This window comes from Phaethon aethereus (assembly GCF_964289735.1).
Source record: "Phaethon aethereus genome assembly, chromosome: 3".
Lineage (NCBI taxonomy): Eukaryota > Metazoa > Chordata > Aves > Phaethontiformes > Phaethontidae > Phaethon > Phaethon aethereus.
Window position 1 is genome coordinate 115,397,961 of NC_138576.1, and position 144,179 is coordinate 115,542,139.

The 144,179-nt window shown below is 47.1% G+C and overlaps 1 protein-coding gene across 1 annotated transcript; it reads left to right on the forward strand.

Moving 5' to 3' along the window:
* Positions 1 to 33,788: 33,788 nt before the first annotated feature.
* On the forward strand, positions 33,789 to 110,451 carry SYNDIG1 (synapse differentiation inducing 1; the record flags this gene model as incomplete). Its single annotated transcript, XM_081997150.1, has 3 exons — positions 33,789 to 34,268; positions 53,235 to 53,372; positions 109,542 to 110,451. The coding sequence occupies 3 exons, from the start codon at positions 33,789 to 33,791 to the stop codon at positions 109,698 to 109,700; spliced, it is 777 nt and encodes a 258-aa protein (XP_081853276.1). The 3' UTR covers positions 109,701 to 110,451.
* Positions 110,452 to 144,179: the final 33,728 nt, after the last annotated feature.

A 144,179-nucleotide genomic window follows, 5' to 3' on the forward strand; every position in this document is an offset into this window, starting at 1 on the left:
TAATCTTATGTAACAAGTCCTGAGAGGCGTGTTGCCAAGCAAGCACAGTTTAAAATCAATCAGGCAATAGCATAAAAAATTTAGCACTTGGCTGCATGTTTCCACTTGCCCCTGCTCGGCAGCCATCCTGGGACAGACATGGGACCTGTGGGAAGGGCAAGGAAGAGCAAGCCACTGCTTTGACACAGCCTCCCATCCTCAGCCAGGACTGTCCCAACTCCAGGGACCTACTGAACTTCAGCATTCAGCTTGACTTCATCCAGCAGTGAGGACAAGTCCATACCCACGTTGAACTGCTGTGACTGCAGTTACAATGCTGTAACCACAGCTCCTCTGTGTCCCTGTATGCTTGCTGGTTATGCAGGGTTCCCTGGGAACTACAGTTCTCAGTGTCTCAGTGGAAGCCACCTCAGCCTGCAGCAGACTGGTGCCAGCACACTACAGTCCGCTGAGGGGCCACATGAATTCCTGGAGTAATACCTTCGCTCCTGTTGTCCATTGGCAGGATGCAGCAGCATCTCAGCTGGACTTGGAGCTCCTGCAAAGCCCACCTGCACACATCAGGTCTGTATTAGCACTGAGGTGATTTTTACACTTCCTTCCTGATGAAATATAAAGCTCTGAAGAAATCTCTCCTAAAAGAGAGTAGATTCAGAATAGATCTAAGGAAGAAATTTTTTTGTGATGAGGGTGGTGAAACACCGGCACAGGTTGCCCAGAGAGGTGGTAGATGCCCCATCCCTGGAAGCATTCCAGGTCAGGTTGGACGGGGCTCTGAGCAACCTGCTCTAGTTGAAGATGTCCCTGCTCATTGCAGGGGGGTTGGACTAGATGACCTTTAAAAGTCCCTTCGAACCCAAACTATTCTATGATTTGAAATCCTGACTTCAGCCAAGGGCAGGAAAGATTGAAATATACAGTTGTAAATTATCTTACCTCCCTTGGTGAAGTTTGCATTAACTTCTGCCCTTTAACCAGTATGATTTACATTTACCTCCCACGTAGGGGTCCACATTATTGAAAATTTCAGTAACACCAGTGGCGAGCTGCAGCCTGAAGAGGCAGCTCAGGGCTGCCATTGTTCCTTTAGGCTCCATGACTGAGGTCTAGGGGAATCAGAGGGCTTGTGGAAAACACAAAGTGCCTGGCAAACAGGCAGGCTCAATGGAATCAGATATTGCCTCTTACTTACACACTTATTCACTGTTGCACTCAGTGCCTAATGCACATTTTCCTCATAGAGCTGGTGGAAGCAAGTACAGCTTTTAAAAGTTAACCGAAGCCTTGGCTCATCCTGGACAACCCTGCTCTGAGCTGCTACCCGGGAGGTGGAATTTCTGGTCCATGTTTTCCCTCACTGTACAAAAATTGGGCAACAGCTTGAAGAAAAAATGTCGACTGCACAGAGCATCTGCTCTCCTTCTGCATTTCCCGCACAGGTTTCCTACCACATGTTCCTGGCTCAGAAAGGGAGATTTGCCCTGGCGGAGATAGTTGCTGAATTACAGCCTGATAGAGAAGGATCATGTGGGACAGTGATCACCAGTGGGACATCAACAAAACTTGTATCTTTCATGGTCCTGGCATTTTAAATTAGGCATTTAAATAGATCTTGAAGCAAACATTGATATAAATTCCTGCTCATCTTGGGGGCTCAGAAGACATAAGAGCTATCCCATTCAGGGAGTGTGTACTGGCCCTTGTACTTCATGCTGCAACATTCAAGAACGTAATGCTGTGTCCTAATGTTAACTTCTGCAGATCAACTGGCGAGGCTCCAAAAGCCCATGAAATAGCTATGCTTGACCAATGGATTAGAACAAAAGCCTATAATGACAAAGATAGGGCTGAAATCAAGTTTCCACAAAGGCTATAAAGCAAAAGCTAAGTGAAGCACAGAAGTTTTCTACTTTTGTAGAAAATGCTTGATAGCATTCGTGGAATGTTCATCATGTGCCCTACTCTGATGCCAGTATTGGATGGCAGTAACGAGCACAGCTGTGGGAGTTGTGCCTGGTAGAGGAACTCCTCCGCTTAGTGACAGAGCTCCAGGAGGAGGTGAGTAGGTTGAGGAGTATCAGGGAGTGCAAGAGAGAGACAGACTATGGGAATTGCACCCTACCTTCCCTGAGACAGGCCCAACAGTCAGGCAGAACACAGGATACAGGGGATTCCCTATCCTCTCTCTGCCTGGCTGGACACAGTGACTTAAGGAATAGGGGGCAATGGTGACAAGTTCCTTCCTGACTCACCTTCCGGGTGCCCTTGCATAATAGGTATGAGGCTGTGCAAGTGGAACCAAACAATAAAGAGGACGATGATTCATCTAGCTTGGAGGTGTCACCAAGGTTAAGTCAGCCTACACCCTGTGTCAAAACTGTTTCCATAAAGAAAAATAGATGGGTCATTGTCATAGGAGACTCTCTTCTGAAAGAAACAGAAGGCCCAACATGCAGATCAGACCCGTTTCCTAGGGAAGTCTGTTGCCTCCCTGGGGCCCAGGTTAAAGATGTGAAGAGGAAGCTTCCTACCCTTGTATGGCCCTCAGATTATTATCCATTATTGATTTTTCAGGTAGGCAGCGATGAAGTTGCAACAAGAAGTCCAAAGGCAATCAAGAGAGACTTCAGGGTCTTAGGATGACTGGTTAAGGGATCAGGAGCACAAGTAGTGTTCTCCTCTATCCTTCCAGTTGCAGGGAATGATAAAGGAAGAAACAGGAAGAGCCAGAAGATCAATACCTGGCTCTGAGCCTGGTGTCACCAGCAGCATTTTGGGTTTTTTTTTGATTGTGGGTTGGTTTTCACGACACCAGGCCTGCCGGAAAGAGATGGGGAACACCTGTCTCAAAGGACGAAGAGGATCTTTTGCACAGGAGTTAGCAGGGCTCACGAAAAGAGCTTTAAACTAGATTTGAAGGGGGAAAGGGAGAAAACCAGGCTTGCTAGAGATAAGCCTGGGAACAGCACACCAATGTTTGAGGGATGGTGTGCTAGCAAGGTCCTTCAGTCTGCTGTCTCAGTGGAGGTAGGGGATGGAGATCCATGACACAGCAAAAACGCAAGGGTTATTGATGTGTCAGAAACCACAGAGGCGCCTGAGAATAGTCACGTAGGAATCAGGGCTTCTTCCCCCAAAAAGGTGGCAGGATCAATAACCCAACTGCAGTGCATCTACACCAATGCATGCAGCATGGCAACAAACAGGAGGAGCTGGAAGCCATTGTGCAACAGGAAATCTATGATATAGTTGCCATCAAGGAAACATGGTGGGGTGACTCACACAATTGGAGTGCTGCAATGGATGGCTATAAACTCTTCAGAAGGGATAGGTAAGGAAGGAGAGGCAGTGGGGTAGCCCTGTATGTTAGGGAGTGTTTTGGTTGTCTAGAGCTTAATGATGGTGACAATAGGGTTGAGTGTTTATGGGTAAGAATCAGGGGGAAGGCCAACAAGGCAGATATCACGGTGGGAGTCTGTTACAGACCACCCAACCAGGGTGAAGAGGCACATGAAATATCCTATAAGCAGCTAGAAGAAGCCCCACAATCGTTAGCCCTTGTTCTTGTGGTGGACTTCAACTTACCAGATGTCTACTAGAAATACAACACAGCAGAGAGGAAACAGTCTAGGAGGTTCCTGGAGGGTGTGGAAGATAACTTCCTGACACAGCTGGTGAGTGAGCCAGCTAGGGAAGGTGCCCCGCTGGACCTGTTGTTTGTGAACAGAGAAGGACTTGTCGGTCATGTGACGCTTGGAGGTTGTCTTGAGCATAGTGATCACAAAATGAGAGTTTTCGATTCTTGAAGAAGTAAGGAGGAGGGTCAGAAGAACTGCTACCTTGGACTCCCAGACGGCAGACTTTGGCCTGTTTAGGACCTTGGTTGACAGAGTCCCTTGGGAGGCAGTCCTGAAGGGCAAAGGAGTCCCGGAAGGCTGGACATTCTTCAAGAAGGAAATATTAAAGGTGCAGAAGAAGGCCGACCCCATGTGCCTAAAGACAAGCTGGCAGGGAAGAAGATTGGCCTGGCTGAACAGAGAACTTTGGCTGGAAATCAGGGAAAAAAAAGGAGAGTTTATGATCTGTGGAAGAAGGGGCAGGCAACTCAGGAAGAATGGAACGATATCATGAGGTTATGCAGGGAGAAAATCAGAAGGGCCAAAGCCCAACTAGAAATTAATCTGGCTACGGCCATAAGAGACAATAAAAAATGTTTCTATAAAAACATTAACAACAAAAGGAGGGCTAAGGACAATCTCCATCCTTGATTGGATGCAGGGGGAAAAACAATGACAAAGGGTGAGGAAAAGGCTGAGGTACTTAATGCCTTCTTTGCCTCAGTCTTTAACAGTAAGATGAGTTGTTCTCTGGGTACAGAGCCCTCTGAGATAGAAGACAGGGATGGGGAGCAGAATGAAGCCCCCATAATCCAAGGGGAAATGATTAGTGACCTCCTACACCACTTAGACACACACAAATCTGTGGGGCCATATGGGATACGCCCAAAGGTACTGAGGGAGCTGGTGGAAGTGCTCACCAAGCTACTTTCAATCGTTTATCAGCAGTCCTGGCTAACTAGAGAGGTGCCCGTTGACTGGAAGTTAGATGTGATGCCCATCTACAAGAAGGGCCGGAAGGACAATCTGGGGAATTACAGGCCTGTTAGTCTGACCTTGGTGCCGGGAACAGATCATCTTGAGTGTCATGCAGCCACCTACAGGACAACCATGTGATCAGGCCCAGTCCACATGGGTTTATGAAAGGCAGGTCCTGCTTGACCAACCTGATCTCCTTCTATGACAAGGTGACCCACTTAGTGGATGAGGAAAAGGCTGTGGATGTTGTGTACCTAGACTTCAGTAAAGCCTTTGACACTGTCTCCCATAGCATTCTCCTGGAGAAACTGGTTGCTCATGGCTTGGACGGGTGTACTCTTCGTTGGGTAAAAAACTGTCTGGATAGCAGGGCTCAAAGAATTGTGGTGAATGGAGTTAAATCCAGTTGACAGTCACTCACAAGCTGCATTCGCCAGGGCTCACTTCTGTTTAATATCTTTATCAATGATTTGGACAAGGGGATCAAGTGCTCCCTCAGTAAGTTTGCAGACGACACCAGGTTGGACGGGAGTGTTGATCTGCTCGAGGTTAGGAAGGCTCTCCAGAGGGATCTGGACAGGCTGGGTCGATGGGCCCAGGCCAATTGTATGAGGTTCAACAAGACTAAAAGTGCTCAGTCCTGCACCTGGGTCACAACAACCCCATGCAATGCTACAGGCTTGGGGAAGAGTGGTTGGAGAGCTGCCCAGCAGAAAAGGACCTGGGGGTGCTGGTTGACAGCTGGCTGAACATGGGCCAGTAATGTGCCCAGGTGGCCAAGGCGGCCAACAGCATCCTGGCCTGAATCAGCAATAGTGTGGCCAGCAGGAGTAGGGAAGTGATCGTGCCCTTGTACTCGGCACTGGTGAGGCTGCACCTCAAATACTGTGTTCAGTTTTGGGCCCCTCACTACAAGAAGGACATTGAGGTACTGGAGCATGTCCAAAGAAGGGCAACGAAGCTGGTGAGGGGTCTAGAGCACAAGTCTTATTAGGAGTGGCTGAGGGAACTGGGGTTGTTCAGCCTGGAGAAAAGAGGCTCAGGGCTGGAGCTGAACTTGGCAAAGGATGCAAAAATAATTAGGGCTTCTACAGGTATGTCAGCCAGAAAAAGAAGGTCAGAGAAAGCATACCTCGCTTGATAAGCAAGACTGGCAAACTGGTAACAATGGATGAGGAGAAGGCTGCATCAAAAGAACCATGGCCAGCAGGTCAAGGGAGGTGATTCTGCCCCTCTACTCTGGTGAGACCCCACGTGGAGTCCTGAATCCAGCTCTGGAGCCCTCAGCACAGAAAAGACATGAAGCTGTTGGAGCAGGTCCAGAGGAGAGCCACCAAAATGATGAGAGGAATGGAACACCTCTCCTATGAGAACAGGCTGAGAGAGTTGGGGTTGTTCAGCCTGGAGAAGAGAAGGCTCCAGGGAGACCTTATTGCAGCCTTCCAGTACTTAAAGGGGGCTTATAGGAAAAATGGGGATAGATTTTTTTTAGCAGGGCCTGTTGCAACAGGACAAGGACTAACTGTTTTAAACTAAAGGAGGGAAGGTTTAGACTAAATATAAGGAAGACATTTTTGACAATGAGGGTGGTGAAACATTGGCACAGATTTCCCAGAGAGGTGGTAGATGCCCCAACTTTGGAAACATTCCAGGTCAGGTTGGACGGGGCTCTGAGCAACCTGATCTTGTTGAAAATGTCCCTGCTTATTGCAGAGCGGTTGGACTAGATGACCTTTAAAGGTGTCGTACAACCCAAACTATTCTATGAGTCTATGATCCTATAACAAATCTTCACTCAGAAGTGACTGAGAGGTATCCACTGGTGGGAAAGGTTATCTTACAGAATCTTCAGTTTTGTTGAACAATGGAATTTGACTCTGTTTCAGCAGAGTTACAAGCCTGCCTTGTTGAATCAGCCACAGTCACACTTTGTGAGCTGCTTTGGAGCGGAAAGGGATCTGGCAAGACCCCAGCAGAGTGGAAGTGGGGTGCTATGAGAACATTGCTGAAGGCAAAGGTCTGCTCTCAGACTGCACCAGCTGTCCACAGATCACAGCCGTGTCTGCTCCCAGGAAAGCAATGCCCAGTTTCTCCTGGCCAAAATTCAGCTGCTGCTGACTCGTAAACACTACCCAGAACAATCCAGTTTCACTGTCGGTTGATCAGCCATGGGTGCTATATGTCCTACAGCTGTGGGCAGAGAGACACCAGCGACTCAGCTGCCCTTTGCATGTTGCCTTCACAGATAGGAAACTTGCTTTCGACGCCACAGGCAGACAAGCAGTGCACAAGGCACCAGCAGCTTAGATAACCTGCTGCATGTGATGTATGACCTTCACATGGATTCAACAGCAAGAGAGGAAGAAGATTTCCCTTTGGGTTCATCATCACAAGAAGAATATAGGCAGGGTGCATTCTTGACTTGGGGGTACTCTTTATGGCTGTGGCCTGTGTTTCAGAACAGGTATCAAGAATGGTCAGTGTCAGTATGATCTCATAAAGTATGCAAATTATACAGACTTCTCTGGCAAATTGGCACAGCATCTGGAATCCACACACAAATGCTTTGTGACCACAGCTGTGTCTCATTTGGTCTCTTTCTTGTACTCAGACCAAGGTTCAAAATTTGGTGTACAAGAAAAATTCATGCAGAACTTGCTGAGGTTCCATTTGGGAAAATACTTATATTAGCCTCAAGCAATGTTTCCTGGGCAAATGTCTGCCAGACAGGCTCTGAATGATTGCTATGGCCAGACTCCCACTGAAAGGTATATAGAGCATACATTGCAGCTGGGCGTCACGCATGAAGATCTATCAGATGTTATCCTCCCAGTTATGATTATGTGGATCCAAGACACTAAAATGCCAGAGGTGCAACTGGATTAGGCTGGAGACACACCACAGAAGTTACTAATAGTATTTGCCAGTTATAAAGCAGCACAGCTGTACTTAACCCGGGTTGCAAACCACACAGCAAGACTTGAGGATTTTGAAGTGTTGATCAGAGAGCAGCTCACAGTTCTGGATGATGCACACTTATGTGCATCCAGCCCTGCTTTCAAATCTCTGGAGCTCACCAGCAGCTCAAAGAGATGTTCTAACCAGTGGCAGAGGCCTTGTGGTTACCTCTCTCTATCTTGGTTATATCAAGAAGCCGAGAATTTGTCTCCCCCGATGATTATGTTTGGAACAAAACTATACTCAAGGGTCATGGAGCAAACTGCAGACCCCCAGGTCCAAGGAAGTTAAAGAAATTCATGATCCTGCTCTACCACTGCCCTCAATGGGAGGACTATGTCCTTAACAGCAAGGAGTCCTAGAGAGTGATTTTTGGAGAGTACTCCAGCTGGTAATTGAAACACCTGTAAAAATCTGTGTTTGAAGAAGCCAAGGCGTGACATTCTCTAGCAGCGAAGCAGTAGTTGGAAGAGAAAGGCTCTCTCACACACACCAAAGGCACACGCTCCATCAAAGCGTGAGCGCCTCAGCGTTTTTTAAATTTGCCTTTTCAGTGAACATTTTCCTTGAAGCTTCAGATGTTCACAAGGATGAAAGACAAGGTTGTCCTCGGGACTTTTGCAAGAAATTTGAGCACCTTCTCATCCTACCTTTTTAACTGGGCCTAAGATGAGCCAGTTTGGTTTTCAGTGCATCCCAGAGATTTATCCCACTGAAATTCCTCAGGTGCCTCCAGAAAGACATGAAGCCATGATAATCATGGGAGAGGAGGTGTTCAGACAGAGAAGAAAGATGGGACAAAAGATAGACCCTTACTAAACCACCTGAAATCACAGTCTCTGCAGTCTGCATCCAAGTCTTTTGGCGTATGGAACAATGAGAATATAGTCATACATCTGTTTTCTGTGTAAATGTAAAGCCAATTGTTCTTATGTTTTATGCTTTTCAAAAATTAGTCTTAGGATAGGGTCACGTTCCGTAAGATCCTTAGGGTATTGCATGATGAAAATCAGTCTAATCTCATCAGCCATGCTAATTCACCCCAGCTGAAGCTATTTTACATGCAGTGCAAATGTCTTCCTCCTTGACTTACCTGTAGGTGTGTTGTAGTTGGAAATTACAATAGCTTGAAGTGATAGCACTAGCACACCCCAGGAAGCTTTGACTGACCAGCTCCAACATCAGAGCTGCAGTTCTACATACCAATTTTGATTCAGTAACTCTGCTTTGTCAACTGTCTTGAGCAGACTGTGCTGATTTCTGCATTTTGTATGCTCAGTATAGTCTTCTGTAAGTTTTCCTCTGGCTGATCAGTAGAAAATTTCCTTATGGACCCTGCTCTGCATTTCCCTGGTGTAAAGGAGATTTTTTGACTAAAAATAAAAAGGTCGGTGTTTGTATATTATTATGATTCATTATTTATGAAGCAACGACAGCTATAAATCCCAAAGCCTAAACTCTCTCTGCCTCCCTTCTGCTAAGCGTTACACAGAAAAGTAAGAAAGAGGAGTGGAAGGAGTAAGAAAGTCCCAGTGATTCCAGTGGTTTATAGAACAGGTAGATTACAAAAGAGGAATAAAGCTGGCAGACTAACTGCTTGCAGGCAAGAGGCATTTAATGGACTTATTTTATATGTAAGAATATGCACTAATCAAGCAAAGAAAAATTTACAAGACACCCATAAAAACTGGTATAATATATTGGTATTTTGTCAGTAGAAAAAGAGAGAGACAGAAAAAGATTGTCAGTGATCTAGCACAAAAGAGCCAGATACTTGCAGTTCAAAAGTATTGGGTTATCCATCTAAAGTATCTTTAACTGGTCAACCCCGTGAATGTGGGAAAAAGTTGTTATTTTGAAGCAGATGCATGTAAGGCAAATCCAGGGCAAATTTTTCCTAGTATATTACGGAGCAGTAAGAGCAATTAAGAGACTTCTGTTGTTTTATTCAGGCCAAAATGCCTGGGAATGAATATCAAAGCTGTCTAAGACCTTTGTCTAAGAGAAACAAACAAACATGCAAGGCAGATTCCTTTTTTCTTTAATAAGAAAGAAAACCTACTTGGAATGCATCTTTAAATTGAATGAAGGGTTTTTTTTCTTTTTCCATTTGCATCAGTATCTCATTGTACACAATATTCAGAACAGAAGAGCCCTGAAAGATGGAATGGTTCTTCACCAGAAGTTGTGATATTTCTTCCAAAAATATCCCCCAAACCTTGAACACTGCAGTTTTTCATTAATGAAGATGTGAAAAATTGGAACACATATACATTGTGGAGAGGAGTTCAATTTCCTTTTAAAAGCAAAAGTTCTCAAGGAAAACAAACACCTGCTGAAATGAAAAAAACCCCACAGAAAACCCCAAAACCTCAAACAATTTCTGACGAAAAGCAATTTTAATGGGAAATTTTACCATTTTTAATTAAGGACCATATGGTGCCTATAAAACTCAGCCTTGACTAAAGAAGGGTATATAACCCTCAGAAAATTCTAGCTTAGAAATGCAAAAAAGCCCCAAAAAATCAGCTGGAAGAGATGGCTGTTGAACATGCAAGCATATTTTTTGTGCCCATACAATAAGATGATGCAGGTCTAGTAATTCTGGCAGTTTGAGATGCCACAGAATCTTAAGAACAACGATCCTAGATCGTACCAAAGATCTTTTTCCAACAGTGGATAAAAGCAGGTGCTGAGGGAAAGCTACAAGAACATGGAAAACATGGTGATACTTCTAAATCCTATCCTAGCCCCCAGCACTTTGCAGCTCCAGGCTTTTCCAAACCAGACATAATCTTTATTCAATAACTGTCACTGAACCTCTTACAGAATCATAGAATCATTTACGCTGGAAAAGACCTTTAAGATCATTGAGTTCAACTGTAAACCTAGCACTGCCAAGCCCACCACTAAACCATGTCCCTAAGTGCCACATCTACAAGTCTTTTACATCCCTCCAGAGGTTCTGACTCAACAACTTCCCAGGGCAGCTTTTCCATAAAACTGTCCCATGTCCTCCTGCACCCATGTAGGCTGTCCTTCAGCAAGATGCTCCACAGAACTGCAACCCATTGTAGAGGGAACCCCTTCCTTCTGATCATTTGGAACCTTGGCACTTCTTATCTTCATTTGATATCAGCCATGGTAGTTAGAAATCAGCCTAATTATATGCCAAAACCCACCTTCTCCTGCTCCCCTCTTGCCTGGGGAGCTTAGTCGGTGTACCTACCCTTTTCTTCCATGTGCCCACATATTTTATTCTCTTCATACACAAGAAGGGCAGGCAGAGTCTACATACTATAAATGTGGTCGTTTTCCCAGTAAGCTCCTTCCTTCAGCTTCAATGGGTTTTTCAAACAGGCTTTAAATTGCCCATGTGAGATTCTGGCTTTCCCCAAATCTCTCGTGCTCCACAAGGTGCCACCCACTGAATAATGATGTGTCTGGCATCAGGACACCCGCAATTTGAAAGGGCCGTGCTACCACTGCAGTCATTCAGTTGACCGCTGCTTCTGTCCATGGGCCAGGCCTGCCATTTGATGTCATGATGTGAAAGGTGTGGTGGATGCAGGTGGAGTTGTCCTGCTGTCACGGAGCTATGAGCACGTTAGGAGATAGGGTGAAAGATGGGCAAAAAGCAGCTGTGGCTAGATTGCTTGAAAGGAGAGGACAAGATCATGAACTCTACATCAGCTCTTTTCCTGTACACATAATATAGCATTTCTGTCAAAACAGATCTGTCAATATTTCTGATGAGTTTGGTTATAAAAGGAACAGGATATAGCAGTGACTAAGTGTGCCCATTTAGAAGAAATCACTAGCATGTTACTAAATATTTAACGTTCCAAATTTAATTTGTTAAATCTGCTGGGAGGAGTTTCCAGATTTTTTGCAGTGTGCTTTGGGAGCAGTTCCAGGTCAGCAGGGACTTTAGCCCTGCTCATCCTTACTCTGGAGCAGAAGGAACAATGTACAGTGATGATGGTTTTAACTTAATTTTCAGCTCTCCCTTTTTAGAAACAATGGCTCAGCTCCCCCACCAGTTGTAAATCCAAGTCTCTGCAGTGGAGCTATTTTGATTTACACCAGCTGAAGGCCTGGCCTCTAATCCAGAAGAAATGGGCTGCCAGTTTAATTACTTCATCCCAGGTATGGCATTAATAATATGGGAATGAATTTAATGCTGCTAAGTAACAGCAATACAGAGGATTTTGTCACATGCATGACAATTAATGTGTGGTGCATGGTATTTCTGCTCCTCCTGAGTTCCCTTTTAAATGATGCTCCTTGTGATTTGAATTTCAAAGAGTACTTCTCCTAGTATTCTCATTATTGATGGTGACTGTTCGCAGGAGCAGCTCAGTGCTGCTTTGTTGGCTCATCACTTTTGATTCCATGCCCAGATGCTAAGGACAGAAGCATGCAATTAATTTGGAAGCCCAACCCTTCAGTGATTTCAGTTGGGAGATTTTCCTTAAAGCCCTGATCTGTCCCTGACTACAGTTACATGGAAAACATCTTCCTTTTCCACTATAGATCTCTTTTGTGAGAAGGGATCTCAAAACTGCTTGCCTATAAGAATGTACAAAGAGACCAGCAGGGAACTATAAGCTATAGGTGATCCCCTCACTGTCATGAGGAAAAAAAGATCTGATTTTGGGGACACTGGCAAGCAAGGTGAAAAGGACAAGCAGTTTGGGATCCAGACCTCTTCCCATGTATTTGTTAAGACACTTTCTTTGTGAAAAACCTGTCCTCTCTCTTTAACAGCTACTCCAGGGGAGAAAACCCCCTCATCATACATAAAAGACAGGTAAGCACATGGAAATTAATAAGAAAGATAAATTTATGTTCCCCTCTGCATTTTAAGGACCCATCAGTTAATTCAATGAGCGTTCCTGGCAACTAGGAATTTATCAGCCAGGTGAATTAATTCCTTTAGTGAATCTTGTGAAATGTTTGTGGGACCATTCATTAAGGTGTATTCAAGCCACCTCTCCTCAACTACACTACTTACTAACCATAATGTCCTATCTTTTTGGCCTATCTCCTCAAGTTTGCCCTTCCACAAGTTTTTGTATCAGCGTTGTTCTCCTCTCCACCTGTGAAACCTGATCATTTCTCATGAAGCTTTCTGTAACTTTCATCAGCTTCTCACTCAGTTATTTCTACTGTTCAGTATCTTCCCTTGTCATGTCCAGCAGTTTCCCTTGGTCTGTCCTGGTAGCCAAATTTGAGGCCAGGTCGTGTCATCTGCCTGCATGCCTTAACAGGTCTCATCCTCGTTAAGATCTTGGCAGACATCCTGAGGAGCAGTGGGATTGCATCCTTTCCACGGGGGAGCTGCAGCAGGAGACGAGAGGTGGGAATCTGAACTTCTCTGTGTTTTCACAGCCTGTTAGTGCAGAAAGGAAAAAGTTTTTTCCTTTGTTTCTCACCAACCCCAAAGCACTTTCCTAATCACAGAATCATTAAGGTCAGAAAAGACCTTTAAGATCATCAAGTCCAACCGTTAACCCAACACCACCATGCCCACTAAACCATGTCCCGAAGTGCCACGTCTACAATGTTACAGGACAGGTACTGACTTGTTTAAATCTGCAGGATGATGGAAAATTTGGAAACCATCATGTCCTTCATGCACAACTGCTGATGAGGATACGAAGCTATGAGGTTTGGTCCACACTATGTAGGCTGCAGGCAGCAAGAAAAGGGCCTGGTACTCTCCTTAAGTCACAATTTCCAAGGTGGAAATCAGACCCACAGGGCTCAGTTCAGCTCCCTCATCCTCCTGCCTCCAGCCACTGCTCCAGAGAGGTACAGCTCTCCCAGATGCCCCACGCTGAGTCCATTGACCCTGCCATCACACAGGGCTTCTCCACAGGCCCGGGCATCACTTTTTAAGGGGCGGAAACAACCCAATGTGGCAATCTGCAATTAATTTAATTTAATTTAATGTCTGCCCGGTCATCAACATGCCCATAGAAAATCTACATCCAAGACTTCTGGTGGGTACCCTCAGTTCCTGGCCTTTTTCTTGTTCTGGTTACTTGAAGTACCAGATATTTGGGGAAAGGACTGTTTCTTACCATGTTCATATATGTGTCCTTACATACCAGAGCCTAAGCAATACTGTAAGACAAATAATAGGTCAATTTTCATGGCACTGAGCTCCAAAGAAGTGTCTGACGACTTAAATAAAGCAGTTATGCTGCAGTTTCACAGTGGATGAAAACACATATAATGTGAGATGCTGAACAACTCAGAAGATCCCTAATCATATCCAAGGGGAACCTTTATCGTCTCAGATATCTGTCTAACTCTGTTCAAGGTCTGTAGCACCTAAATATTGTCACCAATGACTGGTTCCTTCCCTTATAAAAAATCAAAAGGTGTCCTTGGCATGTTTCCTGTCTGACAGATGGCCACATCTCAATTAGCACTAACCTATGCCTTTCCTGGCTACTTTGGAAGGCCAGCAATGCAAGAAGGCACAGAAATGGTACAGTCCCCCCTCCCCTGGAGCCATCCGTACTGGTCAAGGAGCTGCCTTATGAATTGGGAAGCATTGGTGCCAGTGCTTGCTGTAAGGCTTCCTGGAAGAATCCCAAAAAGTTCAAACATGAGAACTGCATGCAGTGAGACGAGGCACAGATGGAAAAATAAAAGCAATGCAATTTTCTTCCGAGCTTCTGAGTCTCTCAGCTCCTGGACATATGAGAAACTGGGCCACTTCAGCTGAATTCATGTAACTCATCTGGAGCAAAGGATATACAGACAACCCCTTCCAGAGCCTGGGCTGAGGACTTGTGTATGTAAAAAGATGGTCCTGTCTCACTTTTTCTAAAAGTTCCTTAAAAATTAAGTTAGTACCAGAGGTAAAGTCCTACACCCTGTTTACTTCATCTTCCTAGCAGATGATATCTAGCAGCCACACTTTCTTCATGCAGGTTAGGCAAAGAATGGCAGTGATTGCATTTAGATTCTTCCTCTGTTGCAAGTAAGTGTGCATATCCAGTTTATAAGAGTAAAGGTGAGTTTAAAGCAATGAAACATTTGATTCTGAGCTAAGCTGCATGGTTCACTCAGCCAAAAAATTGTATATTTTACTTTTCCATTTGCCATAAATACAGAATAAGAAAAAAATGATCGGCTTGGGTTAACCCAAGCTTTCATTTTTATTCGGGTTCGAGAACTACCAGGAAACAAATCAACACAGACTTCAGCACCTACACAGCTCAGCCATCTCAGATAACGTTTTTTCTCTCTCAGAAAGTTAAAAGCACTCCTGGCTAAGCCTTTGGGGTCTGATCCAATTAAATGGAAAGATTCTTCTTGCCTTTGGCAGGCAGAGATTACAGATTTTGGGCTACTTCCTGATTGCTCTGTATCATCACTCTGAATTATAATCAAGCAAAATGTGGTTCAGACCACAGCAGTACCTATGGTGCCAGGATTTTTGACAGACAGAACCCTTATGTGCCGACCTGCAAGACAGGAGCCCAGCACACTTTGGAACACAAGGTCCTAGAGCCCAGTTGTGTCCTCTAAACGATGAACAATTCTTGCAGTCTTGTAGATCTGTTTGTTGTTCGGGGTTTTTTTGTTTTCTTTTTTTTTTTCCTGGCTCACAAGCGGTGTTTCCGGTCACAAGTGGTGTTCCCCAGGGCTCGGTTCTGGGGCCGGTCTTGTTCAATATCTTTATTGATGATCTGGATGAGGGAATCGAGTGCTCCCTCAGTAAGTTTGCAGATGACACCAAGTTGGGTGGGAGTGTTGATCTGCTGGAGGGTAGGAGGACTCTGCAGAGGGATCTGGACAGGCTGGATTGATGGGCAGAGGCCAACTGTATGAGGTTTAATAAGGCCAAGTGCAGGGTCCTGCACTTTGGCCACAACAACCCCATGCGATGCTACAGGCTTGGGGAGGAGTGGCTGGAGAGCAGCCCAGCGGAAAGGGACCTGGGGGTGCTGGTTGACAGCCGGCTGAACATGAGCTGGCAGTGTGCCCAGGTGGCCAAGAAGGCCAACAGTGTCCTGGCCTGTATCAGGAATAGTGTGGCCAGCAGGAATAGGGAAGTGATTGTGCCCCTGTACTCGGCACTGGTGAGGCCGCACCTTGAATCCTGTGTTCAGTTTTGGGACCCTCACTACAAGAAGGATGTTGAGGTGCTGGAGCATGTCCAGAGAAGGGCAACGAAGATGGTGAGGAGGCTGGAGCACAAGTCTTATGAGGAGCGGCTGCGGGAACTGGGGTTGTTTAGTCTGGAGAAGAGGAGGCTGAGGGGAGACCTTATTGCTCTCTACAACTACCTGAAAGGGGGTTGTGGCGACGAGGGTGTTGGTCTCTTCTCCCAAGTAACTAGTGATAGGACGAGAGGAAATGGCCTCAAGTTGCGCCAGGGGAGGTTTAGATTGGATATTAGGAAAAATTTCTTCACTGAGAGTGTGGTCAAGCATTGGAACAGGCTGCACAGGGAGGTGGTGGAGTCGCCATCTCTGGAAGCGTTCAAAAAACATGTGGATGTGGCGTTTCAGGACATGGTTTAGGGGACATGGTGGCGCTGGATTAATGGTTGGACTTGATGATCTTGAAGGTCCTTTCCAACCTAGTGATTCTGTGATTCTGTGATTCATTATCACTGTAAATACCAGCTCTCAGCCCTTCTCCCCTGAAACCTTCTCCTTTCCATCCCCTCCATCTCCCTCTGCTAGCTCTGCACCACAGCAAGATCACTGCACAACCACACACCCAAGTCCTTAAGGCTGAGAACATTGACTGGGCTACCTCACTTCAGCCAACAAGCATTGCCACGTTAACTGCGTTAACTGCGTTCTGTTCCTGTTGAGCTTGAGGTGACTTCGGGGGACAGTCTACCACCCAGCTGTTGCTTCTCTAAAGAGGCATTAAGTGGTGTTTTGTTTCCTCTGCAGTGAAGGATGCTAGATCATAGACAAATAAGGAGCCATCCACAGAGCCAGCAGGAGCCTTTAGGAGAAAGTTTGCCAGGAAAAATTTAAGTCAGGTTCTTCTGTTGGAAGAAGGAAATTTCCCTTTCATCGTCTAGAAGGTCCAGGCTCCAATCTTGTGCTGGGAACAGGGAAGGAGCAGCACTTTGTCCTCCCTCCTTCTTTCTCTAGTGATAGGTGGTGCTGCTGCTCTTCCCAGAGCCCAGAGATGCACTTTGTCCTTCCACTTCCCTACTCTGGGTGTCCTGGGCCTGTGAGAGCATACACCGCACCAGAGACCCTCAGACTTTGTTTGGACAGCTGAGGACAACAGCCTAACATTTCTCCCACCAGCTCCCACAAGCATTTTAGCACACCAACAGATGTACAAGCTAACAATGCTCCCCAAATCCTCATGACTACCACAAAACTTGTCCTCACTTCCTGCAGCATTTGGCATGTGGTTTCCAGACAGGGACCTTCTCCTTCTACCACGCTGTGATGCCTCCCAGGTGGTTTTGGCCAGGAGGCTTTCAGAGCAGCTCTGTTTCCAAAGGGCTCTCACAGAGTGCGTGCTAACAGTGGCATGGAGCATCCTGAGGAGCAAAGAGGAGGCAGTCAGTCAGGACTGTGTGACTCTCCAGCCAGGTGCTGTTATCAGAGTGCTTCCACTGAAGTCAGTGGTCAAATGCTTGGGCAGTGTAAGCCCTTGTAACACCCTGATCAGAGCAACAAGCAGTGAAAAGATTTCCCTGGAGCTATAATGACACGTGCCTGTGAAGTTTCACCCCTTCCTTACCTTCTGCAAAACCCTGTGTTGCAGGAAAAGCTGTTTGTACATCTCTGGCAATTTCTGCTTCCAAGTGGCCTTTCCTCTTTACATCCTGCCTTGATGGCTCCCAAATCCCTAGCTCCTCACAGACAGCGGGAGACCTCAAGACCCATGGAGGCTCCCAGGCCAACCTGGGCTGCCCTGCATCACTCCCACCTCTCCCTCTGCTCTAGGTGGCCTTGCCTTCCACTCTTCCTCTTTGCAAGGATTATTCTTGTTCTTACTATTCATCAGGTCTTTGAACAGTGGCTTCTCAGGAGTTCAGGCCACAGCTGAGCCCTGCTCAGAGCCCCTGGGGAGAAATTACTCAGTTCCCTGTTCTCAAAGCAAGTCGGGGTCTCTGGCTGCTATGTATGTATGTTGTCCTAGCAGGTTGGTGGCATAAACTTAGAATAGCAAGCAGCTGCAGTAAGCCTCCAACAGTCACCACACCCAAGGGAGGTCAACTTTCCTTCCTCCCCTGCCTTGCCCCTTTCAAACATCTCTTCATGCTGCTCTCTGTCACCACAGTGCTTTGCACTTCTGTCTACACAGAAGTTTTCCTATTGAGGTGCATCTGCATCAGCCCTGGGGGGATGAAAAGTGCCTTTAGAAACAAAAAGAAAGGATTAGTTACTATTGCTAGACACATAGCACGAATCTTCCCAATTTCTTCCCACCCACAGCTCTTACCGAGAAGCAGTGAAATGTGTTGGCACGTTGCATTAAGGATGCATTGTGCATGTTTACCTCGTGTCTCAGATATGCTGCTGAAGAGAAACCCCCAAATCACAAACTAGTCTGCTGCAATTCACCTCACCAAAACCTTCTGTTGGTCTTTGAAAACCCTTGTCCACAGATGGCAAGGGCAATGCAAGACGCATTGTCAATTTACAGGGTACCTGGTGCACCATGAGAGCTGCAAATATCAAAATCAGATCAAGCATAGTCATGCACTTCCCAGCATAAGGAATAGGCCAATTTATGGCAAGATTAGTGCAAATAGGGAAGTGGCATGATTAATGCTAGTTAGAGCACTGGTAAACTCCTTCTGAGTGTTTTTTGGCAAGAGAAGAAGTTGATGAGACAACAGAGTGTGAGTATGTCCTGGACTGTAGTAACAGTTAAACCACTCTGGTTGTTGGACCATGATTGCTCCACTACTTAGATTTTCTTGGTTCTGCTGCAACACTCAGGTAAACCAAACTGGGCCTGATTTCCTCGTAGAGAAAAGGCCCATGGGCTTCCCAGACTGAATAAAGAATGTGCTTAGTTTGGTGCAGGGAGAATAGGAAAGGTGGAGGAACAGTGTTAGAGAAAATGATTACTTCCCTGACATCACTGAACCTCACCTTGGTAACAGCATGGAAAACACTTCATTTTGGAAGTGTCAGAAGGAAACAAACAGGATCACAGGATGTGGCTGCCTGGAAGCCAGAAGATTTGACTTGATGACCCAGAAATCCTTTCTCTGCTCCATTCTGTATAAATGCCATTTTTTTCTTCAAAAAAAGTTTTAAAAAAATGTAACAAAACCTGTTGGAAATCTCGCCACATTTCCTTCTATTTCAGAAATACCTGTGGTCAATAATAAACTGTATTTTGCCAGGAATTCACCAGTCATCCAAGCCAGGTGATACCTCCAATCAGTAGCAGTAACACCTGACGATAAGACTTTGCACTGTAGCAGCTAGAAGGCATTTGATTGCAAGCCAGCCCCCCTACAGTTTTGTTCCTGTACAAGCAGAACAGAAAGACAGTCTTTTTCCTAAAAGTCTTACTTGGTAAAGCCGTAATGAATGTGGTTTATAGGCTTACATTCCCAAGAAAGGAAAGGTGAAAAGCACTTTGGAGAATCAGGGTGATCATAATTTTTAGCTATTTTTTCTACTGATTACATATTTATTCTCTCCCAGTGCCTATTACATTAAGGAAGAGACTGTTTTCTGTGAGACACAAAACCTCCCTGCAGTCTGGAGCAAGTCAGGAATGAACATGGGACCAGATACTTAGATGGAGAGAAAAGTCTTTTGCAAGTGTTGCCAGGATATACTGAGAACAAAGTTAAAGTTCAGAAGAGAACTAAAATGTTGTGAAAGAGGAGGAAATGGGGCTGGTGGGATTTTCTGCTGAAAATCCCCAAGACAGGCTCAAGTTATTTAATGTGTCATTTAAATCTTGAACATTCTCCTTCAGCAAAGATTTGGCATGGGCTGTTTTGGGAGTATGAATAACAACAAGCAATAAGCAAGCAGGAGAGAAAACAGCCTGAACCCAAGCAGAGAGGTGGAGGCAACAAAGCACTGGGGCTGTAAGGCCTGGTGTCTCCATCCCCGCAGCGGCAAAGGAAAGCAGTGATCTGAACTGGGCATGTGATCTTCCAACTGCACTCTGAGCCATGGATGTTGAAGCATCTAGAAAGAAGTGGTGACGGAGAAGCTTTTAGGCAAATGACTTGGCCAGCAGGCCTGCTGGGGATGGGAAGAGGAATGAATGAACCCTGCTTTACCCGTATTATGTGCAGTTATTAGGACAGCAGGGAACACCCCCTCAACACTGCAGGATGCAGCCCAGCGTGCTCATCACTACACTAAAAAATAAAACACATAAATAAAATAAAGTTCTTCAGCTATGCTGGAGCTTCCCCATCGCCTGGGGGAGATGGCATGTCAAGCTCCGTGCTGGCAGGGAGCTGTGTGGCTGGGGGAGCGGTACCGGCTGCCCCCCGGCAGGGCACTGTATGGGGGGCAGCTCGGCGCCCCCGGAGGAGCCGGTACCCCGGGGAGGGGCGCTGAGCTCCGGTGGGCGGGAAACAGCGGAGACCCCCTGGCTGGGAGGAAGGCTCAGGGAGGAGGAGGAGATGGGGTGGCAGAGAGAGGAGGGTTTTGCCGTGCCCCCCTATCCCCCGGGGAGGGGATACACACTGGGGGATGTCAGGCTGTTTCTGCTGCAGGAGGAAAGTTGGCCGTGCTGCCACGCAGGGCTGGTTCTCCTGCCTCCCTCCGCCTGCCTCCCTCCCTCTCTCCCTCCTCCTCTTCCTCCTCCTCCCCGCGAGTTGAGCCCACAGTGCAGCCAGCCGGTGCAGGCGGCGCAGCCCCGCCGGCCGCTCGCCCTGCCCGCCCCCGGCCCCCGTGCCCCGCCGCCGCCCCCCGGTTCCGGTGCCCCGCCGTCCCCCCCCCGCCGCCGGGATGCTGCCGGGCGCCGCGCCCGGGCGCTGAGCTGCCGCCGGCCCGGGAGCACCGCCGCCCCTCCGGCAGCCCCCGGCGGGAGCATCGCGCTGCGGGTCACCTTGCAGGGAGGTGAGTGACCCCCCCGCCCCGCTTCCCATCCCCTCCGGGGAGCGATGCACCAAATTCCCGCCCATCCGCCGGAGCGGGGCCGCCGGGCACGGAGCGGGGCGGGGGGCACGGCGGCTCCCGCAGCCGCCGCGGCGGAGAGTCCCCGGGGGAAGCCCCGGGGAGCGCAGGGGCTTGGGCCGCCTCCGGGCCGGCGCGGCTGGATCCTGCCCCCGCCGCCGCCGCGGTACTTCCCCGGCGCCCTGCGGAGAGCCGGAACCGGCGTCCCCGGTTTTTCACGGCGCGCAGGGCGGGGGTCAGGGAAGGGGTCTGGCTTTTCCAGTGCCGTGGCAAGGTTTGGGTTGGGAGCACGGGGAGGGAAGCTGTGCCTGGGGTCCTCCTTTTCCTTACCCTTCCCTTGGAGAAATCCCCTCCAGCGCACTGTGGCAGAGCACCTTTCCCTCCCAGCACCCGGCCAGTCCAGGGCAGCGTCTGCCCCGGGAAGGGGGAGAGGGGCTGTGGGGCTCCGAGGCAGGGCAGGCGGCAGGGGGGCTGGGCTGCTTGCAGCCACAGATCTCCCCTCACCGCCCTGCTCAAGAGGCGCCGGATTGAATTTCTTTTCTTTCCCATCCTTTAGTTTGGGGGCAGTGACAGCTAAGTTAGAGAGAGGGGTGGTTAAGGCGAGAAGACAGTGGTGGTCCCTGCTATTCAGTGGCAGAAAGGGGTGACCTTGGGCAAGTCCCCCATGCCTGCCCCTTCCTTCTGGGTAAGGTATCAGTAAAGGATCCCCATCCCGCAAAGGACCAAAGAGAACCCTTCAGTAGGAAGAGGCTGGCGTTGAGACCTTTCTGGAATTGGCACTGCAGGAGTGCAAGCCTTCCTGGAACAGGACTGGTAGCGCTCGCCGGTCCAGAGTGCTCTGCGGGAGGAGAGGCGCAATGGTCTATGCGGGACTGGTGGCCGTGGTGGGTTTTCTCCCCCCATAAGAACATGGAGCTACCTAGTGGCAGGAGTTGCTCTGGAGAGCAATCTGTTGAGCTGTGTCTTCAAAATAACTGGAGGGGAGGCTGCAGCCTCAGCATGTTATGAGAGAGAAAGAAGCCAAAAAAAGATCTTAACTTTCCAGGGAGATTAGATATTCAAATCAAAAATAATTAGACATTAATCCCTCATAAACAGGGCATTAACAACAATTAAAAGATGCTTTGATATTCTTAAACCCAAGAAGATGAGTTAATTGTTACTTTCAGGGGAATTATTGTGTGTTATAAAACGAAGTCAGAGCAGAGAATGCACTTTTCTACATTCATGTATTTAAATGACTTGCTCTTAATTATAGTTAATGAGCTATCATCTTCAAAGTAGCTGCATTTTGATCCTTTCTGTATTAGTTTGAGATTACCTTGCTCCAAAGAATAAGCCACTTCTGATTTTACTGGGCAAGGTGACATTTTATTGGCAGTTTGGTAACTACAGGTCATGCCTGGGTGTATGTAGGATGAATGCATTTGTAGGAATTAAATGAAGTTTCCTTTTATTAATTGGGCAAGCAGACGTCTCACACCACTGGTACCATACGCTCTGGAATAAATCTCACACACACAGAAAGGTTCTTCATTATACAAATGCAGATGTAATGCAGTACTAGTGTATATGGGCACTACCACAACACATTTAACTCGATGAAGGCTGCTTTCTGAATTTAAAATGCTTTCTGTTCTGATGATAGTATTAGAGAAAAGGTGCAACATAGTTGGATAAGGTTTTTTGTCTTTTTCTCTACTATAAATTTGTATCTGCAGACAGGTATAAATACTTCTGCCCAGGAGAGTTTTTAATACTGCCTATGTGGTTAAGATTGCAGATTACATATTGCAACTTCCAAATTTTGTCATCTTCACTTTGAAGGCTCGACTTTTTACAGGTTATTGTTTGTACAGTGCCATTGGGAAAAAATGGAAAAGAATTGCAGAGGTTTAAGCAGGAGGAAAACCAACACTTAGCGTGTTCAGTGATTTTGCTTTGACAAATGTGAATGCATAGTGTCTGTGTGTAAGTGTGTGAGTGTCTATCTGCTCATGTCTGAATACACATCCTGCGGATATCAAATCAAATGTTTCTGAATACTCTTTCTCTAATAAAAGTTGGAAACTGCTTTGAGCAATGAGATCACAGAAAAATGCTCCTCTTCAGATGTCTGTGACTCTGAGGATTGAGGTAGAGCTGGTCCAACCTGTAGCAACTAAGAATAAAAAGATTTTCAGCTTTGATTTTGGTGTCATCATATTGGAAGAGTGATAAACTCTGGTTATTTTCATGGCACCAGCAAAGACTGCATTTTAAAATAGTGGTGCAGTACGTGAGACGTGTGTGTCCATGCATGCCTTTAGCATTCCCAGTTTTATACGTAGCATCCCTGTTGATGTGTATCTGTGTATATATGTCTATATAAAACCTGAATGTGTAAAGTTCCCTCATTAACCATTTTTTCCAAATCCGTGCTGTAAAGTATTTCTGTCCTTAAGCTCTGAAACTTTAGTTCACTGAGGCACGAGAAGAATGAACTGACTGCTCACATCAAGTTGGCATTATTCGAACAGAGGTTTAATGGGATTTATGTGCTTTGATTGAGTCCTCAGACCCCTTAAAAATCCCCAGGAAGAATGAAGAGCTCTGAAATGGTACTTGCAAATGGATAGTTTGCTTGGAAGACAATCATGGCATAATCAAACTGTTCAGCTCCTTGAGGGAGGACCTTGCCTATCCTAGGTCTCACAAGACATCCAGCCTGGTGTCAGGTCCTGCAGGACAGTTGTGCTCAGTGTGCTTGTTCAGGACATCTCCTGCAGCAGCTGCCTGCTATGTGCAATGGCTGATCCAGTCCTCTCCCCGTGCCTGGTGTCCCCATGCCACCCACCCACCTTCCAGCTCCCATTCTTGTGCTCTCTGCAACAAGATGCTCTCCCTTCTCCCCACTGCATGTGGCTTGCAGGATCACAGAGGCAATGTTGAGTTGATATGCTGCAAGCCAAATGCCTATGCCTCCCATGTAGAAGTCTCCTAGGTCCTGTGTCCCTTCTCCTCCCAGAGGGAAGAGGTTACAGGATTTTTCTTCAGGCTTTGGCAATGCCTTGAGTTTAATGGGCCCCATTGTTCATTTCACCTCTGATTTCTGCAGGGAGGGATGAGTATGGCGTTAAGGAAGGTCTGTAAAGGTCAGTCTACACTCACTGATGATATTTTTCAGTGTTTCCCTGCCTACCCTATCTGCCTCTAGCTACCAGTCTTGCTATGTCTAAATCACTTACTCTGTAAAGCTTTTGTCCCACAGCGTATCCCTGGCTCTGCAATTCTTCTAGAGCCTGATGAAGCAAGGCTGATTTTATTGCCCCAACAGTGGCTGCTTAATCTAATCATTCTCACCCTGATGAACCGGCACTAGCAATTTTACAGTATCACAGAAGCGTTTTTCTAGCAAAGCGACTTACAACCCTGGGGTGCTTTGCTCGGGGCAGGAGGTACGGAAACCTTAATTTTGCGCCAAGTCTGCACCACAAGGCTGTCTTCCTGTTCTGTCCTCTCTCTATTTATCATTCCTGCTTCAGGAATATCTCAAATCCCAGCTTAGAGCACAGCGTTGGTGTGCTATGTGCAGAACAAGCATGAGGCAGGTGTATCGTCCTGCTTTGCTTCCTGCATGCAACGTGGAAACGCGAGTCGATCCAGATGAGCAGGGCGTACATGAGAACGGGGCTCCATGGGGTCTTGGCTGCCCATCAGGAAAGAGACTTGAGTGAATTAGTAGGCCCAGTTCTGGAGCCACATCTGGGTGTTTCTGTCTGTGGGCCAGCCTGCTTAGAAACACAGTTAACAAGGGATTTTAGGCCAAAGGAGAGGCACTGGAGTCAGCCTGCAGGCAGACCAAGAGGGCCAGGTGATGCTCTGATGCTGATATTGCTGGTTGAGCCTCTTGGGGCCCATTTAGATTTTGTGTGCGGCAGGGACTTTGCCTTGCTGCAGGTTTCTACAGGGCAGAGCATCAGGTAGCTTCTTCTAAGCTGGAGAATTTGAATTCTTTTGCAACACAAAGCATCACTAAAATTAGGCAGAGGGTTTTGGTGGTAACTTAGACCTTCCCAGACCTTTAAACCTAGATTGACTCTCAGAAACTATCCAGGCTTTGTGGCATAGCGACGAAGACGACTAAGGCATCGCATCTTTTCACCTGAGAATGTGGCTTGTCTATCACATAAACATGCAGCGAAACAAGCAGTTCAATTGTGTGTAAGGTTTCACTCTGCAAAACATGGGTCATGGTTAAATCCACAAAAGCAATAGTTCTGGCCCCAAACTTGGTTTGGTGGGTCTGAGTCAAGCTTTGCCTAGAAGCTGGAGCAGCTCTTGGGCAGAGATTAGGAGTGCTCTCCACTCCATGCAGGAGAGTCATGGGACTCACTTTGGAAGAAGTTTTTCTCAGTGAGGGCACTGTGAACAATTAAGGATGCAATTATACACCCCAGAGAACAGCTGTGTTCATTTGCTTCAAAAGTGAAAGGCAGCACAATTTTCTGCTCTTTGAGTTGGCAAACAGATCCTTCAGCCTGACCACATTGCTGAAGGTAGTGACCTGAGGTATTTCATTATGTGTCTCTCTATTTATTATCTCATGAAGGTTAGTTTTATTAAACTGGACATAATCAGAGAGTTTTACAGAACAGCTTTTTGGGATGGATGGAGGGAGAAGAAATGTCAGCTTGGTCTTCTGTTGGGAGCGATACATCTTTTAAAAGCAAAACTCTCTCCTCATGACTCAGTCTCTGCAGTTTGAAATGGAGGCTGGGGGCTCAGAGGGGTATGATGAGACTGGATACATTTGGGGTTGTCAAATGGGCCTTTTCTGCGATATTGGGGACCTTCTGAACAGCAATGCTGCAAAGGACCTGGTGATACAAGCTGGTGCGAAGGCATCCTTTGATGTGTGTGCTACTGGATAGCCAGGCTTGGAGTGGAAGGTACATGTTTCCAGCCAGGAGAGAAGGAGAAGGCATGAGGGAGGCGTGTGTGGGGCATGTGCAGAAAAGGCTTTGGTCATGTTGGAGATGCAGAGTTAGGACAGGATCCAAATTTTTATAGGTTCTCACTGAGCTCACCAGCCACTTGGTCAAGGCTCATTCATAACATTCACGTGTCCAGGTGCAGTTAGGTCGCAGATAATAGCTTTCCAACACTGAGCTTTCCCCAGCTGCATTGGTGAAATGAATTTCTTGCTTACAAAGGCACAGAGCCTGATTTTTTGACTGCTTTCAGTTTGCAAAGTAATTGCTGTAAGTTGTGCAGATGGCAAGGTGTTTTTATACTGGTGCCTTCCACAACAGGCAGGGTTATTCACATTACCTCCAGGTGCTCTTATTCAGGTCAGTTATTTATTAGCTGGAAAGTGCAGTTTTGTCATCAAATGAAAAAAGCTGTGAATTTGGACTGAACTCAACAAAGAGTGGAAGCTGTCAAAATTAGTCGGGAAGGAGGATTGCTAGAAAAGCCTGTATGTGTCATTTCTTTATTGGAGGCAACTTGGGGCAAATTGAACTAAAAGCCAGTTTGTTCATTTAAAAATAAATAAATTAAACATTACATTTCATTTTGGCTCAGGCAAGATGCTTCCATCTGCTCAGAAGGAAATCTTTTGTTGCAGGGGTAACATTTTATGTTTTAGGTCAGCACAAGGTAATTCTTCCTTTCTCCCCCCTGTTCTTTGGTTCAGCTACTGAATCAAGTAATCAGTTATTCAGACAGATCTAATATGCATATGGTAATTGTTTCCACATTTAAATATACCTCTGGACAGGCAATCAAGAGACCTGGGTTTTATTTCCAGCTCTGCTACTGTGTCTGATGTGACCTTGGGCATTTCACTGTACTCTGAGTCCCTCCTTTTCAGGGCAGGACAGGCTCATGTCTCATAGTGGGTTTGCTGCATATTGGTAATACTAAAATAGCATGGAGGTCTTTTTACTTCCACCGTTAGCAATTAAACATTTAGCTATCACTAATGCATGCATTCCTAATTCTCCCAGTGTGGGTTAGTTGCATTGCCTTATGAAACTCCCTGTAGTTTACTTAATAGGTCAAAAGGAATTCTAGCTGCTGAAATAGCAGCGCTCCCTTAAAACAAAACCTATTTTAATGAGCCCAGCTAAATCAAAGAAGAAAAAGACAAGTGGGAAAGTTTTTTTCCTTCCTTTTCTTAAGTATTTCACTTTGTAATTATCTCTCCAGTTCATACATTGCCCGTGATTTCTCTCAAGCAAAAGGGCCATGTGTGTTCTTGCAATTTCTAGATCTTTCAAATACGTTAAACCATGTTGAAGCCTATTGTATTATGCCTTAAAAACTCCCTCATACCTGAAAGCTTGCACCAGGAAACCTGCAGCCTCCAAACATCTCACAGTGTGTTTTTTGTCAGGCTGTAGCTCTCACCATTTGACTTACCTGGTCTTCAAGAAAGCTTTCTCCTCTCTGCTTTCTCTGTGCTGGCAGTGGGGGAACCAGCACCAAACCCAGCAGCGCTTTGTTGAATCTGGTAGTTGTGAAGCTACATCAGTTTCTGTTGGTGGCACAGTCCTGCAAGGGGTGGTTATTGCCCCTCCTTGCCATGCTGGCATTAGGTTTGGAGTCACTGAGGGTTTGGCAGGAGGGAGCAGTGAATGTCTTGTTGGGAGTGTGGGAGACAGCTGGGAATCTGATAGAAGCAGAGAGTTTTGGGTCATAGGGTAACTCAGGTTGAAGGTACCTCAGGAGGTCTCTAGTCCAATGTCATGCTCAAAGCAGGGTCAACTATGAGGTCATACCAGGTTGCTCAGAGCTGTTGGGTCTTAAAATCCTTCAAGGATAGAGACTGCACAATCTCCTGGGGCAACCTTTTCCAATGCTTGACTGTCTTCATGAGGAAAAGGTTTCCCTTTATATCCAGGAACCCCATGCAGATGCTTTGCAAGAGCTGCAGGGAATGGCAGGGGCTACAGCCATAAGCTTTTGTAGTGGATGGGGACTCAGCCTTCAGCCTCACCATGGCTTGCCTTTGTCTCCAAGCTTTCCTGCCAATAAACTAGGCCTTTAGACTGGTGATGTCTGGCCTGGCCAGGTGAGACCCTGCGGTTGTGGTTCTGTCTGGATGAATGTTTTTCTGATCTGTTGTCAGGAAAGGCATGGGGCTTTTCAGCTGTAGTCTGCTGTTTCAGAGGTAACCGAATTGCTTGTTCACATAGGGCTTTTGGTACCTGGCAGGGGTCTCCTTGAAGGCTGAAACACCCTGAGGCTGTGCTAGAGCCATGCAAAGGGTAGAAGCCCCTGGAGGCAGGAGGACAACAGTGTCCCACCAGGTTGCAGAAGGGCAAAGGAGTTTTGGAATGGTGGGCAGTAGCAGAGCTGGCTTCTGCTACTTGTCTTCCAGAGTCTGGGGCACAGCATTTAGCTGTTTTCACCTTGCCCTCTCCACAGCTTGCATTTCTCTGTCTCACACCCTTTGCTTAATTAGTTTGTCAGCCACTGTCATCATAGCAGGAGTCTGCAGACCCAGCAGAGCTTAGCTCTCATTGCAGCTACCGTAGCTGGGCTCTGCTGTAACACAAGTGATAGCTTAATAAACCACAGCACTGCAGACTAAATATCTTGGCACTGGTTGCAGTTTCTTATTAAAATAAGAGAGAGAGAAAAAAAAAGATGCAAGAAATTGGAAAGAATGAAGATTATAATAATTAATGGCTCCACTTTTAATACCAGAGACCTGGGTAAAAACATCTAATCCCCAAGCTAAAAAATAGATCAAAGTTTGATCTACTATTTGTCAATAGCTTGATCTTGGTTTTCTGTTCTGGTTCCAGCTTTAAGTCTGAAAGTGCAGAATTATTTCTGGGTATCCTGAGTGATTTGTGGGGAGAAATTCAAACTGTGGGAAGACAAATGAAACCTGAATCAAACCAGTTAAATTAACTCTGCATTTTGGAGCAGACTGAACAGCTCTCTAATTTAAAGAGCTCTGATGAGTTTCATTTTCCTGTCAGCATCATTTTGAAAACTCACTGCAGTCCTAAGTAATGAGAGAGGCTTTTTTTTCACTTTGAGTGTTGGCTCCCTGCAGAGGAGGTATCCTTTGGTTGCTTCAGGTGGTCTATCAGAGGTTATGTGCTCAGTCGTGCTGCCATCTGGGATCCTCCGGGCTGCAGTTTGACCTGGAAACTGGGGCAATATTAATTTTGAGACCTGCCTGTGAGTTGCAGACATGTGAGCCTGGCCTGGGTCAGGGCAGTGAAAGCCCTTAATGAAAGGATGGGTGACTCCAAGAAGTCCCTGCAGGAAGGATACAGGCTGTGAACCACTGCATAAGCACTTGCTGCCTTTTGCCCCTAAACATCACTCACAGCCACACCCCCCTGTTCATTGCCCTTCCAGCTGAACCTGAGGTATTAATTTCACCTGCATCACTCATCTAAAGGCTAATATTAAGCTGAGAGGGTCTCCCCTGGATTTTACAGGGGTATTGTTACTCTGAAGGGAGATTGAGCCCACCAGTCCTGTGCACCTTGCATAACTGCAATTAATTTCTCCCAAGAAACATCCTCAGATGTCTGCAGTAGGTGAAATGAAGTCCAGCCTTTGAGTCTAATTCTCCCACCAACGCTGAGGTAGCAGCAGGTTTACAAAGGCCTTGGAAATCTGATTTAACTCCCTTCAGCTGGTGGTTGGGAAGAGAAAAGCCCAGGGGAGGTTCTCTTTTATCCATGAGGATATGACATTTCATTTGTAGCTGACAACACTCTTAATCCTGCTTTTTTATTGATGAAGAATCTCTGGGTACCTCAACTGTTTCTCAGTTTCCCTAGACAGCAATTGACCTTGTTTCAGCTATGCATCAAAATGCACTGGCCATCAAGGTGCTATTGATTTAAACCTAATGGCCAGCCACTTAGGAATTTCACCTGGAAAAGAAAAATCAATGCCATCTTATTATTATTATTATTATTTTTTTCCCCTGTTAAGATATTATAATGAAAAGGCATAAGACTCTCGCCAGCTCCTTACCATTAAACAATACACTTGCAGGGCTGAGAACATTGGGTCAGGCTCTGGTAAGGTATCCAGCCAGCCACAGATTGAAATGACTCTAGGGTTAAACAATTTTCCTTGATTGCATGCTGCCATCCGCGTCTTTCTTTGCTGACCTTCCCTGAGGCATGCAAGCTGCACTGCTATGTGGGACTCCAGAGAGGATGTCTTGAGCAATGCATTAGCTCCTATTACTGGAGGAGCTCTGTGTGGGAAGGATGCTCCCTGTCTTGTCCTTGCCTCATTTTGGATGTTTTCTTCCCCCCTTCCCCCATCCCAAGGGGAAAGTGTCACTCAAAATCTGCAAGATTGGTTTTACAAGACTGGTTTAAATGCACAGCAGGTAGACACTGGCCAGATAAATGCTTAGGTCTATGGTGGGGCTGAGCAACAACATAGACTCCCTGCTGTCTAGTAAATGAGGCATACCAGGATCCATCCCATCGCCCATAGGCTGAATGGTCCAACATCAAGTGTGTCCATGCCACTAAACTCTCTTACCTGCCAAAATGAGGTGGATTTCCCCTTTGGGCTTCTCAGGAGCATACATGGCCCTTATTTATATCAGTCTGGGAGAGGCCACAGGCTGAAGCCAGGCAATGGGATGTGCTAACACTTTGCTGGTGTGGGTGATTAAGGAGGATGCTTGAGCCTGTAACATAGTTCTTAGTTCCTTGGGGTGGTAGAGATATCAGCCATACCAAACCAAAGCTGTCATGAGCATTCCTGGTTTAGGTCTTTTGCAGAACCTTATCTGTCAGCGCTACAGAGACTTTGGAGCCAGATCACTTTTTCAAATCTCGTTGAGTCTCAAACTTCCTTTTAATCAGCCTTTTGCAAAGGGGCCTTGGCTCCTGCATCACGTAGGCTGATGAGCATTTAGGAGCAAGGGATGGTATGGGACAGTCCTGACTCCTGACAACACCAACATCCCAGTGACATTCTGAAGTGCTCCTGGGTCTCAGGTCACTTAGGCATACTAAAGCATTTTCCCCTGTGGCTTCTGCTTACTTTTCTTCTCTTGTTTCTGAGGAATGTGAGAAGAACTGAAGGATGGTTTTCAATTTCCCATGATTTTGGAGAGTCCCCATGCAAATCAGCTTTAAAGAGATGGGAGTGACCCTTCCTCATAGAATCTTAAAATTCATAATCCATCCCTTTCAGGATGACCACCTAAAACTGCATGAGGAACATGTACCAGTCTGCATACCAGCTACCTCTGGTGTCACTATGCCTGTAGAGCCTCATTTGCACCCACTGAAAGCGAGCATTGTCCATGAAGACAGTACAGCTGTCAGAGGAATGCCTGGGGTGAGACCTGTGTTTCCAGAGCCAAGTATCATCTGGATGACAGGCGAGTGTAGAGACAATGTCAAGGGAATTGGACAGTGCAGCTCGAAGGCATGAGATAAAGTTGCCTTAAAATTGCATTTTCCTGAGTGCTGCTCAAGCCAGACAATACCCGTTTGTTGGAATGAAGTGACTCCATGGAGGTGTGAGGCCTGACTCAAGCTTTGCTGCAGCCATTGATGCAGTGACCAACTACTGATCTCTTCGTTCATTTTCTGGGAGGTGATCTGTTTGATTCGCACATCTTCTTCCCATTTTGACTGTGCTATATTTCTGCTGACCACCTCAGTTTGCTTGGACAAATGGCAGTGCTAAGAATGCTTCTGAGACAGTTTACAGTTTTGGGTGAAGTCTCTCAGACTTCAGTGAGGTTGATGGTTGATGTCACGTGTCAGGGAGCCTTGCACTTTTTTCAAGCCTCTTTAATTGCTGAGTTTTTCTCAACTTCTGCCTGTGGTGATGTACTTTCATTTTGTTTCTTTGGGAGGGGTGGGAGGAAGAAGGGGAAGGTTTGTGGGCAAGCTTGTTGGAGCCACAGCAGAATGATATCCTAAGAGAGTCGCCCCACGCAATATGGGTAAAGTATTGGGTGTTCCCCAACTGAGGTTGTGTCTGAGTGCCACCCAGCCTCTGAAGCCTCCTAAACAGCAAAATTGGGACAGCTTAGCAGCCTGCAGGAGGTCTTGCAGGTTGCCATTGCTCAGTGGGGAGCAGCAGAAGACTGTCAAGCTGCAAGCACCAGTCCTAGGGCAAATGTGGGACATGTTGGCCTCCCCACCCACTCTCACCTGCTGAACTTGCTTGCTTCCTCCAAAAGCATCTCCCTCTCACACCAGTATGTCTGTGCTGACACAGGCTGATGTTACCCTGCCAGGAGCGGGAAGAGGGCATGGTCCTCTGTTAATTTAGCACAGGCATAGCTGCATATGGAAATTAATTTTCCTTGGAAAGGCAGGGCACCTGCTCTCAGTCTTATCTGCTGCAAATGATTTGAGGGCTTTGGGACTAATCCTTTGGTGAAACTGAGTCCAAGCTTCCAACCTAATCTGCCAGTTGGTTTAATTTTGCCAGCAGATTCCCCAGGTTTGGGGCTGAGAGCTGTGTCATGTAAATTCCACGGGATCCCACTGTGGTGTATTTTCACTTGTGTAGCCTTCCTGCCAGTTCACTTAGGACAAGCACTGAACTATTTGATAACACAATAAAATGGGTTTTCTACGTGTTAAACCAAGTGCTCTGAATGCAACCATTGCAGCATACTTAGTCAAGCTTTCTTGTATGTTAAATGAGTTTCTTCCTTCATTTGTAGTGTAAGAACAGAAGACCAGCTCCTAGCAATGGTTTGACTATCTCTTGCAAGCCAAGAGGGAGACTGTAGATGTTTAAAGTCTGGAGTTCTTTAGAGGAAATAAAATTAGGCTTTTGCTAACCATTGCTCTGTTAGAAGATCTCTGATATAAAAGGGAAATAGAGGGAAAACATCAAGTAAAAAAATAAGTATGTATGTATGTTTGTATGTGTAATTTTTGTTTTTATCCAGGCATCAGAGTGGGGACATGTAATCCTACCTTAAGAATTTGGCCCTATAGGATCTAATACGAAACTCTTTAAGCCAGGAACACTTCTGTGATTTCTGTGGTCAGGCCCAGAAACAAAACCCTGAGCTCATTGTTGCTGTGGCAGATACATCTATAATTCAAAAAGCATTTTCCTTTGGCTGTACCTGAGCAGAACTGGTTTCCTGGTGAGAAAGTGTTTAGGCTGGAAAAAGGTACTTTCGGCCTTCTAAACTGTCCCTTTGATTTCTCATGCCTTAGTGCAACCCACACGAAACAAAACCAGGCTGGTGGTCTGGTGAGACAGAGGACTGCTGTGTTACTGTGCAAAAGGAGACAACCAGCTCCTGGGGCTCAAGCGACTGTGCCTCCATCTCTTACAGGTGAATCTGGATGGGCAGGGTCATGCTGACAAGCCCCATCACAGTCCTTTAAACTGTCACCCTGGGGCAGCCTCAGAGGCATCATAAGAAGTAGGACATCCAGAGCAACGCAGGGGATTTGAGACCCTGTCCAGAGGAGTTTTAATTCCTCTGGGTCAGATCCGATCTCACCTTCAGGTAGTGATTTTTCAGTTGATTTGGAGAGCGCTGCCTGCTGCTTTTTCCTTCATCTGGGTTTTCAAAGGGTGGTAAAGCACTTGCCAAGGGTGAAGGGTGCTGCAGAGACTGACAGCTGAACACACCAGCTGCCTGCCCTTCGTAATTGCAGATTTCTGAGAACTGAAAATGGTTCTTTTATCTTTGTCCCCCCCCCAACCTCTCTTATTGGAGCCTTTAGAGGAAAGGGACATTGTACCCAGAATGACAGTGGCTTACCTGTGGGAGAATGGAGGGGGCATCATAGCCCACAATTACTAAGACATCTCAGGAAGTCCTCTGTCACCACACATTGTCATCTGCTCCTGTTCACCCCATGGATTTGGGGTGGGTTTTTTTGCCTTTCTTAGTGGGGCTATATTTGGAGAGCTAGGACAGGGTGTGCACATATGTGGGGCTGTATTTCCTCATCAGGTGATACCAAAGAAAAATTAATTTGGGTGCCTTGATATGTTATTCATTGCCTGTGTTCTCATCTTGGTATTTATTTCCTTTCTTCAACAGGAAAATGGGAGCCACTGCCCCAGTGTGACCTGTCTGTAAGGTACAACAAAATAAAGGCCACCCGTCCCCCTCCCTCAGACACCTCCCAGGATGGATGGCTTGGTTGAGCAGAACAGTGTGCTAATGCACAATAAGATCGTCGAAGCTGGGAAAAGGAATGGTTTGATTAATACAAGGAACTTAGTGGCAGAGAGCCGAGATGGTCTGGTCTCTGTGTACCCGACCCCCCAATACCAGAGCCACCGAGCGGCGAGCCTTTCCTCTCAGAGCTGCCTGGAGAAGGGCAAGAATGACCCCGTGCAGCAGCTCCTGGACCCCAACATGCTGCAGCAGACGGTGGAGTCTCACTACCGGCCCAACATCATCCTCTACTCTGAGAACGTGCTGCGCTCGTGGGGTGAGAGCATCGGCTCAGAGTGCTGTGAAACCACCTTCATTGAGGACCGCTCCCCCACCAAGGACAGCCTGGAGTACCCAGACAGCAAGTTCATTGATCTCTCAGCAGATGACATCAAGATTCACACCCTGTCCTATGACGTGGAGGAAGAGGAGGATTTCCAGGAGCTAGAGGTCAGACGTCATGTGGGATATGTGGGGGAGGCTAGTGGGAGGACATATTTCGGCAGCTTTCCTGCCAGTTCAGGAAAGTGAACAGCCTCCAAGACCTGGTGCATGGGATTGGCTGTATCGCTCTCTCCTCTGGCCAGAACAGTGAGTGATCGCTCATCTTTATTCGCTGGGTAAAGTCCTAACCCTGTGGTTACTAATGGCAAAATTCCCACTGTCCCTAACAGGGATCAGTATTTCCATCCTGCCTCTGAATGGGCTGCTCAGAAACTGAGACAACCCATGTTCTTAAAAGCTGTGTAAGGTCAGGGCCAGGAGCTCTGTCCACATACATGGAGCTCGTCTTACTCAGCAGGCCAACATCATCTGTTACATTCTCCTGATTTGAGCAGGTCATAAAACAGATTGGTTTGCATACTGGCTCAGACATGAAACATTTCTGTCTCTGAATGAACACAAACTCAAGTCTTTCAGTTTCAAGTCACAATGAATCCCATGTCTCTGAAATAAAATATTTTTTTTTCTGATGGAGTGAAATACTTCATTAGATCCCAAATGCAATGTTTTCTGTTAGGGTCCTGTTCTTGACTGATTGCTCACAGTAAAGTAAGATACAATTTGTTCTTCAAATGGGGCGGACTATGAAGAAAGACTTCATTCTTTCTTAAGTGATGCATTTTTTACTTTAAAAAATCTTTTTGTCTTTGGTTGAAACCAGCTGCCCAAATGCAGCACAGATTTGTGTTTGCCAGCGTATGTGGGAATAAAGTGGGTGCATAATGCTGCTGAGCCCAAAGCTTTCACCAGCTTTGGACACAGACTCCTAACCTAGCAAAGACTGTTTGGCTGTCTGGAGCAGAGGCATAGCTTCAACTTGGATGTCCAAGATGAGGTCAAGAGACTATTCTCTTGCGTTTCTCTGTTGCAGGAAATTCTCAATCAAGACCTAACGAGTCATAAGACTTCTATTTTCACCTCCTATAATACCAGTGTCTCACCCTGTGATCAGCACGGGGACAACCCAACAAGAGCCCAACTTCTGTTTTATTCTGTTTTCTCTCTGTATTGCTAAGGTAGGGAGAGAGGTGTATTTCCCAGTGTGTGCCAGTAATGCTGTATTCAGTGCCTCTGCAGGGAGAAAAAAAGTTTCTCTCTGAGGCATGTGAGAGTGTTAGCTCTAGAGCATTTCAGAATTGGCTGTGGGAAGTCTTGTTTTCTTAAAACAAAATCCCTAGCTGCTGCCTTTTTGCCCTAGTTTCTTTCATGCAGTAGTGATGCAAGTGACTGTAACAGGCATGTAATTGCCTAATGGTGTTACTGACACATCTGCCCTAACTTTCAGGCAGCAAAAAGAAATGTCTTCCTCTTGTCAATCCAAATCCAGCAAGATCTTCTTTAGCCAACTGTTGGAGAATAAGCTAAAAAAGGCCAGGAAAATATGCAGGACAAGGAAAGTACTTTTTATATGAAAAACATTTTGCCTTGGTGGGATTTTTAAGGTGCCTTTGCAATGTTGGGCCCTTGATCAGGGTGTCTCTTCAAAGTGGTACTGCAGGAGCTTGGACAGCTTTTCATAGAGCACATGTGTTTCTAGAAAACCACCTGTAAAAATGAAGGTCTGGGGAAAGTGACTTCATCCTTCCCCTCCCCAGATCTCAAGGGGAGAAAAGAGAGTCTTTGCAAATTTTGGTACCATGCTGTGACAGTGTGATCATAATTTTCCCTGGCTCCTTCTTTCTGTCCTGTTCCTCTGGACTGTAGCCTTCTGAGATCATACGCATCCCTTCTTAAATGAGTGTACTGCATCTGGCAGCATGGATTCCCAGCCTCACTTAAACCTGCTGGGTGCTACTGTGCTAATAAACAAAGAGGTGTATGGACAGCCATCGTGACCTACACATACAAAGTTCTCAGAGGAGGACAGCACTTAACAAAGTACACACCTATGCGCCTTCCTCTGTTCTGTATTGGTGTTTCTTGTTCACCAAGAGAATGGAGAAAGGGAGGAGTGAATGAGGCACAGTCTGGGGAAGGACGTGCCTGACTGGAAACACATGCATTGCTAGAATTGCTAGAAGCCTCTGCTTCTAGCCCAGTATCTGTCTCCATTGTTGTGCACTTGGCCAACTCTTTTCAGTGCTGTGATTTTTCACACTCCTCCATGAACCAGACACAATGACCAATCTATTGAGCAGCTGCACTTAGTACAAGGGGTCTCAGCATGGGGAGTAACTGGCAGCATCCCAGAAGGTCCAGATTCTGTGGATGCATCCAGTAGTGCAGAAAGATGGGGAGGAGAAGAGAGGTGCATTTGACAGCACAAGACTAGCAAAAAGGGTGATTGCTCTGCTTGTGCTGTGCTCTTCTGGTTCCCATCTGGACAGATGCTGTATCTGTGTGGCCAGACGCATGAGGGCCTCCTGTGTTTGGCTAGTACAGAGGTTCACGAGAGACATAGCTTCACATCTTGATAGCTCCTCAGTAAGTTTGCAGATGACACCAAGCTGAATGGTGTGGTTGACATGCCTGAGGGACAGGATGCCATCAAGAGGGACCTGAACAAGCTCGAAGAATGGGCCCATGTGAACCTCATGAGGTGCAACAATGCCAAGTGCAAGGTCCTGCACCTGGGTCGGGGCAACACCCGGTATCAGTACAGGCTGGGGGATGAAGTGATTGAGAGCGGCCCTGCCGAGATGGACTTGGGGGTACTGGTGGATGAAAAGCTGGACATGAGCTGGCAATGCGCTCGTAGCCCAGAAGGCCAACCGTATCCTGGGCTGCATAAAAGAAAAGAAAATAGAAGAAGCATGGCCAGCAGGTTGAGGGAGGTGGTTCTGGTCCTCTACTTTGCTCTGGTGAGACCCCCCCTGGAGTCCTGTGTCCAGCTCTGGAGCCCTCAGCACAGGAAAGACATGGACCTGTTGGAGCAGGTCCGGAGGAGGGCCACAGAAATGCTCAGAGGGATGGAACACCTCTCCTATGAGGACAAGCTGAGAGAGTTGAGGTTGTTCAGCCTGGAGAAGAGAAGGCTCCAGGGAGACCTTATTGCAGCCTTCTAGTACCTAAAGGGGGCTTATAAGAAAGATGGGGACAAACGTTTTAGCAGAGCCTGTTGCGATAGGAAAGTGGTAATGGTTTAAAAATAAAAGAGGACAGATTTAGACTAGATCTAAGGAAGAAATTTTTGGCAATGACGGTGGTGAAACACTGGCACAGGTTGCCCAGAGAGGTGGTAGAAGCCCCATCCCTGGAAACATTCCAGGTCAGGTTGGATGGGGCTCTGAGCAACCTGATCTTGTTGAAGATGTCCCTGCTTATTGCAGGGGCATTGGGACTAGATGGCCTTTAAAGGTCCCTTCCAATCCAAACTATTCGATGATTCTATGTGTTGAGATTCCAGGAATGGAAGAAAAGTATTTGAGGACAGCAGTCACGGAGTAGGGCAACGAACCATGCCAGATTGTTGACTACACAATAATTTGTCTATCTGTCCAAATGAGAAAAACAGCACCTGAATCACACCGCAAGAGTCTAGCCAATTAGAAATTTTTTTTTTCCACCAGTTACTGACAAGAAGCAAATGCTTTTTTAAATTACTAATAGACCCAAAGTGGGTTGGAAAGGGGGCAGAAGTTAAAAGGAGAACAGTGAGAGAGGATGATACAGCGGAAGTGCAAGGTTTTTCTGTGAGAGCCTTGAAGGATTTGATTCTGCCATCAAGGATGCTCAGCACGTTGCTGAGTGTGTTGCCACATTGATTGTCATACCACAGCTCATTGAGGGATGGGAGCTGCATAAGTGTAAGAGCAGATCAGGGCTTGGTTCTTGTAAGGGTTTTTTGTCATAACATATCTGCTTTGGCACTTCTTTCTGGGAGAAAACTCTAAAAATAGCCCCTTTTTGCAAACATTAGTAAAGAGGGGACCTTTGTGCAGGAGAGCTGTTATCTCTCGGAAACTGAGGGCTGCTGCTTGTTCTCCATGTGTCAGGGCAAGGCAAGTGGATTCCCAACTGGGGCATCTCAGTATAATGACTTCTGGGAGACAGAACAACCCTGGCGTTGTGAGTTGTTGCCTTTCTGGCCTCTCCCACGTCTCCCTGGCACTGCTTGTGTTATTGCAAAGTGCCTGCCTAGGGTTTTTTCAGGACTGGGTATTTAGTTTATTAGAAATGCAGAAAAATACAACTCACCCCATTGTAGTGATTCTCTCCATGCAATACTTGCAGGAGTCCATGGACACATGCAGGGAACAGCTTTTATGGATCCTGCTTCTCAGTGTGTTTCTGCCAGAGTTTCGTTTTTCAAGAGAGCTGGGCTCTTGATAACCAGAAAGATTGCTGTTTTCCTGCAGAAAACTTTGCTGCAGAGAAAGTTTCTGGAAGACACCAGGTATTTTGACTGACAGCTATTTGGTTTTGGTTTGAAGAGTTGACCCAGCCAGGCTTCAGGGGTTGCTGCTCTGTTACCAGTCATCCCCTTCAGAATGGGTCTATCCAGCTCACCAATGTCTCTGACAAGGTGCGTGGAAGGAGGCACCTTCTTCCCTTCCCAGGCTTGGGGACTCTGAAGAACCTGGGAGATCTAGCAGAGAAGCAGGAGACATCCTAAGCAGGGGTCCTGCACATTGCTGCAACAATGTGGCTGAGTTTAACTTTTTTTTTTTTTTACTAGCAGTGTTTCTCAGGTCCTGATGTAATGTTATTCAGACTGTGAAAATCATAATTGTCTGGAGGGAAAAACATTTATGAAACAGCTCTCATTAACATATGCAGCCCCACTTTGCTCCAGCAATTACCAGGCATGAAAGCAGAAGGCTGCACATTCTGTCAAAGCTTTAAACTTCTCTTTTCGGTGCCCATCACTGAAACCAAATGATTCCCTATTTAGGTATCTCTGGAACGCTTATAAATATCTTATGAGTTCTTTACGCCACAACTAATGGACAGACAACTTGTCAAATGTGGCGGCAGTGAAATATTACATGAGTTGCTAGCTGAAACACCCTCCTGTAAGAGTTCATGTGTAAATGCAGTGCCATCTTTTATCCAGAAACATAATTTGTCATATTACACTGCTGCTAGTTTTCTTCCTAACCCCTAGATGGATGACTTATTTAGAAAAACCCAAGTTATTGATGGCAGCAAATTGAATTATTCATATGTGTCGCATAAAAGGATACATCTGAGCTCTCTCTTAAAGCCCTTTTTCTTTTTCCCAGCAATGTCTGAAACAGTCTCTGAAAATGAAATAAATAGAATGTTCTGGGGAGTGAAAGAAGAAAGTGTAGTGCTTTCAAGCTAAACCTTCTTTTTTTTCCCCTACAAAGTGCTGGATGCTACTGTGAAATATCCCTTTGACACGAGCATGAAAGTGTAGAGACAGAAGGTGGATCCTGAGCACTGTCCTGTTCCATCTAACCCCTCTTCTCAACATTCACAACCACCTCCTGGCCGTGTCTCTTCTGCAATGTGAAGAGAAGGCCCTGGAGGGGATTTATGCACGTCGAGCCCCATGACATGCATGCTTTCTCTCAATGTGGACAACTTGCACAGGCTTGGATGGTCCTGCATTTTGCTGAGAAGAGCTGAACTGCTGTGTCCTGAGCCTCCCCTGGGAGTAGGTATGCAGACATCCCATGGGGAGCTGAGCATGGTGGGGTTCCCCTTCCAAAGATCTGTGCAGCATGGACGAAGAGGCAGTCTGGTGCAGACATGGGAGGCTGTAGCGTGGATGACATCCAAGGCAGGTCTTGGATGCTTTAGGTACTTGCTTTTATGGTTGTTTTCCTTCAGGGTCTTGCATCTTGTTTTCACTAATGAATTCAATGGTCATCACAGCCCTCTTGTGAGGGGGGAAAACAGTATTTTCTCCATTCTGCACCTGAGGAACTGAAGAAAACGGTGCAATAAGTGTCTTGCTCAAGCTCACCTAAGGATGCGTTGCAGATCTGGGAATGTCATTTTGGTTTCTTTTGTCCTGTGGCCCATGCTCAGAAGAACACAGGGACATGGGATAAGTTCACAGGGAAAGATGGAGGCATTTGGGCTCTTGTTTCTGGAAACACTTAGACCCATCCAAGTTTGTGGATTGTGTTAATTTCTTTTGGGTACTCAGGTGGCAGGCCAGTGGAGAAGAACTCTGGAAGGACTGCACAAAACTGGCTTGCAGGATGGTGGCAGACGTGTTTCAATGTAAATAAATGGAAACTAGTATATTGATGGAAAAATAATCTAATCCATGTGAACTCAATGAGCTTGTAACTGTGAGCGACAACTCAGGAAAGAGACCGTTGAGGAATCATTGTCTGTGCTGTGAAGCCCCACAGAACAGTGTGTAAGGCAACCCAATAAGTCAAGAAAATGTTGGATATCTTGAACGGTTTTGGGAACAAGATGGAGCACTGGCAGCATTTTGCTGCTGTATTGAAGCTTGGTGCAACCCACTTTCTGAAATGGGGTGGGCGATTGTGCTCCCCACTTCTTAAGGACATAGTGGGGATAGAAAAGGGCAAAGAAAATGATCAAGAGAAAGTAGCAGCCTCCTTACAAAGAGTGGTGAAAAAGATTGGGACTTCCCATTTTGTAGAGAAGGCGGCTGAGGGGTAGTGTCTCAGCCAGTTGCAGAAGATCATGAAGGTAATGGACAAGGGGAATGCAGACCCACTGTTTGCCAGACCTGCAATATTAGAAACAGGGGACACTTGAGGGAGCTAGTAAGAGGTTGGATTAACACAGGTAGCAGAAAATTGTTCTTCACACACGGAGTAGTGAACACTTGGTGACTTGCTGCCACAAGAGGTTATGGCAGATCAGCAAGTTCAAAAGGGATTAGACAGATTCATGGATAAAGAATCCAGAAACATATATTAAAAGGAATTGGCAAAGTTTTTCTTTCTATTATCTCTTACTCAACAGTTGTGTGTACTGGGGAACACAAAGGATGGACTGCAAAGTGTCCAGGTTTATGTCATGCCCTGCTGCTGCTATTAAAGGCAGAGCATGGGGCTCAGTGGGACCACTGGTCTGACCCCATAGGACATGCTTTATGTCCCTGGATTCCTTCACAGGCATATTATTAACAGGTTACAAGAGTGATTACACTTCATTTGCATTTGATTTATTTTTCTCCCTTAAAGGAGAAGCCACTGGAATCTGGAGATACTGAGCCCTGCCGAGGGATATTAACCTTTATTAGCTAGCCCTAGGTGAAGGGACGTGGCTGGGAAGTCACCTTCAGCAGTCTCCAAGTGACTTTCTATGAATCTTGTTAATAGCAGCCAGGGCCCAAAGTGATTCCATTTCTCATCATCACTTCCCTGAGTTGTCATACTGACACTACACAGTGAGGTCCCTGTGCTCCAGCCTGTATGTGGCATGAGCTCTGCATCACCTGTCATTTGCAGAAGGTGGGGATGGGGCACAGTTCTTTGAGGACTGGACCACAGAGGAAGCTGTGTCAGCTCTGAAGGTGGGGGCAATCATGAAGGGTCACCCCTGTAGCCTGAGCTGTGTACTGCTACTCTTCCTGCTGAATTGACTCAGTGAAGAGGGGTATGTTCCTCATCTTCCTCAATGGGCAGTGTTGAGACCATGTGCTCAGCAGGGACCACCTGCTCTTCTCTTCCTGGCAGGAATGTCTGTGTATGCAGAATGTGGAGGTCTTCCTCTCCCTGAGTGATGCCCCGTGCCACAAAGAATAACATTGATGAAGTGCATTGCATTCACTGCAATTTCACCCTTCTCAACAGCTGACAGCGTAAGCTACTGAGAGCCACTGCTCTGCAGTGGTTGCCAGCCCACCTGCAAAGGCATGAGCATGCCACGATACATGTGTGCCTTCCCCATGAATTCAAAGGGTTGTTGGGAGCCCCTGTCACTCACACAGAGATTAGGGATATTTACTTTATGGCTGTGATTACTGCTCTCCCAGAGAAGGAGTGTGATTTAGGAGACTGTGGCAGCTGGCCTGTTTTAGTATGGATCTGTTTATTGCTGTCTGCAGTAATCCCCTTCCAGTGGCAATGTGTTGAATGCAAGTTACTGATGATCTATAGGCAGACTGGCTGTGGGTGTCTAGAAAACATCACAAACTAGTTGATCAAAATCCAGGGAGACAGGACGAAGAATGGGCTTGGACAGCTGCATCCAGGTTTTTTTTTGCCCCTGGTATGTTTTGGTTTTGCAGGTTTATACATGAAAAGCTTTCCAAGCAAACAGAGACCTCTGTGAGCCCATTCTACAAGGCTGTCTGATCGACTGACAAGGCAATTTAGACTGGGAGTTGGGGAAACAAGAAGAGCTTGAACCAGATCAGGATTAGTGGACTATGGATTTACAAACCTTTAAAATTGAATGTGAGCAATTGCAAAACCCAAAATGGTAAAAAGAAATAAATACACAAACAAATAAATAAATAATATATCACCAGGACAAAGAGTCCATGACGGCAACAGGTTTTAGAAACATCACCTCTCAAATAAGCATCAGCCAGATGCTGCTCCGTGACGAGTGTGTTGAGGCAGAGCAATGATAAACTACAGCCCTTGGTGGGAGAGCTACTATCCAGCATGCTGCCTTTGCCATCTGCTGCATTTAGGTAAACTCAGACTGCTTGCAGAAGAGCAAAGGGATGCAGATTGCTGGTCAGAATAGGGCATCATGTTTAACTGCATTACTGAAACAGGCATTGTGCAGAGGGAAACAGAGCACATATTATCTTATAGTTGCATCATGTGTTGGTCTTTGTCAAAAACAGACCACTGGACCATCTGGATTTGAAGCACATCCCACAGGGCCATACCAGAAGTTAGTTTTGTATGCAGTGTGTTCTGTCGCTGAATTGGTTGCTTTGCAGGAAAAAAAGAGTAATACCAGAAGGGCTGTTTCCTGAATATCCATCAAAGGTTGCTGGCAGCTGTGGTTCACAGCACACATTGTTGTTTGACTTCTCCAGTGTGCCTAACGTTTTAATACTGGAAGGGACTATGTGACCATAAAGTCCAGCCTCCAGTATGTCACAGGCAGCCCACAGCAGGCTGTCTGCAGAGCTTCTGTTCACACATAATGTCTTGGTTGCGCTAAAGCACATAGCTTTTAGGGATAGCTAGCCTCAATTTAAAAAAGGGGTTTGTGTAATAGAAAATCCATTACAACTGCAGAAAAGTGTTCATCACCATCTCCCTTAAAAAATCCACACCTTGTGTCTGCTCTTCATCTGTTCTGCTTTCAGTTGCTGGGGTTTCTTCTGCTTTTCTGCAGAATGAAAGAGCAAATGAAGGAGCTGTCTCTGATCAGAAATTATCTACTCATGCAGGCACTTACAGACTGATGAAATAGCATCTTAAATTATCTTACAAGTGAAGTTGGCTTCTCTAGTTGCTTCCTGTGTGGATGATTTTCTGTGGCATGATGCATGTACCTGCCTTCTGATTCCTGATTTTTCCAACATACTTGGGAAATGGTGATACCAGAGCCAGACCCAGTATGTACATGTCTGTAGTACTGTACCTTTTCTTCCCTCTCTGAGGATTATGTTCATTCCTTCTGTGGTGCATCACAGAGGTTTGTTTTCAGCTTGCTCTTGACCAAACACTCTGGTCTAATGGTTTTCTCAGTGTTGCTGCCTTGTGAAACATAGTCCAAAGAGTCCCCACATTCAGCTCTGTGTACAGACAGCTTGGCTCTGTGCCGTGTGAGTCCTGCTGATAAGCCATGATCCTTTCAGGAATGAGTTGTCTATGTGATTCAGTATCCCTTCTTAAACATCCTTGTCTCTCTCCCCTCCTTTCTGCACTCATTTTCTGAGGAAGCATTACTATCAACTGAAGCAGCTAGCTGAATTTCATGGACTAAAACTCATTGATGTTTCAGCTTCACCCTCCAGGTGGTGTGCTGGTTTTGGCTGGGATAGAGTTAATTTTCTTCATAGAAGCTAGCATGAGGCTATGTTTTGGATTTGTGCTGAAAACAGTGTGGATAATACAGGGATGTTTTCGTTATTGCTGAGCAATGCTTACACAGAGTCAAGGCCTTTTCTGCTCCTCACACTGTCCCACCAGCAAGTGGGCTGGGGGTGCACAAAAAGGGAGGAGACACAGCTGGGACAGCTGACCCCAACTGACCAAAGGGATATTCCATACCATACAACGTCATGTTCAGCATATAAAGTTGGGGGAAGAAGAAGAAAGTGGGCGACATTTGGAGTTACGGCATTTGTCTTCCCAAGTAACCATGACGTGTGATGGAGCCCTGCTTTCCTGGATATGGCTGAACACCTGCCTGCCCATGGGAAGTGGTGAATGAATTCCTTGTTTTGCTTTGCTTTAGCTATTAAGCTGTCTTTATCTCAACCCATGAATTTTCTCACTTTTACCCTTCTGATTCTCTCCCCATACTGCCATGGGGAGTGCCTAGTGCATTTTAGGGCTGCAGAGATGTGCACTGCATAAGCAAGACAGAGTCAAAGAGCTTGTGTGGGGGCATGCCAGGTGGTTCACCCAGTGAAAGTCTTCGCTCTGATGGTGTCACCCAGTCCTCTGGGGAAACAGGCCATTGTCTTCAGGTCCTTTTCCCATATTACCAGGGGAAAGTAGAAGGGGAAAGGGAAGGGGAAGGGGAAAGTGAAGGGGAAGGGGAAAGGGAAGGGAAAGGGGAAGGGAAAGGAGAAGGGGAAGGGAAGGGCTGCTTGCTTTCTTTGTCTTTCACTGTAATGAACATTCATCTGGGCAGGGCACTGCTTTCTGCAGGAATTCATGCTCTGGGGAGATGTCTTTTGGGGCCTGATCTCCTGGTAACTCCGGTCTTGCCCGCACTCCTGCAGTGACCTCTTCATCGTAACAGCCACAAAAAGGCTGTGGATACACTGGGACAGAGATTGCTTTATCCTGTGCTGTCTTCTCAGCTGAACTCCAAGTGTGCTGGCGAGAGGCAAACAGCAGTAGTCAGTGAAGTTGAGGAGGGTTGTTGTCATTGTAATATTGCAACAAAGTATCCATTGGAAGCAGGAAATCCCCACTGTGTGCTCAGCTTCAGACATGTGTCACTTCTGCTACAGGGCCCTTTGCACAGGTATCTGTTCTCACAGCAGCACCTTGCATGGGCTGCGGAGAGCGCAGCTCACTCGGCAAGGGGAAGGACTGTGGTGAGATTACACGGTGAGATTAATCTCACCAAGGTGGTGAGATTACATCTTTCACGTTAAAGCACAAAGATGTGTCTCCAAGACAGAGCCTGCCTTGCAGTGGAAAGGTGCTGCCTTCTGCAAATGTTCTCTGTGCGTTGTGGTTAGAAGTGGTTGTGCAATTGCAGTGGAAACCGCTGGAACCAGATGTCATGTCTGAAAAGGAGTGAATCCCTCAACGTCCTGAAGAGACTGTCAGCTGCTGCTGTTCCCTGGTGCCCCACGATCCTCCTTTCTCTTGTCACTTCGGTGGTTGCAGCTGCATCAGGATGTATCTTGCCTTGTTTCATCCTAAGATTTTTCTAGCATCATGAACACAGCGATGTCGTGTGACTGACAGAAGAGCTCTTTTCGAAGAGGATAACTCAATTGTGTCTTTACCACCTCAGCAAAAAGCCTAGAGTAACTGGGAGTTGTTAGGAGAGTAATGATCAGGCGTCTTTGCTCTGCTGATGAACAGAATATCACAACCATGAAAGGGATGCTCTTTGCCAGGTATTTTTTTTACTGGTTGCACAAGTTCTCTTTTGATTGCTTATTATTTGGTTGGAGGATGCACTGGTGGTACACCTGTAGAAAGAAAAACCTGGTAGTTTGATATTTCAAATTGCTTGAACTCATCTAGCTTAACATTAAATAAAGAAAAGTTTGTTTGTGCAGTCTTGGTTAGCATCCAAACCATGAAAATTAATTAGTCATGCTATTCCCTAATTTCTGCAAGAGTTAAAAGCTTTCAGTCAGATTAGTGAAATTATGATGTAATTGTGAAATGTTCCATGTAAATTTATAAAGAGACTGTTATACATGAAAGGAGCAGTGCTGTGGACAAGAATATTAGTGATTATGCAGGATTAATCTGCTAACCCAAAGTGGCTGTAATTGGTGAAAGTAGTTCTGACTTTTCAGCACCCCTAACATCCAGCTCCTACAGGGTGTCAGGGTGCAGCTTTTGCAGAACCAGGAACAAGTGAAGACAGCCAGCTAGATTGCCAAATTGTCAAAAACTTCCCAATGTCAGATAGGTTTCTGGATAGGAAAGATCTCTCAGTAGCTCAAGATTGTGTATCGTGTTGTAAGAGAAAATGTTAGGGAGGAAAGTTTGCTTGCAGGAACGAGTGTTTAGCTGGATAGGATAAGAGGTACCTTTTGCTGTTGGATTTCTTTCTGTGGTTTATGACTTTTTTTTCTTTTTTCTCGCTTCTGGTTCATAGCTGGACTACATGGTCAGGGCTTTCTGATCAGAATTATACTGTCATTCTAGGTGATTGACAGTCACGTCATCTGATCCAGTGTGTACTATGGGGACTTCGCCCATGACAATGGCATTCACAGTGTAACTACTATTTAATTAGTATGAGCCTTTAGTGACTTAATCCTCCCCAGCAAGGATTTTTATGTTAGCATAACTAAGAAAACTTCCGCAATTATCCTCTTGCAATCTAACAGCCACCTCTCCAGTCAGCATGGAAGCTCTCTGAGGTGTCGTGACGCCACCACCCTGAGAATGGTTAGTCCCTTTGGCAAGCAGCATAACTGATAATTCTCTGGTTCAGCACTTGACTGAAGCTATCTAAAGAATCTTTGCCCCATTTAATCTTCGTATGCAAGAAAAGGCAATTTGAAATATCAGACAGGTAGTTTCCACAGATACAATGCCAGCACGCTACTCAGCCAAGAACTGGGAAATCAAAAGCATTTCTGTTTTTGTATCTGACCTGTCATGAAGTTCAGGGAAGGGCACTGTTTCACCGTTTCGAGAGACCGTTTCAGCAACGTTGTGGATTTCCTCCCTCCACTTCTCTTACTCTTAAAAAGAAAGATGATTGGTATTAAGAATTACTTACATGGCCTGTTCTGAAAATTAAAGCAGAAAGGGAAGTCACCAAGCTCCAACATTGTACACCAGCATCAGCAGGTGTCCCTTCAGAACTGGGATTTTATTGAGTTTGTGCTGAATGGAGCTTTGTCACTTCTGCTGAGGCATCAAGACTTCTGACACAGGCTAGGGTGCTCTATGTGCTGGTGTTCACGTGCACCACACAATCTCAGTGCATGGGACCTGTCTGGTCCCCCCACCTGTCCATCACGAGCCCCTCTGGTCTATGTCAGGTGCTTGGCAGCAACATCTGTCAAAGAAGACTCTCCATGTTAGCAAGCAATGGGTCATGTCACCTGATGGGTTCCTTAAATGGGTCAGCTTAGGAGGCAATCCCTTTGCCCAGTGCCAAGTCTTTCAAATACCATGAGGCTGCCAGCATTTCCCAGGTTCTTCTCAGTTATGGCTCACTAGTGGCATGTTTAGAGGATATCATGCAGGACAGTGTCAAATGCTTTGCACGTTTGTCACCTTGTCCCCGATGGGTAACGTCTGGCTGACATTCTCTGGCTACCTAAACAGTGACCTTCCAGAAGACTGGCATTTGGGCTGGGAGATGCCGAGCAGGCAATGCTTACAGCTCCTTCCGCATTAGCTATCACAGAATCACAGAATCATTAAGGCAGGAAAAGACCTTTAAGATCATCAGGTCCAACCGTCAACCCAACACCACCACGCCCACTAAACCATGTCCCAAAGTGCAACATTTATACGTGTTTTGAACACTTCCAGTAATGGTGACTCCACCACTTCCCTGGGCAGCCTTTTCCAATATTTGACCACTCTCTCAGTAAAGACATTTTTCCTAATATCCAGTCTAAACCTCCCCTGGTGCAACTTGAAGCCATTTCCTCTCCTTCTATCACTACTTACTTGGGAGAAGAGACCAATACCCACCTCACCAAAACCCCCTTTCAGGTAATTGTAGAGAGCGATAAGGTCTCCCCTCAGCCTCTTCTTCTCCAGACTAAACAACCCCAGTTCCCTCAGCCACTCCTAATAAGATTTGTGCCCTAGACCCCTCACCAGCTTTGTTGCCTTTCTTTGGACACGCTCCAGCAACTCAATGTCCTTGTTGTAGTGAGGGGCCCGAAACTGAACACAGGATTCGAGGTGCGGCCTCACCAGTGCCGAGTACAGGGGCACGATCACTTCCCTATTCCTGCTGGCCACACTATTGCTGATACAGGCCAGGACGCTGTTGGCCTTCTTGGCCACCTGGGTACGCTGCTGGCCCATGTTCAGCTGGCTGTTGACCAACACCCCCACGTCCTTTTCCACCAGGCAGCTTTCCAGCCACTCTTCCCCAAGCCTGTAGCATTGCATGGGGTTGTTGTGGCCAAAGTGCAGGACGCGGCATTTGGCCTTGATGACTCTCATACAATTGACCTTGACCCATCAATCCAGCCTGTCCAGATCCCTCTGCAGAGCCTTCCTAACCTCGAGCAGATCAACACTCCCACCCAACTTGGTGTCGTCTGCAAACTTACTGAGGGAGCACTTGATCCCCTCATCCAGATCATCGATAAAGATATTAAAGAAGACCGGCCCCAAAAGTGAGCCTTGGGGAACACCACTTGTGACTGGCTCCCAACTGGATTTAACTCCGTTCACCACAACTCTCTGGGCTTGGCCTTTCAGCCAGTTTTTCACCCAGCGAAGAGTACACCTGCCTAAGCCATGAGCCGCCAGTTTCTCCAGGAGAATGCTGTGGGAGATGGTGTCAAAGGCTTTACTAAAGTCTAGGTAGACAACATCCACAGCCTTTCCCTCATCCACTAGGCAGGTCACCTGGTCATAGAAGGAGATCCTGTTGGTCAAGCAGGATCTGCCTTTCAGGAACCTGTGCTGGCTGTGCCTGATCCATGGTTGTCCTGCACATGCCCTGTGAGTGCCCTCAAGATGAGCTGCTCCATAATCTTACCCAGTACCGAGGTCAGGCTGACAGGCCTGTAGTTGCTGGGATCCTCCTTCCAGCCCTTCTTGTAGATGGGCATCACATTGGCAAGCCTCCAGTCACCTGGGACCTCCCCTGTTAACCAGGACTGCTGATAAATGATGGAGAGAGTCTTGGCAAGCTCCTCCGCCAGCTCCCTCAGTACTCTTGAGTGGATCCCATCTGACCCCATAGACTTGTGATTGTCCCGGTGGCATAGCAAGTCATTAACTGCTTCCTCCTGCATTATGGGGGGTTTTTCTTCTCTCCGTCCCTGTCTTCCAGCTCAGGGGGCTGAATACCCTGAGGATAACTGCTCTGGCTCTTAAAGACTGAGGCAAAGAAGGCATTAAGTACCTCAGCCTTTTCCTCCTCTTTGGTGACAATGTTCCCCCCCACATCCAATAAGGAAAGGAGATTCTCCTTGCCTCTCTTTTTGTTGTTAATATATTTGTGAAAACATTTCTTGTTTTCCCTTATGATTGCGGCCAGATTGAGTTCTAGCTGGGATTTTGCCTTTCTAATTTTCTCTCTGCATGACCCAACGAGATCCTTGTACTCTTCTTGAGTAGCCTGCCCCTTCTTCCACAGGTGGTAAACTCTCCTTTTTTTCGTGAGTCTCAGCAAAAGCTCCCCGTTCAGCCAGGCCGGTCGTCTTCCCCGCCAGCTCATCTTATTGCACATAGGGACTGCCTGCTCTTCCGCCTTTAAGGCTTCCTTCTTGAAGGAAGAAGCCTTCCTGGACCCCTTTGCCCTTCAGGACTGTCTCCCAAGGGACTCTCTCAACCAGTGTCCTGAACAGGCCGAAGTCTGCCCTCCAGAAGTCCGTGGTAGTGGTTCTGCTTACTTCACCAAGAATAGAGAACTCTATCATTCCATGGTTGATAAGTCCAAGACGGCCTCCGACCACCACATCTCCCACCGGTCCTTCTCTGTTCATAAACAGCAGGTTAAGTGGGGCACTTCCCCTGGTGGGCTCACTCACCAACTGTGTCAGGAAGTTATCTTCCACACAGTCCAGGAACCTCCTAGACTGTTTCCTCCCTGCTGTGTTGTATTTCCAGCAGACATCTGGTAAGATGATGCCCACAAGAACAAAGGCTAGAGATTGTGAGACTTCTGCCAGATGCTTGTAGAATGCTTTGTCTGCCTCTTCATCCTGGTTGGGTGGTCTATAACAGACTGCCTTGTTGGCCTTCCCCCTCATCCTTACCCATAAGCACTCAACCTTCTCATCACAATTGTTGAGCTCTATACAGTCAAAACACTCCCTAACATACAGAGTGAACCCACCACCTCTCCTTCCTTTCCTATATCTTCTGAAGAGCTTATAGCCATCCATTGCAGCACTCCAGTCATGGGAGCCATCCCATCATGTTTCTGTGATGGCGACTAAGTCATAGTTGTCCCGCTGCACAATGGCTTCCAGCTCCGTTTACTGCCCATGCTGTGTGCATTGGTGTAGATGCACTTGAGCTGGGCTATCGATTTCGCCCCCAACACTGGCATGCCGCCCCATGGCTCATCTCTAGTGAGCCTGGTTTTATCCCCTTCCCGTTTCAAGCCTAGTTTAAAGCCCTCTCGATGAGCCCTGCCAACTCAGAAGCGAAAATCCTTTTTCCCCAGTGAGACAGCTGAACTCTGTCTGCTGCCAGAAGTGCTGGTGCCCTGTAAACCTCTCCATGGTCAAAAACCCCAAAATTCCACCGATGGCACCAGCCTTTGAGCCACGTGTTAACCAGGTGTGTTTTCTTGTTCCTTTCAGCGTTCCTCCCTGCCACTGAAGGGATTGAGGAAAACATTACCTGTGCTCCTAATTCTTCAACCAGTTGCCCCAGCACTCTGAAGTTTCTTTTAATCACTTTTAGACTTTGTGCAACCTCGTTGCTACCAACCTGCATAACCAACAGTGGGTAGTAATCAGTGGGCCAAACCAGACCAGGGTGTTTCCTGGTGACATCTCTCACCTGGGCCCCAGGGAGGCAGGAGACTTCCCCGTGGGTTGGGTCTGGGTGGCATATTGGGCCCTCTGTTCCACTCAGAAGGGAGTTGCCTACGACAATTACCCTCCTCTTTTTCTTAAGGGAGACAGTCGTAATGTGTGGGGCTGGCTGACTCACCCTGGGCAACGCCCTGGATGGACTTTCATCTATATCCTCTTGTTCCTGGCCCTCAAGTCCCAGAACCCCATATCTGTTGTGTAAGGGCAGCCGGGACGGTGAGGGCGGCCGGGACAGTGAGGGCTCCCCCCCGGAGCAGGGACCTGTTTCCATTCCCCCTCGTCTCTTAGGCCCCCTCCTCCTGCCCAACAGCAAGAGGACAGGGGATCCCCCGCTGCTCGTGGAGCCTCCACCGGCTGCCCCTGCCCCAGGGACGGCCGGGTGCGGCTCCACTGATCCATCTCCCTCTCGCACTCCCTGATGCTCCTCAGCCCCTCCACGGCCTCTCTCAAGTCTGCCCCAGGCTGAGCAGTCGCTCCTCCGGCCGCACCGCACGCAGGTGGTGTCTCCGCTGCCCTCCCGCACGCGTGACGGCCTCAGGCCCTCCCTGCAGCCGGACACCTGGACAGCCACGTGCCTGAGTGGCAGCTCCGTCTGGGTCGCCACATTCCTTATGGCAATGGCTTTCGGCCGAGTGGAGACCATGGCTGGGGCCTCTTCTAGGAGGGCGATGACCACTCGTTGAGAGAGCCTCTAGTCCCTCTTAGTGTGCCCTGCCCGCACACCTTCCTTCACCAACCGCCGCACCACGCCCTGTTTGCCCGCCCTGGTCGCCGCGCTCCGGGCCGCTCGCGCTCGTGGGGGCTGCTCTGGTACATGAGGGGCTTTGGCCACGCCGCTCTTGTCCCCACCCGTGCTGAGCCAGAGCGGCCGCTCGCCAGGAGCTCACTCTGCCGGCCTGGGGGGCTGGGGCACCCTCTCTCCCTGAGCTTTCGCCTTCGCGGTTTTGCTGTGGTTTTACCACTTTAGGAAGGGTGCCCCAGCGTGATCCTCCGCCCTGGAGCCCTTTGCCTCAGTGGCTTTGCCGAAATGCCGGGCACACTGGGTTTTAAACTCAGATATGTGACATTATGTTTCAGAAGTGCCAGCCCACCCAGGCTCACCCTGGTTCGTCCGACTAGACAGTCACTTTCATTCGTTCATGAAGGATGAACGCGTAAACTGGGCCCTTTTCAGCTCCCTGCCATGATTTCCAAAGTCTCTTGTCGTTTCTCATTTCTTGCTTTCAAGTTCATGCGGTAGTGATGGAGGCTGTGACATACAGCTGGTGAACGGAGATGCCCCTGCTGTTCGCAAGGAGGACACCTGCCAGCCAGTGCTGGGCATGCAGCGGGAGAGGAAAAGAGTGCTGACTTGGTGATGCTGGCTGGGGTGGCTTCCCCAAGCGTTGATGGTGACACGTTGATGCTGACAGGGCATCTGCAATCCCAGCCTGCAGCTTGCAGAGATAACCTGGCCTCTGAACTGTGCTCCCACTCCTCTCCTGTTTGATTTTGGTGCAGACATAAGGGTTTGGGTCTCTAAGCCTCCCCTTGGGCTGGTGCTAAAGCAGGGGGTTACTGAGCCTTTCAGCAGGCCAGGGATGGAGATGTCCCACGGCCACGGTCCCAATCCTGCAGTCCTTCTGAAGGATGTCACCAGCTGGTGTGGACACTGCAGGAAGGCAGGCTAATTCCTGTGGTCCTGTTGCTGTGGGGCCACAGCAGAGCAGAACACGTGCAACAGGCCCTGATGAATAGGGTACAAGTGCCCCCAGGGCTGGCCCTGTCTAGAGACCCCTGCATAGTAGAGAACTTCAGTCACCAGAAGCCTTCTCCCATGAGTGCTGGAGGCCTGTCTTGATGTTGAGGAATTGCCCTGGTGTGACTGGAGAGAGTTTTGTGGGTGGATGATCACAGCCTTAGCCCATGGCAGAGGAGAAATAATGATATCATTAACCAGCACCTCTACATTTCTCTCTCCCTTGCTATTCCAGAGTGATTACTCAAGTGACACTGAAAGTGAAGACAATTTCCTGATGATGCCACCAAGAGATCATCTCGGCCTCACTGTGTTCTCCATGCTCTGCTGCTTCTGGCCATTGGGAATTGCTGCCTTTTACCTGTCTCATGAGGTATGTTAAAACGTCTCCTGGTAATTCAGAGTTTTGCATCCACGGAGTAGCCATCACCTCACACCAGCAAGGAAAGTTCACCAAAATCCAAATGTGGGCAAGACATTCTCCAAGGTAGTGGGAGGTGGTTAAAACGGTAGTGTGCTCCCCACCTTGATATGTCTCTGTAATAGTGGTGGTTGTCTGGTGAGATACTTTGCTGAGGAATGAGTCTACAAAATACTTTAGGTTTTAGTTGATAATGATCGGGTTCCATGTCAGGTTATACAATGTCCAGCTAGGGATTTTCTGTGGATGTTACTTTTGAGTGGAAAACACCCTTGCTATCTCAAACACAGATTTCCAATTGGGAAAACTGACCTATTGTTTCCCAAGCTGATCATCTGGAAAAGCAAACCAGGTAATATACTTTCAGGAGCAGAAAAATTATTTCTATTCTGCAGAAGCAAATTTGCTTTCCAGGAACCATTTCCTTTCCCCCTGAAAAATTGCTCTTGTCCAATTTTAATATTGAAATTTTTTTTACCAGAGAAGTGACAGTGTTTTGGTTTGCTTCCTTCATGAGTCGGACTTGCTGGTTTGCAGCCTGTGCCTAACAATCACCTCATGCCCCATCATTTGTTTTGACAAGTATATCTTCACCAAGTGCCTGCAGAGTAATTATTGAGTTTCCCAGCGTGGCAGATAATGTAATGTGACAGCAAAGGAGTCACACTGGAAGTCTCATCAGTGACTGCAATATTTCTATCTACTGGTGGTAGCAATGCCTATTGCAAACTACAGTCTGTAATCCACAGCACCAAAATCATTCACCCTCTCGCCTGTCTTTCTAATCTGCCTGCTCTAAACATCTACCAGCACTCAGTATGTGTCAAGACAGAGCAAGTACTTCAGATCTGAAGAATCCTATTCTTCAATATCAAAGAAAGAGATACAGCACTACTATTTTTTGCTTTAAATAAAGTGTCTGTCATTGAACTTGGAAGCTTCTGGGTCAATTAAAATTTGTCCAGTGGAAAATGCCAAGTTTCCTTCTTTGAGTGCTATTGATTTCTCAAGTTTGGGTCAAAGGATTTGCCTGATGACGATGACAGCAAAAAGTAAAGTATTGGGTGGGATCTGCATGTGCTTTATTATCCTGCTGTTTGGTCCTTCAGGCAGAGCTATTCGACAGCAATTTCAATGGCCACATCTCTTCACACACACAGACTAGGCAATGCTGCAGCCAAGGAAGGGTTGAGAGTTTGTCACCATTAGCAGTGTGTTTGCTCTGTGCTGGGGAAAATAGTGCGTTCATTAATTTCCTGCGGTAGCATTCCTTCAGGAGGCCTGGGGATTGCTAGCTAGTTTTATCTAAGCAATGAAAGCACAGCACAGTCCAATAAATGCAAAATAAACAGCATAATTAAGTACTAAAAAGCAGTAAGTCTGAGAAGCTAAATGTGCTGGGAGACAGTGTATGAAGGACAGGGCATCCACATAGCTGTGAACTGATTCCAGGGGCCAGCATGAATTTATAAGACCCTGCTACCTCGATATGAGTATAAAGGAAGGCAGCAAAAGTTGATCATATTGTGCTGAAGGATTTAGGCCCTGGAAAATGGAAACTTGGGTGTTGGTTTAGATTAGCATAATGGTGGGGAACTGCTGAATGTGACTGCCTAAAACTAGGAGGTGTCCACAAGAAAGATCAGGCAGGTGCCTTGCTTCTATTAGGTTGAGAGGCAGTAAGTTATTCTTTGTTAACTGACCCCTTGAATTCACCAAGACAAGTTGTGGCTAAATCTAGCCAGGAGGAAGGAGTGTGTTTCTGAGGACATTTGACTTCTGCTTTTTGCTTTTGCATCTGAGGTAGAAATTTTTTTCTTCTCTCCCCACTAAAAAATGGTAATAACGCCACCCCTGCATGCTCCTTTCCTCCCATCTTTCCTTTTCACTCTCTCCAACAGCTAAATCAGCTGAGAAATCCTTTCCGAAATGTCTCGCAGAAAGATGGTCAAGTCCCTGCTTGTCCCAGTCCAGCACAGTCACGTCAGTCTGTCTGCTCCCCAAGTTCCCAGGCAGGTACTTTCACTGCCTGCCTTCCCCTCCAGCACGTCCATCATGGCCCTGGGAAACCACCAGCCTTCACTGAAACTGACACTTCTGCAAAACCCCACATCCAACAAATTGGCATTTTCCAGTGGAAAAATTAAGCTCAAATTAAGGCCAAAACCTCCTATGGCTGAGAACTGGCTAAAATAGCTGTTATAAACCACTGAAATCCTGCACCTAGCTAAGCTAATAGTGACAGTGGTGTCGACTCATGCTTTGGAGCGTAAACCATTCAGAATGATTTTTTATATGTGAGGTAGTAAAACATTACGTCCTATTAGCTTGTGATTTCTATTTCTATAGGTCTTTTAACATGAACTCTTGAATAACGTTTGAGATCTCTTGTTAATAGAAAAGGGTAGTCTAACATTCCCCATCCTTTATCAGAAGTCTGAACTATAACTAAAGATCATAACTTGGCACTTGCATTCAAACCTTTTTTTGAAGTTGCTTGAGCTCTTGAAAATTTCATGCTTTCAAAAGTCTCCTGGATAGTTCTACTTAAAAAGGCCCAGTCTGGGAAAAAATTGTAACATGTTGGAACTTCAAAGGTGGTGGATGGATTCTTTGTATCACAATTTAGCACTTTTGATGAGCTGCTTTAAAAACCTGGTCTCCTCTGGGTGTGCAATGCATTTACAGATGAAGGCCTGATTTGCAGAAGATATATTTGCAGTGCAGCTCAGTCCAAAGGGACAGGTGCTTTCAGTTTAATCCTGCAGTATCTGGCAGTACATTTACACTGCATATGTCTATGTCATGGTGCAAATGAATTATACAAGGATGGATGTTGTAAGGTTTCAGAGGTGCTCGTTGCATATAGAAAGATTAATTTTCCCTGTGCTCCATAAAAGCAGTGTGCTTCCTGCAGGGGCTATTTCTGCTCTGTGTGGGACTTGATGTTTCCACCAAGGCTCTTGCGAATGTGCTGCTGACTTAGGGCTTCTTGGAGGCCGTCTGTATCGAACTATGCAACTGTACAGGGTGTACCTGCTTGGTGGAAATGAAGATGTGCATCAGGTTTAGCTGAGCCAGCAGGGAGGAGCAGTGGATTCAGAAGTGTACTCTGTGAAAGCAAAAGCAGTTCCTTTTCTTTGGCATATCCAGTTTTCACAAGTAGGGCATCACCTGGTGATCTTCCTATCCCAAGCGAAGCTGAGTCTCGCTGCTTTTCATCTTCCCTCAGTAAAACAGAAAGCCTGAGGCCATCACTGTGTTGTATACTTGCTTGTTTACTTGCTTCTGTTTTGATCTGTGTTTTCCTTCCCTCAAACGACTCACTTACACCCACTGCTTGTGGCTGCTCAGTCCTGCTCGCTCTGTCAGCTACCAGAAAAGCAATGTGAGGACTGTGCCATTTTCTTCCCCCATCTATCCAATCTTCTATGGTGCTTGCTTCTTTGGACCATGAGATCAAGACATGACTCCCATTGCCTCACAGGCACAATGTGTCCTCCTCGTTATGCTGGCGTCACGCTAAAAGTGGTGTCCAGATCCCCGTCTCGCCTGAGCTGTCACAGCTAAAATACAGGGGCTTTGCACACATGAGCCATTCAGGTGACCTGCCCAGAGGCCACTGCTCTAGGGTAACCTCTCAGGAGGTATAATGTCTCTGAGTACTCTGATTTTTAATAGCAGACAATGTTTATTGGTTAGTTTTCCACTTCTCTACAAACGGGCCATGTGAGTTTTTATGCTTGCAATTTTTGGATTAGCTGCTTTCCTAACAGCTTATAGGGCTAAAGGGCCCAGCCAGAGGGGTTTTTTTGTGCTTTTGCAGAGGAAAATGTAAATGTTGTATGCCTTTCACCGTAAAACTCTTCTCCACAAGCAGTGTTTGATCAAAAAAACCTCATTATGTTTATTTTTTCGTAAATCTCTACCCTCTGGAGTCATGCAGGTACCTCGGTTTTCATTTTTTACAGGAGTTTTTAGCTTTGTAGACTGTAAACAAGCCTGAAGCTTCATAAGTCAGAGAAAGAAGTTAAAAAAAAAATCTTTTTGTCTTGCAAGTTTACCATTAAACTTACCAGACAAGTTATCAGGGCCTGTCAGAATTTCTGCTTGGTGGGGGTTGATAATCGTGCAAGGTCTTTTTAGTCTGAATCCTCTTTTTCTCCCTGCTTTTATTTTTAGGAAAGATAGCAATACCTTGGCACACATTTTTTCCCCTCCTGTAAAAAGAAACTCATTATCAGAGACCTAAGTCTGTGCTGGTATGAATGAGCTTCACTTTGTACCTGCTTTCTTGTGGGATGTGGTGGTTATGTGGAGCCTTTCACTCCCAGTAAGTCCCCACCAAGCATCCGAGAGATGCCAGCCAGGCCAGAGGAGAAACAAGAGTATGTACAACACTTCTATCCATCTTCCACGTAACCTCGATGGAGCTGTGTCAGGCTGGCATAGACATACACCTGAAAAATCCCACTGGACACGTCTCGGCACACTTAGGTGCTCAAATATCCTCCAAACCCACTTTCCTCCCTGGCAGCGCATGAGAGCTGCCAGGCAGCAGACTGTAACCCAAGCGCACGAAAGCAATCGCTTCCTGTCTGCTGCACTTACTCCTGCCGTAATTACCTCCCTCACACAGTGATCGAGGGATGCATGGCTCTGTAATTTTTCCCCCAGCCCATGGATTGCTTGTGTGGGCACAGCTCCAAATTGCATCACTCGGATTGTCTTTAAAGAAAAGTAGGGACTGCGCACTGGGTAAAAGGATTTTCTCCACTTTTCATACAGACGTGAGGCATACATGATCAGGCAAATGAGTAGCTTGTCTTTCTTCACCGCAACTTCTGAACCATTTTGTTACTTTCTATCCAGTTTTCAGAGGTAGAGGTTTTGAAAAAAATGTATTTTGACATGTTTCAGTGGTCACCAGGGAGAAGAGAGAGATAATGTTCATGTCATCCCACTGGGAGGGAGAAGACAGTATGAACTTAATCTTTATCAGACACCAGAGATTAGGTGCTTGGCACACATGAATATTTCAGTTTCTTTGCTTTTCTCCATCAGATTTTGACATCTAGCCACTGCTGAAAAGGACAGGGAAATAACAGTCAGGTGTTATCTGTTGTTTATTCATTAGAAATGTGGCTCATAGTCCCCATCTCAACTGGGAAAACCATGAGATGGGACAGCAGTGTGATGTGCCACACTCCACCAAACTGGCTGGTGATGCTGGTAAAACCTTTCCATGCTCTACCATCCCACCCTGTTTTTCCCTCTCTGCCCCACTTTTCTCCATCAGAAAACAGAATATAATAGACTATAAATAAGTTGACATCCACAGCCATGAGCATATATGTTTGTACTGGTGATGCTGCATTGCCTTGTAGCCAAGATGAAAAGACACAGGCAAAACCTAAAACTTGGAGTGTTTTTCTTTTCTTGTTATATGTGCAGTAACAGGCCAAGCTGTATACTCCCAGGATGTGCTGGTCAGCATTGCTAAAGCAATGCTAGCAGAGGAGACAGCAGGCTTTTGCATTTTCAAGAGAGCTTTTTGATTTTTCAGCACTGCATTGTTTCTTGGACGAAGTAGTGCTCGTACAAAAGACCTGACTGTTAAAAGAAGATGAACTTTAACCTCCTTAAATATAGTAAGAAAAAGTCCCTTTTTTGGTGTCTTGGACCAGGATACCAAATCACACAATTGCTGAGTTGAAGTTGAGCTGTTGCATTGGGTCACACAGCTTGGATGTAGGGTATTGGGTGTGTTCTGCGGCTACTCATCCATGTCTCTGCTGTCAGTCATGCAAAGATTTGAGCTGTCAGTGCTGATCACTCAAAAAGCAGATCTGTGTGTTATTCATCTGGCTGTATATGCATGCAAGTGCAGGTGCATGCAGGCACCCTTCTGATGAAGTTTTGTAGTCTTTGGGCTGTAAAAGGTTATGAATAAAACCTTTGGACAACTAAACTCTCTTGTGTCAGGAATGAGTCCAGATTAGTTCCTCCTCACATGGAGCTGCTAAGGACTTTTGGGTCAGAAATCTTCCCAGCAGAGCTCTGTGCCAGTGTCTTGCTGAGGTGGCCAAAGGCCAACAGTACGGCTGTTGTCCTTATGTGAGAGCCCTGGCCCTGAGAGGTCCACTGCTCACTGGGCTGTGTCCCATTTGCAAGGTAGATGGCAGATACCATGACTTATGGATTCCTCCAAGCCTGTTTCAGTCTTAATAGCTGACGAATATAGATTCTGTTTAGTTAATATTTACTATTTCTTGACATGCCAGCTCTTCAGCTGGTGGAAATCACCCCCTTCACTTCTGTGTGGAAGATCTGGTTTGCCTACTCTGGCAAGGGACTAGCAAGCCAGGGACTCACAGAGGTGCAGGTCTCTCAACTGATGCTGGGGCAGTCTGTGCTTACATGACTTCACCCCTAGGTGCCTATGGCTCTCAGACCCTTGTGTCACAGGGCTTAGCTTCCTGCTGGGACAAGCTGTATGCTCTGGGGCTTTTCCTCAGTGATCAGCCTAAGAAAGAGCTGAGTTCTTCCAGCCACATTCATAACACAGAAATAGCTGTGGAGGACTGGCGTGTTAGATTTCTGAAGTTTGACAGAGTTTGAAACAATCGAAAATGAGGTTTTATATGAGGAAATGTGAGGTCAGCAATTGCTTGCAAACTGCTCATATATCTCTGCTTGCAAACTGTCTCTTAGTATGAGTACATATGCATGCACTCCTGTTAAAACACAGCACTTGCAAGGATAAGCACTTCAAGATCATTAAATGACACCATAATTTTACCTACCATAAGACAGCTGTCTTGTAATTGCATATGGTTCTTCAGACATGCATAGCTTGTGCTTTGACTTGCATCTCTGCTCAAGCCTAGGTCTGAGGAGCATCGCCTATGCTGATCACTTTTAGCTGATGGCTTTCACCCTTCGTCTACCTTGTCTACTCAGGGGTTTGGGGCAGGGTCTGCCTGTGTGTGACCCAGGCACCCTGCCCTTGTCAGGTCTGTAGACAGAACCGATACTAACTTGGAGGTGGGTCTGCCCCTGAGGGAGGGAGCAGTGCTGTGCACGCTGGTGTCCCTGGTTGGGCAGCAGGAGTTGGTCTGTGATCAGCAGACACAAGCCCAGTAAACTGCTGACCATGCATGTTCATAAGACACAGAGGTAGAGTCTGTGAAAGGAAAATATGTCATGCCAGATACAACATCCCAAGAGGGGTGAAGCTGTTGCCACCCATCCCCAAAGGTCCAGCCAGCAGCAAGGTTGAAGATGCATTCCCAGCAGGCACACACACAGAGCACACATATACGTACACCATGTATTTACATATATACACGGCTGGCCACACAGATCACAGACACTCAGAGCACTCAACAAATGCAGACAGCACCATCAGCCTCATCCTGCTCCTCTCCCTGTGCAGGATGGAGGTCCACTAGTGAGAATATACATATATACATATATACACACACACACATCTGTGCAATGTGGATCCATCCAGTTCCTGGGCTCAGGCGCTGAATCTGCCCAGTGGTGGAGAGTGAGGAGCCTCAGCCTTTCTGAGGAGGAATAAAGGGCATCAAGGAGAGGGAAATACGCTGTGTTGGATGGGGAAACTGAGAGTGGGAGAGAGGCTATGATGAGCAGAGTTAATTTAGGAGCATGGCATGGGATGTGATAGCTTAGGTAAGGCCAGATTACTCCTCCAGATAGGTCGTGCTTGAAGAAAGGCAGAGATTTCTCCTCTTAAGAAGGATTAAATATAAGATTATATGAATACTGCAACGGGTGTTCTCTGTCACTGTGGCTCACTCGTGGGCATATTCATGAGGCAAGTGGTTGCAGCACTAAATAGGTTGGTATGATAATCTCTGTCCTAACTAGGACAGGTTTGTGTGGGGCTGGAGCCCTCCCTTGACACCGAGTGTCTCTGTGCAGGCTCAGCGTGAAAGGCAAATGCTCAGAGGATAATGCCCCAGGCCGGCAGTCCATTGGGGCATGCAGAGCATGTGCATGGCCAGGGCATGGACAAGGCTGTATTCATAAGGGCTGGTCTGCAGAAGGTTGCTGCTGGCTGCCTGTCCACACTCCTCCCCTTGCTCCCATCAGGCAGGTGGTAGATTTGCCAGGCAGAGGATGGCAATGAATACTGAACAGCACAGCCTGTGCCAGCATAAAATAACATGGCTGCTGTTGGCAAGCGTGATACAGAGAGAAACTACCTGCTGAGATAGCCAGGAACATATGTCGCTGTGTGAGAGTGCTGGGTCTATTGTTCTTGGAAGAGCAGCTCTGAAATGGATGTCCCTGGCCCCCGATTAGAGACATTTGGGTGACATGCCCTGGCCTTGCAAAAAGCTCGTCACATGGTTCAGTACGTTCAAGGTTTGCAACTTCTGCTCCCTTCAGAGGAGTGGGAGTCTATGGGGCCTGATGGGATCCACCCGAGCGTACTGAGAGCTGGCGGAGGAGCTTGCCAAGCCACTCTCCATCATTTATCAGCAGTCCTGGTTAACAGGGGAGGTCCCAGAAGACTGGAGGCTTGCCAATGTGACGCCCATCTACAAGAAAGGCCGGAAGGAGGATCCTGGGAACTACAGGCCTGTCAGCCTGACCTCTGTACCGGGGAAGATTATGGAACGGTTTGTCTTGAGAGTGCTCACAGGGCACCTGCAGGACAACCAAGGGATCAGGCCCAGCCAGCATGGGTTCATGAAAGGCAGGTCCTGCTTGACCAACCTGATCTCCTTCTATGACCAGGTGACCCGCCTAGTGGATGAGGGAAAGACTGTGGACGTTGTCTACCTGGACTTTAGTAAAGCCTTTGACACCATCTCCCACAGCATTCTCCTGGAGAAACTGGCGGCTCGTGGCTTAGACAGGTTTACTCTTCGCTGGGTGAGGAACTGGCTGGATGGCCAAGCCCAGAGAGTTGTGGTGAACAGCGTTAAATCCGGCTGGCAGCCGGTCATGAGTGGTGTTCCCCAGGGCTCGGTTCTGGGGCCGGTCTTCTTTAATATCTTTATTGATGATCTGGATGAGGGAATCGAGTGCTCCCTCAGTAAGTTTGCAGATGACACCAAGTTGGGTGGGAGTGTTGATCTGCTGGAGGGTAGGAGGGCTCTGCAGAGGGATCTGGACAGGCTGGATCGATGGGCAGAGGCCAACTGTATGAGGTTTAATAAGGCCAAGTGCAGGGTCCTGCACTTTGGCCACAACAACCCCATGCAACGCTACAGGCTTGGGGAGGAGTGGCTAGAGAGCAGCCCGGCGGAAAGGGACCTGGGGGTGCTGGTTGACAGCCGGCTGAACATGAGCCGGCAGTGTGCTCAGGTGGCCAAGAAGGCCAACAGCGTCCTGGCCTGTATCAGGAATAGTGTGGCCAGCAGGAGCAGGGAAGTGATTGTGCCCCTGTACTCAGCACTAGTGAAACCGCACCTTGAATACTGTGTTCAGTTTTGGGACCCTCACTACAAGAAGGATGTTGAGGTGCTGGAGCGTGTCCAGAGAAGGACAACGAAGCTGGTGAGGGGTCTGGAGCACAAGTCTTATGAGGAGCGGCTGAGGGAACTGGGGTTGTTTAGTCTGGAGAAGAGGAGGCTGAGGGGAGACCTTATTGCTCTCTACAACTACCTGAAAGGGGGTTGTGGCGACAAGGGTGTTGGTCTCTTCTCCCAAGTAACTAGTGATAGGACAAGAGGAAATGGCCTCAAGTTGCACCAGGGGAGGTTTAGACTGGATATTAGGAAAAATGTCTTTACTGAGAGAGTGGTCAATTATTGGAAAAGGCTGCCCAGGGAGGTGGTGGAGTCGCCATCTCTGGAAGTATTCAAAAAATGTGTGGATGTGGCGCTTCAGGACATGGTTTAGGGGACATGGTGGTGCTGGATTAATGGTTGGACTTGATGATCTTGAAGGTCCTTTCCAACCTAGTGATTCTGTGATTCTGTGAAAGCCTAGTCCTGGCTTTCCAGGAGTGGCAGAGGATGTCTCATGGCCCTTGGATTTCCCAAGGTCTGCCTCAGACCATGATAGCTGCTCTGAAGTAGGGTTTATTAACTACCAGCACCTCTAATTCTCTGCTTTCCAGGCAGGAGCTGGCTCCCAGCCAGCGATTTGAGTGTGGGTAGACTTTGCTCATGCTGACTTTTGCCTTCAGAGTAGATGTCTCCTGAGAAGAGAGGTGTTTGTGCACACAAGAAAATGGCCATTTAGAGTGCATCGTGTTTCAGCAGCTGCTGCTTTCAGTGCGCTGTGGGTGAGGTCTTGGGCCAAGGAACTTTATAAGTGTCTTGTATAATTACATTCTTCTTCATTCCTCTTTGTCCTTTTGATCTTGTGGTCACATTTCCAAGTCATGAACTACAGCTACAAAAAGGGATTAGATTAATGAATGGCATGATTGCTTTAGGCCTTAAGCTAATTTTAAATAATTGGAAAGGTAGCTTGCAAATAACATTCCCTGGAGAGTTTAATTCATTATGTAGGTGTTTAATTGCAAGGAAGTTTTGGGACAGAAGAGTGGCCAACTCAAAATGTTTGAGGAGATGAGAGGTCTCTTGTATTAGCAAGAACATCCTGCACAATGGCAAACTTTGTACCTGAATTGTTCTGTGCCAGACATTTCTGCCTCGCACATTATGCTGAGCCAGCCAGAGCCCAGAGGTGTATCAATATAGTCATGCTCCATGGGTATAAAACATTATTCCGTCCTGGCATCCTCTTTTTGTCCTGCTGTTACTTTTTGTTGCTCATCTATTGGCTCATTATTTTACAGGCTTACGAGACAGCAAGGATTGTTTCAGTGTAGGATAACGCACCTTCAACAGGTTGCTTGCACGCCTGCCACTGAGCTTGGTGTGTCTGTAGTATTCACAAAATCTTTCAAAAGCCTGTCTGGTGTAGGCATGTGAAGAGTAAAGTAATAAATCTTACACAGCAATTGATCAGGGAGTTCAGGCCCCCTGACATTTAGGCAATTCTCACTAAGTTTAAACAACTTTTTAGTCTTAGGCAGCGGGGTTTTGGTGGTTTTTAGCTTAGACAGCAAGGATGCGTTTTGTTAGCAGGGACATGGAGTTAGAATTGTTAGCAGGCACATGAAGGGGCTTTTCTTAGTAATCCTCACATGTCCCAGCTAAATACTTGATTTTTCACAGCTGCAAAGGTAGAGTGTCCAGGACGGATTATATTTCAGGAGAGGACACAGAAGGAGCTCGCTACCAGTTGAAGGACAAAAACAGGGCACGTGATTTTGCACCTCCCTAGTAGGTCTCCTTGCTGACAGACGCATGAGAAAAGAGACCCACTGCAGATCTGTGAATGGAACATACCCCTCTCCTTCCCCCCACCTCGTTCTGGCCATCCTGATGTCTGCTTCAGTTGTCAGAAAAGCCAAAAAGCTTTGGATGCTGCTTCAGTGGCTGCTTCAGAAGCCTGGTGATGTGATGAAGCTCCTCACATCCAAGGTGGTAAATGATCTCCCTTGAATTCTCCTGCGGCAAGGAGAACAGAGTGTGTGTCTAGAGTAGTTCCTTGGGTGCTGTTTGTATAAGAGACCTTTCTTTCATCTCGCACTGTGACAGCACCCTTTTTCAAAACAAAAACAAATGAAAGGAGGCACACACATTTGAAGTTTAATGTATGCAGCAGTAAATGAATGGATGTTTTCAACAGCAAAGACTTAAGGTTAACCTTTTATTGATCTGCAGAATACTCAGGTATTTTTTTTCTTCTCCTCAGAGAAGAAAAAATGGTAAGAAGATGGTACCATCATGTACCAGAGACCCAGGGCTATATTCTAATCTTGAATATACAGCTTGCTGTCTCTCAGCAGCTGTTCTGGTGAGGGCTACTGGATTAGTACTTTCTTTGGATGCACAGCAAAGTGAATTGATCACTTCTGATTACAATCTGCGCATGTCTTTCAAATGGTCTGCAGAAAAACACTTTGAAGTGAAGACTTGAGTATAGTGATCGAGGCACCCAAAGATGCCTTCCAGTCAATTGTAACTCCTCATTGAATTGACTGACTTCCCATCAGCAGAAAAGAAATAAAGTTTTTTTATATTTATTTTGGGATGAACTAGAAGAACCAGCTGAAAATGAAGGGACTAGGACCTACCTGCAGCTGTGCAGTTTGTATCTAAAACTGGGCACTCCATTTTCACAAGTAATGACTGTGCTCTTCAGCCTACAATAAATAATGGATTATCTGTTGTATCAAAATAGGTGAGTCTCAGGAGCCACTGCAAGGCAGAACTTGAGAACGGAACGCAGCTGCTGTATAAACTGATACAATATCTGAGATGGGAAGGGAGAAGACTCTCTGTTTTCAGCTGTTGTGCTGGAGCAGCGTGGCTGGGCAATGAGGTTTTCCGACCAGGGCAAATGTTTGCTATGGCTGTCCCAGCAGTGAGCCTACAGACTTTCCCACTGAGTGCAAGGATTTCTTCAAGTGAAAACTAAAACAGATAAAGAAGTCATATTATGGGACCCTGGAAGGCAGCATAATAAGAGACAGACAGATTTCTGTTGCTAGTGGCAGTGTCCAGAGGGACCTCTGTAAAGTTAAGCTCTGTGCCAGCCAAAAAGCTTGAGAGCCAACAAGACCAACAAAAAATAAACCTGTCCCATTAAAGTAGGTGGAGAGATTGCACTTTGTTCCCATGACTCTGGACAAAATATTGAGCCCAGCAGGATCAGCTTTCCTGAGGCAGCCACTAGAAATTCAGGCTGCCAGGGGCATACGGATATACAGGTATTCTCCTCCTTCAATAGCTCTGGCGTCTATCTGTAACAGTCTTCACCCTACCTCTTACCAGTCTCTGTGGTACCCTTTTTCCAGCCCTTGTTTCATTTATGCCTAAAATGGTTGAAATCTTTCTCTAAGAAGTTAAAGATTAGTTGATTATCTAATATTATTGCATTATTCCCAAACACTGTTTCCTAATCTAAACAACAGCATTTGCTGTATGCTTTGCCTCCAGCTGTATCCACAGAGGTAGGCAGGACATTAAAATGCACCTATCAAGACACATGATCTTAATGTACTGTTGGTAATGAAACTAATGTAGTATTTTATGTGCTTGGGGGGAAAAACATTGACTTTTTCATATTGTGAAAATCTTTCTTCTCCCTTCCCCCGTGCCAGTTTAGTATTAAAATACACTCATTATGGGGCACGGTGAGCAATGAGTTATGAATGACATTTCCACATCTTGGCATTTCTTTTATTATTTCCAAGAAGTTTTAAAGACTCATGGTTGCTTGGGTGAATGCAAGTCATGCATGTTCACAAAGGGACTCAGCTTCCACGAAGAGGGTGAGGGAGGCCAGGGATAAAAGAAGAGAGGTCACAGCACTGAGCAGGAGAGATGGAATTGGCAATGCCTGCTCCACCACATCCCTCATCTGCCTTCCTTGTAGTGAGTACTTCTCCATCATGAAGTCCAGGAGAAAGGATGCAATTCAAACCAGCTGTTACCCAGAATTCCCAGGCCCAAAGATTGCCAATGGATGTTAGTGTCCAACCCAGCATCATGAGGTGTATCACCATGAGGGATCTGTCCTTACAGCTACTGTCTCTAGCAAGAAATGTAGAAATGTGATGGTGGGAGCAGGAAAGACCAAAACTTTTCTTCCCAGGTCTGTTCAGGGAGCCACCTCTGGCTGGGATTGGGACTTTTGTTGCTCAGTCACTTGATGGGGGACCTCTGGAAGGAATCATGTCCTCTCTTCACAATGGGGACCAAAAATCTGTCCTTCGCTATGGCAAGGACATGCTACAAAAGCTGAAGGTGGTCCTTGGGCTGATAATGGCAGACAGAGTAACTTCCAAATCCTCCCAGGTGTGATAACCCAGCAAATGGGATTTGGCGTCCAGAGACTTGTGGAACTTTGAACTAATTTAAATAGTAATCGTCCCAGACTGGGGTTTCTGGGTTTCATTCAAGGCACCACACTCAGTAATTGTGCCGAATGTGTCCTCATTCTGTGACCTTGTCACACAGATGGTGGTGTTCAAAGCAGGTTTCTACAGACTACAACTAATTAAGCAATTAATTAGCAGCTTGCACTTTTACACAGAAGCTACTGTAAAGCAGTAACTTCAGTGACCTTATGAGACCTTGCACAGCATTGGTCCAAAGACTGTCCAGATTGTCTTTGCTAAAGTTTCAGTGCATGCACCTAGTCTCAGTTTGAACCACAGCTGAGGCAGGTTGGCTCAGCTTAAGCTGGACTCACGCTGAGCATCATCTGGGCCTTTCCTGATGTGTCTTCAGGATGTCTCACTTACTCGTATTTAAAAGTTTTCCTTCCTTCCCGGTGAAGACCACCTTGTCCTATGACATTCAGTGGCTATTCCTAAATTGTGGTGAACACAAATTTCCTGTTTCCCAGGGCTTTCAATGTTCCCACAATGATAATGAACATTTAAATCACATGGGCATTGGCTCTTATTCTTTGGTATTTCACTTTGTTCTGTCAACACTTTAGCATTTTTCCCTGTCAACCTTGTTTCAAGCCTTCAGATATTCTGATTCCAATTGTGTCATAGAAGTGATGCCTTATGACTCCCTCCCTCATTTCTAATAGCTTTTGTGTTGTATAATAACAACAAAACCATAATAAACACCTTATATATCTGCTGATTGGAAAACAGATCACCATAGTGGCTTCCAGCGCATGTATGCACTCTGGCTGGGAAAGGAATGAGCAGCATTAGTTCCCCTTCATTTCTTTATTAACAACAAGGAATCTCAAAGTATTTCAGGGGGTTGCATTCAGCCTGGTGAATTGGTAACATTATTTGCCTGTTTTTTGCTCATGAATTGCAAGTGGAGGTTTATGTTCTCTGTACATTTCTTAAAGTTACTTAGCAGAAATGTTGAAAACAGAGAAGAATGAAGTGGCATTTAAGCAAAATTCAAGGTAAGCTCAAGGAGAAATTTTCATTGTGGCATGGGATGAGTGTCTCAGTTCAGGGTCCCTGTACTCCTCTGCGAACATGAGACCCAACTCAGCCCTTGCTCCATAAACACTATGTCTAAATGGGGCTTAACAGTGACTCCCCTTCATTGAGGGAACCGGGGTCTCAGGAGCAGAAAGGCTTCATCTTGGAAAGGTTGTAAGATCATTCCTGTATCTCTTGATGATGCAGCTTTCCGTGGATGATGCCTTTCTCTAGGATCCCTTGCATCCATAACTACTGGGTACCCAGGCCACCCCATGCTTGGGCATATGACCACTTCCAGCATTCAAGAAAATGGAGATGAGTAAAACCAGTGAATTTCTGCAATGTTCATTATTACTGGAGGTTCCTTACCTCATCAAGCAGTTTTGCCAATATGCTGATGGGGTACGCTGCTCCTCCTGGTAACAGGAACAAGCTGTGGTAGAAATACTGCAATAACAGTACTCGCTTGCTCTTGAAAGTACCTATACGCTCCTGAATTTATATGGTGATTCGACCGCTAATGCATTTATTAATGGCAGAGGTTTCAGTAGCATTTCTTTTATCTGTCAGTACATAAAGCAGCAGTAAATACATTTGAAGGCTGCCTGTGCCTCTGCTAGATTTGTCTTGGAGGTGGCTTGCGGTACAGCTTTGCCTCAAAAAGCAAAGGCCAAGCGTGAGTCTTGCTTCCTCTTCATTTGCAGAGGACAGAAGGAGGGGCATCTACAGGATGAAAGGGGACCATGACTAAGACACCCTGAGCATGGTACAGCCTTGCTTTCCCTGTGTTGCTGTCCTTGCAGTCAGGCTCTAAACGGTCTGGTGTTGCACTCTGTGTGCCTTGGGTCCAGGACTCCTTGGATTGGAAATTTCACATTTACTGTGGCCCAGGATAAATGAACGATCCAATCTTCAAAACCCAATAGGGATTAATTACAAGCAGAAGTTATACTGTTTTAATTAAAGCAGCATACTTCAGGCACCCCATCCCTGTGATGCAGGCATAGTATCAATGTTCTTTATACCAGAAAAGATCTTCCCAGATGTAAGACAATGTGTAGAAGGGAATAATCTGTCCTGCAGGAAGCACAAATATACTGGCACGTTGTGCTACAATTAGCATGAAAGAGAAAACAGTGTCCTGCTGGGTGCAGTTATACCTCTGCCAATCTGTAGGTTCAACTTACTTTCCTCTTGTGCTGTCCTGAATGCTGCTGGCGTGATGGGTGAGAACCATATAAACGACAGTGCTGGAAGAGCTGGAATGGGGACACCAGAGTGCGGCTGTGTCAGAGGGGAAGTAAATCTGCCTTTCATGCTGCGTTGCACACAGGAAGATGCTTTTCTCAGGGGAAATGAGCAGGTCAGCCCCACGGAGCTGAGGAGCAGGCGTGGCAGGGTATGTTGGTGGAAGTGTGCTGCTTGCAGTGTTGAGACTAGCACATGTCATTTGGTGCCGGGGACCTTCATGCTTACCTTTAAACCACAGAGAAGCAGAGGAAAATGGATCACATTGAAAGCCAGTGGGATTCAAGCTGCTGAGTTATTCATCAGCATTGAAAAAGCAACCTTTGTATTAGCCACTTCATAGGCAAAAAGTGTCAGAAACAGACCCCTGAAGATGAGAGATTTTTGTTTTCTCTGGTCACCTGGCACATCAGAGAGGTCCCCCCAGAAAACAGGGATGAGTCAGTCAGTGGTGTGGTGTTTAGTAGGGATTCAGGAAGGTTTCCACACAGCAAAGACAATGAAGGCATTTGAATAGATCCTTCATGGGAGTGCAACAACCAAAAGTCCAAGCTAGTTCTTAAAAAAGCCAAGGTGATGACCAGTTGGAAGGAAGAGAAACAGTCATCTCCTCTGTACAGGTCAGGCTTGCTGATACAGGCATCAGAGTCATATCTGAGGTTTCTAGCTTTAGATGTTAAGGATGCCACAGTTTGGCATCAAGCCTATAAATTCAAGATGTCTTTAGTAAAAAAAGGGTCAAGCAGTGGGAATCTGAACTTCTCTCAGCATTGCAGATCAGACTTGCATCTCCAGTTGGAGCTGGGAGGGTTCTGTTTTGCTTTTGAAATAGGATATGTGTGAAGATTATGTTGACTTGCTGTCACATTGCCATAATGTGATTTGGGGGAAATAGCTGCTTCCGCTCATTTTGGGAAGTTAACCAGACCTGGACAATCTCACAGTGAGGAATGTCACCGTGAAACCTGGAGCAGAGATTCCTGTTTCCCTGCATTTACTGTTTTGTTACAGAGCCCTGCTATTATCACAAAAACTTTTTTCCCCCCCTCTGTAACAGCTCCCTTGCGGATTTGAGGCTGTAATGTTTTTATGACCACAAAGGAAACAACAAGTTCAAAAATTTTTTTGATAAGGCCAAAATAATTTACCTCTTACCAAGTGTGACATATTTCAGCACTTGCTAATTAAGCTGAGAGATTTCTGTCATAGCTCTGTGCAAAGAAAAACCACAACCTCTGTGAAATCTTTTTGGCAGAATGTGCATCATCTGCTATCTCCAGTATGAGTACAGGGTGGTGACAGTATTGTCAGCATTAAATCACCCTTCCACTATGTTCAGCTTCTCTTTTAATCTACCAGCCGATACCTCACCAACCTGGCGTCTTCACCATATGTGCTTGCATCTGTTAGCAAAGTAAGTAAGATCATTCTTCCTAGCAATTGCTATGTTGAGGATCAAGGGTAAAATGTAGAAATGCCACCATTTGTAAACCCTGGCAAATATGTGAGCTGCTTATCCTGTTAGGTGTCCAGTCTGGGGACATTTGTTGTAACAGTCAGGAGGATGTGTGCTTTCCCTGCTCCTGCAGGGACATGGCTCTGTACCACTGAATGGGTTGCTGGGAACAACCGCTTTTGCACTGTGTGACTGCATGATTAATCAGGAGATAATTGGGAGATTGAAGGCAGTGGTGCTACTACAAGTGGTGATGACTAGATACCCTGCCTGGTTTTTCCTTTGCTGAAGAGAGATGGAAATGTTGTCTAGTTCAGGTCTTTCCTGGACGTCCAGGTTAGGGATCTAAGAGCTTCCATTTTAGGGTGACCAGATGGAGCAGAGGATTACACTAACCTCAATACTGAGAATAACCTCAAATTGATGCCACAAGCATAGGTAAATATAAGGGTAAAACTTTGGTAGACTGTATAATACCTTTTTTCCACACAAATTTCCATTCATCCCATGAAAATAGTTTCTCCGTGATCTCCCTTGCTCAGAGGCATCAGGGAGCAGCGAGATCAGGGCCACCCCACAAGGGAAGGGGAACAGGGAGCCAGGGGTGACAGTAAAGCAGGGCAGTGTCCTCATCATCACAGGGAGCAGTCCCACAGCGCCTGACTGTAGAGCCCATTGCTGCAACTGACAGCAGGTACATACCCTTCTACCTTTGCAGAGACTGGAGAAATTATATTAGTTGGAGCATGAGGTCTCCTGGAGACGTAGATCACTGATTTTGGAAGGCATTCCTGTGTGTAGGGGATACAGATAAGATGAGTTGTAATGTCTGGACTTTTACAAGATGACACATATCATAAGACCTGAAACCTACTTGGCCATGAATAGCTCAGAAGAGTTATTCAGCAGCAGGAGCAAACGGCCATCTACTCCTTTAAACAGGATACCTGCTTGCTATATTGCCATTTTGGCATACTTGGTCATGGAGGCAGATTAAGACGATGCCTTGCAGAGTCTGGTGTCTGCTTTTTACCTTCAGTCTGTGCTTCTGAACACCTGAAACCACATTGCCTTTCTAGCTTGAGTGGGAGAGTTTGTGGTAGAAAACCTGGAGGAGATGCAGTCAGGCTGTGCAACAACTAATAGACAAAGGGACACTGCTGGAAGGGTGTGAAGGGCATTGGTGTGAGTGGTGCAAAGCAGCAAGGACAAAGGGAGACTTCTCTAAGGAGAAAAAGGAAAATCTGGTCATGTGTGGGGAAAGGATTTATGTCCATTTTGATTAGGAAGCTCTGGCAATGTAGGGAAGGCAAGAAGCCCAGGTAATATGTAATGTTTAGGTGTGACACCTTGGGGTTGCTTCTACAGCCCTGCAGCTACAGAAGCAAATACCGTGTTGTGTATAGTAACTATTTTTATTTATTCTCTGCACCATGTGCATAGCAGAGCCATGGAGTCTGTTTTGGGAGACAAGCAGAGAAGAAAAATCAAAGCAGCAACCTTGACACCTTGACACGAGCTGGGAATTTCTTTCCTCATTGCCAGCATTTTAATCACTATAAAAGGGGCAAGTCAGCTAACACAACCTGTGCTTGCATTGGGAGGCTCAATCTCCTCTCTCCTCACGTAAAGTCTCAAGGGTCACTGGGCTGTCAGAAGTGAAGGGGTAGTCTATCAAGAGGAGGTGAATTATACTCCAGTATCCCTGTACTGTCACAGCAAGCATTTACAGATGAAACTGCAGCTCATCGCTGGTTGCTGCTGTCGGCTGCTGAGTCTCAAAGCCCTTCTTGTAACCAGGCAGTGCTTCAACCAGCATCAGAGCATGGGAGAAGCAGAAGATGGGCAATGCTCCTCCTTCCGTCACTCTTGGCAGGTTGTGATCCTCCTTTTCTGCAGTAAAGAGGTGGAGCAGGGCTGGGGTTAGAAGGTGTCTGGAGGGAGGAGGCTGCGCTGGGAGGAGGGGCTCCTGTGTTCCAAGCCAGTGAAGGAAGGAGAGACACATGCTGGAAGGGGGTGAGCCCCTGTCTCTGTAATGCTCGTGAATGATACGGAGTTCTTTAACCAGCTCAGGCCTCTTTGTGGGTGAACACCACTTCATGTGAAATTATGTGTTTCTGAGAGTTTCACTGTGCCTTATGGCACAGTCTCTCACAGTCCTCTCAGAAAAATCCTGACTTCTCATCTTAAAATGAAATAAGCTAGAGAGAGCAGTACTCTGAAAGGCATAAACAGCCATGCCAAGAGGATCTCATCAGGGCATTTTAGCCAGCCCAGTAGGAAAGGATGTTCAGCTAAGCAGCCAGAACAAAAAGTGCTGCTAAAGACTGCAGTTAAGTATTTCAGTTGCTGTTTCGGTGTACGTATGGCCGAGACATTGCTGATTTTTTTGTGATGCCTGAAATTCTATTACTTGCTCAAAGACCAAATTGTTCTGCTTTGCGTATACAAGAGAAAGCCTCTTGCTTTTCTCTGGTGAATTGATTTAGGAGAAAGGGGAAACATATTTTGGAGAAAGCAAGTTAAAGATTTTTTGTTAATGATAAGTGGCTGAGCATAATTCAGTTTATTACTAATTCCAAAGAAAGGAAACAGAACCATGATGTCATGTCTTATAAACTCCATTCAAACGTTTCATCATCTCTTTTTCTGACTGAAATGACTCATAAAATCATAGACATTAGGCATGGCAAAGACCTTTAAGTTCATCTTGCCCATCTGTCTGCCATCACCGGGTCGTTATTTAGAATGGCAAACAAAAAAGTTAGAAAAAGACATAATGTTCTCTTAAAGAATGGGAGTACTAAGATATTCTTCAGTCATATGTGTATATCACTCTGGGTCTGAGACCAGGGACCATGAAGTCAATGTGAATGAAGTCAATGCCACCAGGCGTCAAATGAGGCTGAAACATATCTTGCCTTTATGGGCTGAAAGAGTCTTTCCACAGGGAAAGAGCTTGTTTCTACCCCCACCCATTACTCCTCCCGTGTCTTCTTGCTTCCATCACTTCCCACAACTGCTTTGTCATGTGTCACTTTTGATGACTTCCTTTTAGATTTAGTGGTTTAATTTTCAGTGCTACTCGTTTTCATGAACCACTTGTTGAACTCACTGGGAACAATAAAGCCCCAGAGCATCCCTGATGGGGAGCATCTGTGACTGGAAACACCACAGGTTCAACAGTCAAAAATGCGGCTGCTTGAAAGAAAGGTGATCTGCTGGAAATCTGGAGCTATGAGCCGCAGGCCTTGAAACAGAAGCTGGCGGAGGAAAAAGGGTCCATTATTGCACCTTTGTACAGAACCTGGCATCACTGGACCCTGATGCTCCTGAGAGAAGCCAGAAGGACGTGTGTCAAATCCCTGCACATCACTGCCTTTCTGTGACGCAGGGACCATCCTTCAGGACTACAAGGTGGTGACACACGAACTCACATCTGGGGCTTCTAAGTGCAGTACAGGCAAGTGGTATATTCAGCAGGTGCACTGCACCAGTACCTCTCAGTTAGGGGCTGAAATCACACACAAGCCAGTCATACTCCCTGCCTCTCCTCCTTACTCGTTCATTACTGCTCTTCTGACATGTCTGTTGTCGTTACGGACTGCAGGCCTAGGTCCTCTGGCTGCTGTCCTGAGAGCATTTTTGCAGGAGCTGGCTTACAGCTCTGCATCAGCGAATGCCAGCATGTCCATGTGGACAGTTACCTTTTCAACTGACTTGTTTTCTGGCCACATGTGTTCTCTAACGTTATGAGAATCCACTGGGAATCATTATCCACAGGACAACACGTGAAGACCTAATACATCTCTGATGACGTGCATCTAATCTGCTCTCAAGATGCTTGATGAGTTCACTCCTCATCACCCAGGATCACTTTTGCTGTGGCCTCAGCAGCATGTGGACATGGGCTAAGCCTTCCCTCTGTAGCAGGAGTGACTGGGACAGCCGCCCTCCCGCTGAGCCTTCCCCATGGGCTTGCCCCAACTTCTCTGATTAGGTGTCTGCGGCAGGGATCTCTGTCAGAGCTCGCTGCCTCTGAGCCCCTGCGAGGAAGGATCATTAACACACAGCCTGCCTGCCTCTGGAAAATGGTATCTGTATACCTCGTAGCCGACGATAACCAAATCAACACCCAGCTGGACTCCATTAACATGGTCCTCAGGAGGCAAATGCCTCTTAACATGAAATTATATGCCACTGATCATTTCAGCACCCAGGGCTCCAGATTAGTTCATGAGCTAGTTTTCCTCTAATGAAACATCTTTAAACAGCATCTTTCACAGGCGAGTGTGAAATGAAGAGTTGCCTGTGGGCAGTTTCCCTGCAGGTGCTGCAAGAGGCACAAACATCCCCAATGTTGGAAAAATGCCACCTGCCTCCTGGATTGCAAGCATTCCCATGCAGTGGTATAAATACTTCTGTTTTGCCTCCTCTACACCTTCTTTCAAGCCCCAGGTGTGAAAGTTGGCAAGAAATAGGCTGAAGGCCAGTTTAGGGTCCTCCCAAAACTCAAAACTGGGTTATGATGACCTGCCACCTCAAAGGGGAAGCCAATGGTGCCATGGCAAACTCCACCAGCTGCTGCTCCATGGTGGTGTTGACACAGCAGCCAGGGGCAGTTTGTGTACGGGTTAGGAGCAGGGAACTCATTTCCAGTGCAAAACTCCAGCTAGGAATAAAGGCAAGTTCTCTGGGGTCATTAAATCCATGTCATGGCTTCATTCTTCCTGAAGTCAAGGGTACCACTTGTCTTGGCACTTCCTTTGTTCATCTTCTAAAATTTCTTGAGTAAGTCTCCTTATATTTGGAATAGCTGTGCCCAGAGATACCCCTGGTCCCTTCCACTAGCTATGCCCCATCCTCAGAAAATCTCTTTCACAGAACCCCTTTTAGTTTCTCCTAACCACAAGGAAATCTCCAAGCAGTAACTTCTGGTAGCCATTATGCAAGCATTTAGGGTTCCAGGTCTTAGTTCAGCCTCCAGCTCCCAGGTACCTCCAGCAGGAGACATCAGAGGAGCTTTTTGGGATGACTTTGCAGGGCTTTGTTTACACAGTCCTGTGGGTCAGCTTTCATGCCAGCGTCTCTGCAACAAAATGATCTGCTGGTCCCTTAGCCAACAGTGGCTCTCTAGGCCACTTGGGTTGGGGGGTGCAACTCAAGCACGGGAGAGGTCCTTTCTGTTATCTCTGCTAGCAAAGACATGCCAGCGAAGGCAATAATTGGCCCCCTTGGCTTTGACAGTGCTGATGATGCTGATGTTGGATCACCATGAGGGAACATTACATGGCTTTATATTTGTGATTTACATAGATTGCATTGTAGAGGTTTACAGTCTCATATATGCATTTGCTGCTCTGTTGGGAGCTGTAAAGAAGAAAATAATGTAATAAAGAGCCTCTGGTCCTGATATAAAATTCAGCATAATACATATTATTATCTCTGCCTGTGCCAGCCCTTCCTTCTTGCTGTTGCCTACATTTTCAGTGTGTGGCAGTGTTATCAGCTCCTGAATGCCAGCTAAGGATCCTTACTGCTGTAGATCAGAGCAGACAAAAAGTCTGGAGAAGAGGTGAACAGGGAGAAATGCAGGAACGCTCTCCAAGTGTGTGAAAGGCAGGTACGAACAAGGAGGGAATAAAATCTTCTCCACATCCACTCCAGGATGGTTAAAAAATCTCAGTCCTAGGTTGCAGTAAGGTGGATCTGGGTTTGGCTTTAGAAAAAGCTTTCTAGAGGTAAAGAAGGGGAAATGCAATATCACTTTACCTGAGCAGAGGATGAAGAACAGTTTAGATGAACAGTCAAGAATGGCTTTGCAGCGTTTATAGACAGAGCTTAAGATTTCTACAAGCTTATCATTAGTTTTGCTACAATCCTCTCTGATGCCAGCTTGATATACACTAGAACTGATTTATTAACATGCCTCTGGTCTGTGTTCTGTAACTAATTTCGGAAAAAAAAAGCATAATAATGTTTAATTTCACACAGCAGTAATCTCTATGTCTTGAATTAGTTTACTGGCTACTTGATAACTGGACTGTTTTCAGCCTTTTCTGAACTAGCCTATTTACAAATCCTGGAGTGGGCTACTACTCCTCTCAAGATTGCCACTCAACTTTGTTAGAAAGCATAATGGCAGCACTCTTTCAAGCCACAGAGGCAGGTGGATGGGACTGAAAAGTAGGTTGCTTCTTCAAGGACCAGGGTAGAGATTACAGTAAAGACCTGGAACCTGTCTCCTCTCACCAGTAGTTTCTCCATCAACTGGAGAAAAAAAGAAATTTTCCATCCTGAGACATCTTTCCAGACTCCAAAAATTTGTCTTAGGATGAAATTCCAGTTCTGAACTTCTGAAGCTTTTCATGAAGAGATGGGAAAGAGGTGGGTCTGATGATTAAAAGTCGGATTAAAAGTCACCTGCCTTACCAGGTGACAGTTCTCCATTTGCCATTAAAAAGTGCATTTAAGACACTAGGTTTTAGTTTTCGACTTAAGTTCTATACTCTGTTTCTGAATAATGGGACAGATCAAGACTCTGGAAAAGTTCCTTCTGAATTATTCTTGTTATCTGTGAGATGCTCTTTGTGCCATCTACATAGTCAGACTTTCTTTGATTCCCTGGCTTTCGAGTATAGTGTTCATCTTCGCATGATACTCTGTGTCTCACTTCTTCCTGCAAGTTTTGTGTCCTTTGATTGGTGAAGGTAGTCTCACCAAACTGACAAGAGAGCTCTGTCATGTTTGTAGCTTGCTTGGATTTGCTTGGTCAAATGTCATATGGAAACTGTATATAATGTACTATTTTGGCACCTTTCCTAGATGGTGAGCTAACTGCTTTTTACGGGATTGCTGAATTCAAGACTGTGTATTTTTGGAGTAACATCTAGTTATTTGGTGCTTTATTATATTAACCCCCTATACTCTGAAAATAAAAGGTAGTTTCCTCCAGCAGAAGGAAAACTGCCATGTGTATATCTTAATATTCAGTAAACCCATCGCGAATGACTAAGAATAGTTATCAATTCTTACCAGCAGGCTGTGATGATTTACGGCCATCAAAAAGGGTTTGACAACTCCTCCAAAAGCGGAGTTTTTTCTTTTTTTTTTAGCTCCCTGCGTAAAAGAGTTCAACAAGAAAAAACACTTTGGTGAGAATGCACTAGGTAAAGCAAAACAAAAGAAAACCCAAGTTTGCAGCTGAGATGCTACATGTCTCCATACAGAATTACTATCCTGCTTTATATTCGTGTTCTTGAGTGTTGACAGGACTCCTTGCAGGAGCATCCTGGGGCTTCCTGGCCATGGTGCATCATGGTGGAGAGGCAGTCCCAGTGAGGACACTGGTCCTTAGATGAGAGGGAGATATTCAGCAGGCAAACTGCAGCTGCCTTGGAGCAGCTTGGAACTGAAGTATTTTCCTTTTCTTGGCACTTTTTTACAAATCTCCAGGAAAGCCTTCACAGAGAGCAGTCATGTTCTGTCAAATTCCATATACAGACAAACAAACGTAAAACACACTGAGAGAAAATTCCCAGCCAGGCCCTGCTCTTTGTTTCTGTAAATCTAAGCTTCTGTCTTGCAAGTTTAGTGGCAAAGAAAGGGCTATGACGAATTCCCCCTCAGGGGTCTGTTTTTCTGGGCTGTTGGGGCTATACATCTATGCCAGCTGACAGGTATTTCCTCCGTTGCAACTTACCCACTTACAACAGGAGCACTTTTACTGTGTGCTCCACTAGCAGTCACAGCTATTTTCATCATTTCGCAAATCTGCATTCTGCACATCCCCCTTTTGACATGCAGATCCTCTTCAGCCAGATCATGCAAGCAAACAGCTGCTTTTGCAGCACCCCTATCTGGAACATTGCTTCAAATTACAGAAGGCAGATATGTTTATTAATATTTAAGATCTGTCAGTGACTATATTAGCCAGGCTGATGGTTCTGCTGAGATCTTCACTGCAAAAAGAAATGAACAAAGGAACAAAGTGAACAAAGGGATCTGAGATCTCTAAATCACTCCTGTTCCATAGCAACCTTCCTTGAAGACTAGAGGACTGTTTAGGGGAAACAGCACGATGTCCTTGCCCTGCCCTTTTACACTTCCCAGGGCATCAGTTGTTCCCCACTGCTGGAGACCAGATAGAGGGGAGCCTTGCCTCAATTGTTGCATTGTTCTTCCATATTATGCAAGTTTTTCCTGGTTCATACTTGCTGAGGGGACAGCAGTACTGCTGATGGAGTAAGCAGTGATCTCCAGCTTTTTTGTATCTCAAAGAACAGCCTCTCCAAGCCTGGCAGCATCAGAGATGAGACTTCCAAAGATTCAGATCAACACATATGAAACGAGAGCACTATGTTCAATCCTCACTGGGGTTCTTGGGTACCAAAAAAGAAGCCTGAACATTGTCTGGGCTTTGTTTCATAAGATGGAACCACAGAATCAAACTTGCCTGGGGGCAATCAAACTTGGGGCACCTCAAGTCTGCCCCACAGATGGCACATCACTGTTGTACCACTGGGGAAACTGGGGGAGCACTGGCAGAGCTCTCTGGGAGACAGGAAGAAAGACTCTCTGGGAAGAAACAGGCACTCACTCCACCAGCTGTGCAGACTGGGTGAGGGGATGCCAGAGGAGAGCCTAGGGAAGAGCCTGGGGAAAGAGTGAGGTTTGTCATGGTTGATGCACCTGCAGTCTGCCTACCTCTCCTGCCTCTTTCTGTCCCAAACCTCCTGTAAGTTTTCTGCTATCCCACGAGGACTCCTCTGTTGCTTTCCCACAGCAGGGACCATGATAGGGACCTCTCCTGTATGTGGCTGCCAGTGTTGCTTAAACTTATAGGGGAACCTGTTTTTTTTTGAGTCACACTTTGCCAGATCTCCTGAAAAACTTGACACATGCTAGCCCTCTGCCTCCCTTCCCCTCCTGCAGAAGCTTGTTCTGACCTCTGCGTGCGTGGAAGGAGCTTGGGAAGTCCTCCACATGCCTCTGCAGCGAGCAGAGGTAGCATTGCACACGGAAGACATGGACAAACTCCAGTGCAGTTTAGCATTGTGCTTTACCACATTTGCATCCTCTCCCAGCTGCAGCTGTGCCTCATCGCCAAGTATCCTTGCTCTGAGGAGCTGTCAGTTCCACCTGTTTACACTCAAACACCAACCAGAGGAAAAGCAGGCCACCCGAGCTCAAAGCTGGGACTAAGGGACCCAAGGATGTTCTTGGTTCTGATGTGTGACCCGAGTTTTTGCTTTCCCGTCCCTCCATGCACCACACATAAGATTACTGATGCAAAGGATAGATCCTGTTGTTTGAGGCAAGATCCCTGACACGGCATCTTAGTGTTCTTGCAGTTGTCTAAGGGAAAGTTGGAGGAAAAGCTGGTACAGGCACCAAGAAGCGACTCAGATCTCTCTGCTGCTGCCGTGTGGCTTCCCAGCAGAAGCGTGTTGCTAAGTTCCCCAAACAGCCCTGGGAGTGTGTCATTCTCTGTGTGGGCGGGTGTAGAAAAACTGTTTCAGAAAGTTTCAAAGGAAGCTTAACAACAGTGAGAAAAGCGGCAGCTCCATGCAAATCGCCCAGGCCAATTTGCAAAACACGAATGCCACCCCCACTCGGCACAGGGATCAGCTGACAATGGCAGGAAAGCTGTAATTTCTTCTCTAAAAACAAGAATCATCCTCACTCAAAACTTGATCCAAATCATATGAACGCTTTTCAAGGCTGACATCTGATTTATGGTGATTTTATAGGTATTTTTTATATATATATATGTGTGTGTGTGTCCAAGTGCTCATAGGTTTGTATGCACCCATGATGTCCCCTTGCAATTAATTCACGCAAGGATTGGATATGTCGTGTCCCATGGCCCAGTCTCAAGAGTTAAGCATAGGAACATCTGAAGTGACTTATCCACACTTAGAAATGTGAAGTGGTTGCTGAACCTGGCATGTGGGCCATAGCCTGAGTATCCCAGATCACTCTGCCCATGGGACGAGTGATGACCAAACGGTTGAGTCCAGCGTGGCACTTTCCCAGAAATTCTGAGGATGGTGGTGGTCCATGATCTAGTGAAGTGGGAACCAGTGGATTAGACCACATGGACTACATCCTTAGTAAGAAATTGAATGTACCAAGGGCTATTCTCTGGCACTGAAGTCTGTGGGCAGGAATGGTCTAGGCCCATTCTGTTCTCTTACCTTCCATCAGAGTCGTTGCATCAGATGAATGTTGGGAGTGGTCCTGCTCTGCTCTAACTCTTCCAGCATGCAGAGTCGTTGTCTGGGACAGTGATATCTGGCACAACCAAAACCACACCAAGGACTTTTCTAACTATCTAAAAGTGTGGAGAGTCAAGTTCCAGTGCCAGAATATTAACAAGGTCTTTCTAATGCTATTACATGTACAGACCATTTGGTTTCTGGCTTCTGTTGCCCTTGTTTGATGGTGCCTGAGTCTCTTGCTGGTCAGTGAGTGGTTTTTAGAGCAGTTCATCATCACTGTGGTTTGCTCTGCTTATCTGGGTGTTCTTGTCCGGTTGCACATATGACTCTGCTTTACTTTCTTCTACCTTCAGATGAATCAATGAAGCAGGAACAAGGCAAGGGGAGGGTAACACCCCTGACACTGGCCACTGGTGCTGGCGAGACAGACTCTGCTGGCATTCCCATGGGTTTGAGAAGGTTGCTGTACAGCAGGGTAGAAGTCAGAGCTGGCCAAGTGCTCTGGATCAAAGCACCCTTGCCAGTCCACTGTGTGACCTTCCCATTCTGTTGAATTTGCCAGTAGGAGATTTTTCGATGTAACATACAAATGACAATAAATTTCAAACTCCAGAGAAGTTAAGGGGCACCTAAGAGAGCTACCTGCATTCTCCTGCTATTTATTCTGGGCCCTTAATTGCAGCAGGGCTTTTTATTTTTTCAGTCTCTTGCAATTACAGAGTACTTCCCCAATGCTACAGTTTGTAAACAGATTTCTCTCTCTCTCACCCCCCTCTCTTTCACTTTCTCTCTCCTTCACTAAAATCTTGACTGGCATAAGCAATTAACCACCTCTGCCCTCTCTGCATTTGATACTGTTCAGCTCCCAGAAAAACAGCTACATGTAAAATGAAAATATCAATGCTATCCTAACCATCTGCATATGAAGGGGAAGTATCACCAATCTTCTGAATGATTGATATAAATGCAGGCTTGATCTTCAGGGAACATCCTTCACTTCTCATGCTTCGTGGCTCTTCTCCCACAGACTCATCTCCAGTCCCTGTTTGTCCCAGAAGAGTGGAGTAAACAGCATGAGACAACCAACAAGTTAGTGAGATGTCTGTTGGGAAGGTTTCCAGGAAGGGATATCCAGGTTTGGCACCTGGAGGCAGATAAACCCAGATCCACTGAGGGACTGGCAATGAAGAGATCTGCCTGATGGATTTTCCACATTGTCATGAATAGGCTGCTCTTCAGTCACCTACCTTTCTACTTTAGAGCTAGACAGGTATCCATATGCAGCAGAAAAAACTTCACTTGCCTGTAAGGCAACAGGTTTTAACCATCTTTGGGTTCAAGTCCATGATGCAATGCAGTCAATACTACCCATCCACCATAGTAAGTCGTCCATCTGATTTCAGAAATAGAACTGGTAATAGAAGAAGACTCTGCTTTCCCATATCAGGATATGAGCCTTGATTTCTAACCTGTACATACCTGAATTTCCTTGGAGAACCTTCACATGATTTTGGTTTGCAGACATATGTCCTGGATGCTCAGGCTGGCTCCACATGGGTAGGTTGTGTTGCTGCAGCATGACTTTGTAGCCGTCATACAGCTCTGCTCTCAGGAGCTGATGAAAAGCACTTGCTGAGAGAGGAGGAAGGCATGCATCTTCCAAAAATGCCACTTTATATTCCTCAGCAATCTTGTAGCATGTACAAGGCATGCAAAAAAAAGTTATTACTGATGTAATTTACCATTATTTTTAATAGCAGAAACATTGAAAGCTGGCAGACTGTGTATCCTTAGACCCTGGGGAACCCTTCCAAGAGCTTTCTTGCTTGCTCACCTGTGCTCCCGTAGCATGTAAAGAAAAGTACGTATTGTGCTCTGGCCCTTTACAAGCTAGAAGAGAGCTTGCCTGGAATTAATAAGGCAATTAGAGTAATTAAAAATTTTAGCAGCAGTTGCAACTTAAATAACTATATCCTTTTCAAGAAGGAAACCAATATGTATTATTAACCAACTGTATTATTAAAGCTGTTGCCCAATATTTACAGTGACACTGGTTTTACACTGCTGATTTATCTGTCACTCATGCCCTCACTTCAAGACAGGCATTGCCTTTAGAGGGATCTAAACTGTTCCTTCTTCCCATAGATACATTTTTCATTTCAGTGTAATGCAAGTAAGTATAAAAATGGAGACCCTTATTTAAGAGACAGACCTAGGAATGCTCCTAACATTACTCTTGTGTGTGGCTGACCTGAATTCAATATTCTATTTGTATAGCAGTTATAGAGATGCAGTTGTTTTACCACTTGAAGCCCAGTACTGGTTAAAAATGCCTTCTACCCTTGAAAGCCACAACTATACAAATGCGCATATTTTGTAAAAACCGTTAAAAAAGATAAAATAAATTATTGAAATTCCCTCCACTCACCATAATTTGAATTGTGAGCTCTCTTCTCTTAAAAAATGCTGCTTTTAAAACGTGTTTCTACACAGTGATCAGTCTGTATGTCAAAACTACAGAAATGATCTTAGCTTTCAGCCAGCCACAGAATGGTGGTAACAGTCAGTTAATAAAACACATTAAACAAGTCCTGATTTTGCAAATATTTGGCTTAGCTGCTGGCTGGGGTTAAACCACAACATACATTTAAATATTGCCACATATTAGTGGCCATATTTTGGCTGTTCAGTATGTTTCAGTAAACTATTGTGCAGCTGCTTTTTCCAAGTCCTTCCCCATCCTCAAACATGTGGAAAACAATGTTTTGCCACTCAGTTTTAGGATGGCAGCACTGAGAGCGTAGCTTCTCTTCTTACAGACGTTTTCCCTGTTTAACTTACATCCCATTGTAAGCACATAGACTTGCACCGTTGCAGAATGTGAATATGGATGTTTTATCCAAGGTCAAGAGTGGCACACTTCAGTGCACATTGTTTGAAACTGAGCTTCTATAATTATCTCACTAAACCTGTTCACCTTTCATCTGTCACTAGGCCATGTTGGGTGTGCTAGTGGTCTCCCATATTTGCATCCCAAAGAAAAGCAGCTTTGAATCTGATCTGAATAACCCCAGGGCCTTCTTCCACATGTGAAATGCCTCCTGCCCTTGGAATTTCAGGCATGAACTCCTTCCTGACTTTCTAGCAGAAAAATTAAACTGATGGCTGTTGACAGGGAATGCTCCAAAGAGGTAGAATCTCTCTGCTCTGCAGAGGTACCTAGTGCCAGAGGGACAGGGATGCCGGTGGGGGGACCCTGGGACGTAAATGTCACTATTGTCACCTACCTCTTTTGGGTTTACACACATCTTCATATCCTTGTTTGCTTGGACTTCAATAATTTCAGCCATGTCCAATTTTTTGGACATGGACAACGGACAACGGATAACAATTGGACAATATTACATTCCCTTTTAAATATATATTTCTTTTCTAAGTACTAACAGGACCTTGTGGCACATAGGCTCATGAGATGCATTTCAGCTTTATGCTTTTCTGTAGGTATCACTCCACCTTGCTTCTCAACGTCGGCAATACCATATGCATGTCCAACCTCATCTGCCCATACACTATAGAAAAAAATGATCACTGGGGCTCAGTAAGAGACCTCCTTGTGAATGAACACTTCCAGCCCAATGGAAGTGTTCATGCAAATGTGTCAGGCCCAGTGCCCTATATTCTCCTAAACATCTCTGTTCTTCTGAGAAGGCGTTGAAAACTTCAGAATTTTTATTGGAAATTGCAAACACAACAGTAAATCACAGTAAAAATGTTAATGGCGGTAAAGAAGTTGGGCACGAGAAATGCTATACCTAGGTGAATATCCTTATCACATGAAGAGGTTGATATCCTGTTGGAATAACCTTTCCAGCAAGGCTCAGTTATGGGTGAGCTTCACATTACCCTTGCTACTATGAAAGGAGAATACTTTTTAGGTAGAAGGGGGAAAATTGAGTTCTACTTTTGTCTGTAATTGAATTAGTCAGTCTGCCTTTGAAGTTGCTGAAGTAGGAAATCCAGTGTCAGAAAGGAGCAGCTGAACTGAGAAGGAAGAAACTGGCATTAGAGCTGAAGACCAAAAGCATTCTCATCAACATATAATCCTAGACTGTAAGAAGCTACACATGGGCATCTTCAAGAGGATTATAATTTACTATGTACACTCAGCCAGCTCCTCTCTGCCACCCCAGCCAGATTAAACAGTGATTTTCCAGACTGAAGCTGGGAGATATCAAAAGAGCTGTCCCCCAAATGAGCAAAAACCTACAAAAGGGATTCAGATCTAAAGGGCTTCTCTAAGGAACATGTGCAAAGTTTCTCAAGCCACTAGGAAGTGTCCCATCCATTTCACCTAGCTTCAGATCAGACCTCAGAAAAGCCAGAACTGAACAGGGGATCTTGGGGAAAGATCTCTCCTGAGCTCAGGAGCCCACTTAGAGCCAGTCAGTAGACCTCGCAAGCCCTGTTGCTGGCAAGTATCAAAGAGCCACCATCCCTCAAAGGCTGTGAGACTGGTGATGTAAATTCAAATCCCTCCACCCAGGGCCACAATGTAATAGGGGTGTCAGATGCTGCTGCATGAAAAGCAGGGAGACAACACAATGATGGGTGTAAATCAGTCAGCCTTATTCTACTCAAATAAGCACAGCTCCCCTCCCAATGGCATTTCTGCAAAATTGAAACCTTTAGGGACCAAAGTGAGAGGGAAAAACAAAACAAAGAACTGTCTGAGAAGATATGCCATTGCACTAGCACTCCAGCATTTCAGAAAGCCAATGTTTTCCTCTGGAAACAATTTAAGGCTTTCCAAAAGCACTGGGAATCTGAAAGCAGAGAGTAAGGTAGCCTGAAATTCCTGTAGACATCCCTTTCATTACTTTCCGTACTGTGGGCAAGGGGCAGAACCTTAGTTCTCTCTCACAATGAAGTTAAAGAGAAAGCAAGATGATTTTTAAAGAGCGCTGAAGTGACACAGCCTAATGGCTCCAACAGCAGCAATGGCAACTGAAACATGCTCAACATTGCTGTTGTGACCTGGTGCTTTGCTCCAAGCCACATGCTTGCGAATAATAAAACCACACTTTCTCCTTAGTGAAGTGCTTATTTGAAAGGGGACTCATTCCAGCCTGGTGACACAGCTTCTACTTTGAGCGTTCATGTTTTTCTTTCTATGGAGCCACGTCATCTTGTCTCAGCTGGTTCACAGTTCACACACTGTCAAGCCCAAAACTGGTGATGGCCAGAGAAGTGCCCACCTAGATGTTCCTGAAAGCAGCTTCCCTGCTTTGGTACATATGTGGGGTTAAAGGTGCCCTGTTCATCACTCGTCACCCAGTGAACAGCTTAGCAATGTACCTTTCTTGCCTGGCTGATCCACAAAACCACGCATGTGTTCTCCCCTCCGTTGTGAAGATCCTGCACACCCAATATCTTAACCAGTTTTTCATCCAGCAGGAAACATTATTGTGTGAACCTTGATCACTCGTGCCCATTGCTACATCCCTGGTCTTGGCTGGGACTGAGTGTCCTGTCTGCATTCTCAGGAGCCTGGAGAGCACTTCCTCCAGTCCTTTGTGCTCCTCCTTTGTGAACCTCCAGGTATGTCTTTCCCACCAGGAGAACGTATTGCCCCCTTGGGCCTTCTCAGGAGAAGAAGCAATAGAAATATTGTTATCAGCCTCCCATGGATAGTTTGGCAGCTCCAGCAGCTAGCCTGAGTTAAAAACACCACAGAACTTGCGCGATGAGTTTTGGTGTGTCTGAGTCAGGACGCAGCACTGGAAGACAGACCAAGTTCCCTTCCTTGCAAAGATGTGCCCCAAAGCACAATGCTGTGCCCCCTTACCCAGCTCCTCCCGCACAGTGCAGGGAAACCACATTCACAGACACGTATCTCCCTCCTCAGGGGTCAGCAGGTCAGACCCTGCTTGACTGATTGTTCATTTCGCGTCAAATGAACTGGTGGCTCCTCATCATCCTTGTGTACCTGAGCCATGTATGGGCACATGATTGTCATCTGCTGGCGGTAGGAACATGACCTCACCGATGTCTCACTGCTGGGCTTAGGACCCCCTTATGTTAGGCACTGGAGAGACAGCTATACAGAATATTTTTTTCTGCAGGTTGCTGTCACCAGTCTCCACAACATCCCCTTTCCCCTGCCCAGGACTCTTTGCCGTGTTACCTAACACTGAACGGCAGAAGGGAAATTTCACTCGGCAGTCCTGCTCAAGGGGAGGGAGCACAGTGGAGAGGTAGGGGCCACATCCAGCCCACTCTGGAGTCCAACGCAGACAAAGGCATCTTTAGTGGTGTGGACACCACTAGCAATCTATCCTGCTGCCCAAGGCTGCCAAAATCGCAGACAGTTGTGGTTGTTCCACACCACCTTCCAGAGATGCCAGAAGGCCTTCTGTCTTCAAAACCTCCTGTTGCCTGGCACTCTACTCCTTCCCCATCATCCCAGATGTCTCTGGACTCTTGAATTCCCTCTTTCTGTCCAGTACCAGCCTGTGGGACATATTTGCTCACATTCCCTGAAAGGGCTCCTTCAAGTGGATACTCCTCTCAACGGCTGCTCACCCTCTGGCATGCGGACACCACAGACACCATTCTTAAATCTTTCTCAGCTGGAGGTTTGAAATGTCACCAAATCATTTGCTGAGAGAGTCAGGGGCAAAGTCATGCAGCACTCACTCCCATCAAAAGTGGTGGAGCTGTGCTCTGTGAGTGATTTCCCGTGCCTGAAAGTTTTGCATATGGTGCTGCTGTTTGCACGAGGAACCACGAGGTAACTCCACCGAGCAGGAATAGCTCTACCTATAATTAAACTAGAAAGAAATATTTCCTCCATCAGCAGACAGCTTTTCTGTAGTGGGAGATAGAGATGTAAGCAAAAGCACAGTATATCTTACCTGTTACTCAGAGTGTTTTTGCAGTTAGCATCCTTGCTACTGTGAGAACCTCATCTCTGGATTGAAAGAGAACAAAGGCTTGGAGAGCACCCTGTAATAACGTTTGTATCCTGTTCCAAAAAAGGTTAGAGCCTGGCCTTGTTTTCTAGTGGAGAAGAAAAGTGTGGACAATTAACTTAGTGTCACTAGGATGCTCTTGGTAATGTCAGTATCTTTTTTACTGCCAACAGCACTTGTCCAGGACAAGGATCCCTATTGTGCTAGATGCTCTACAAATCAAAGCTAACACCTTGGAAATGATAAGAAAAATGCATGAGCCTGTCCCCAAAGGCTTACAGCTTAGAAAAAGTGACAGAGAGATGGAGAGGGTGCAGAAGGAGACAGTGGGGAAGCACTGGTCACCATGGCAGGCGGTTGCTTTAGACCTCTGGCTGCATAGCTATCATGAAGTCATTTAGCACTGAGCAAATAGTGAAAACAGTTGTTCATGAATATTTTAGTGCGATATTTTCAGAAAGGATGTATTTCAGTCATGAAGCATGTATTAGCCCAGTGCCACAGAGAGATGAAAGAGAGAGAGAGAAGGGGAAAGAGGAGAGCAAGCAAGCTCTGAAATAATTAATTATCAAACCCCTCCCCATGTGAATGACTTCTCGCTGAAATCTTCTAATGGACATAGGCTAGAGAGATATCAGATCAGGACAGGCTTTGTGCCTTATTAGTGCAGCCCACCTTTTGTGGCTCCACTGTTGCAGTGTGGAAGATGTTTAAGCATCCATCTGTTTTGTATCTGCATACAGATTTTCACCCTGCTCACTTGCTACCACCTCTGGACGTGGCCCATCGTCTCCCATATCCTTTTGTGTAAAACTGCTGCTGTGTGAATGAGGTGGTTCTGTTGCTCCTCATCTCCCCTCACCACATGGTTGAAATTGCTCCGAGTGAGTCCTGAAGACTTGGTCCCCAGGGGCACGCCAGATCTTTTTCACTACTCTACTCTTACCCAGGCACCCACCTAGGAGGCAGGTTTTAGCAACAGTCTGGCATTGCCTGCGCCCTCCCTCTGTCCCCCGCTGGCTCAGCTCTTGGGAAAAACCTGGCGTGAGCAAATTCGAGATCCCTGGCCCATGAGCTGTCAGATCCCAAGGCAGAGTAGTTCCCAGCCTGCCCCAGGCTGAAGTAAAGCCCCGTAGCCCAGCGCACGAGGCAGGATGTTACTGCAGGCTGGGGCAGGCAGAAGGCACTGGCTGATGTGCTGCCAGCAGCTCGGCTGATGGATGGCAGCTCATGCTGGAGTAGTGTGGCATGCTGATCCCTACCACGAAAAGTGGCACCCTGTATTTAACAGGCATGAAGGGTTTCCAACTGGGTTTTGCAGGAAAAGCAAAGGCAGGCTTATAGCATTCCTCTGCCTGCCTGTATGTGATGGAGTAGTCCTGGACCCGAGATGGCCAAACTAAAGGGACTTAGATGTGAAAGGGATTTTCTCCATAGCAGCTGTCATCCTGCCAGATGCCCAGGGTAGCACACTCTGCTCCCAGTACCTTAAAGGGAAGGGACTGGAGAGCAAGAAGCAAAGTCCATTCAAATTAAAGGGGGCCTGCTGTGACTCCCGAGGTTTGCATTGTACAGAACGAGTCCCCCGTTCAACCAGGGCATCCTACCAAGGCTTTTATCCCTCTTCACAGAAAGAGCATGGCATATGCGTAGCGTCCTCCAACAGGGAATGTGTTTGTGCATTCCCTGCCTCTCCGCAGCAGTTCCGCTCGGCGCAGGACGCGCAGACAGGGACACGCACGCAAATACGCTGCCCTCCTGCTGACAGGGACCTGGCGTCTGCGGCAGCCGCTCTTCAAGCTTGATCAGCCTGCTGCTAGAGAAGTCAGCTGGCTGGAGAGGGGAGCTTTGGATTTTCGTTTTTCGTTACTTTTGGCAGACACAGCAATGCCAATTAAATCGTGCAGAGCGAGGTATTTGCTGTATGTATGCAAGAGAATGAAGGAGAGGGAAAGAGAAAAGAAACAAACTTCATGTTCTTGTTTGTATACTCTGGAATAATTTGATATTAAAAAACTTGGCGAGGTCGTTGATGACCCCTCAGAGCCACTAAGAAGTTTCCTTATTAGCAATCTGTGCTCTCCCTGTTGGACAATCAGGACTTATGTTTGTATCCTAATGGGTTTCCACTGAGGAAGAGCCCTACCCCTGTGAAGCAGTTTGTTAAAGGGAGAAGAGACCTTTGGGATGGCATCTTCCTTCCACCAGTTATTATCAAAGCAGCAAATATTCTGACTGGGGGCCCCATGAATCAAAAACAAAATGGTCCCAGCACACCAATGTAAGAACTGCTGCAGCTCTCCTCCATCCTGCTCCTTTCTCTTAGTATGGCAGTAGGAGATTCGGGGAGCAAGCCTGCAGTAAGAAAACAATGAGGTAGGTATTGCAGGCGGTAGTAAGATGCTGGAGGAAGAGAGAGTACCAAAGCTAGAGAATCCTTGGGGATACATGTCAGTTTGCTTTCTTCCTGATGGCAGGAATAAGGGCTGACTCAGGCACGATGAAGGCACATTAGCAGAATGTTCTTGCCATTGTGGAGGTGAAACAAGCATCTCTGTGCTGCAAGAACCTGCAGCGGTCCATTATTTACTCTGTTGTTTAAGGCACCACAGGTGTGGGGTCTCCCTGGTCTTTCTGTGGCAGCAGCAGACAAACTGGGTTGGGAGAGGCTGTTACTAGTGCTCAGGCAGGTGACTCATTCATGAGCAGCTTTTCTGGAGAGCTCCCACGATCTCTCACCAATTTTCTGCCCTGCTCACTGTGCAGCAGAAGGATAAGCAAAGCCTTTTCAGCTCGCTCTGACTGCCGCTGGGCTCTTTCCAGCTGCCCACCACTGGGAAGGTAGTGCTGCTGCCTGGATGTCTTCTATACACCCACACCCCAGCTCTGCAGAGAGCTCTTTTCCTGCTGAAACAGCCTAAGAATGTAAATAGAGCACCTTCCACCCTTCAGACAGCTTGCACCAATTTAAAAGGATGGAGATAATGTCTACAAAACGCAAAAGCAGGGTTGCTGTTTGGATGGAAGAAATAGAGAGAACCAGGAGTAGAGGAGCAGAATTGAGTTACAGGAGATCAAAGGGGAAGAAATCTACAGGGGAAAACCAAGGGCTGATATAAAGCCCTTTGATAGACCTCCCACACACGCAAGCCTCTGCACCATTGAAACACAGGACCGTCTGCCTGGGAGTACTGTAGTTATAGGAGAGAGGACCTCTGTACACAAGAGATTAGAGGCCGGTATCTGGTGGCATGACAACACTGTGATGTGTTATTGCTGGAGAACATGGAGTTCTTGTCTTGCAGATGCTGAGTCATAGGAAAGACAGAGCAGTCATTTCAGGGTGTTGACAGCTTAATACAAGGCTAGACCTTCCATTTCCATGCCAACAGCAATGCTGACAAATACAAATTAATTGTTTCAGGTCAGCTGATGAACTTTCCCTGTAGTAAAAAATGAGATCTTGTTGAGTCCTCCTCTACTGACTATGGAATTGAGTCAAGAGATGAGCATGCCCTCCAGTTTCTTCAGCCTGTGCAAAGGTGTTGCTGGCATTAGTAGATGGTGGTGAGTGTCTGGGTAGGATGCCTATCTTATGGCACATTTTTTTTATTCCTTATTCATTCTTTCCCCATCCAAGGACAGTTTTGGGGGCTAGGCATGAAGGATGGAGAATATCTCCTTTGTACTGCAGCAATCACACCACCTACCAACTGCAGTTTCCAGGTCTCGCCCACAATATGAGCAGCCTAGCCAGGAACAACTTCCTTAGTATCCTGCTTCTAGGTGTTTTCCAAGGTAGCAGAGTCAGCTTCAGGTCTTCATCCAGCAGCAGGCACAAAATACCCCATAGGTCCAGACCACATCTTCTCATGAGGGTCACTACTCCACAGCAGATTGTTCACTTGAGGCCATCCCAGCCCCAACAAGGAGCAGCTTCCTCAGAAAGGGTCACATTTATGAAGAAGCAACAGGTGTTTGTTGCTGAAAAGCAATTAAAAACTGAATGCATACTGACCGATATTGGAGCCAAATGAGAATTTATCCACCAAAGTTTTGTAGATTTGTTAAGATTGTGTATGTGTGTATATATATATAAAGTATGCATTTCAGAAAAGAGTTGTTTTGAGAACTTTTGTGTCTCAGAAGGTTTTCAAAAAACATTTTGAAGAGGTTGGAGCATCCCATATCAATAAATTTTCAAGCAGAACAAAACAAATCCCTTTTTTCAATTCAAAAGAAATTCTTAATCTGAAAGGTTTGGTTAGTATATATATAGAAAAAAAAACAAAGAAAAGCTCGAAAGCAACATGAAATATTTCAAAACTGTCTGTATAAAGTACTTAAACTAATTTTAATTTTTTAAAAAAATTCTGATAGCATGCATTTGTGTTCAACACATTTTTCTGTTTCACACTGTTTTCTGCCCTTGGTCAGAAAGAAATTTCACTTTTCATGCTTAGTCCCTTGCCTGTATCTCTGTTTAGTCTTAAATGTAGTTTGGGGTTTTTTTTTAATAATTAAAAGGTCTCTTCCTTCTTTTCTCCTCCAGAGCTTTTTAAAAGGTTCCTCCAATCAATATTTTTTTGCCATGTAAATATAGAACCTATTGTAAAAACAGTGATAACAGTAAAAAATGGAGGAAACGAGAAAGAGAGAGAAAATTCATTACATTTTTTTTTAAAAGCAGCATGTCTATTAGAAAGACAGAAACCCACTGCCTTATTTCCATACTTGTCATCAGCTCAGAAGTTTCTGGTAAAAATGGGAACAGAAGTCTGAGCAAAAAACTTAAGGGAGCCAGTAGTTCCCAGCCCTTTTTGCATATTTCAATCAAGAACAAACAGATTTTTTTGATCAAAATGTGGTGACTTTAGTTCTTACGCTAAATAGCTGCAATTTTTATGTCAGCAAAATCAACAGTCTTTTGTTAAATATAGGAATATCGTATTAGCATAATGGATTAACTCAGTGTAGCACCCTGGATTGTAAACCAACAATGCTGAACCCTCCTCGGAGTAGATGAAAATTCGGGGTCAGATCAGGGGTTCATCCAGCTCAATAACCTGTCACCGGTGGTGGTGGTAGCAGATAGGAAGAGAGGGTTTTAAGAACAGAGCAAGCATATACTTTTGTAATACTTCATTACTGTTGTTCCCAAATAATATCCATGATATGTGCATTGGTAAAATTTCAATGATGAATTCAGAAATACATCGTCTAATAGTATTTCTCCTTTCAGACAGTCCCTTGAAAGAAAACACTTTGCTGCTAGGTTCAATAGGGCAAAAAATACAGTTTCACATCTCTGGGGTCAGAGTTAGCAGTATATGGAGATGAGAGAGTCCTTTATGCTCTTCGACAACATTTTTCAGGGAATCAAACTTAAAAAAAAAAAAGTATATACACTTAAATTAAATGTTTTATTTGACCAAACCAAGACATTTTGTTTTATTCAGGGAGGAGATGTTAATAATTTTAATCAGAAGAGAAAGGTAACATACCAAATTTTTAAAATCAGAGCAAAACACCTAAGTGTCTTCCAGAGTTAATTTTGCCCAGGGCTGTTTATATCCCTCTCGCTACTCACAGGGGATTCCAGAGCTTTGAGACATCTAAATCAAGACTTTCATGATACCTCGCTGTGTTTGCTACTGTCATCTGGGCTTGGAGCAAAAGTCAGGGGACAGGAGGAGAGTTGGGAGCTGCTCCTGGTGTTGGGGAAGGGTGGTGGGTAGAAAGAGCCAGGACTGAAGTTTGGGTCCTGCTTTTTTCCCCTGGGCTCTTAGGGCCATGCCTGACATCTCCTACTTGCCCTTGGTAAAGCAGACCATCAGCTGTTTGCAGGAATTGAATTCCTGGCTCACTGCTATTTAGCTATCCTACAGCTCTATCATCTGCGAGGGCATTGCTGATGCAATCAATAGCAAATCAAGGCTAGGCATTTCCTTGCTGGTACCGTACACTCATAACCCATAAACTAGGGAAGTTTGCAGCTTCTATTAATTTTTTGTGGCCTTTGTAACTGTCTGTCTGCCTGTTCATCTGTCCGTCAAACTTCACTGATAATTTTTCAATCCATTGGCCAATTTTTCTCGTCAAGTAAGCAGAGCAGTAGGGCTTCCACAGATGATGAAGTCCATTCGTTGTCCAGATAATCAGGGGCAAAGGTGAGGGGTGCTGAGCCCATCCCATTGCTCATGCTGGGAAGCTCTCCACCACCATCCAAGCTGCACGGATACACAAGCTATCTGGCATTCCTGCAAGACGGGTGGTCCCTTCAGGGTTTCCCGCTGTGTCAGATGCATCTTTCTAACAGCACACCACAAATTAATTCCGAGACACTTTCCACTGGGGACTCCTAAACAAAGCTCCTTGCCTCTTTTAAAAAACAGTCTTGCTTTGCAAGGAAAAACAGCCTCATTCATACTCTGGAAGTTAACTTATTGCAGAGATGGCTGATACAAAAAACTTTGGGAGTGTAAACTGATTTGTGTCTTACAGCAACACAATTAAACTAGCAGATATTCTCTGTAGACACTCTCTGAAACCTTTGCGATTTAGTTAGATTTCTTTCTGATTGATGTCAAAATAAAAGAAGTTTAGTGGCACTGCGATACCTTTCAGAAGCTTGGGTTTGCTGCAGCTTCTGCCTTTCCTTCCCACTTCTCACTCCCTGTCTCAGTTTCCCTGTTTTTACATGAAGGTGGTTTGGCTGATTTAAAAATCTGAATGAAAACTGGGCATTATTCTATAATTTAAATCAAGCCAAGGGACTTGGGTGAATCATAGAATCATAGAGTGTTTTGCATTGGATGGGACCATAAAGATCATCTAATTGCAACCCCTCTCCTGGCTGTCTCAAATCATCTCTCTGTCCTCCATGTGCCTTAGCATAGCTTCTAGGAGGAGCTTCTGTGCGCTCGCAGCACAGAAAGCCAACAGTATCCTGGGCCGCATCAAAAGAAGTGTGACCAGCAGGTCAAGGGAGGTGATTCTTCTCCTCTATTCCGCTCTGGTGAGACACCACCTGGAGTCCTGCGTCCAGCTCTGGAGCCCTCAGCACAGGACAGACATGGAGCTGTTGGAGCAGGTCCAGAGGAGGCCTCAAAAATGATCAGAGGGATGGAACACCTCTCCTGTGAGGACAGGCTGGGAGAGTTGAGGTTGTTCAGTCTGGAGAAGAGAAGGGTCCGGGGACACCTTATTGCAGCCTTTCAGTACTTCAAGGGGGCTTATAAGAAAGATGGGGACAGACTTTTTAGCAGGGCCTGTAGTGATAGGACAAGGGGTAATGGTTTTAAGCTAGAAGAGGGTAGATTTAGACTAGATCTAAGGAAGACATTTTTGGCAATGAGAGTGGTGAAACACTGGCGCAGGTTGCCCAGAGAGGTGGTAGATGCCCCATCCCTGGAAACATTCCAGGCCAGGTTGGATGGGGCTCTGAGCAACCTGATCTAGTTGAAGATGTCCCCGCTCATTGCAGGGGATTGGAACAGATGACCTTTAAAGGTCCCTTCCAACGCAAACTATTCTATGATCCCATGATTCTATGATTGCTGGGTTATGTTGAGCTTCCCATCAACCAATACTCCCTTCTCCTCAGGGCTGCTCTCAGTCCATTCTCCGCCCAGCCTGTATTTGTGCTTGGGATTGCCCTGACCTATATGCAGGACCTTGCACTTGGCCTTCATGAAGTTTGCATGGGCCCACCTCTCAACCCTGTCAAGGTCCCTCTGGATGGCATCCTTTCCCTCCAGCATGTCAACCGCACCACAGAGCTTGGTGTCTTCAGGAAACTTGCCGAGTGTGCACTCAATCCCACTGGCGATGTCACTGACAAAGATGTTAAACAGCGCCGGTCCCAATACTGACCCCTGAGGAATGCCACTCATCACTCGCCTCCACTTGGACATCGAGCCATTGACCGCAACTCTGAGTGTGACCATACAGCCATTTCCTTATGCACCAAGTGGTCTATCTATCAAATCCATGTCACTCCAACTTAGAGAAAAGGATGTCTTGCGGGACAGTGTCAAATGCTTTGCACAAGTCACTTTTCCCTTATCCACCAACACTGTAACCCTGTCGTAGAAGGGCACCAAATTTGTCAGGCACGATTTTCCCTTAGTGAAGCCATGCTGGCTATGAAGAATGGAGAGATTGGAGAGACATTGGTTCATGCCAGCGAGTGATCCAAGCTGTGTGCAGCAGTATGTTATGTTTCCACTTATCTTGAGCACTCCCCAACAACAAGCAAGGCTAGATTTCCAAGTCTCCTTGACATGAATCCTCACTGTCTACCTACTGAGATGCAAATCCTCAGCTGCCACAGGTCAACTGCAGCCCTACTGAGATGACGTTGTTGGGCATTTGGTCTGAGGGAGGGGGATAAAGGAGCATTAAGGTTTAAAAAAGAGAACAAAGATCTGATGTAAGAAAAAATACAGTTTGGGGATGTTGTTACCGATACTGTGTTTCTTGTGGGCTTTGAGAAAGTGGAAGGAATGGAAGGGGGAGAAAGGGTCCTGTCATATGAAAGAGGTAGTCTTCATCACTTGACCTCTGGTGACTCTCTGGACGTGCCTGAAGTACCCTGTCAAAAAGTTGAGTTCATTCAAGGTAAACCTGTTCCTTGAAGGAAGAGGAGTAAGTTACCTCACATTCACTGTCGGATGCTGCAGAGTCCACAGTATCTGATAACTTCTTACCTTACTAGTTAACATATCAAATGACAAAATGTTTCTCAGAAATAGCTTGGGTTGGGTGTCCTGCCTAGAAATATGCCTCCACAGCATCGGTGGGGATCAGAGGAATTGCAGAGTTTGCAGGCTGGCCTGGCAAATGGTACCCCAAGGAACAATCCTCAGGAGACACTTCGATATAACAGGTGGTACCCATCCCCTGTCCTGGGAAGCCAACCTGGGAAAAAAAAACTTGTCACAAGGAAACCAGACTCTGCCAACTGATCAGAACGAGCTACTCTTAAGGTGCTCAACACATGAAATTAGGAATAGATAAAAACCAGTGTAATACAGATTACATGTAGAGAAATCATGGGTGATTGTGACACAAAGCTAAGAAAGGTACTGATATCAACAAACAAGGGTGAATCTTACCTGAAGAGTTCTTAATCTTACCTCAAAAAGTCATTAGATAGGAGACTGTATAATTCACTTAAAACACAGAGATTTAGTTTCAGATTAGATAGGAGCACCTGCAGGTGAGAAAACTGAGAGTTCAGAACTGGATGAACTCATTCTTTGATCAAATGTCTTCCTGTCAGGAGAAGAAACCACCCCAGAGACACTTTCAAACCTGCAGTGCCTCTGACTCTCTTTCCCCGTTCTTGTCCTCCCCAAAAGATGGCTCAGGGTGCCTAAGGCAGAAACCCCCATCACATCCCTGTTCCACCACCCCTTTCTTGTCTGTTCCCAGGGTGGGAGGTGGGGATCCAGGGCTGACAGCACTGGGCAGCATCTTCTACTCTTTCCTCTGCTGTGTGACTTGTGTTGGAGGGAAGAAAGACCAGGGCCACTACAGTGAATGTAAAATACTCACCAACATGGTCTTCCTCACATCACAAATGAGGAACAGGACCAGAGGTAGACAGAAGGAACCAGAGCAAAACAAAGACAGATCACAACAAATGACACAGAGCTGGTGCCTCACAATGTCCCACTGGCTTAATATTGTGGACATTTTGACTTGGAAGGATACTGCAAATTGAGCCAAAATTATGAGCCCCCACCTTGGAGCTCCACATGAGACACATATCCAGATGGCTTGGTGTGGGGCCACGTAGCCATCCTCATGGACAGAAAAGGTCCCAGCAGTGAGGTCTGAGATCCATAACTGGCCCAGGCTGGGACCACGCACTGCACCTTGATACAAACGGAGTTGGAGGGTCATGGGGCAGTAGCGTTGGATGTGGACAGAGGGAATCCACTCTGTACACCAACCTTGTATAACAAGATAGAGGTAGAAATCTATGATTGCAGCTTTTTCCAAATTCAGGAACCTACCTCCAGCAGGTCCTTCAGCAGAGTCCTAAGCAAGTCATCACAGGGCTTTAAAAGCCCTGCTTTTTTCTGTGAAACAGGGAGAGGAACCTCTCCAGGCATATTTGTGTATAAGGAAATTGACGGTTGAATAACACCTTGCGCACCTTTGTACAACTGCCAAGTCTTCACAGAATCACAGAATGGTTGAGGTTAGAAGTGACCTCTGGAGATCATCTAGACCATCTTCCCTGCTCAAACAGGGTCAGGTAGAGCAGGTTGCTCAGAACCATGTGTCCTGGCTTTGCTGGGATAGAATCATAAAATCAGTCTTCTGTTCAGGAAAGCTGCATTTCTGAGAGGACTGTAGCACCCGTTACCATGAGAACAAAGTTGATAAGACACTTTGCTTTAGTTCATGGCCAGCCATGATATGCGGGTGTCCATAGTGACCAAGGCCTCTAGCAGTCTGAGGTAGCCGGGTGCTAAAGCTGGGAGGGATGGCGGCCAAGGCAGCTGACCCAGGCTGGCCAACAGGAGGATTCCACACCATAAACCGGGGAGTCTGCTGGGAAGGGCTCTCTCCCCCGCTCAGTGGCTGCCATCCCCGGAGGGTCTTGCCCGTCGCTCTGCTCCCGAGGCCGGCTCTCCCTGTGCCGGAGCCGCGCTGCTCGCAGCGTCCGCCGACCAGCCCTCGCTGTGGGGAGCGCTCGGCTCGCCACCACCCCGCGGGCTGAGGATAGCTCTGTACTTTATATCGCTTTAGTACTGATATTAGTTCTATTGTTTTGTTAAATCTGTTTCTATTTCAACGCATTTGAATCCACGAGTTTCCTTTTTCCCCCAATTTCCCTTTCTCCCTTTTTGGGGGATAGAGCAAGTGCTTGCATTTAATCTGGAGGTGGGCTAAACCGAGACACCGTTTCCAGTGCGGTTTTGAGTATGCCCAAGAACTGAGACTCCACAACCTCTTGGTGACCTCTGTTGCTGACTACACACCAGATGCAGTACCAGGAGACTCTGAGAGTCCTGAAATGCAGAATCATCCATGGCACTGTCCAATCAGTCCCAATCCAGATCCTGTGACAAGGGGTAGGGGCACTACAGGCAAAATATACCTTGTGACGTCCCATGAGCTGAGGGCAGCTTCTTGCCACTCACAAAATGGAATCTGAAAACTAAGAATCTCTTCCAGATTTCCATTCCTGAGTAATGCTTACATTTTAAACTCTGTGTCTTCAAACAAAGAAGAAACAAACAGCCATTTAAACGGGAAAAATAAAGGAGGCCCTTGGGACTGAATTAGTCACTAATAATTGGTTGATAAACCTAGGTAGCTGCATCCAACCTCTAGGAAGATCATGTATATGTCTATGTATGTGGACACAAGCCCACGTCAGCTGTGTATAAGTTTGTGTGGGCACATGTTTGTGTGTGTGTAAACTAGGCTTCACCACATGTCCCCTTTCCCAAATTTTCTTCTCTTTCATCACAAAATGGCAACATCTGCTTAAGGGCTAGAAGCAAAGCAGAGGAGGGAAATCATCTTCTTTACCATATCCAAATTCCTGTATGTGGCAGAAAAACAGGATTGCCCTTGTATTGCAGGCTGAGGTCTCATTCTCTCAAGTGCAATCAAATAAACTACTGTTGCTGTGGAGCTTGTCTAAAAACATCTCTCTGCATTCTGCTCATTCAGGCCTTTTACGCCTGCTGTTCTCATTATTATGCTCTTGTTTTTTCAAGTGCCGAAATCTCACTCGGACATTTATAGTTTTATCTGCACTTGAATACACAATCAAATGCCACAGGCAGCACCAGCCGGTAGCTGAATCACATCCTCACCTACGTCATATTTTCAAATTCCAGCAGAAAACATTGATATCAAAGTGATCTGATGGCTCAAGCCCAGATGTTATGAAAATGGATCATGCAGAAGAGGCAGACTCATGCTGGTCTCCATTTACACCCTCTTCTCCCATTCACACTCTCTTTTCCTGAGCCTTTCATGGGTTCCAGGAATAAATATTGTTCCCAGTACATCTCCTTCCACCAACACTGCATCATTTAATTTGGTAGCAGTAGAAATCCTTTTACTGAGGCCACTTGTTTTATCATAGAATCATAGAATAGTTTGGGTTGGAAGGGACCTTTAAAGGTCATCTGCTCCAATCCCCTGCAATGAGCAGGGACATCTTCAACTAGATCAGGTTGCTCAGAGCCCCGTCCAACCTGACCTGGAATGTTTCCAGGGATGGGGCATCTACCACCTCTCTGGGTAACCTGTGCCAGTGTTTCACCACACTCATTGCCAAAAACGTCTTCCTTATGTCTAGTCTAAACCTACCCTCCTTTAGTTTAAAATCATTACTCCTTGTCCTATTGCAAGAGGCTCTGCTAAAATGTTTGTTCCCATCTTTCTTATAAGCCCCCTTTAAGTACTGGAAGGCTGCAATACGGTGTCTCCGGAGCCTCCTCTTCTCCAAGCTGACCAACTCTCCCAGCCTGTCCTCATAGGAGAGGTGTTCCATCCCTCTGATAATTTTTATGGCTGTTCTCTGGACTTGCTCCAACAGGTTCATATCTTTGTGGTGCTGAGGGCTCCAGAGCTGGATGTGGGACTCCAGGTGGGGTCTCACCAGAGCAGAATAGAGGAGCAGAATCACCTCCCTCAACCTGCTGGCCACGCTGCTTTTGATGCAGCCCAGGATACAGTTGGACTTCTGGGCTGCAAGCACACATTGCCAGCTCATGTCTAGCTTTTCATCCATCAGTACCCCCAAGTCCTTCTCAGCAGGGTTGTTCTCGATCCCTTCACCCACCAGCCAGTATTGATACTGAAGGTTGTCCCGACCCAGGTGCAGGACCGTGCACCTGGCCTTGTTGAACCTTAGGAGGTTCACATGGGCCCACTTCTCGGGCTTGTCCAAGTCCCTCTGGATGGCATCCTGTCCCTCAAGTGTGTCAACTGCATCCCTCATCTTGGTCTACAAACTTGCTGAGGGTGCACTCGATCCCACTATGTCATTGATGAAGATAGTAAAGAGTACTGGTCCCAGTATGGACCCCTGAGGGACACCACTCATCACTGATCTTGAGCCGTTGACCACTATCCTCTGGATGTGACCATCCAACCAATTCCTTATCCATCAAACAGTCCACCCATCAAATCCACATCTCTCCAATTTAAAGAGAAGAGTGTTGTGGGGGACTGTGTCAAAGACCTTACAGAAGTCCAGCTAGATGACATCTGTAGCTCTTCCTTTGTCCACTGACATAGTCACTCCATCACAGAAAGCCACTAGGTCAGTCAGGCAGGACTTGCCCTTGGGGAAGCCGTGCTGGCTGTCTTGAGTCACCTCCCGGTCCTCCATGTGCCTTTGCGTAGCTCCTAGGAGGGTCTGTTCCATGATCTTCCCAGGCACAGAGGTGAGGCTGACAGGCTGGTAGTTCCCAGGGTCCTCCTTTCTACCCTTTTTTAAACATGGGTGCAATATTTCCCTTTTTCCAGTCACCTGGGACTTCACCTGACTGCCAGGACTTTTCAAATATCATGGAGAGTGGCTTGGCAACTGCATCAGCCAATTCCCTCAGGACTCTCAGATGCATCTCATCAGGTCCCATAGACTTATGTATGTTTAGGTTCCTCAGGTGGTCATGAACCTGATTGTCTTTTACAGTGGGAAGAACTTTGCTCCTCCAGTCCTCATTTTGCAGTCCATCCACTGGAGAGGTGTGGGAGGAGAGATTACCAGTGAAGACTGAGGCAAAGAAGTCGTTGAGTACCTCAGCCTTCTCCTTGTCCCTGGTTACCAGTTTTCCAGTCTTGCTCATCAAGGGGGGTATGCTTTCTTTTTCCTTTTCATCTGCCCCATCACCATTCAGAAGCTTAGTAGGATTTTGGCCAGGCTGGAAGTTCCTATGCTGTTGCAGGGCAAAGAAGGTGATGCTCATAAGGAAGGAAATGCCACTTGAAGGGCTTGCTTGAGTAACATTTGGTTAAACTACACTTGTCCTTGAAGTGCAATACAAGAGGCTGCTTCAGACACAGGATGGCCACCAGCTGTCCTTTTCACTGTCCACAGAGAGGTGGCTGTTCCTGCCTCCACTGTGACGAGCCTGTTGTTTTTTTCATTGCCTTGCTGAACAGTCATGGTAAGTAAGGGGTGAGGCAGGTCAAAGGGGCTGCTGATGGCAAGCAGCAAGTGTCCGCTACAGTGCGGTCACATTGCAGACTGCTGTGCTCTGGCCACTGAGGGCACAAGCCTATTTACTAGAGTGGGGATTCCTTGTTGAAAGAAATCCTTCAGGGGTAAGCTTTCACACTGCATTTTGTTTTGTCATTCTGAGGTGCAGCAACGCACTTAGGACATGTGGCAAAGCCTCGAGCAAAGAAGCATCAGCAGCTGCATATGCCAGTTTATCCCCTCTCCACATGTTAAATGAAACTCAGGTGACATCCCTGTATTGTCCTTTTGTCAGTACTACCCAAGTACTCATAGTATCAGCATTGCCCTGGGGGAAGTTCCATGTGAGCTAGGCATTTGCTGTTTCAAGGTCCTTATCAGCCATCCCAACTCGATCTCTGTGCTACTAGACAGTGAGAGAGCAGGACATGGTCAAGATCTTAATGCTTTTTATCTTCCAAAATTTCAGGGTGGGGTTGGTCCCTCATTGAAGGAAAGACATCAATCCCAAGCAAGTTATCTAGTCTCTACCTATCAAGACTGGAGTGTGAATGGGAATTCCCTGAAGATGATCCAGCAATTAGTTTTGGACACTGAAGTCAGAAAGCTAGCTTAGACTAGGTTGGATGCCTTTCTTTGAAGAGGAAAAGAAACTTAAGTATCAGCAGAGATTAAGTGCAGCACTGAGCCTAGGAGGTTTGTGCGTCTGTTTAGGAGTGCCTGCATTTCAGGTCATGCCTGCTCCCCACTGTTTCCACAGCAAGTTCCAGACAGGGAATGTCTGCTTGAGACTCCTGTCCAATTCCTGGGCCAACTTCCCAGCAGAAATGATGGAAACCTCCACCTGAAAGGCAAGTTGCCACAGGCTGAAGTTTTTATTACACTATGGGCACAATGGAATTTGCAAATGCTGACAGAGCAAAGAACCATTTGTCATTTATTTATATCACCATTTCTGCCTGTGGAGCAGTTTTATGGGAGTCCATAGTCCCTTTGATGCTCTCCTCAGGACTGAAAACTCTCCTGCCATGTCCCAAACCCTAGGCTGGGTGTCTGCCAGCCCCATGTTTTCCCCTGCTCACTGGCACCTCCCCACTGTCGTTCATGGTTCAGAGGCAAATCCTGACTTTGCCCTTTTCCCATCTGTATCTTTAGCAAAGGCTCTGGAGTCTTTTTCTCTCTCTCAGTGAAAATAAGTGGTGTAAGCCTGAAGGTGGAAGGTATTGTCCAGAAATTTGAGATCAGCAGAAGTACCAGTTGGGCAAGTTAAAAACAGTAGCCAGAGCTTTTGACTAGAAGAAAGACAGGAAAAGATATGGGAGCAGAAGCGTTTTCTGTGTGAGTTGCTCCTCATTCTGTGGCATTTTTTTGCATGCCTTTTTTGATGCATACTTACTTGAAGAAGTAAGACTTGGGGTCTGGCCAGTGGCGTCATGGAGCCTGTGCATCCCTGCTCCCTGCTGGGCATTTCTTCCCATGAAGTGAAAAGAAATCCTCCCATCGCCTTACCAAAGGGGTCAGGATACCCTCTCGTCCTCCTGCGTGTAGCCATTCCTGCTCTCCAGCCCCAGAGAGATGAGGCAGGATTAATAATTGTGATCAATGTGTATCTTGTTTCCAGATACAGTGTACCAGAAGGTATTTTGTGAGTATGATATATGAGTCACTGTGGGATGCAGCAGAATTTTTTGGCCTTGCAGCTGTGGAGGTACAGTGTTCATCTTCTCTCAGCCTATAAAACATGCAGCCCAGAGATATGATGAATATGTTTCCCAAAAGCTCAAGTGGAAACTCCAGGGAAGTTCCTTGAAAGTGTTTCTAAAGAACAAGGCATCCATTTTGTTAGTTAAACAAAGTATGATAAACCTTCCAGATCTCTTTACCCCTTTTTCCCCTGCCCCTCCTCACTTTCCTGGCTTACTTCCAAAGCCTCTAAAGAGAGGATTGATGAGGGGCTGGTATTTGCTCAAACACCTGTTTTCAGCTTTGGAGTACCTAGCCTTCGTCACAACCTGTGCCAGTAGCTGGCAAGTTGATAGTCACATCTGGGGCCAGAGAGGACACAGACCAAGGGAAAACCAAGAGGCAAGGGTGGTCCGGGGATACAAACCCTTTGCAAGGGATGTATCTCATCTGGCTGTGCAGTGAGGGAACTTGCCTGGTGCTATGCGATGAGTTATCCCGCACTCATAATTCATCCCATGTCTTGCACTTGTCCTCTGCTCTGTTTATCAAACCTGCTGGTCCCGCTGCTGCCCAAAGACTGTATTAAATTGGTTCATCAATCACCTGGCTTCCAGCCACAGTCTTGCCAGGGAAGGGAAGCGAACGGATAGAAGTACCATAAAACTCCACAGAAAATATAATTTTGATTAGGAAAAGTGTTTACTTCTGCAGCCACTTTTAAGCCCACTAGAATAGGTGTTTGTATTCCTCACTACTTAAATTAAGGCACTTAGCTTGAAGAGGCTGTAGTGAACCAACCCCTTTGTGAGTAGGGCATTTGGATCTTCATTCTTACACCAGTCCTGGCTGCATTACCCTCCAAGAGGCAAGCATGATGGGCTAGTTCATACCAGGTAAGTATTCAGCCCAGTAATACTCATAGCCAGTGCTTTGCTTTTCAGGCCAAAGAAGTAACAAAAGCAAATATTGCTTTAGTGGGTCCAGAGCTGATTCTGAGCTCACAGAAATCCATTTCCAGGCTGGGTGTGAATGGCTGGACAAACACTGCCTTTGTACCATTTGGCACATCAGCCCCAGGGACTTGGCAAGGGCCCTGGTGGTGCACGTTACCTCATCCCCACCTCTAATTGAGCAGAAACGCCTGGATGGATGCAGGGATTTGTCATCTCAGGCAAGGCTTCTGCGTAGGCTGGGGTGCTTGTGGCACCCAGGGCTGCACAGAACATGTCCATCACAGGCACTGTGGGCGTCCAGGATGGGGCTGTTTAGTGAAAGTGGAGACAGCATCAGTCTAACACATCCTGCCTTGCACTAGTTTGCAGACTAGCACATCATAAGTGTGACCTAATTTTTAACCAAAATTTAGTGGGGTATTTCCTTACTCAATATTTTTTTGTGAAATGCATTACTTTTTTTTAATTAGCTAAAACTGATTTTTTTTTTTTTTTAATTTTCTGAGGAATTTTAACCACTGTGGCACTGTGAAAACATTTAGCATTTGAACCAAACCCATGCGTTGAAAAGAAAGAATGAGTTTGTTTTGATGCCTGAGGTCCCAGTCTTGTGGCTGGCAGCAATTACCAAGAAGGGTCCACAACAGATACCGCTCTCTGTACTTGTACCTCTTTTGAATCACTGTGTCTGCTTGTCTGCCTGTAGTGTTTGACTGGGGGCTTAGGTAGCCAGTCCTTCTAAGTAGGCAACTTTTATCTTTCAGCTAACAGTACCCAAGGTACAGACACTATGAAGACAAGTGAACACCTGACCACTGTCTGCATTTAGATGTCTTGGTTTCTTTTTAGGTTTAATGGCTGTTGCTTCCACCTTTTCTACCACATCAAGGAAAAGCCAGTGAGACTGGGTCTGACTGGACTCTCTGATCTACACAAGACACTTCTTGTTCTCCAAACATGGAGTTTGCTAGAGCACAGGCATCCCTGGCATGGAAGCTCACAGAATGTCACTCCTCTGTGTTAGGCATCAAATGGGCTGGATCATAAGCTGTTGGATGGGTACCAAAACCAAGGAACTTCCTCAAAGTGCACAGAGATACAAAAGATCTGATTCTTGTTTAAAAAAAAAAAATCAAGAAAAACTGCTTATTAGTTGTCAGATGCTAACCTATTAAAATTGGCCTCAATTGCATTTTGTATAGTAACTATTTTCCAGATCTGTTTAGCTTAAACCTGTAGAAATGCTGAAATTTGCATATAGTGACATTGAGGAGTAATGGGATAGTTTTGCTAATTAGGGAACAGCAACAAAGAATTTTCTTAGTGATGAGCAGATCCTTGCAGACTAGTCTTACACTGATGGAGGATGGTTTCTGTGTTGATGATTTCTCCATCTCAATGGAAACCTTTCTGAATGAAGTAAAGGAGGAATATAAGATTGTCCATCCCATGTGCCCTTACCGATGCACTCTACATTCAGCATTTGGTATAGGAGGGATTTGATTTTGCTAAGTCACAAAATATGCATTACGTTAAAAGAAAACAAAACACACTCGGATTAGGTAATTTGTTGGAAACTAGAACTTCTGTGAAAGTGCAGGCCTGCTCCCCAAGCAAAATCAAGCTATATCATAATGACAGGAGCTGCAAAATTCAGCAACTCTCTGGCAACACGTGACTAACACATGACATCTGGTCTTGGATAGGCTGAACATTTTAATGAGAACCTGGATTTTCACCATGGGTACAATCCTTTCACAAAGGTCACGGCTGTCATCAAAGAGCTCATCGAGAAAAAAAGCTGTTCTTTGTGAGCAGGTTTGTTGCTAGGTTGAAGATCCTATCAGAAAAAAGGCTATTAGTGCTTGACAAATCAGGCTTCTGAATCCCTTTGGGTCTCTCAACACATCATTTTGGGTAAATCTGACCTCTTATTGAATCCAATCAAGACACACTGTCAAGTTTTCAGATTATTTGACATTTTGGTTAATGGTTCCTTTTCCCTTTGAGTTTCCATCTATTTTTAAGTGAAAAATACTGTTTTGAAACTGTACAAAGTTTAATTTAAAAGAGGTCAACCCAAAGTATTTCAGAATTTTCCATAACATAACACGACATTTCAGATATGTCAAATTGAAATGCATTTTTGAATTTCCCCTCCGTTTTGGGGGTTGAAACTCTTTACCTCAGTTTATACAAAGGCTCAGGTAGCTTCAGTGCTGTGCATTTACCTTTGTCTGACAAATCTGACCTAACTTCTGTAAATAGGAGCCTCTCCGTTCAAGCCTTTTATTAATGCAGTGATCGGTAGCAGATGCAAAGAAAAACTTTGAGGAGAGCTGAATGACCAACTCCTTCTATCTGCTTTCCTTGCCGAGACTTTTAAGCGACCCTAAGAAATATTTCTGTGATCCCCAAAGCCCCTGGCATTTTTCTGGAAAGGGCTCTTCTTTTGAGTATTTGCAGGTCACAGACAAGAAGCTCATGAAATCTGTGGTCACCCTGCTGAGAGGCCTGGCTAGACATCCTTTGTGAAGTGATTAGGATGCCTTCCCCATCTAAAGGACATGACGCTAGATGTAAACCTGGGAGTTGTTTATATGTTGCTGTTTTGAAATGATCATTTTCCTCCTGCCTGTAGCCTAGTCTCTCTCTCTTTTAATATATATTGTTTGACATTGTTTCTTCCTGAAACATTTATAAAGTATTATGCTTAAAAATTAAGTTGATGAATGAGAAGAGATGGTTGTCCTAATAAAGTAATTGACAGAAAGGCCAGAAGACTTTTTTTCAGCATGGAATCTTGTCATTTGGCTGCTGTAAATTGCTCTGAGTAGCAAGATAGTAAAAAAAGACAAAAATAGAGCAATAGATGACACTGAAGCAGAAAATGCCCCAGCAAGTCAAGCATTTGTGGAGAAATACCATTAAAGCATTACAAATTCCTCAGTCATTGTAATGAGGGAACAAAGACTGACTCAGAACTTATGGAGCTCATATGCTTCTACAGGACCTTTTGTGTAAGTGACAGATCTGTTTCTGGCTGCCAGGTGACCCTGCTGATATCACATCATGGTCTATAAAAATTACGTCCTACTTTCATCACGCTGCAAGACTGAGACCCACTGAAATGGTATTAGGTGGTCTTGTCAATGGGTGGATTAGTCCTGTCCAATTTTAGCTTTTCTTTGCCTGTTTCGAGCAGGGTTTTTGCTTTGTTTTGGCTCCTGGGCTTGAAGGTTCCTAGAAGGTGTGTTAGAAGAACTGATGTTTGAATACTTCTCAAACTCCAGATGTAGCTTTCTGTAGTGGCCATCTCGTTGATGTCAGTGTGACTGTGGGATCATCACAGGAGACAATCCCTACTCAGCTGCGATTCTGCTTTCTGTGTTCATTACTGACAGCTGTCCTAACAAGCTGTAACTTTGTGAGGTTCGTTGTGCTCAAGCCTAAATGCCTTGCATATAACTTTGGGAACTCCAGCTGATACGGCTGAATTCAAGGCACCTGCTTGGGCATGCAAAACTACATACAAGATGTGATAGAATTACCAGAGCTTTGGATTAGTCTTCTGAGCTCCTGGGAACCATAGCAAGAGACATGAAAGCCACTTTAACACCATCAAAATGGAAACTCCTCCTCCAGCTCACACATCCAGCTGAATGCACCACCCCCAAGAGAGAAGACCATGGCTCCAACACCAGTGGTCTCACTAAACATGTTCGTCATCCCTCTGATAATCAAAGGAACTGCCTCAATAGTATGCCTAAGTGTTTGTCTGAATCAAGGCTGAAAGACTGTCTACTAGTTCTCATTTCTAAGGTGATTGTCCTGCACTGAAGCTCAGGCCTGAGGTGGACACAAGGTAGCTGGTGGTGTCTGGCCTCTCTGTGGTGGTGAACCTGGGCCAGTCATTTCACCTAGTATGCTCAAAAGCACTGCACTGGAGGGGAAAATTCATCCCCTCTTGTCTTTGTCCAGGTAAGAACAGATCAAACATTCCACCTGACTTGGAAGAACTTCTTTGTGCAAGTCGCACATTTAAAGGGCTTTTCCCTTATTACCTTTCCCAGCCAGGCTGGAATACATCCACTTCACAGAAGCAGGACTGTAGCTGTGTCTGTAGCTGTCCATGTTCTCAGGGGAGGCTGAGCCATCTCAGAAGTCATTGTGATGCATAGTATTAAATCCTAGGATACGTTTAAGCTTCAAGGCGCTTAAAAGTACCATTTGACATGCTATTGGTTTAATCGTCATCCTAATTGTGTGCAAATAATCTAATTCAACTAAAAAGTATCTGATTTCCAACCAGTTTACTGTCATATCCCAGGATCATGTTTCAGCAAAGAAATGAGCATCACATCCTCATTTCCACATGAAATAAATAAATATATTGCATTGTTGTTGTTGTATATCTTGCAGACAAACAAAGCAGTAGCCAAGGGGGACTTCCACCATGCAAGCTCCAGCTCCCGGCGAGCACTCTTCCTGGCTGTCCTGTCCATCACAATCGGAACTGGCATCTACGTTGGGGTGGCTGTGGCTCTTATTGCCTATCTGTCCAAAAACAATCACTTATGAGCCTCAGGAAAGGGGAGAACCAGCCACCCAGCACCTGCACTGCAGAACTCCCCAGCAGATCAGACTGCATGATTTTCCAAAAAGATCAAGAGACAAACAAACACCTTCTGGGGGCAGGTACAGGATAAGATGGGCTTGTGCATTATTGTAGGGTGGAAAGCTGGCTGGGGTGGGGACAGTTCCATCATTTGTGATGCACAAGTCTTGCTTCTCTTCATGAACCCCCATACAAAAAAGAAAGAAGGAAAAAAAGAGAGAAAGAGTGAGAGAGAAATAAAAAGAAAAGAAAGAGAGAGAGAAAGGAAAAAAAACCCAGAAGGAAGGCAGTTGGGGGAGGTGTGGAGAGGGGTGTTTTGCCTTTGCCTTCTTTGCAATATGGTGTTTACAAGAAGCTGGCCAACTGAGCTGTTCTCTTAATACCTTCCTGGTCACCTGAACTTTGCAGCCAGCATGAACTTGTGCTTAGTTTGCTTGCTAAGCACGGCACTGAGATCTGGGAAAGCATGGACAGTAGCTGGTTTTCTTAAAGAGCAATATAATATCAGGAGGAAGGATATGTTTTCTTTTTTTTGAATGCAGGACTCATTTGCCAAATTGCGAAGCAGAGATCTCAGCGTAGAATGGTATTGCCTACTCTTCTTGTGTGAGTAGGTTCCCATGGAAGGAGAAAAGGAAATTAAAAATATTTTTTCTTTCCTATCCTTTTTTTTGGATTAAGATGTGACCCACAGGCCCACCCAATGCAGAACAGCTGAGGTTACTGCATGACTTGGCCCCACAGACTGAGTGTGAGGTTGAAGTAGCATGGGATCCATTGTAAAATTAATTCCTCCATCCAGTCACATTGTGATAATGGCACATTCCTGTGGCATATTGCTCATCTGGGTTGCTCCGCCTTATCGTGGAGACCTGCATAACAGTCAATGCAAGAAACATGGGGGAAAAATGCAAACTGAAATACTAATCAATTTTAAATTAAAAATCAAGGTAAAGCATGGGAATTAACCAGGGGAAGGAATGCTTCATACGTTTCTGAGGTACTGCTCATACACAGAGCAGTGAAGGAGACCACTCAGATTACAAGCTCACAGCTCATCCGTGGTCCAGGGACACAGCATAGCCATGGAGAGACAAAGCATGTCCCACGATAATCAGCGCAATGGTACATTGTAAGGGAATTGAGCATTGTCCTTACTTCACTGACTGAAATGATACATTTATTTTCTTCTTTACTCCTTCCCCACAGTCACCCTTTTGTTTTTTTGTCTTACAGATGTACCATTTCATCCCACCAAGGGTGTGTCAGCATAGATATATATGTGTCTACATATATATATACACACAGAGAGAAAAACTGATCAAAACAATAAGCATTTTATTATTCACTGCCTTGTGTTTTACAAACATAATTTCTTTACCCAAGAATGTCATCAAAGAACTTTTTTCCACCTCTGTATTGTGTGTCAGCTTTGCTCTGGGACAATTTTTTTCTTCTGTTTTGGGGTTGGCGTTATTTTGATTTTAACTTGAGGTTTTTTATTTTAGGGGGGAGGAGGACAAACACATCCAAAACTATTTTACTTCTAGTTATACATTTTATTAAAACACATGGTATACAGCTGCTGATGCTCCGTGTGACAATTTCTTTGGACGGCTGCGAAGCGTTAGACTTACTGAAAATTGCCCCAGTACCCTGAGTTCAGCTACCCGAAGAAATACCTGTATAGACCATTCCATACTGTACCTGGACTCAAAAGCCTATTGCAATCACTGACGATTATTCTTTTGCATTGATTTGTGGGGCTTCAAACTAAGCCTGGAGACTAGCAATGTACTTGTAGTCATCTTCATCAGTTCTCAGCCACCACTAACGCTGGGGGCCCAGTAAATGAAGATCTTTGTCCAGGTTGCCCTATTCAGGTAAAGTAAATTCTGAGGTTCTTCCCCTTCAACATTTTTTTCTAGCAACTGCCAGGGATGCCCCTCCTCTTTGTAGCAAGGCACTAGTGGGTGGGCAAGCTAGAGTCCCCACTCTATATTTGCCGCAGTGGGCAGTATCTGGGTTTGGGTAAATGAGGGACAAGGGCAAAATTTTCCGCCTCCTTATTCTTCCAGGACGATGCACAGGGTTTCCAGCTATGGTACTTACAGCAGGGTCTCCAAAGCGGTGTGTCATGGATTTAAAAACCAACCTGGGATGTGTGTTGCAATCCTTGTCTCACTTGCCCCTGGAAATCAGGTAGCTGTGACTGCTTTGGTTCACGTCTGCCCTGTTTCAAACTATTCTTCCCTTTCAGGAGGAACTGGACATTTCTTTTCTCGTTGTTTTTAAGGGTGTAGTGAAGTATTGCTAAATGTGGATGACAGCAAGGTTATGTATGCTAAGCCTGGACTTGTGTCAAACATATATCTCAGTCCAGATCTTATTTCGCTTCAGTTCATAATGTAGTAATGCCTTGTCTGAGAGAAAACCTTGTCTGAGGCTAGGAAAGCCCTTATCTAACAAGCAAAGACAAGGACTGGAAATACTGATTGATTGTTTATTTAACTTAAATGAAGAGGTTTCCGTATAAGACTTTTCCCATTCGTTTTTAATCTAAAATAAGCACAAAGACTGGAGGGACAAGGAGGTGCAGCAATACAAGGCACGTCACCCTGCACTGTTAGACTGCCACAACTGTCTCATCTGAGGTACAGCACAGGAGTTCTTCAGGGTCCTGAGAGCTTCAGCAGAGCTGAAGGTCCTGTGCATCCAGGTGTGGGTATCTCCCTCTGCCTCATGCAAGGTCTTGCACTGTTATGGGGCAGAGACGCAGCCCTTCCACATGGTGACTCCTGTGCTAGTCAGCTGGGTAGGTGATGTGCATGGCTAGAGGTCCTTGGGAGCTACATGCCAATGGAAGGGACCAACTCACAACAAAAGCCCCAATGCTTTGCCAGCAGAGCTCTTGTCTCACTCAGCCCACGGGTGATACCCAGGCTGGAGAGCATGGGCTCCTATTATCTATTGCCACCTTGGGAGTTTTGGGGGGCCATATAAGCCCCACCCAAGACCCCAAAGCTGAACACCACACATCAACAACTAATTCATTTGCTAAATAACTCAGATTTATGTGTGTTTGGGTGTGGTTCATCACCAGAAAAGAGAATGATGATCGGAATTCAAGCTAGCACCCTGAGGACACCACATTGCCCCTGTGTGAAGGCCCTAAATGCTGCAGCGTGTGAGCTGTGCAGTGAGACCTGTGAGCACATACGCAGGTTGAAGCTTGAATTTGGGTAAGGTAACACATTTCAGTTAGGACTTGGCTTTCACCACAGGCTCCTGTGCTTTGCCCTTGACACAGATCAGTCCACAGAACCATGCAGCTGAGGAAGTGGACTGCCGTGTGTAACATGCTCTTCCCTTATGTCAGGGTGATTTGTGGGGAATTAGCTCTTTCTGTCAAAGCCTGAACTTTGGAGCACATGGTATTGAAGAAGAAGCTCAGATTTTTCCTTTAAAAAGAATGGAACTAACTAGCCCTGATTTGAATTTAACCTGGAGTTCAAAAAATTAGAAAGTAAATACAGATACTCTAAGGTAATTACATACATGCCCAACAATAATAATAATTTCATTTTTAAACCGATCTTGTGGTTGAGGGGTCTGCTTTATGATTTTTGATGATGGTTGTGGAGGCTGAATATTGATGTGAGAGGCAAAAGCTCTGGAGCTAGAAGAAACTTTGCCAGATGTGCAGCCTTAAAAACACCATAGAGGACCTTGCACCTAGCCTTAAAAATAGCATCCCAAACTGGGGAGTGGAGGCTTGCATGTCTCCAGGAACCCTCAAGGGTCAGTAAACAGGAGCAGCACTGTGGGAAAGACCTGCCTAGCTAGAGCACCCCTGGGAGCATCACCTGGCTGAAAGTTGAGGATGTGTCTCTGGGCTGCACATGCTGGAGCAACCCACCATGAAACACAGGGCTGGCCCGTGGCATGCCAGGCCAGGGGAGTGAACAGGGGACCTAACGGGGGCTTGTGTCCTGGGGAGGTAGACCTGGGCCTCACTGCAGCCCAAAGTGGGGATAAAGGTCCCGTTGATAGCTTTCATACCTTAGTACAGGTCCACTTTGCTGAATATCTGCAGCATGGGTATTTACCCAGGGCTGTGGGTCAGCCAGGAACTGAAGAGAGACCTGTCTCTTCCTAAGGTATGTTGGCATGGCTCACTGCAGCATCTCTGGTTGGCAGAACAGATATAATCCTCTAAAGAAAAATCTATGTCATGAAGACTAGAAAGTGCCACCAACACCAGTGCTACAGTCTGAACTTCTGCTGAGCAAGGACCTCTGAAGCTGGGTGGGTCGGGTTCACTCCTCAGTGTCAGGAAGGTTCTGATGAAGGAAGGAGAAATTTGAAGGAAAAGCTGCAGAGGTAGCATTTGACTTGGGGGTTCCTCAGCTCAGGCTTTGGCATTGCCACATGCTATGATGTGACTAAAGCAGAGGAACCACCTCTGAGCAGGGGCAACTGGTGGAAAAACAAGAAGGACCATCTGAGAAGGACCACATGGGGTGCACTATTGCTATCTCACAGCTTGCAGGAGGATACATTTGCCTTGGAGAATTCTTTTCCTGCAAGAGTATCTTCTGCTCAGCCTGCAGTGGGCTATGAGGAGCTGATACAGCATTTCAACTGCTGCCTTTCTAAACGCTGGTTCTCAGAACAATGTCCACATCATCTCACCGCACTGGACTGAGGAGGCAGCTATAAACTACCACCCACCTGAGACACTGAAGCAACCTGTTGCAGAGACAGACTTTAGGATCTATCTTTGCTTTACCTGTGCACCTGAAACAAACTTTCTTGCAGGTTTGTGGTGTGTCCTGGGCCAGCAGCCTCAGGCCAGCACACCAGTGGAGCCATCCTGGCAGAGAGGGGCTTGACAGAGCTGGAGGAGCAGAGCTGGTGACTGAGGTGACCTTGCAAAGACGTATGGTTTCACAAGAAGTTACTGCACATTCACACACATACAAGGAATATCAAATGCTTTCAGGTTTGCATGTGTACGTGGCCTTTCTGAAGAAAGAGAGGCTCACCCTGATTTTGGGAGTGCTATATATCTCACCGTCTGCAGTGATACTCCTGGAAGATGCCAGCTGTGGAAATAAATTTTCTACCACATACCAAGACCTCTTTCTGCATCAACCTGAGAGATGTGTAAAGTCCTGCCATCCTGATGGGCCCAGCTAGAAAGAGCTGAGAGAAACGTGGTTTGGGCTCTCATCTGAGAGCAAGAGGAACAGCCAGAACCAAAGGTAAAAGTGATGCCTTGGGCTGCCTATGACTTTGTTTGATGTTGATGAAAACCTTAGGCTGGCAAAGTCAGGAAGCAGCTTTTCAAACACACGTGGAGAGTTTTCTAGCCTTTTTTAGCAGCAGAAGGGGTGAGGGTCTGTGTGCAAATGAAATCACAAGTCCCTGTTGCTTAAGCTGGAAACACAGCTCCAAAACTGGGTAGCCACGTGAGACTCCTGTCCTTTTTTTCACAGAGAACAGCCTGTGTGACCCACACTGCAACTGAAACCACACCACCAGCTTTTGCTTTCTGAGTACCAGCTCCAAACCATTACAGGCCATGGGCTGACAACCACTCCACTGGCTCAGATGTATCAAAAAATAAGCTGTCATGTTATCTTTCCTCATATAAGCTCTGTGTCAGAGCAAGTCCCACCTGTCTTCCCCCAGCCAGAATAAATCTGGCATGAACTTTGTATTGTACACTCAGGCAAATTTGGCAGGAAGACCAGTAATGTGCATCTGCCTTACCCAGATGACTTTGGTATTTGAGTGATACCACAGTGTACAAACCTGTATGAACTGGGAAATCACAGTCAGATCGAGGAATACCTTCATAAATTACCACAGCAATTACTTCTGCTGTTTAGAGCCGTATCATTCAAGACTTGCTATGAGATGTTGTCAGCAAGTGTTGAACTAAGAAAGCACTATGCAGACGATCATTATTCATTGTTGGCTGCTTGTTGCTGATGGTTATCCACTGTTTTTAACCCCTGCTTTGGGAAAGGAAGGGTTGTGTGATCAGGGGTGACAGACAGGGATCCTACATCTGCTGTGGCTGATGAATTGGAAGAAGTCAGGAGGAAGTACTGACAGATAAAGATAGACCCTTGAAAGCTTACTTATCCATAGAGGGACAACAAGAAAATTACTCTCAGTGCTTTCCTTTTTCAAAGCAGCTTTTTGAAACTACATACCTGTCATTCAGTTCAGTTTGAACTTGTCCTTTAAACTTGCCTGTTGTTCAGATGTCATTGCTCTTTTTATGCTCTCTCCAGGCTTAAAGGCAACTTTGTTTTAAATAAACATCACTTTTGGGGTAATTAATAGAGTGCTCTGCCCTCCTGTGCTTGGACACAGGGAGATCTTGTGTAGTTTACAAAAGAGCTTTCCCATCCCAGAAAGAGAGGAGAGAAGCCAGTCTCCCAAAGACTACAGCTGCCTTATTGCTTCCCTCCCCTTCTGAGGTGAGACCTTCATCCCATATTGACTCAATCAGGAGGTGTCAAAGAAGTGGCACTGATATCTTTACCAGATGACAAGCTGTAGTGATAGCTAAGATTTACTACAAGGAAAAATATCAAACTGTAAAGCCCGGGGTTGGAAGGCTCCAACTTAACCGTGTAATGTAGGATGTCATTGTGGATTAACCTCAAAAGATGCATGGGGACTGCTGGGAAGAATAAAAGCCTCAGAGCTCAAGGGAACAGAGAGACTCTCAGCAAGTAATGTGCTGGGTCAGAGACTAATTACATATTACATCTGCCATCTGACGGGATGTTATAACCCCCTGATACCTCCATTGATTCTTGGTGCCTTCATTTGGGAATCTTCCTAGCCTTGAGCATTTTTTATTGCTCTGTCAGTCTGAAATGAATTTCTCCCATCTCCCACACAACACTCACCATACAGCAAGCTTGCAAGAGCTCCTTGCTGAGGCAAGAAGAAGGCATAGTGTGGCTGCTTGGGAGCATCACTGTACACCAAGGCTGGGACAGATGGGGGCAGACACCAGCCTGCCTGCCTGTGGCAGTGGCAACCACCTTCTCTGGGCTGGCTGTCATACACCCTTCACAGCTTGGGAAATGCCACGTGGTGAGCTGCAAAGGAAATTCACATGCAGCCAACAACCAGCAGCTCCTCTGTAATCTCCCCTTGATTTTTTTCTGCATCAGTGCATACAGTGATGGCTGGCTGAAAGGTGTTTCTAACCTGAGGGACTTTTTAATTTAGTAACCATTTTCAACAGAACTTGACAGAGGGGGTCGCATCTTAATACAACCAAGTGCCTATAAAGTTCACGGTAAGGAGCAGTGCAACAGAAGAGATGTACCCAATCACTGCCCCCAGCGAAAGGGCAGAAAGAGAGAGTGCTCTGTGTATTAGACATCAGAGAACACACAGTCAGGCTGCCGAAAGCCCCAACCGGTCGTGGAGCTTCTGTCAAGAGTGCACAACAGGCCATGATACACACAGTCTGCAGGAGGACAGTTTCATTAGTCTCAGAGTTCGTTATGCTTGCCTGTGAGCAACACAAGACCACAAGCTGAATATTAGCAGAAGGGCTGCACCTAGGAGACCTTGTTATGTGCCTGGTTTCTTCAGGCCAAGGCATGGTCCAAGTAGCTAGTCCTGGGCAGAGACAACTTCAAATCTGAGACAAGAGGCAGAGACAGAGATGGACGACAAGAACAGTGTCAGTTTTCTTGACTAAACCAATCCAGCCCTTTTCAGCATCCTGCACCAACTCTGCTTTCTACTGTATCAGGCCAGCACAGAGGATGCTCTTCGCCGGCTCACAGCTGCTGCATTACCAACAATAGTGTGGCTCCTCAGGCAGTCTGGTCACTGCAGCCCATGGTCTGACTTCTCTTGTGCAACACAGAACATCATTGCTTCAGACACCACGGGCAGGACTCGGTGTTGCAGACACCAGGGTCACAGCTGTATCAAGCAGGAGCTGCCAACACTATTGCGGTTTATGGTGATATGGTGAGGACAACATATATCTCGTATTTATTGATCATGAGGAAACTCTGGTGACCTTGCTGCATGTGGTGGTCAGAAGGTAGGTGCTACTCCTTCGTGCCATCACATTTCCTTCTTTGGATGTATCCAAGTGTACTTATGACAGCCTGCTCTAGCCATTTCAGGGTATAGCTATCTGTGGAAGGAAGCAGAAGGGTGGGAAAGGGCTCTGGGAGACATTTTATGGTGTGGGATGTAGGAGAGAATCTGTAATTTACTACATTCGGTCTACAATTGCACACAAACACAGTGCCATGTGCCTAAGGAGAAAGACACTTTCCCTTGGCCAATAACTCTATGGTGGGCTATTTTGCTGTCATCAAAACTCCCTCTACAGACTTCCCTGGCAAGCAGCAGACTGTGCTTGCACAAAGGTAAAGCATCTGAAGTGGTGCACCAGGTGGGTTACAGTAGCCTGCCCTTTCCAACACAAGGTCAGGTATTTGCATACCTCTCAGATTCCATTTGTCCTTCCAGGAAACTCAGAGGTGTTCTCCTTCTTTTAGACTCATGCCATTTCTTAGTCAGTGCCATACATGTACATACATATATACACATACATGTACAGATACATATACATATCCCACATATATGTATATGTGAGATACCAAACAGAAAGACACAGAGAAATCAATTGACTTGTTCTCCATCAAGGATAATGCTGCAGTGGATTTCAATAGGAAAAAAAGAACAGAAATACTGATCAATAATCATCTACAAAATGTACAACAGATCATGAGGGCTAGGCTTTGCTGCTTCCCTGCTGTATGCTTTTGTGTCAGTTGTTTGCTGCTTTTTTCTCCCTGCCATCTTCGCCCAATGCATCTTTTGCTAGCATTGGGTGGGGGCAAGCTGATGGTTGTGCATGGAAGTGGTTACTGACACATCCTTAGCAGCATGCTGCCCACTGTTTGGCTGCACAAAGGACCCAGCCTCTGGGAAGGCAGGTCTTGGTTCAACTTGGCCGTGTATTTCCTCTATGTGTTTAGATAAGCCTTAATAGAGTCTGTATTGCCCTCCAGGGACTGGCAGCTCATCTGAGCTGTCTTCCAACTCTCTGGAGTCATCCTATAATCTGAAATCTCTAGGGATTAGATATGGTGGTCTGCATATAGGACCATAGAAGAACTCAGGTTTGCAGGACTTCTGAAGGTGTCCACTCTGACTTCCTGCTCAGCCTCCAACCAGCTTGGTGGCCTCCACCAGACTTGCTCCCCTTTATTCCTCCTTCTTTTGTACTGGGGAGCCCCAGACTGGGCAGGATCTCACTAGTCCCAAGTAGAGTATAGTCACTATTATCGGTATAATCACTCCCCTCACACTGCTGGCTGCACTCTTTCTTTGCTGATACAGTCTGTTGGCCTCCTGTGTTGCAGGGCATGCTGCTGACTTCTGGTTAGCTCCCTCACACGCTTCACAAGACTGGGCCATTATGTCCTAGAGGTGGGACTTCACATTTGCTTTCACTGACCTTCACGATGTTCATATCAATCCATTTCTCCAGCCTGTCCAGGACCCTTTGAAAGGCAGCTCTGCCCACCAGTGTACTGCCTGCTTCCCCAACCTCTTATCTTCCACAAACCTGCTGCATGGCCCACAGAAACTACATTTTCCCTGTGCAAATCAAAGCAAAAAGACAAAAAGCATGTGGGCTGACCACTGTTTTTGCAGGTGCTCTTCCAGAAGAAGTTGCAACTCTTCTCTTTGAATTTCCCCCAAACTGAGGCACAATTTGAGCACCCAGGGGATTGTGATTGTCTCACATTTAGAACTTGGGCCACATTTTTAAATTTTGTCCTAGAATTGGTTTATCAATTATATTTTAAGAACACCTACTATATTCATTATTTTCTACTCATTTGAGAAATACACAAGAGCCAAGACTGATCACAATAAATAAACAAGTGCTCAAATGAGCCAATATGCAGGCTAAGTAATATAGATTTTCTTTCAAAAACAAATTCATGAAGCAACAGCTTGTATTATTACTAAAGTGCTTTGGTTATGAGCAACTTAACAGCTGTGACAGAATAACAGCCTCATCAAGGAAGTGAGCCACCTTGGAGACCAGAAAGGACATCATAGCTACAACTGCTACACTGACATAAAGGAAGTAGCATGCATGCAAAAATACTGCTGGACAGTCAGAGCAAGCTACCAGGTCTCAAAGAGTCTCTCAGAGTTCTCTAAAGCATGGATATGGTCACACAGCATTGTGCTCAGCCAACTCCTTGGTCAACAAAAAGTGTTTTTTGGGGTGTCCCCAGCTGTGACTAGCAGAGGTGGACTAGTCAAACAAGAAAATCTCACGAGAGGTTAAAATAAAATGGTCTGTAGGAAAATCACCACCATTTCCAATGTCTAGGTAGGGTAGGACCTTCCTCTTCCCCCTGGCGTCCATCCAACAGCTTTCTGTGTTGCAGCTAGGTTTTTACAGTCCCTTGGGGTTGATAGAAAATTCTCCTCTTGTCTCCCACATGAAGGTCATCACTCCTTCCTTTAGCTACATCATCGTTTGGCCTGGCTGCAGATCACAAGCTGTTTCCCAGCTGTGCAATGCTCCGTTATTCTCATGGAAGGTGCAAATTCCTCAGTCCATGGCACAGTAAAAAGGTCATTTCCCTCCTGCTCCCAAGCCCGTCTGAGGAACAGTGCATAGCATCAGCTACAGATGCTAACCTACCAATCTGGGTGTGATGGGAAGCATCCTAGAGCCAGCGTCCTGTCATGGGGGTTACCTGTAGCCAAATCCCATGGTATGTCTCTGGGGCTCCACCAGCTGCTGTGTGCTCCACTCCATCCCCTGCGTGACACATACAACCCCTGTGTAGATTAGGGACGGAAGCAAAACTTATTCTAGTGCTGAGTGGTCCATCCCGGAGGAAAAAGTGAGTATGAACTACCGTATCATTCTCTTCCTCAGGATCTTCTGGTATACATGGTTAAGGCAAAAGTCTACCAGCACCCCTGTGGGAGGGAGCATGATCCCAGGAATTTTCTGTCACTACTGTTGGTTTCTACTCTGTGAAACACTGGAAAGCTAGAAGGGATTGACCTGTTGAATTTCATTCAGAAGGCTGGGAATCCCAAGTCCTGGTTCTCTGTCACCCTGAGGAGTGGTCCCAGGGACGATGTGCTCCAGTAGCCGCAAGAAACTCCTGTGCCACAGGAGGATGGCCCATTTGTCCCACATGGGAAAAATGTTGTTGGTAGCCAATGGCAACCCACAAAACTGAACCATGAAATAAGTAACCCAAAACATCTCATGAAGGCTGAATACTTGCTTGCATGCAAGAGGAAAAGAACTTTTAACATGACACCTAACAGTGACACTTCTGGAAACAGTCAGTTAAGTAGAAGCTGCAGAAAAAGTTGTATCTGAAAGTAATTAGATGACCTGAACCTTCAGAGCAATGATTGGCATTGAATCTGGTAGCAGACTAGGGTACTGCAAACTCCTGTTATGCCAACATCCCTCATCACATCAAAGCTGTGGAGACACTCTCTAACCAAGAAAGGAGACAGACATGAAAATGCAGGCAGTCCTTGGCTCAGCAAATTGCTCAATAAACTTTTACATGTTCAGGTGGAGTGATGCACGTATACATGTTGTTGCAAGGCTCCTTTCCATTCTAAAGTGCCGGCAAAAACCTTGATAAACATCTGTCACATTATATAGGTCTGTAGAGCATTGCTCCTACCCTAAACTTTACACAGAAATATATCTATTTCTCCCATTTCTTCATATTTTTGTAGGATTCTGGAGAAGAACTGCGTCTACCAATTACAACCTGTCCTCATCTTTCTTTATTATTTAAATTGATTAATTAGTTCATTTGACCATTCTGGAGCCTTGTCTGTGATCTCTTATCAGTAACTTTCGAGCAGCCAGTGACTTGCTGAATCATCAAATAAAAAAAAGCCTAGGCAACCTCCCTTTTCCTGCTGCCCTCCAAGAAAGAACCGGTTGCCATACTCTTGGCACACAGTAGTAATTAGAGCTGGTCACATTTTCTAATCATTTTATGTTTGCTTAGAACATTTTCCATCAGAAAATGCCATTTAATCAAAAGGAAAGCTTGGCTGCAGGATGATGTCAGTTTCAAGGACATTTTATAATTGAGAAAATAAAAAGCAAAACCCTTTCACAATGGCAGAATACTTCACACTGACCTTTCTGAGATGTAACACAGACTATTTTCTTTTGAAACTATTTGTCTCTAAAATATTTGATACTGAACAAACTGCAGTCCAGCTGCCAAGAGCACATCTTGAATTTTCTTTTAATAGAAACTGAAATTGTTAAAAATATTTTGTTTGTTTACTTTTTTTGAGGAAACTGCCAAAATGCAATATTTTGCTCTGTTTCAAGACAGAAACAGATGATCAGATTATAATATTACCTATCACATAGGAAGTCCCATTCCCAGATCTTTTATACTTCATTGGTCTGTAGAGAAAGTCTCCCTGGCTCCATGAAGACCAGCTGTCCTGAGCCCTCTGCGTTGAGTAATCTGTCCTTGGAAGCACATACTCCTCTTTTTCTGCAGCGAAGATCATGATCCTGGAGTTGAAGGTTAGTCACTCTAGTAGACTGATGCACAGATGTCTTCCTATATCAATAGTCAGACAGAAAGAGGACAGGTAAAACATGTTGAACTAACACAGACAGAGTTGCACAAAGAAGAAAGCAGAGCGTGTCCCGAGTCATCTATGTCAGATCCTGGGTGTGCTGTGTTGCCCCTGTTCAGCAGGGACACAGAGCTGGGTTTCTGCTATGGCCAGCTGCAAAGGCAAACCTGGCTGCTTTTATCTGCCTTGTGCCACCATGGTGCGGACCACAGGATGGTCTTCTAACACCTTGTGTTGTGCATGAAACTGTGGAAGGGAAGTAAAGACAGCATAGCTGGCAGTGGGGCCAAGCCACATTTCCTAGGCTCAGCCTGCACCTGATGAAGAGACAGGCAGGGACTCATGAGGGAAAGAAAGAGCAATGGGGTGAGCTTCTTGGTCAGTGGGAGATGTAAAGGCTTCTTCCAACCCAAAACACATCTTCAGGTAGCATCAGCTGATCCCATTCAGCAACAGTGTGAAGGAAGCACTGAGAAGGCTCCCCATACCAGGATTTGGCCTCTGCTACCTATGTCTCCAGGAGTATTTACTTCTGCCTGGGAAAGACTCCCAAGTATATGCAGTGGCAGTGCCTCTTTGCTTGTTGTCATATACCTTCCACAAATTTCCCCTCCCCTAAAGACTCCCCAAGTTTGCCAGCAGGGACCTGAGAACAATCTGAATCCTACGTCCTTCTCCTCCTCTACTCTTCTCATTCCCTGGTTCTGCCTTCACAGAGGCTGCTCCCACACATCTGGCGTGAAAACAGAAGCTCAGAGAAACAAGGCTTCAGTGCTGGTCAATGGGGCTCATGCTCAACAGAGCTGGGGCCTCATGGCACCAAGGACACAGCAGAGGAGCTCCACACTGGTGCTCTTGAAAGAGAAGCTGCAGGCACCAAGGCACACACTCCTGTGCAGCCCACACTGCCCAAGCCCCTGGCTCCCATCCACTCCTGACATCAATCTTCTGAAGGTTAGACACGATGCCTTCAGCTGATCTGGCTCTGCAAAGTCAACAGGCAGCAGCCTTTTTTCTGCCTTTGCGATCTTGCCAGGCGCTGAACTCTAAACACTTGCAACTATTTGCTAATCTCTCATGTTGCTCAGGAGCTAGAGCATTCTTAGATATGAGGTGAAGATCATGCCTGTATCTCCAGGGCCCGTACTGCAGCAGAACTTTGAACTCCTGTTGGACTCATTCAGGGAAAGGGATTCCTGACAACCAGCTTCAGCCCAGGAGGGCTAGTCTCTGCTGTCTCCTGCAGTAATTAATAGAGAGAAATCAGTGCCTCACAAGCAATATTCAGAGCAAGATATTAATGCTCTGAAGTACGTGCCGGAGGGCTGTGATTCTCTGCTGGCTAGATAGGAATTTCTGCATTTCATCCATTTCTGCAGCTCAAAGTTGCCCCTGCAGCACAGCAGTTACCTGGACATTAGTGGGAGCAACCCATTCCCAGATTCCCATGCTGAGGTGCCACTGGCACACTGAGAAAGACACTGAAGTGCCATCATCACTTGTCATCATCATGGGATTGTCAGCTGGGAGGCAGCTTAGGAAGGTCCCTTCGGCTGAAGGTACTCTGTGCATGCTGCTGTACTGGCTCTTCATTTACTTCAGCACCAAAGCGTCGTAAGAGGCATGAGCATTTGGGAGGGCAGGGTGTGACAGGTAAAAATGGAGTATCTTCCAAGAACTGAGCTGTAGGGTGATGACTATTGCCTAGAGGCTCTAAGGTTGCATTTTTGTTTTCTTGGGCAGAAGAGTTCTCTTGAAAAAGAATTTTCCTGTTATTTTCGCTTCTTCCCTATCCATCAGCACAAATTAGCTTTTCTTTATTCTTCCTTGGCTTTCCTCACCACACCACATAAGCTGTGGGCCAGCTTATTCATCTGGAATCTGCCATTTGCTAACTGATCTGATTAGAGTTAATTACTAATTATTTGTATTACTACAACCCTGATGTTATATGCACCATGGGAATATAATTTCATTACAGCAGAATATCAATCAGATGCATAAATTACAATGTTCATGTTTTAATATAAGCCCATTTTCTATTTTCAGTTGTATGAGCCGCCAAATTTAGAGAAGAAAAAAGCTGTTGCTCCAGGCTGTTGTGCAGCGAGACATGGGCAGTTCTCTCAAATCAGGTGGAGGAATGGGGCTCATGATTCCCAGGTGTGGTTACCTTTAAGAAGAATCCTTTCTGGAACATGAAAAGCTGTGACTGTACACCATTTAAATTCTACAGTGTCTAGCAGCAAATAGTTTAACTACAAGGTCTATGAAGAACCACTACTTTGTGTTCACACTGACCTAGACAACAGCTGGGTCTTTTGCTGGAAGTAGGAATGCAAGGCCTTTAAGGCCTCTCCTTGCCCTTCAGTATTCTTCATATCCCTGGGATGTCTTCCCTCAGACATTTTTTCTGAGCAGGAGGTCTAGCCCAGTTAGCGTATTCTTTGTGCACAAGTTGGTCTAGCTTCATTTCCCTTTCTGAGCCATTTCCAGAGAGGGGAGTAGCAGTGCAGGCATTATGTAGGGTGGTGGACACACCACCAACAGATGCATTACAGAAAAGACAACAAGACTCAAGGAAACCTAGTTTTCCCTGATGTTTTAAAATGGCACACTTCAGCTGGGAGAAAGGAAGACCTGTCCACTGCAGGGGGGATATGCTTTATCTATCTGTCTATCTATCTACATATTCATCGATCTATTATAAACCTGTTGAGAAGGAAAGAAGACGAGGGAGCCAGGTTCAAGTGTGTGCACAGAGAGAACCAGCTCCTGGGTCCACTTGCACCAAGGCTAGCGATAGCTGTAGTTCATGTAGGTAACTCAGGTTTAATCCTTTCTCCCCCGACCATCCCCACAGGCCCAGCACCATAGAAAGTCACAGTGGGCTGCATTTGAGCAGCCTGCGCTGCTGAACTGGTGGCAAATGTTGTGTCTCCATCCCTGCTCTTCTGTTCTCCCTCTCTAGGGCCCTGGTCAATAAAACAGGCTGTTTGGCCAGGAAATGGCCATCGTGGCTAAAGACAGACTCCAAAGGATAAGGCCCTGCAGGGCTCCCATCCGTGACTTTTGACCTAGCCATCCTCCAGCTGCCACTCCAGGGGCTGGGGGTCTCATGTAGGTCCCCAGCCAGTGATTCAGGTACCCAGGGATATTGAGAACCGGGAAAGACTCATTTACAGAAGCTCTTTATATTAATAGCATGTCCCTTCTCCCCAGGGAAAGTGTTATGCACCTAGATATTGTGTGTAAATATTCACCACCCGGGTTTGTCTTCATGAGGATCTCGATGCTCTTTCAAAGCTCAGCTCTTGTGTTGGGTTCTGTTGTGTTGTGTTGTGGAAGAGGTTTTCCAAAGCATGCCACATTTGCCTATTGAAAAGCGACGGGCATTTTCTTTGAGAGCACCAGCTTGGCTTTTGGGACTTTGTGTGGTGAGCTTAGGCAGCAACACGCGTGTCCGTGGAGCAGCAGACGTGGGTGTTCAGGGTTTACCCTTGGCATAGACGGCTGGAGGAGAGCCAGAAAGGAGTCCTGCCCTGTTGCCCGTGACCTTCACCCACCGAGCGGCCAAGGCAGCCAGGGACAAGATTGTGTGCAAGGCCCTCCTGACGGCACAAAAAGGATGCAAAGCCAGCTTTTGATGTTGGGTGTCTGGTTTAACTGCTGATCCTGAGCAATGCCTTGGTGAAAACAAAAGCCATCAAGAGAGTTATAAACCTGTCCTTTTCAGGAAAAAGGCAGGAAATCAGAGAGATTTTCAAAAGTATCTTATGGCTCTTTGACACCGCAGCAAGAAACAGTGCTTACTGCTTTAAGGGAAATTGAACACTTTGGCAAAAGTGGATGTAACACCAGGCTTCTGAGCACTGCCTCCCACACTGGGCTAGGCTGGGACTGGAGAGCCTGGGAGGGTCTGCGGTGTTCCAGCTTTCCCGCAGTGCGGAGGACTCTGGCTGCTGCCTGTTCTTCCCTGCAATGCTGGGTGCACCCACCTGGTGGGGCTCTCCCTGGGGGAAGGGCGCCCAAGCTGAGAAAGCCCCTGGGAGAGGTTGGGGAGACAAGCTCTTGTCCAGAGATTTGCCAGCACCTCTCCAGAGCATCCCTCTTCCAGCCCCAGAGATGCTCTGTGTGACAAGGGAAGGTGCCCGTTGGCCCAACGCCTGAGGCCCTGCAGGGCTCCCATCAGCGTCCTAGCCATCCTCCAGCTGCCACTCCAGGGGCTGGGGGTCTCATGTGGGTCCCCTGAAAAAGTCTCTTAGCCCCACTCAAGGTCTCTTGCCTGAGCCAGTGCTTGCAGGGCATGTTTCCTTCCCACTGGCAAGGGCTGAATTCCAACTAAATGCTCCTGGGCAATGTTGAGCTAAGCAAAGCTTTTTCTGTGGGTCTCGTTGCTTTGGAGGTCCATGTGTGGGACCCCTCTCCTGCATGGGAGCTGAGGACACGAGCTGACCTCGTTTGGAAGCTGGCCCCTCTCTCTGCACGCTCCGCCAGTCCCCTGCTTATTCCTTTGGCTTCTGCAGCCTGATGATCTCCACTGTCATCTTCCCCCCCATCCTGCAATCAGAGTCTCTATCGCAGCTCCTACCACAGTGAGAGCGCAGAGTCTACCCGTGGATTAAAAAACAGGAGGAAAAAGTCTCAGTTCAGCCACAATACTTGGTTTCAACTCTGACCTTGAAATTAGGCTTGTAATTTTGTGACTGTTCTGGAACGTCTTACAGTGAAAGACGAGTTTGAAATGTCAGTATTGGGTCTGGCTGAGATGGAGTTAGTTTTCCCCACAGCAGCCCTCATAGTGCTGTGCTTTGTACTGGTAGCTAGAAGGGTGTTGACAACACACCAGTGTTTTGGCTACTGCTGGGCAGTGCTTGCCGAGAGACATCAAGGCTGTCCCTCCAACGTTTCCTCCCACCAGTAGGCTTTGGGTGGGCAAGGTCTTGGGAGGGGACACAGCCAGGACAGCTGACCCAAACTGGCCAAAGGGACGTTCCGTGCCACATGACGGCAGCTCAGCAATAAAGGCTAAGCGAAAGGAGGAGGAGGGGGGGGGCATTCATTTTCCGACAGTTGTCTTCCGGAGCAACCGCCAGGTGTACTGAAGCCCAGCCTCCCGGGAAGTGGCTGAACATTGGCTGCTGATGGGAAGTGGAGAATGTGCTGAGCACTGCGCTGTTTCCTTTCTGGTTCGTGCCAGGAGGGAACCAGCAGAGCAGGCGCAAAGCCAAGGGACCGCGGAGGGACCTGGCTGGGGTGAGAGGAGGAACCTGCACTCGAATTCACACTTGAGCGTGGGCTTCTTGTTATGGGGCTGGCAAATCACCAAAGGATTACAAAGGATTCTGAAACCAGGGATGATCCCAAACTCCTCCAGCACGATTCATCGCAAAACAACATCTCCCTAGTGCAGAATATCGGATGGCAAGCACAGTCAGAAGAGAGAAACGGTCCTTTTATTGTGGACGTCAGGTGCAGGGGCCCAGGAGTCACAGGCCTTCAGCCAGCAACTGGAAATGGGCACCTGCAACGACACAGTCAGAAAGCACTGCTAAGCCCACAAAGGCAGCATCGGGCATGCCTCGGTTCCCCTTTCTTAGGGGAAGGTAGTCGACGAGGAACTGTTGGTAGCCCAGAAGAGAGAGCTATTGGCTGGCATTGCCCGCGGGACGGCTCTGGCGCCTTAACCCCACGGGTAATGCCCTCAGAGACCTGCGCGCGTGCAGAGATGCACAGTGCCCCCCCGCCACGCAGCAGGGCTCGGTGGGGGGCCCCTGGGGAGCTGCCGTGGAGTTCTTTGCAGAGCAAAAAACCAGCAGCACCAGCCCTGGCCGTCCCTTGCCAGCGACTCGCCCTGACTTGGAGCCGTGTGGAGAGCTGGCCCAGATGGGCAGCGGAGCCTGGTACACACCTGGGCTGCTTCACCTGCTGGAGCCTCCTGCTTTCTTGTCAGTCCCCGTCTTTTTCTCTCTTCCATCTTTTCGGTTCTTGTTGGCACTCGCTCTCCTCTGCCCAGGACTCTTTTCTCTTTCTTCTTCCTTGGCCTTCATTTTCCTGGTGGGAGCCTGCAAACCTGTCCATCCCACAGTGTGCTTAGGTAGGTAAAGCCGGGACCACCTGGCATCAGTTCTTGATGTAACCAAAGCTGACTCGTTTTACCTTCTTGCCTCCAAAAGGCTCTTTATGTCTTCTGCGCCACCCAGGGAGGTTACCGTGGTCTCTGGGGTGGTTGGAGGCAAAGCAGCGCGTGCCTAAACCAGAAATGTCGCCGTTAGCAGCTGGCAAGGGACGCCCTGGCGTAGTAAGCCACTGCTTGGCAAGTTGCTACCTTAGCTCTCCAGAGAAGCCCCCTTTGGCTGCTTTGCATCAGCCCTTTCTTCCAAGGGCCTCTACTTTGGAACACAATGTTCACACGAGTGTGTGACACTCGGTTCACTGGTGGGGGCCATTCAGCAGGAAGCCTGTGTTCCCCCTTCAGGCCAGAAGAGGCTTGCCCCCTTCATTCTGCCGGGGCTGCTTCTGCCCCCGCTGAGACAGAGCTCTGCGGATATCCGCCTTTGGTGCAACACCACCTTTCTGAGGTGGGAGGCTTTGCTTTTGAAATCTGTCTTTCTGTAGGTATTTTGTACTTCCTGCTTTGATGAAGCACATGCCTAGTGCCTTTCTGAGAAACAACCTTTCCAGTTTTACTTACAAGGTGTCATTCAGGGGTGGGGGACACCAAGCAAGCCACACAAAGCCCTAAGAGTTGGAATGCAGGAAGAGGCATGGCAGCTGCTTGGACTCATCAGGAAGTACCCTCCTACCTGAGACCTGTTGTCCCAGTGCTTGTGGAGCTGCCATACCTCGGCCGTTTCTGATCCCAGCACGGGATCTGCCCCGGCTGCTTTCTGGAGGACGAGCAGAGAGAGTGGTACCTCCAGGAAGGCTTCTGCCTGGTGCTCCACGCCGTCTTCGCCTGCAGGCCCGTGTTGCTCTTCCAAAGGCAGCTCTGGAAAGCAGCAAAGAGACTTCTTGGAAGTGCGCAACAGCCAAAGAGACCCCCCACCCCGAAGCCCTAGAGCAGCTCTCTTCTCAGGCTGTGACAACACTCAGCGCCTCCTCATACCTGTGGATCTGTCCATGGGCGCTGGTGACTGCGCAGCTGAAGGGCTGGGAAGGCCAGCCATCTCCTCCCCAAGGATGTCACAGCACTTTTCAATCAGAAACTCCACTAGTGCATTCACCTGCACGCAGCAAGCCCTTGGTCTCAAGCCAGGTGCATGAAAACAAATCAAGCAGCCTTCCCCACTCCTGAGCCTTGCCTCTGTGCAGAAGGCTGTGGGGCTGCTCTTGCAGGCAGCCAGCCCAGCAGCATTTGCTCAAGAGAGGAGGCAGCCAGGCACTTCTCAACAGCCAAGCTCTGATGGGCCGGGAAGGCTGCAGACGGCTGCTCCATGCAGCGTACCTTCTCAGTTGCCTCCAGCATGGCCTCCAGCGGGAGCAGCTCCTCGTTGGCTGGGCTCAGCAGGTTTGGCCCAACACAGATGGCCAGGTTGCTGCAGCCCATCCTGCTGGTGGCTGCGTTGTGGCCGATGTGCTGGAGGAGGGACAGCAGGCGCTTCAGGAGGAGGAGGTTGGCCACAGGCAACTTCTCGGCCACCCTGGGGGAACCAGAAGACAACGCTGATAGAGCAGATGTTGCCCACAGCTGTCCCCCGGCTTGCCCAAGGAAGCTGAGATCCAGCGGCTCCCATGTGTTGCACAGCTTTGCAGGGGCTCTCAGCTAGCGGCCAGGGCTCCTGCTCAACAGGCAGGCAGGCTGCTGCCCACACTCACGCTTTCAGCTCTTCAATCTTCTCCTCCTTGCTGGCCTTCTGCATCGCTGCCATCCAGTCCTCGTAGAGGCCGTTCACGAGGAGCTTGGCGGGGATGCTTCGGAGGAAGTCCTGCAATGCCAAGGGCTCCAGCTGAGCCTTGGAAGAGTCCCGGCGAGCCACGAGCTCTTCCAGCTGCAGGTCAGAAGGGCTCACCTTCAAGACGACGGCCAGCAGCAGCGCAGGCTGGCTTCCCATGTCGACGTCTGTGCCGCGGTCCAGGGCCTCCCGCAGCTCCCGAACTTCTGTCCCGCTGGCAGCTCTGCGGAATATGCCCTCCGTCGACGGCCCTTCGCGCTGCAGGACAGCCAGCAGCTCCTGCAGGAGAGGCAGGAGGACACTTGCTGGGCTGAGCAGATGCCTTCCAACAGCGGTGGCCAGAGCACTGCCCAGATCTGGCTCCTTGCCTGCAAAGGCGCTGGGAGCAACCGCGTGTTCTTGGGGGTGAAGAGCCCAATCCCCCATCCCCACAGCCCCTGGGGACACCCCCTGCCTCTCCGCAGCAGCCGGACGGCGGGAGAGCTGGAGCCCCACAGTCCAGGCTGGCTTACCTGGATGGGCTGGGGCAGCGTGCCGTCCTCCCCGCAGAGGGCTGCCAGGGGCTGCCCAAAGAGCGGCCTGCTGCAGCCGGAGCCCACCTGCCCTGGCGCCTGGGCAGTGGCCGGGGTCTGCCGCAGAGCAAAGGGCCAGGGCAGCCCCCTCCTCCTCCTCCTGCTGTGGCTGCTCCCTCCTGCTGCAAAGGAAACCAGAGCCAGAGCCCGTCAAGGGAGACCGCCAGGCCAGCGCTCCCGCATTCTGCCCTGCCCTGCCCTGCCCTGCCCTGCCCTGCCCTGCCTGCAGCGCGATGCTGAGCAGTGCGGCGGGACGGGCAGGGAGCCAGCAGCTGGAAGCACGGCTGTGGCCCAGCAGCTCCGGCTCAGAGGCTCCGGTGTGCCGGTGTGCCCCCGGGACAGCCTGGCCCAGCCCTCGCCCTGCCCTCCTCCCAGCTCCGGGCAGCAGCAGATTCTCCGTGTCCCTGCAGAACCACGTCGAGCGGCCGCTGCCCAGCGGGTGCCCTCGCTGGTCCAGGTGACGTCGTCCCTTGGGGTGCCACACCTGCATGGCGACACTCAGGGGACAAGTGAGCACACACAGCTCCTGCCGACTGTGGCCCATCTGCCTGGCTCAGGAGACGGAGCTGAGGCAGGCAGCAGGTCGAGTGCTCAGCGCTCTCGAAGGGTCCCAAGGGCTCAGCTCTCTCCTGTGGCAACGGCTTCCTCTGGGAGAAGGGCAGCTGCAGCAGCATCCTCAGTTCTGCAGACGTGCCGCTTGCAGGAGAAAAGGAGGCCCTCCCTGCCTTTCTTTCCAAAACTCACCTGGTGAGTGGCAAAGTCCCTCTCCGTGGGCAGATGGGGCCGGCGGAGGCCCTTGCTTGGGGTCATCCTGCAAGAAGCAGGCTGCGTTTAGAGAGCAACCCTGCAGCAGCAAAGGACAGTGGTGAGAGGCCACCCAACACCAGCAGCCCGAGCGCGGCACAGCCGGGCCCCTCGGCGCTCCCGGGCTCTCTGACCTGTGTGGCACGCTTCCTCCCAGCGCCGCCATGCGAGGTCGTGCCGGCATTCCTGGTGCCTCCCCAACCCTCTCTGCTCCCCGAGTGGCACCGCACGGCCCTCCCTCCCTCCTGCACAAGCTCACCCCACTCTCCGCACAGCCCGGCACAGCCAGAGGCGGGTGAAACGCAGCCGTTCTCACCTTTGTCTGGCCCTCCGTCAGCCTCTCCAGGCTCCTGGCACTGAATGTCCTCCACTGGGCAAGAGAGAAGGAGCGGGAGAAGGTGAGCAGCCATGCCTCTGCTGCTCGCTCGGCTGGAGGAGCAGTGCTGGGGGACAGAGCCCAGAGCAGAGAGACACTCACGGCATGGCGGCGGCTCAGCTCCTTCTGCAGGAGTTTGAGGGATGGCAGACGGGTCACGCGGGCTCTCTTGGCTCCTTCTGGTGTTCTGTGCACCAGGAACAGTCAGGGAGAGAGCTGGCTGAGCTCCAAGCTGCCTCTTCTGTCTTGTCAGGCAGCTGTGGCCGAGAGCTGCCCGCAGCCGCGAGGGCACCTCTCCCCAGCTGGGGAGCCGTGTTTGCCCTGCGGCTGCGCCTGGAGCATCCCCCCGGCTTACCCCAGCATTGTGCCCAGCCACAGCTGCTTCAGCGCCCGGGAGCTGCCGAGAGAGAGGAGGAAGAGCGTCAGGCCCCGCTGCCCGCCAGCCCGTGGGAAGGACACAGGGGCAGGACGAAGCCCCGTGGGGCAGGATAGAGGTGCTGCCCAAGCCCTGGCTGCCTCTGTCCTGCCAGAGCAGCTCCTTTTGCCCTTCCCTTCTAGGGACCAAGAGGTGTTTAGGGGATGCAGGAGGTGGACATGCCCCGCCATCCCTCCCTGCCGGCGTGCTGCCTGCTCCCTGCCCAGGCTCTGCACAGAGGACAGGGGCTATTCGACCTGCCCTGGTCAAGGTTGGGAAGCTCTCCTGCCCTGCCATGGGGCATGGCACCATGACTCACCCGAAAGTGGCAACACAGGAGCCGGTGGGCCAGATGAGGATGACGGAGGTCCCATCCTCATCGCTGCCTTCCTCCTCCTTCTCTTCCTCCTCCCCCGCCACCTCCTTCCCGCTGCTCAGCACCCACAGCTGGTCCAGGGCCAGGCGGAGCTGAGGGCGCAGGCTGGTGCCACGTCTGCAGAGAGGAGAGGCAGGCGGGGAGCTGGCGGTGGCTTCCTTGGGGTCCCCCCGGGCAGAGCCCTGTCTCCCGCCTGCCGTTGGGACGGACATTGGTGCCTCCAGCCCCAAGGTCGCGGGGCCACAGGTGGTGCCAGGGTGTCCCCGGCCTGGTCCCGGGGCCAGCGCTGGGGGACAGGCAGCTGGGCTCCGCGGTACTTACTGCAACTTGGCGATGACCAGCTCCTCCTGGAGGAGGAGAAGGCGCCTCTCGCTCCTCTTGCGGCCCCGGCTCAGCCGCACATCCGCGCTCAGCACCGGCTCGGCGTCGCTGAGAGCCTCCCTGCAGAGCCGAGAGCGGCGGCCATGAGCAAGGCCGCTGCTGTGGGGCCCGGCCGTGCCCGCGTGTCCCCGAGCCACAGGGGGAGCCCACCTGGAGCCGCAGCAGCAGTTGGCCTGGCCCATCCTGCCCGGGACTGGAGGCCCCTCGCCGCGCACCAAGGACGCGGGGCAGCCGGCGACAGCGAGGGTGGGAAGCGGGGTGCTGGTGCCGGTGCCGGTGCCGAGGCAGCGCTGCTCGGTCAGATCCTGCCTCCTGCCAGCGCTGCTCCGTGCCAGCACAGCTCTGTCCTGCTGTCTCTGGTGGCCGTTGGCTCCAACTGACCAACATTCCGACCCCAACGGACACTGGGCGGGGCAGTGGGGGGGCACTGAGCTGAGGCTTCTCTCCAGTATGGCCACGTCTGTCTTGTACTGGGGAGCCCAGAGCTGGACACAGCAGCGGGGAACGGTCAGCTCCCTCCACCTGCTGCCAGTGCTTTGCCTACTGCAGCCCAGGGTGCAGTTAGCCGCCTGTACCCCAAGGGCACTCGGCCGGCCTCAAACTGCTCCTCTTGGGCTCCGCCATGAGCCCAGGGGTCTGCACAGCTGCTTCCCATTTCCAAACTGTCTCATTGTTCATTTGAATGTCATGTCTCTTCAAGCTGCTGAGGCTACGTGTAGCAGCGGATCGGGTTGTACCTGCGCGGAGGTCCTTAGATAGTAGGTAGCCTAGGTTACTAGACGGTTGATAGCAGATGACCTGCGTTAAGTGTGCTACCAGCAGTGACAGGAGGTTGCATTTAGCTCTGGAGCCAAACGATCAAAAGCAAAGGTGCCTGTGGAACTCAGTGGGCTCTTGGTCAGCAAACTGAATTCACCACGTTCCAAGAAGAAACGGTATGCGAGAAAGGCATGTTCTCTCTTGACTGCTACCATGCATGGTTTAGGAGCTATGAAGACAAAGAGTCCATGCCCCTCCCACCACCCCCTTCCAAAAACCAAACAAGGACTAGAGAAAAAAAGCTTCATTCAGCTCGTAGAGCAATGGGGCTTTTAATAGCCAAGTAAAGCTGCCTCTGTCATTCCCATTCAACGAGCCACTTTGCCTGACATTCTGCCTCTACTCGGTACCACCATAAGACTCTTCCTGGACAAATTAAACAAAGGAAACACTAGCTGTACAGACACCTACAAATGCTATGCTATGCTATGCTATGCTATGCTATGCTATGCTGTGCTGTGCTATGCTATGCTGTGGAAGATGTAGAATTCCACTCCGATCCCCAGCTTTCCACCTACAGTCAAAACCGCGGTGATGTTTTCCTCTATCTCAAGAACTCTCTGGTGCCTGTTGTGCAGGGAAAGTCTTCCCTCTGTCACTCTGTGGGCATAGCTGGCCTAAACCTAAGCCTAAACCTCCCCTGGCGCAACTTGAGGCCATTTCCTGTCATCCTATTACTAGTCACTTGGGAGAAGTGGCCAACACCCACCTCATCACAAGCCCCTTTTCAAGCGTTTGTGGAAAGCGGTATGGGATCCACTCAGCCTCCTCTTCTCCAGACTAAACAACCCCAGTTCCCTCAGCTGCTCCTCGTAAGACTTGCGCTCTATACCCTTGACCAGCTTTGTTACCCTTCTCTGGACACGCTCCAGCAACTCAATGTCCTTCTTGTAGTGAGGGGCCCAAAACTGAACACAGTATTGGAGGTAGCGACCTCACCAGTGCCGAGTACAGGGGCATGATCATTTCCCTACTCCTGCTGGCCACACTATTTCTGATAGAGGCCAGGATGCTGTTGGCCTGCTCGGCAACCTGGGCACACAGCTGGCTCGTGTTCAGCCAGCTGTAGACCAGCACCCCCAGGTCCTTTTCGGCCGGGCAGCTTTCCAGCCACTCCTCCCCAAGCGTGTAGCGTCGCTTGGCGTTGTTGTGACCGAAGCGCAGGACTGGGCACTTGGCCTTATTAAACCTCATACAGTTGACCTCGGCCCATCGATCCAGCCTGTCCAGATCCCTCTGCAGAGCCCTCCTACCCTTCAGCAGGTCAACACTCCCACCAAGCTTGGTGTCGTCTGCAAACTTACTGAAGGAGCACTTGATCCCTTCATCCCAATCATCGATAAAGATATTAAACAAGACCGGCTCCAGTACTGAGCCCTGGGCAACACCACTTGTGACCGGCCGCCAAGTGGATTGAACTCCGTTCACCTGTGCTGTCTGGGCCTGATGCCTTGGTTGTCCTGCAACTCCAACTGCTTTTCAGCAGCAGGACAAGGGCTGTCAATAGACATGGGTGCACATGGCACAATCTATTCCAGAAGAGCCACAGTTGCCAGAAGCTTTCTGTGTCCTTGACTGATGGTTTTCAGGACCAGCTCCTGGGCTGCGTTTGAGCAGCCTGCGCTGCTGGACTGGTGGCAAATGTTGTGTCTCCATCCCTGCTCTTCTGTTCTCCCGCTCTAGGGCCCTGGTCAATAAAACAGGCTGTTTGGCCAGGAAATGGCCATCGTGGCTAAAGACAGACTCCAAAGGATGAGGCCCTGCAGGGCTCCCATCCGTGACCTTTGACCTAGCCATCCTCCAGCTGCCACTCCAGGGGCTGGGGGTCTCATGTAGGTCCCCAGCCAGTGATTCAGGTACCCAGGGATATTGAGAACCGGGAAAGACTCATTTACAGAAGCTCTTTATATTAATAGCATGTCCCTTCTCCCCAGGGAAAGTGTTACGCACCTAGATATTGTGTGTAAATATTCACCACCCGGGTTTGTCTTCATGAGGATCTTAATGCTCTTTCAAAGCTCTGCTCTTGTGTTGGGTTCTGTTGTGTTGTGTTGTGGAAGAGGTTTTCTAAAGCATGCCACATTTGCCTATTGAAAAGCGACGGGCATTTTCTTTGAGAGCACCAGCTTGGCTTTTGGGATTTTGTGTGGTGAGCTTAGGCAGCAACACTCGTGTCCGTGGAGCAGCAGACGTGGGTGTTCAGGGTTTACCCTTGGCATAGACGGCTGGAGGAGAGCCAGAAAGGAGTCCTGCCCTGTTGCCCGTGACCTTCACCCACCGAGCGGCCAAGGCAGCCAGGGACAAGATTGTGTGCAAGGCCCTCCTGACGGCACAAAAAGGATGCAAAGCCAGCTTTTGATGTTGGGTGTCTGGTTTAACTGCTGGTCCTGAGCAATGCCTTGGTGAAAACAAAAGCTATCAAGAGAGTTATAAACCTGTCCTTTTCAGGAAAAAGGCAGGAAATCAGAGAGATTTTCAAAAGTATCTTATGGCTCTTCTACACTGCAGCAAGAAACAGTGCTTACTGCTTTAAGGGAAATTGAACACTTTGGCAGAAGTGGATGTAACACCAGGCTTCTGGGCATTGCCTCCCACACTGGGCTAGGCTGGGACTGGAGAGCTTGGGAAGGTCTGCGGGGTCCCAGCTTTCCCGCAGTGCGGAGGACTCTGGCTGCTGCCTGTTCTTCCCTGCAATGCTGGGTGCACCCACCTGGTGGGGCTGTTGAAAGTATGGGAGGAATGAAGCTGAGGGTGGTGCTTAGTCCGGTAGTTACTTAAATCCTGGTTAGTTAGGTAGTTAGAGTGAGCTACCCTAATTAACATCTAATTAACATCTAATTGGCATAACAGAAACCCGCCCTGGGGTAGGCAAAGCCCCCTACCCACAGAAGCCCCTTCCTCACGGAGCGTGCGCAGTGAAAGAGAAGGACGCTGCGACTGGCAGCGGAGACGAGGCTTGTGGGAACCAATAGGAAAAAGGGAGACTGAGCCAACTTGCAAAAATACTGAGAACTGTTGCTCGAAATGTATAAATATTTCCCATGTGTTGACCGAGGTGTGCTAGCTTTGTGGACCCACTACCTAGCTCCCAGCTCTGCGCAGATTTGGCGTAAAAGCAAATATCTCGACTCTGTGTGTTTTTCGGCTCTCTGCACACCAGGTGGAAAAACCCACATCTGGGACAAGAGTTTTGGCCACCCAGATGGGCCTTGTCCGTATCGTCTTGCTGACCATGACATTGGAGAATTGGACCGGACAGGACTCCCGCGCACCCCGACCTGTTGGTCGAGGACTCCTCTGGATCTCCTCCGAGGTCAGGGCACAAGCAGCTCAAAGGTGGAATGCCCGAAAATAGATATATGCATAAGGGTGAAAGGGGGGGGGGGGGGTGAATCCTTGGGTTGGCGAGTACGAAAATTTAACTGTTTTCCCGGAAAAGGTATAAAGTCGCATGTGCATAAGTCACGCGTACACACCGGCAAGGGGTGCCTTAATTGTGCAGTGCGGTCAGAGCCGAGGGCGCATAAGGCTATGTTATTTACACGCTGAAGCTTGGTACCAGGGGGGTGCCTTGCTGAGTGTGACAACGACATTAGGTATAGGTATAGGTATAGGTATAGGTATAGGTATAGGTATAGGTATAGGTATAGGTATAGGTATAGGTATAGGTATAGGTATAGGTATAGGTATAGGTATAGGAAACAACTGGCAGAATGGGATTGAGCCAATCTACGATCCCTCCCCATAGCCCTTCGGGGCGTATTTTGAAAAACTGGAATGAGTTTGCAGGTGATTTGATGACTAATGATAAAACGAAAAGTTATTGTAATTAGTGATGGCTAAAGTACAAATTGGATGATGGTGAACGGTAGCTGGAAAATGGGGGTTTACAATTTAATATTATACTGCAGTTACTGTTTTGTCATTGACTCGGGAAAATGGGATGAACTTTTGTATGCTGATGCTTTTATGACTCTGTACAGAAATCCTGGTATTCCGAAAAAAATGTAAAGTAACAATTGACCTAGTGACGTATAGAGCTTCTGAATAAAAAAACAAAACAAAAAACGTGGTTGTAGCATGGAAATTTGCAGAGGGAAAGAACTGGAGGATGTACAATTGTTAGTCCCAAGAGCCCCACCTTTATACAGAAATAGTGTGGGACGATCGCCAATTGATTCTAATTCACAACCGGGCGATGAGAATTTCAGCCCCGTTTCCAGTCGGACTAGAAGGCACACTCAGCCAGGTACTCAGGCTCCTCTGAGACAAGCGCTGGGACCGGAAGGATTGCTGCGTTTCGTACGGGTTCCGTTCACTACCTCTGAGCTCTTAAATTGGAAACAAACTCTGGGTTCATACAGAGAAAATCCTGAAGGAATGCACCAGCCTTTAGAGACTATAATGCTGACTCACAGTCCTCACAAGTTGGGGAAATGTTACAAGCGTTATTGAAAACTTTCTTTACAGCAAAGGAGAAAAGAATGATAATAAAAAAGCCAGGGAAGAAGGTGAGAAAAGAAAAAGACAGGAGGACCCTGAGGGTTATTTGCCTACCAAAGAAGATCCAGAGGGGGACCTTAATGGGGGCAGGGGTGGCGGGAAGGCCCAGCCGAAGCAATACCAGCAATTAATATTATACGGGGTCTGGCACGGAGTACCAAAATCAAAAAATGTGCCCCCTCCCAGCTCCCCGTGCACCCCTCGCCTGCTCGCTGGCAGGCCAGCATGAGGAGCTGGAGAGCCCCTGACTGCTTAGCAACACCTAAAAACATCAGCACATTAGCAACATCATTTTCATCCCAAATCCAAACCACAGCACTTTACCAGCTCCTTGGAAGAAAACTAACTCTATCCCAGCCAAAACCAGGACAGAGGTGAAACAGGGCCCCAGTGAAAATCCATCAGCCTTGTCCAAGAGGTTACGTGAATTAGCCCGGAAATGGATGGACATGAAACCGGACGGTGAGGCAAATGAGAGGATGTTCACTAGGCTGTCCACTGGGCAAAAGGGGCCAGAGGAACAAGATCACGCAGGAAACGCTAACCTTACTATGATAGAAGATTCCGACAATGAATGAAGAGGACCGGGGGAAAACGTTGAAGCCTCCCCAGCTGATGTCCTGGTTCTAGTTAAGTTGGGGAGCGAGCCCATAGCTTTTTTAATTGGCAGTGGGGCCACTCATCCGGTCGTCACTGGTTGTAAAGGGCCCCTAAGCAAAGCTACTATACCGATTGCTGGGGCAACGGGAAAGGGAACATTAAGGTCATTTTTACAACCTATGGAACGTACAAGTGGAAATACTAAAGTAAGTCACGAGTTTCCAGGTATGCCAGAACGCACCCTTCCACTGCTAGCAAGGGGCTCGTTATGTAAATTGAATGCACAAGTAACTTTTCCTGAGAACTCTGTACAGCTTCTCATCCCACCTGAGATGGCATGGAAGGCCCAAATCTGCCTACTGACAGATAAAACCCTGGAAAAGCCTGCAAGCCCCATCCCGGATGCAATACTGAACGCGGTAATTCCTTTGGCATGGGCCTCAAGGAAAACCGGTAAAGTGAACAATGTAGCTCGGAATAGAACAGAAGTAAAGCTGAGGGCAAAGCTGGTCAGGGTAAATCAGTACCCTCTTAGACTGGAAGCACGCCGGGGTCTGGAGCCCTCGATAAATACTTTCATGCAGTGTAGACTGCTTAGAGACTGTCGATCTGAATGTAATACACCTATCTTACCAGGAAGGAAGCCTCACTGCCAGGAATAACCGACCGGTGCAAGACTTAAGGGCAATAAATCTAATAACCACGGACATACACCCCACTGTACTGAACCCCCACACCTTACTAATTTTCGTACACGAAACAAATGTCTATTTTACTGTTCAGGACATAACAGGAAAACGTAAAAGCTTTCTTGTGTATCCCAGTGGACAAAGAAAGCCAAACAGCGTTGCCTTCGAATGGGAACCCCCCCCGACGGGAGGAAAGATGCATCTGTGTTGGACTGCGCTCCCCCAGGGATTTAAAAACAGCCTTACTCCGTTTGGTAACATGTTGGCAAAAGACTTAGAACAATGGCGGGGCGAGAATGATAGTGTAACTCTGGTACAATGCGTAGCAGAAAAGGAGAATCGATGGGTGGAAATAGTGAAATGTTCCAGAGATACAGAAGGATGGGGGGTAACCCTGAACCAGCAAGTTCTTACTACAGCCAACGTGATGGAAGCTCTCCGCAAGAAACTACGCAACGAAACTGACGTGGGAGCTGATGCTAATGATGAGCAGCGCTCAGAGCTGCGCTATAGGGCCAAAAATGCAATCAGGTGCGGACCTAACCAGGGAGAAGGTGTCAGACCTGCTGCACAAACAACCCTAAGATTCAAAGAAAGCCACCGATGGGCGAAGCAAAAAGGGGAATAGCACCCCCCTGCCAGGAGTACTGGCAAACAGATTTCTCTGAGTTACCAAAGAGTGGGCAATAGAAATACCGACTTGTTTTAGAAGACACATTCTCTGAGTGGCCAGAAGCTTTCCCTTGGCGCAACAATTGAGCCAGGGAAGTCATTAAAATTTTGGTAAAAGAAATAACTCCTCAGTTTGGAATCCCTGAGGGCTTATTCTCTGACAACGGACCTCTTTTTGTTTTAGAAATAGTCGAAGGAGTGTCAAGATTCCTCCAGTTAAAATGGGATCTACATAGCCCTTGGAGACCACAGTCGAGTGGGAAGGCAGAACGAATGAATCTGGCCCTTGAAAGACAAATTTCTGAATCATGTCAAGACACCCAGCTTAAGTGGGTAGATATCCTAACAATTGCCCTGATGAGGATCAGGACTAACCCCCGAGTGAGGAAAGGGATAAGCCCCTTTGCAATACTAGGTGGAAAACCGTATCCTGTCAGTGAGGTGGGTAGTCGGAGTGATCAGATACGCATTAAAGGTGAAGGAATTCTGAAAGATGATTTGTTATCTCTCGCACGGGTGTTATCCTCTTTGCGCAGGTATCTCAACCTGCAGGCTCCGCTTCCTTTGGACCCTGCGGTACATAACTTCAAGCCCAGAGATCTGATTTCCATCCGGCCCTGCAAGGATGAACCACTAAAAGAAAAGCTCCTACTGACCCACTACACGAGAGTGAAGGGAGTTCCACCAGAGGAACAGTGGACACCTGTAGCAACAGGAGCGCTAAAGATAAAACTTTCCAAAAATTCTGTGGGCTAATGAACTGTTTACAGTTCTAATATGGCTCATGGTAACACTGACCTTTCCAAAGTAAGGCACAATGACAATAAGAATGTTAATGAAGGTACTCTTACTTTCGCTGCTAATCAGACATTCCACACCACACGTGATCAGAGTTGATGGAAACACATGAATACGGGGAAAGCCAAAACAGTACCTTCCATTGACAATCGTTGGTAATCATATCATGACAAAACCCAAGAGCCACCTTAATTCTGTTACACCAGCCAGCTGGTAGAATCTCTGCTGAACGTCATGTGACAAACTACCTCGAGGGACATAGCTCAATAGTCATCAAAATGGCAAACCAAACTCCGTCAAAGCAAAGCAGTATGCTTACGGGTAGATACAGGCAACCGTAATGGAAACGGTCCTTCATGCCAACGCCTACCCCTACACCTCATGCTACTCCAGCAGTTACCCCGACTGCCTATGGATCCATTTCCTACCCAATTACTTACACGACTGCCCAAACTATGAACCCATTGATCTCTGAAACGGGAACATAGACAATCAGCTATGTAGGACGAGAGCAAGTGATGTTTAACCTGCCATGGTCCCTCAGACGAGTAGAACTATCAAGGGACGTTAATATCTTTGCAGTTAAATCAACCAGTTCACCAGCTGTAAGCATGTCCTGTGCGGGGTGGTTAGCACGATTATGTGAGCGGTGCCTTACATCTCTCCTTGCCCATTTTCAAGGGGTAGAAGTGGTCCCTAGAACTGTTTTCAATTTTTATAGTACTAGATAATACCTCTGTTGGTGTAAGTAATCACTCAAATACTTGTGTTAGTAACTTTATTAACATTATAGGGTGTGATTTTTACTATTCAGCTGTTATTCCGTCTTATCAGCTGTTGCAATTCAATTATACTTTAGTTAAAAACCTATTGCCTACTCCCACTGGGATGTCACGCTGGTAAAAAAACTTTTACAACATCATGATCTCCCTAGTTGCTGGAACGTGCCCGAGATGAGGGACAAATGACTTGAATCACCCTCCCACCATGGCGCAGAAGAGATACATCGTGTTTTGGAGCAAATGGAGAAAGATGGAGACCAGAGATGGTGGGAAGCCCTCCTCGCATGGTCACCCACAGCAACAGGCACTCTTAATCTCATGCTACGTCCCGTTGTGATCTTGCTGCCACTAACATGCTTATGTTTCTTGGTTATAGTCCTGTTGTAGTTTAAGGCTTGGCTCGTAATGAAGCAAATCGCTCTACAGTAAACACCCAGGGTACGCATGGTGACGAGGAGGAAAATAAACTCCGCAGACCTGACAGCCTCCCTATAAAGGACAGAAAAATTCTGAAAAGATTTATGACAACAGGGAGGAATGAAAGAGCAGTTTTGGAAAATTTTGAAGCCGAGCTAGGATGGAGGCTTTAGAACAAAAAGATCCAGCTGAGACTTACTTGAAATATTAATTATTTCTCTAAGCCTCAAAAGGAGCATCTGGTGAAGGCACGGGAGGAATGAAGCTGAGGGTGTTGTTGACTTTCTGTGGGTAGTTGGGAGGCGCAACCTTGAGGGAAGGAACAAGATCACCACAAAGGGAACACAACCACTGGACTTTGAGTAAACTACCCTAATTAAGATCTAATTAACGTGTAAGTGTCTTAAGAGAAACCCACCCTGGGGTAGGCAAAGCCCCCTACCCACAGAAGCCCCTTCCTCACGGAGCACGCGCGCTGAAAGAGAAGGACGCTGCGACTGGCAGCGGAGACGAGGCTTGCGGGAACCAATAGGAACAAGGGAGACTGAGCCAACCTGCAAAAATACTGAGAACTGTTGCTCGAAATGTATAAATATTTCCCATGTGTTGACCGAGGTGTGCTAGCTTTGTGGACCCACTACCTAGCTCCCAGCTCCGCGCAGATTTGGAATAAAAGGGAAAATACCTCGACCCTGTGTGTTTTTCGGCTCTCTGCACACACTGTTGACAGAACCCGTATTTGGGACAACAGGGCTGTCCTTGGGGGAAGGGCGCCCGAGCTGAGAAAGCCCCTGGGAGAGGTTGGGGAGACAAGCTCTTCTCCAGAGATTTGCCAGCACCTCTCCAGAGCATCCCTCTTCCAGCCCCAGAGATGCTCTGTGTGACAAGGGAAGGTGCCCGTTGGCCCAACGCCTGAGGCCCTGCAGGGCTCCCATCAGCGTCCTAGCCATCCTCCAGCTGCCACTCCAGGGGCTGGGGGTCTCATGTGGGTCCCCTGAAAAAGTCTCTTAGCCCCACTCAAGGTCTCTTGCCTGAGCCAGTGCTTGCAGGGCATGTTTCCTTCCCACTGGCAAGGGCTGAATTCCAACTAAATGCTCCTGGGCAATGTTGAGCTAAGCAAAGCTTTTTCTGTGGGTCTCGTTGCTTTGGCGGTCCATGTGCGGGACCCCTCTCCTGCATGGGAGCTGAGGACACGAGCTGACCTCGTTTGGAAGCTGGCCCCTCTCTCTGCACGCTCCGCCAGTCCCCTGCTTATTCCTTTGGCTTCTGCAGCCTGATGATCTCCACTGTCATCTTCCCCCCCATCCTGCAGTCAGAGTCTCTATCGCAGCTCCTACCACAGTGAGAGCGCAGAGTCTACCCATGGATTAAAAAACAGGAGGAAAAAGTCTCAGTTCAGCCACAATACTTGGTTTCAACTCTGACCTTGAAATTAGGCTTGTAATTTTGTGACTGTTCTGGAACGTCTTACAGTGAAAGACGAGTTTGAAATGTCAGTATTGGGTCTGGCTGAGATGGAGTTAGTTTTCCCCACAGCAGCCCTCATAGTGCTGTGCTTTGTACTGGTAGCTAGAAGGGTGTTGACAACACACCAGTGTTTTGGCTACTGCTGGGCAGTGCTTGCCGAGAGACATCAAGGCTGTCCCTCCAACG